This window comes from Fundulus heteroclitus, chromosome 19 (assembly GCF_011125445.2).
Source record: "Fundulus heteroclitus isolate FHET01 chromosome 19, MU-UCD_Fhet_4.1, whole genome shotgun sequence".
NCBI lineage: Eukaryota > Metazoa > Chordata > Actinopteri > Cyprinodontiformes > Fundulidae > Fundulus > Fundulus heteroclitus.
The window spans coordinates 21005523-21127418 of record NC_046379.1 but is presented as its reverse complement, the minus strand read 5'-3'; the positions used below and the strand labels follow the sequence as shown (position 1 = coordinate 21127418).

Here is a 121896-nt window from a genome sequence, read left to right as displayed (position 1 = left end):
TTTAACATTTAAATCAAAAACACTGATAAGATTAAAGGTACAAAAAACAACCCATAACTAGTCATATCCAGGTTGAAGTCTTTCTAGCCACCATGTAATAGCTCTTTGTTTTACCTCCTGCAGTGCCTTGCAAAAATATTTCTACCTCTTGAATCTTCTCACTGTTTGTCTCAACCACAAACATGAATGTATTTTATTTGGTTTTGTCTTTTTGTTTTGTGTGTTTTTTTTTATGGATGGACGGTTAAAAATTACTGTGTTACTATGAAATGGAAGGAAAATTGTATATATTGCAATTGGCTATGTTATGAATAAAAGTTACAGATAATAATCTGAAAAGTGTGGCATGCATTTGTATTCAGCCATCATGAGTCAGTAAGTCATAGACCCGTCTTCTGCAGCAATGTAGCTGTATAACCTTCGGGGGAAGGACTTTACTTGGTTTGCAAAACTAACGTTTACACTCTTTGACTAGTTCAACTGGTTCAAGTTCACTTGATTCTCAATTAGATTACAGTTTTCTTGGGCCTCAGGCTATTTCTGGGAGTAATTCTCTCCCTGCATGGCCGATCAGTTTAGCTAAAGTCATATATTGCTGGGTTTGAATTTATGCCACAACCCTTTCTGTTTTCAGATGAGGGATTAAACATTGTTTAGTAAGATTTTCATAGCTTAAAATATTGTTTTGCAACCTGACCCTGTTTTAAACATCCCCACAACGTCATCCCTGACCTGTCTGCTGTGTTCCTCTTTCTTCATGGTACTCTTTCTCTACAGCCAAAGTTCTCCAACAAATCATTAAGTTTTTCACGGCTATTAACACTCAAATCATAGTGGAATGAAAAAAGAAGTGAGACTCATTGGTTTCAACAGCCAATTAATCTTTATTTATTTTAAGGAATTTACAATAGATCAAGTTTTATCTGTTGAAAACCAAAATGATTTAAACACTCTAAGCCAAATCTAAAACAGGCCAAACTAAACCACAACAAACTAAAAGCAAACTCACAGCCAAAGCTAAAGTAGTACATAAATAGTAGATAGTAAATAGTACATATCATACGTACTATTTACTATCATATGTACTATTTAGGTGCCTTTTGAAGGAAACAGTTTTCACTAGATTTTATTCAGTGGTTATCAGAGAAAGGAGAGAGAGAGCACAAATGTCTACCACATATTTTTTTCAGATTTTTATTTATAAATAAAATTTAAATACTTGTATATTTTTCCTTCTACTTCACATTTATGCACTACTTTCTGTTGGTCACAAAATCTGAATTAAATCCAAATACATGGTACACAGTGAAAAAATTGTGAACTATATATATATGCTACTCCACACATTTTTATACAATGGGTAGATCATACATTAATCTCATACTGGGCCTGTCCTTCTTCTGTGCCCCACATTCATAAACATTACCAGAGCCGTGCCAAAGTTACTTGCAAACTACACATAAGCTTATTCAAACCATCAGGGGTTCTCCTATAAATGCCTAAACTTTTACATAGATTTAAAATGTTTCCATTTGTTTATTGAAAAAAAGAAACCCATCAAATTTGATTTCAAGGTTTCAGGATAAATACATAAAAATATTTTTAAACAAGGTTAAAATATGGTTACGTTGTAAAAAGTGCAAGCAATCTTCATTGGTGATGGTTGTGTAACCATAGTTGCAATCTGATGCTACAGGTTTAATCTTTTGTTTGTGTTTGAGCTTGATTTGGTCGCAAACACATCTCAGTAAATAATCACCAATCATGCCTGATTTGATTTTAACCTCAGTCGATTCAACTCGGCCCCCTCTCCCCATTATAGACGTTTTTGTTCACAAGACTGAGTAGATAGATTTGGAGAAGAGTAAATAAATACGTCATTTAACGGCATTTTACTCATATGAGGACGTGGTATGTGGGGGTGTTTTTGCAATTATCTGTTACTGTAGATTTGACATACTATATATATATATATATATATATATATATATATATATATATATATATATATATGTGTGTGTGTGTGTGTGTGTGTGTATACATATATATATATATATATATATATATATATATATATATATATATATATATATATATATATATATATATATATATATATATATATATATATATATATCCCATTTCGTCTTCCCTAGAAAAGTTGTGGAGTGGAAAATCATCAATCAATCAATCAATCAATCAATCAATCAATCTTTATTTCAGACACAAAAGAGGTCCATAGTAAAAAACAAATGATAAAAAAAAGAAAAAGACAAACAAGGAATAAAATGACAGTCACTGAGCCACAAATAAATGATGACGCCAATGTTTCCACAATCTTGAGAAAAATCTCACTGTACTAAAAACAGGGTTCACTAAAATTACTATTATATTATTGTATGACACAGATAATCTACACATACATTTATACATGAGATTCCTGAGTGCAGCTGCACATGTGGGAACAGCGGTATGTACAAACATGTGGCTAGCACTGCTCCATCTAGGCACTTTAAGTAGGAGCCTCAGGCCATCATTGTATGCCACATAAAGTTTGTGCAGGCTACTTTTTTTATATCTTCGCCATAGATGGGCTGTGTAAAATGAAGTGCAAAAAGCTTTAAAAAGAGCTACCTTCACAGAGGATGAACACATACCAAACTTTCTGATCAAAATATTAGCCTGAGCATATATCATGCAATACTGCCTACGAATGTCACGATCATCAAATAGGTCATCAGTTATGTAATGTCCCAGATATTTAATTTCATTGCGTATATTGAGGACAATGCCAGATAAAGAGAAGTCAGGGGTTATCAGATGCTTATCTGATCTACTTCTAACAATCATGATATTGCTTTTCTTAGCATTGTATTTGACATCAAAATCACATCCATATTGGGAACAGACCCTTAGTAATTGTTGAAGGCCAGCACTATATGGGCATAAGACTACCAAATCATCCGCATACATTATGTGATTGATTATGCGGTCACCAACTACACAGCCTGTTTTACAACAATTCAGGCGCCTTGATAGTTCATCCATGTAAATGTTAAAAAGGTAAGGGGACAATATACTTCCCTGCCTTACTCCATTACCAACATTAAACGAGTCAGACAATGAGTTACCCCATTTGACATACATTAGTTGATGGCCATACCAATAGGCCATTATTCTAATTAGATATTTGGGTATACCTCTGTTTTCTAACTTGCAAAACAATTTTTGATGGTTCACACGATCAAATGCTTTAGAAGCATCAATAAAACACATAAATACTGTAGTGTTGTGCAAATTATACAGATCTAAAATCTCCTGTAGCACAAAAATACACATGTCTGTACCGTGTTTGGGTTTAAAACCGAATTGATTTTCAGAGGTCAAAAAGAACTCTTCCAGCCTATTTAGAAGGACTCTTTCAAATACTTTCGATAAACTACTAGCTAAAGCTATGGGTCGGTAATTATCCAAGGAGCTAATCTTACCCGTTTTATCTTTAATGGTAGGTACCAGAATGACAGATAGCATTGAATTAGGTAACAGACCATGTACTAGACAGCTAGTAAGACACATAGAGAGTAATGCACAGAGTTTTTTACTTGCATTTTTCAAATGCTCAACGGAAATGTTATCCATCCCACAGGCCTTATTGTCTTTCAGTGTCATAATTGTATGATATATTTCTTGTGGGGATACAGTCACATTCTCATTACTGTGAATGTTTCCTATGTCAGGAATATCGCTTTTGACACAATTAAATAGCGCACTGTAGTGCTCTTTCCATAACTGAGTGATTTCTTTTACACCAGTAATACCATCAATAGTAGATGGAAGTGACGTTTTACAGTTGTTTACTTTCTTTATTTCTTTCCAGAAGTCCTTAACATTATTATTTCCTAACTTTCTAGCGAGAGAGTCAGACCTCATAGTATTTTCATGTCTCCTTATGATTCTTAAAGAATGTTTAAAATTAGCATTTGCTTGTTTTTTGTATTCAAACAAGGGACCATGTCTCTGTTTACCTGCGTCAGCCCATGCTTTAAGAGCCCTTCTGGCCTCTGCATGATGTTCTTTTACATAGTCGTTCCAACCCGGCTTGGTGCTATGCGAGATGGTTTTATGCAGTGGCTTACTTGAGATAAGAAGGGATTTCACAACATTCTCATACAGAGTACATAACTCAATACCATGTTGAGGGTCTTTACAATTCATATCACGACATGAGATTGCTCCCTTTGGTAAATATATATTGCTGAACATATCATTAGTTCGATAGCAATAATCTGATAGATCTTTTTCAGTCAAGTTATCCCATGCTATTTTTCCTGTACTTATATTATAGTCTACAGGCAAAACAGAAGGTATGCAATTCATGTTTACACATAAGGAGAATGGTATATGGTCAGTAGTGGCGAGGTCATAATTGACACAAATTCCCAGAATGGAATCATGAGCATCAGCTGAACAGATACAATGATCTAACCAGGAAGTTGTATGCCATGATTCACTAATATAGGTGTAACTGTTGCTAGGCAAAAGTGCCTTACTAGAAAGAATTAAGGCATTACTGTGACAGAATTGCATTAAATGCGAAGCAAATGTAGAATGTTTATCTGTAACATCTGCATTTAAGTCCCCCACAATAAAAAAACAAGTAGATTGATTATCTTGCATAAAAGACATAATAAAAGCCAATCTATTAAGAAATTCGTCTTCGTTTTGAGGACATTCATAAGGTGTGTATATGTTTAAAACAATAAAAAGTTTGTCTCCACAAGTAAATTTTAGCCCTATGGCCCAATCCACACCCAGTCTAATCACCTCAACCAGTTGATCATATTTTTTGTGCCATAATATTGCAACACCACCGGCTATCCTTCCCCGAATTATTCTGGTGCTAAGGTCGGTAGTGGATTCACCAGCGCCGTAAAATTCTTTGTGTATGCAATTCAACTTCTCCAGGTCCTGTTTAGCTAAGAATGTCTCCTGCACACACAGTATATCACAAGTCTCCAGTAATTTGTCCACCACAAGGCGACGCGCTCTGTCTGTTTCACTGTGTCCAACACGCAGACCTCGCGCATTATATGACACAATATTAATACCAGTCATTTATTTATCGGGATCTGCGTGGCCGTTGCTCATCTGCGGTGTTACAGATGCAGGTACGTTGTCTTGCTGCAGTCTACCAGTCTCTGACATATGAGCCAAACGGATGCTGTCGTTTTTTGGTCTGCGCGCCTCAAAGTAGCGACGCACATACACACCCAATGGCCAGAGTTTAGGATCGTATATTTCAGCAACTTCCGAGCACTCTGCAGTTATATGAAACGAGCTAAATCGGTTACGCATCGAATCTATCTTCCTGCATGTCACCGATTTGCCCAGTTTCTCAGTTAGGTAGGCACTCAGAGTATCAACATCAAGGTCGGGAGAGAATTTCGTAGCAAAGACACTTACCAGCTTGGTTCTAACCACTGGGATATTAGCCGCTATGTCAGTGCCAATAATTCCTCCTTTGCGCTGCTCCCGCTTTTGACGGTTTTGTGTTCCATGTTCCAATGATACTGCTCCCTTCAAGGGTTTCTGGGGCTTCTGCTTCCCTTTCCTCAAAACAGTACTCCAAGCCGGAGACAGGACTTGTTGATTGGAGGCGTCTTCTGGTTGCTGCGGTTTAGCGTCTTTCCCACGTAGCTCTTCCAATTCCGCCTCAGCCTGCGTCGATCCATGCACGGGTTCATTAGCCCGACTGGATTCATGAGGTGGTGGTTCAATATTCGTCAGCCGGCGCTCCAGATCCACCGTCGCTCGTCCAAGATTTTCACTCACAGAAGCCTGAGCTTCCATAGCTCCTCTTAGTACAGAGACTTCCTGGCTTAGACGCTCCATTCTACCAAGCAGGGCCGAGGCATCAATGTTGCCGAAACCAACAGGTGGAAGGTCGTCCAGGTAGTGCGAAACAAAACGGGGAATATTCTCACCACGCTCGTTTAACAACTTCAAACAGTCCTTTACATTATTTACGTCTTTCTGCGCTCCCTTATGTTTGATGTTACGCTGCTTGGTTGGGCACAGTTCATATAGGAGTCGTTTGGATTCTTCAATCCAGTCAGATGAAAAATTGTTTGTAGCCAACAAAACAATGTCATCATGCGGCAGTGTTTTTATCTTAACAGAGATAAAATGTAAAAACTCATCTTCCACAATCACTTTACCGCAGGTAGTGTTATAGACATCAGGTTTTGTCCGAGAAGAGGCATTGTCAAAATGATACGCTCCTGCTGTTGTTGCCGCCGCCGCCATCATCATCATTGCTTGATGCGTCTTTAGTTGTCAGGTTTGCAGATAAGAGGTGAAGTTTCCTGCTTAGCAACTGGACATCAAGTTTGCCCTGTCTAAATATCCCAGCTTTCATGTTGACAGTGAGGTTTGACCAAAATATTCCACCAGATCTGTATCAAAACACTGCTAATGTTGGATGATTTCTTACATAATGAGGGGCCCGCGCATTAAATGCTGCCCTAGGCCCCATACAACCTTGTGGCAGCCCTGCATCTGGGCAGTATATTCCGCAGTCTGCCTCCATAGGATTGGTCCTCCATACCTCCAAAGCCCGCAGTGACAAAAAACCGTTTGATTTCATCAACTGATACGCTGAACGTTACTCAGAGGTGCGCTCTGATTGGTCAGCGGCGTCATTTCAAACTCCTCCCCCCTCCTGCGTCCTCCTCACAACTCTTTCGCTGGACCCAGTGGGCGGTTGGCATTTTTCCTGCCACTTTTCGGGCAAGTTACCAAAGCCAAAAAGGTTGGTGAATAAAATAAATACCTTTTCTCTTTTGCTAACTTTTTGGTCGAGTATCGGCCCGTGTAACTTTGGTTTTTGTTTGCTGTGCTCAGTGTGCTGCTTTTGTGTTGGGCACAGGCTCGAGGACGGGCAAAAATGACTCAGCTGAAGGAGCGCTTCGTGACGCTGCTCCACGAGAAGAACTTTGTGACGGACCAGTTGGCGGTGCTGGAGCAAAAAACGGGAGTGAAACGAGAATACATCACTTTGGGTACGTTTACGGCTCAAGAGTCACGGGTTCCCCGCTTTCCAAACGCACTCTAACACGGTTAAGACGTAAACTACTTTGCTTTAAGAACAGCGCTGACCATTGAAGGCCAGCGTTATCTAATCCAGCTGATAATTCGCCGCTCCAGCTGCAACAGGCGGCTGCTGACTAGCATACTTTATTGTCCCTCCCAGGCTTTTTGTACCAAAGTTCATCCTGCTCAAACGTTAATGCTGTTTTCTAAAGCTTTAAATGTTGCTTTTGAGAGAACTGCTGATAATATCCCAAATGCACCAGCAGCTGGGCACTGGTGGTGGAGTATTTATATCCGTCCTGAAATACCAACTGCAGGGCAGAAATGGAAGGGGATATCCTAGAGGACGACATTCAGCTACAAGCTCCTCCACCCATTAGCTTTTTGGGAGTTGGTGTTTTGACAGGGCTCAATTGAATCAATATGCACAGCAGGAGTCAATAACATGCCAGCCAGACACCACAGTGCAGGTCTTTGTCTGCAGCTGCAGGAAACGTGTCGAGCCGGGGTGACCTACATTCAGAACCACCACTTTTATTCAAATGCTATGAAATAAGATGGGTGTTGGCAAAAGTGCATTGGTATACATTCAAATCACCGGGTTTAAGGTCGCAGCCGATCTGAACTGGTTGTCTGCAGAGGGTGGCGGGGAGCCAGCTGCACTGTTTAAGACATGGATCAAAAGCACGTCTGCAAACAACTTTGTGTGTTTTAATTGTGTGAACTTGAGCAGTACTCATTCCAGGGTAATGAAACTACCTAGAGTTTACACATCGATTGCAAATTCACATATTTTTTTTCATCAATGTCATCTGTGGGCAGTGAGTTTTTTTTTTTTTTTTTTCAAAGCCCAATAGGCACATAAACCTATTTTACCATTTTGAAAAGTTTGATGTCTCTAATGGGGTGCTCTACGCATGGCATGCGTGCGCCTGTGGCCACAAAGAAGCAGGAAATGAGCATGAGGGGAAGACCGCACGCCAACTGAGCCACTCTATTGGTAATAATGAAGAAACAAGTCATATGATGTTCAGAAGCAACACTTTGGTGCAGTTTTAGATGAAACATTTCTAGAGAAAGCTTTAGTTACTGAAATTGCAAACAAACAAACAAGAAAACAAAAACGGTTGCTAAATGTCTAACTCTGCCTAATTTAAAGGGCATTCGAAGGTATCGTAATGTTCTGACACCACTTCGCTTAATTTTGTTTTAACTTTGTTTTATTTGCAAAGGACTTTTTTTTGATAATTTGACTTGTGCCACGTGTTTTCTGGCAGTTTCACTCAATCGCATGCAGACAAAATGAACAAAAATAGGTTCCTCCATCTTCATAAATGTTGGACTTGTAGACAGGAAGCTGCAGTATAACCGCAAACATTTTGATCTGGCACTGCTTTTTCGTTGTGAACATTCATAAGTAGGGTGGGGGGGAAAACAACGCTTGTAGAAACCCCACGTGGTGTTGGATCACATCCATTTGAAATTCTGCAATTTCTCATGATTTGCTTGTTAAACTGAGGGACAAGGATTAAATTGACTCCAAAGTTGGACTTAAAAAAGACTGAGCTGTAGATAGGGGTGGAGTTAGCTGTGGATGTTAGACTTAAATTAGGTTTTAGCTGCAAAGTCTTAGGACGTGGCTTAGATGTAACCAACATAGAAACTGAGACTACCTTCTTTCTACTGGATGAGTTCTCATTGATTACAGTGATATCAAAATAGCATTTCAGGGAAGTGAAAATATGGAGAAGTGGACCCGGGTTAAGCCTGATGATGGCAGCCTACCCACATGAAGTGTGTTTTCTATAACTTCTGTTGCACCGAGTACTCTCAGGAGGGGAAAAAATGCTTTTCCATTAACTGTTTTCCGGTATAAGCTTTTAGAGCACTAATTATTGGCACCAGATGGGAGAAGACAAAGGGTCAAACTACAAGCTTTAAAAGATTATCAAAATTGTTTGTTTGTAATAAATACAGAGTTTGATATTTAAAAATTGCACTTAAGGTAAACTTCACTGAGAAATGTAAAAAGAATTTCTAACATTGTTGATAGTTTCAAAAGTTTTAGAAACCAGCTTAGTAAATCCTTTTTGATCAGAACACAATTTTATAGAGGATTTTAAAAATATTGTGACTCTGAACGACTGGGATATATAGTCTTTGGGAATCCACATATTCATCCTCATATGAGAAAAACATGCTAAACTAGAGCACCTTTTGACGCCCTTTCCATTTCACCTTCTGTCACTTTTTTTCTATTTTTTTTTTTTTTTTTAGTTATGCTAAAGTTTAGTGATCTGTTTGTAATCAGTTATGTAGAACAGATACTTTATAGCTCCTTGGCCCTTTCAATGCTCACCTTTATAGTTCCAGTGATTTGAAATCTATAAATTGAAATATGTTATCGTGGCACACTCCTCAGCTAACTGGCTTACTAAGCAAATACTCATCATCGTTATCAGGTACCTCTCACCTCGTCACTAGCTGGTGTTTAGCAGGACGTAGAGAAATGCCTCGTTCATTTCCCTGCTAAGTTGTTAGCTGGAAGATCTTTCATTTGATATGTCTGTAACATTTTGGACTTGTACTAACTGGAATCTGATAAGGCCTCATGTCTAACTACTACTCTTTTTATCTTACGACGGTATTTTCCCCTTTTCAAATGACGAATCGGGAGAAGAAGGTAAGAAAGCGGAGGAAGATTAGTTCAGGCCAGCCACTTTGGTACCTGGAGGTGTGAAGATGAATGTGCTGACAGACGGTCTTCCCTGCTTTGCCTGCAGCCAGACGACTGACAGTTGGTAGCCTTTGTTTCTGAACTTCATGTTTCTGCTGCTCGATTTCAACCGCCTCAGGGGGCTGGGCTGGTTTTGTATGTTTGTCACCACCTGGACTTTAGATTGGAATCTAAAACTTTGATAGATGCACCAATCACCGAATTATAGCTAGTTTCCCCATCTCCAGGTTTGTGCGAAGCAACACAGCTTATGTGAAAGAACTGCTGTCAAAAGGATTGTACCAGTTTCAAATAAAGGCATTAGGGTTTGCAGTTCACAAAAATAAACAGTATTGTAAGTTTGCTAGAGCTGGAGCGTCAATCTCCAGTCTATAAGGGTAGGTGTACTGCTACTTGGTCCCACATGCATTCATTCAAAGGCTGAATTTCCTCCTCAGGGTTTCCTCTAGGATTTTTTTTTCTTTTTTTAACCGTGAATTTTTTTTTTTTTTTTTTTTTCTTACAGGTGTCATCATCTTATTTGCATAGTTATTCATACATTTGGAACATAAGCTTTAGGAGAGCTTTTGCCAACACAAAAAAGTTATTAAAAATAGTGATTAAATGTGTTCTTGTACTTAAAATGACATTTTTTATAAAATGACTTATGAATTGCAATATATTGCCTGAATCCACACTACATAAAACAAACTGTACCAAAAAGACAGTTTTCAGAGGCAAAGTGAATGAGGTGAATAAGTGATTGAAGCTGTGTGTGAATCAAATTCAGGGCTTTAGTTTACTGCAACAGTTTCAGAGACAAAAAAAAGACTGCTTTAAAAACTATATTTACATGGTGAGGTAGCAGCTGTTGTGTGCCTGTGAGTCGGCGCTGAGGGAAGTATGAACCCTCAAAGCATGTCGAGCCTCCTCAGAGTCCCACTAGTGACTTATTTATTTCAAAAACAGTTGCAGGACAATGGTCCTGGGGGACAGTAGTTCTTCACTCCTGTCCAAGATAAAGCAGACTTGTTTAAATTGAACATTTCTGAGAGGCTGCCATCATGACCAAATCCAGCACGTTTGATTCCAGACCATTAGAAAGATGAAAAAACTAGATGAAATGTCCTAAAGGTGGTACAAATTTACTCCCTTTGGCATTTTGTTCTTCAAAAAAGTCTGGTATGGCGCAAACAAAATTTCTAAGATGCTCAAAAAAGACATTTGGATGAAATTTGATTCTGTGTAACTGGAAGGAGAAGTGACTAAAGTATAGATAATGGTACCGATAAAATACCGGATAAATATCGCTAAAACCTTTACGGTTACCCATCCCTGCTCATCAACACTTCTTTGATTCCTGCAGACTGGAGTGTTTGTGTACATGAGCCGGCCCAGCTTTGCACCTTTTTGTTTCAGGTTTTGTCTTTATCACGAAGAGCTGGTGATCCTGGCATTTGTATAGACATTTGTTTATGAACAGCAACAAACAAATGAGATGTAAAGAGCAGCCAATGGTATCGGAGGCTGTCACTGCATGTTTATGGCTTTTGAGCCATTTGAATAATTGTATGACAGCAGTGGCTTCTTGCATAAATTTGTGCCATTAGCAACATGATTGGCTGTTTTTTAAAAGATTACAGGTTTGCAGTTAAAGTTCCAACAGAACACCTTTTACCTGAGAGTTTCAAAATAATATATATACTTTTTAAATCATAACCATTTAGAAACAGAAGATTGAACAGTCTGAAGAAATCAGTCTGTTATGGCAAAGAGAGGTATTTCAGTTTACCATTCTGCCATTTATCATTGCACTGTTAATGACAGTTTAGCTACAAAGTTATGTTTACAAACTGGGGTTTAGGTTGAATATAGTACTGCTTGACTGCTTACATTAGGCATGTAGGTTCAGATATTAATGTGTTGACAGGTTGTTTGTTTGGCTTTAGTTCAGCCCTGCTCCTAGTCCTGGTAATCTGCTGGCCTTCCAGCCTATGATTTGACTAAATAACACGCCTCAACACAGTCTCTGGAGTGTAACTGGATATCTTCCTCTTCCTGCCCCGCCCCCTGCTCTCATCTTTCTTCCTCTGCAGGTGTTCTTGGTTTCGTCGCCCTCTACCTTCTGTTTGGATATGGAGCCTCGCTTCTCTGCAACCTGATCGGATTCATCTATCCTGCCTATTTCTCGTATGTATAGCGCCAGCTTTACGCTGGTGTCTCAACAAAGCACCAAAGCTCTTACGTTTTCTCTGATTTTTATTTTTTATTTTTCAGAGAAAATGTAAGCCGTTCAAATAGTTTTGTTTGCTGATTTTTAGTTTTTTTTTTTTTTTAAACGTGCCTTTCCTGTCAGCTGTTTTCTCAGTAATCAGAGCTGTGTAGCTGGCAAATCAACATAGAATAAAACCATCAGACAATTCTAAATATTTTGTAGGGTAACCTTGTCTTGTTAATTAGGTTTTTTTGTTGTTGCATTAAAAAGGGAACATGAGTTGGAAATGTATGACCGCATTGCTGGGCTGTCTAGCACGTTTACTTTAATGTGGCTACATATAGAGATTTCAGTTGGAGTAAAAGGAAATTAAGTAGCTTTAAAAAAAAATAAGTGGGTGTCATTTAATCAGTGTAAGGTGGAAGTTATGCAGATGTCTCAGTATTAATGTAACGGTAATCTTATAGTGTGCAAAGCTGTACATTTAGCTATAATTAATTTATCTCTGTTTTAGGCCTATATCAACAAATTAAAATGGTCAGTCTGGTTGATTGTCTCCATTAGGTCTGCACAATAATTAAAACATATGTGTGTTCAATGTTAATGCAACGTCAATGTTTCAAGCAACGTTTAGGAATGCATGATTTGTTGACTATTAGCTTTTAGAGGGGCACGCTCACGTGCAATGTTGTTTCCTTGCGTTGCCCTGTGATGGGCTGGCGCCCGGTCCATGATGGACCCCGCCTCTCGCTCACTGACAGCTGGAGATGGACACCAGCGAACCTGATTGTACCAGAAATTGGTGCCATTTCTGTTTCCATACATTGAGTGGAGGTTACAGAAATTAATACTCTATATTAAGTCTGTTTAGTGTATATTTTTCAAGCTCAGGTTTAGTCTATTTGTATGAATTTGAAATGGTGATATTAAAATACTGCCCATATTTCTTGAACATTTAAATGGAACTTCACTGATCCTGTGTATGACAAAACTTCAGCATCGTATTTACAGCCTAAAAAAGCCAAGAAATTGTCCCCCCCCCCCTTTGCAAGTGAAATACTATTTTAACATATAATAAAAACGTATTATAAAGAACTTGAACACATCACAATATAGTTTGTAGTATAGCTTTAGTACATTAGATTTTGAACTACAATGTTGAGGCTCCAAAATAAATAACAACTTCAACATTATTAGTCAGCTGTGGTATATCGCATTTTTTTTTTTTTGAGTCGGTAGTTTTGATAGTACCTGAAAAGCAATTCCTGACAGTCTTTCTCTGTTGGAAACATTGGAACATTTTATCCTAAGATCTTGTTCCATTTCCAACCTTGATAGGCGAGCAATAGATCACCTGGGCTCATAAGTGAAAGTGAGAAAGTTTAGTCATTTGCATACATGTCTCTAAGATTTTAACAATATAAATCAGAATGTTTTGTATACAAAGCGCCACACCCCAGGATTAGAACCATCACTTTGTGATCTCTTCATTTTCCTGGATTAAACGCTGTCGTTCTGTTCCTTCAGCATCAAGGCCATAGAGAGCAACATCAAGGAGGACGACACCCAGTGGCTGACCTACTGGGTTGTTTATGGGCTGTTCAGCATTGTTGAGTCCTTCTCTGACATCTTCCTCTCCTGGTTCCCCTTTTACTATGCTAGCAAGGTGAGTTGATGCCCCGTTTCTTGCTGTGCTCCTAGCTTACAAAGTTTGTTCTTTTAGAAAGCATCTTTGAGTCATTATTGTTGGGGAAAATCTCTCGTTTCAGGGATCAATAAGCAAACAGATGTTTGTGATCCAAAACGGTCAATAAATTGTTATATATTAGGAAAAAAGCAAACCCACAAACAGAGTTAGTGAGCCGATGTTTCAGCAGTATTCGTATCGGGTCACGCTCAAGGTGGTCGGTGAATTCCAGGGTTATGTTCTGTGTTCACAGCAGAAGCTAATGCTTTGTTTTTAGCCCTTAGGCTTCTTTAAAGGATTATTCTGCAGAATTTTGAATTTCCACAGATTAAACCCCAGGCTTTCAGGCCCTGGGATCTTTGCGCTGATATTCCCATCCTGTTAAGGATGCTGGAAATTTTTAAAACGGTAGAGTTTGAATATTATGTTTGGTTCCAGGGCGTGTTGGATTTCCTGGGAATGAGAAAGCAGGCAGTGCTGCTCAGAGAGCCATGAATGCTCAACTCACTTGTGTCCAATCCTACCCTCGGATTTAAAACCCGATTTCACGTCGTATATCTGCAAAGATATTACTGAATAAGGGGTGATTTAATGAATTTAGAGTTAATAAGAAAATAAAAGCATAAATTGTCGTCTCGATCACTCTATCCGGGGGTGGCCATTTTTGCCCAAATATGGGACATCATATAAGACATCACATCCTGTGACGTAATATTGCGGTAAGGCACTACGCTTCACAAGCTAATTCAATAGGAGCTGTTGTACACAGCTGCAATCAACAACAATTATTTCGGATTTCCAGAGGACTTCACCATTTAAATTTGCGGGAGCTATTGTTGAAGCAACAATGTCCACGTGCATGGCAGCTGGATGTAACAATACATCGGGTAAAAGTGGAAAAAAACATTAGTTTTTTCACCTTTTTCAATTCATGATCCACCATGGGCTCTTTTGTTGGATTGCCAATTTGAAAAGGGAGGATTTGCCATTGAACTTCTGACCAAATAAAAAAAAAGCGTCGACTGTAGCCAACATTTCATAGAAGAATGTCTTCAAGATGACATGAGAGTGAGACTTTTCAGTAGGTTTTCCTTTTTATAATGTAGAATTTGCCTGGAACGTTTGGTTACCCGACCAGAGCGGCGGAGGGATACGACACACTTGGAAAGAGTGCTAACTGCTGCGAATCCCTCTTATTTTATGCGAACTTTAGTCTTTTTCCTAATGTCGCTTGTAAATTTCATGAGTTGCGGGTTGAAGTTTTTTGAGCTTGTTTCTGAAAGTGAAGTTGATTGTTTAGGCTCTAAAATAAGTGACGCTGAAATATCCCTCCGCCTCATAACGCACTGGAGCTCATCCTGACAGGAGCAGAGGGTAAACTAAGAAGGAGCCGATCTGCCCGTATTTTCTGCAGTTTACGGCTGCAATAACTGATGATAACCGATGAAAGTAGATTTGGCTAATCACCATTTTGAGCAGAGATTGGTTTTTAGATGGGATGAGTTTTATACTCATCTTATAACATTGCAGAACCCAACCCATAAACCATACTTGAATGCTTATTTGTTGTCTTTTTATGTCTCTAAAATGTAAAATTTGTATTACTTTAAATTTAAATGTTTAATATCATGTCTAACTTTGTTTAAGAGTCAAAAAACAATATTTCGGCATGAAAACGGGTATTCATTTACAAGGGGACAGATGGGGCATTGGGACTTGGTCAACAGCCGATCTCGCAACCTGACGTCACAAACTGGGAGGTGGCAGTACTGCTCTTCTCCAAGATGGATGCCTACACTAAAGGACATTCAAATGAAAATTACTCTTAATTAAAAAAAACTTATCATTTATTGAAATATATGTAATAATTTTATATTTAAAGTACTTTCAGAAGTATGAATTCTGATTGTGACCGGACTTTTCCTTTAAATCTTTCAATAGGACATGCATTAAGCATTGGTAAGTCTGATAAGATATTTACTGTAAATTATTTACATTTATTCACACTTTACAGCCTGTGTTTAACTGTATGAAGACAATTTTACTAGGAGATATTTTAAAATGTGGACAGTTTATCTTCTGTTGCATCCCTTTTTTTTTACACCATACCACCCAAGCAGGCCAAAAAGGTTGTTCTAAAAGGAAAATGCTTTTCCAGTTCTTCTGTAGTTACTTTTCAGCTTTTACTAGATGTCCCATTTTTGTTGCTGTTGTACACTTTTCCTTATTTCAGATTTTTATGTGAGCTACAGCTTTTTTTTCTGGATGCTTCAGCAAAGTGGCAAGCTGTTATGATGCCAAATGGCATGTCCTGCTTTTGTTTATTCAAAGTGCTGTTAAGATGCCGTTAGTGGTGTTTAGCTTAGCATTTTGCTTGACTTTGTTGAAATGACCATGAGCTCATAAATTTAATTCAGAAAAGAAAGGATCAGGAGGAATGTTCTGTCCTTTACTGTGGGGTAACGATGCAGCATAAAAGCACATTGTAGCATGCCGCCGTTCTGTTTCATCTTAGATGCCCTTTTCTTTACAGTTCCCTTGTTTCCTTTTAAACCATTTTATAGAAGTCATTTTTTTGTACTCTTGTGCTCTTGCCATTTTTTTTTTGGCAAGAGTACAAGAGGATCCCTAATTCTGTATATCCTTGATCCTGTCCCTTCATTTTATTTCTTCCACCAAATGGACGTAACATCAGGTCTTTGGGTTCATGCAGCACACAGACAGAGGCGTCCTGCCACGCTTTATCTGAGATCTGTTCTGCCTTCTCCACAGTGTCTGTTCCTGATTTGGTGCATGGCGCCGGTGACGTGGAACGGCTCTGACATTTTGTACAAGCGGGTGATACGGCCCTTTTTCCTGAAACACCAGGCCACCATGGACACCGTCGTCAGTGATCTGACTGCCAAGGCCAAGAACATCACGGAGACTGTGACAAAGGAGGGTGAGTCATTAACGCCGTCATATGCACAGTACAGCATCTCAGTGAATTAGAATATCCTCAGTGTTAATTTACCTCAGTCAATTATGTTCTATAGAATCAACACAGAGTTCAGTTTCTCAAAAAAGACCAATTAGAGATTTTTGACAGCTGTCCAGCAGACAATCATAGGACATGGATACCGTCCATAGGGGAAGGTAAGCCTGAAAAGGCTGCCTGTTCAAAGTGCTGCACTGCAAAAACAGAACTAAAAACAAGTTAAATTTTCTTAAAATAAGTGTATTTGTCCTTGATTTGAGCAGGTAAATAAGACTATTTGCCAATGGAATAAGATTTTTCCTCTTAAAATAGGAACAATTCATCTCCATCATCTTATTTCAAGTGCAGGATGTCTAATTATCTTATTTTAGGGGTAAAGATACTCATTCCATTGGCAGATAATCTTATTTACTGGCTCAAATCGAGGACAAATAGACTAACTTTAAGAACATTTTACTTGTTTTTAGATCCGTTTTTGCAGTGTGTTTCTAAGCTGCTTATTAGACAGTTTAGTGGAAGAGAAAGGTGCAAAAGAAGCAGCAATAACTACAGCTGAGGAAAACTGAGGAAAAGTCTGCTCAACAGTTTTTGGGAGATTCACAAGGTCTGAACTTTGACATCTTCCTTAAAGGTATAGTGGACGATCTTCTTTCGGCTTCAAGGATCATCTTATCCATCTCGCCTAACACCAATCTGCATGCTCGCTCCTTGCTAGTTTCCTCTTGCTACGCATGCACACTTCTAGTGTTTATGTATCGCTCAGCTTCGGTTTCAGCCGTTCATCGTAGCTCCGCTGCTCTCACCGTATACTTTGCACATGGCTGACAGTCGCAAGAAGAAAACTCTTACAAGTTTTTGAGAAGAAGAGGAAGGCCTCAGAAGAGAGAAACAAGACCAGAGAGTATCTGGGAGATTCTTTCATGTGATCCCCCTGAGGAGCGGAAGAGCAGGGATGATCGTCTTGTGCATGCGCAGTTATTCAAAAAGGGACTTTGGTGTTCCTTGCTTGCATTTCTGGAAACACCTTCCACTATACCTTTAAACTACGGAGGAAATGGATGGGACTGGTCCCTAATGGTCCAAAATCCTCTTTTCAGAGAAACTGAAAATTATGCATTTCTTTTGGTTGACCTGGTCCCTGTCTGGAGGAAGCCTGGAGAGACTCACAATCCAAGCTGCGTGGTGTCCAGTGTGAACTTTTCAGTCAGTAAGGATTTGTGGAGGCCTGTCATCTGCTGGTGTTCCACTGGATTTTATCAAAACCAACAGCAGCACAGCCATCTTGCTGGAAACTGTAGAGCACTTCAGGCCAAACCCTGCTGACCCATTTTATGATGCTGATTTTATTTTCCTGCAGAACTTGGCACCTGGTCAAACAGCCAAAAGGACCCATTCCTGGTCTAATGACCATGGTATCGTTGTGCTTGATTGGCCAGCAAACTTGCCTGACCTAAAGCCCAAAGAGAATCTGTGGAGTACCGTCAAGAGGAAAATGAGACATCAGAGCCAACAATGCGGACGAGCTGCAGGCCGCTATTAAACCAAGCTGGGCTTCCTTTACCCTGCAGAGCCCCAGGCTGAGCGCCTCTGTGCCGCTCTGCACTGATGCAGTGGCTCATGCAAAAGGCTGAAACATCGCAAATATTGTACATTACATGGACATTAGGGCTGGCCAATAAACCAATTTTATAGATTAATTAGAATTTGCAGTTTACAAAGATCGAGTTTTTGGAGAATCAAGTTTTTTATTTTATTTTACTTTTTTTATTTTTTTGCTATTGCTCTCCTGTGTGCTTCCATGAAACTTTGCACTATTTCAGTCCCCAAAGGGGAAATTGTTTATTGCATGAAATGTTGAATATATGTTTAGGAAAATACGTTGTCAAAATACTCTAAAAAGGAAAATGGTTTTTTTTACCCTAAAATGAGGCACTTTATCTCATTCAGTTATTTTTGTAAGTTAGTTTGATGTTACAAGTAAAGTGAAGCTTTTTTTAGATGTTTAAAACCGCTGGCAGCAAACATTTAGTGTTACAGCTCATTGTTAATAATGGCGAGGCCTGTCGTCTTTCTTTACAAACATGTTTCACAGCTTCTATTCAGTTGCACTTTGAATGCAGGTCAACTCCCAGAATGATTTCTGTAACTGGTTTTAATGAAGCAAACGGGAGAGAAAAGAAAAATCAATTAATCGGATTTGGTCAAATATCAGATTTTTTTTTTTAAACCCGTGTCGCCGTGCTCTAATGGACCTACTCTTCTGTAGGCGGACGTCTCTTTTAAAAATCTTTTTTATTGGTCTTGTGTAATATACCTTATTTTTTTTTTTAGAGAAACAGAATTTGGGGTTTTAATTAGCTGTAAGCCATTATCATGAAAATAAAGAATAAACTCTTGAAATGAATTACTTCCCTGTGTAGTGACTCTATATGTTGCACTCTTTTTAAATTGAACTACAATAAAATAATATTTGAATAAATGTTTTCTTTAGAAGCACTTTTTGGTGTGTATACATTGTTAAACTGCCATGTGTGACATAATCTCTTGCAATTTAGTTTTCTTTCTTCTGTTTTTGTTATAGCTGTTCACCAAGTTCTGAGCCATGAGAAGGATCAGTGAGAGGCGCAAAAAAGGCTTTGTGTGTGTGTGTGTGTGTGTGTGTGTGTGTGTGTGTGAGATGGAGAGTATGAAATATGATTGTGTGAGCGAGTGACTGTGTGTGCGTGTCTGTTGTGTCGCCTTTTTCGGCCTCTTCTGAAGATGGGTGACTGATCGACCTTCGCTTCATGACTTCATGGAGGCTGTGGCTTCTCTCTTCTGAAAAATAAAAAGATTACGCATCATTATTTTACTGCCATCGGTACGTTGAAGACAGTCAAATGAAACTGTGACTTTGTTTTGTGATCTAGCTCTGTTGTGTTGTAAGGACAGCTGGGAGGAAAAAGTTGTTTAAAAAGAAATCTGTTGTTTACTTGCAGGTAGCTGTCATATAATCAGTTTTGTGCCAGAAGACTAACAACTTGCACTACATTTGAACTTAGACTATGAATAATATAAATCTGAACCTTTTATAGCCCTGATTAATTAGTAAATTCAGAGGTAAATCAGCGACATCTCAGGAACTTTTAAGGATCTTCCCTGCTTGTTAATTTAAAAGCTCATTGCCCCAGAATATATTTAAAAACTGCCTTCTGTTGCGTTGACAATCATGTCCTCCGTCTCCTTGCTCTCTTACGTGTGCCAGACTGAACTTGGTTTGAGATACTGGGAACATTACCAATCTTTGACATCAACTGGGAAAACTTCTGTCTTTTTAAATAGTCTTAATTTATTTTCTCACGGTTTAAATAAAAATAAAACTAGAACACCAATGAGCTAAAACTGTGTCTGTGTGTTGCTTAACTTTCACATTTGGCCTGTCTTTTTCTGTGTCCATACGTTGCTCTGTAAAATGGGATTTAATTAGGTCTAACTTGGAAAGCTCTTTCTGTGTTTCTTTTTCGTTTTTAAAGCAACAGTGAGTTTTGGATATTCCATCAGTTTTAACTCATGCAGCTGTGGGAAAACTGGTCTTTCAGGTCCTGGATCCACTTGATCTTTTCATCTGTCAGCCTTGAGTATGTTTACTATCGTTCAGTCTGCCTAACTACCCATGCATTAATTTCTGTTTTGCTCTGCATTCACGCTTGACGGGCCTCCAAAAGGAAGGCCATTTGTGTTTGTGCGCTGGATGTAACATGTTGGAAAATGGTGGATGGAGCTGGCCTGTCAGGACCAGAGGGACTGAAGGGCACCCATCTGGAAACTGTTTGTGAAGATATGTTTGCTTTTAACCTCCGACAGCCAAGGCCTCATTGATTTTATTTTGGGGGGGGATTACCCAGAAGCTAATTATTGCTTTGTGGTTTGTTCCAAAACTGTAGAATGAGTGCTGGCACTGAGGTCTCTTAGGATGGTGGTAATGCAGTGTAAAATCCTTGCAATGGAGTTTGATAACGCATCAGATATGGTTCTGTCAGAATTGTAAATTATAACAGACTGTAAACATATTTGTATTTCCAGAAATCAAGCTGTTCATGAATCTATTTGCTCATGCATTCATCCTTTCATCCAAATATTCGAATGTCCATGCATCAATCCATCCAGCCATCAGTGTGGCCATCTATTATCCATTTGGTGGTTTTTAGCAGGATGAGTCAAATTCTATCGACTTGCAGTATGGCTGTTTTTCCAGTGGTGGTGAAGGCTGGACCCCGCTGTGATGCTGTGGCTGTCCTTTTAAATGACTTGGTTAGGCTTAACATGTCTACAGTCACGGACCTCGTTTGGTCACTTGTTATAGCGAAATATTTCACATTTATGACAAACTACATTTTAGCAGCTGAATGTTTTAGGTGTGTAAAATGTGTCAAAGGGTTTTTGTAAGTGCCTTTTTCCAGATCAAGTTCATGTTATATAAAGTGTATGTATTGGCGTTAGAGCAATATTACTGGCCAGATTTGGCCTTTGTTTCCTGAAATAAAACCTTTTTATTAGAAGTAATATTTATGTTTATCTCAGGTGATCTTAATCAAGAGTTCTCCCTGCTTCTTGGAGGTCTCAACTGTCCAGTTCTAGTACCTGTCAGAAATGGCATATTATACCGCATGTGCTTAAAATATGGTCAAATTGTACAAGTGGAGGACCAAAACATGTTGACACCCCCCCCCCCCAAAAAAAAAAAAAAAAAAAAAAAAAATCGTAAAGGGACATTTCCTGGTGCCTTTTAAGAAAAAGGGCAGAAATCCAGAATACACTATAAAGGTTCCCAGTTATCCAGGAGGGACGGGGAAACTGGTCAGAGTTGGTGGGAAACTAAATGGGAGTTAAATGCAAGAAAAGAAGAAAACCGATGAGACACTTGAGGTTGGGCAGAGGTTCCCTTTCTAGCAGGACAATAACACAAACATACAGGACAGCTATAATATAATGGTTGGTTTAAATCAAAACATAGTTTAGTGTTGACAATGTTCCAAAATCCAGACTGAGAATCTGTGCCATGACTTCACAGATGCTCTCCAATCTAGCCAGTTGTCTGTCCATTTTTTTCTATTAATCTATTTACTGACCATCTATTGGTGCGTTTCTCCATGTTTTCACCTCTGCATTTATTTGTCCATTTGTTGATTCAACTATTGATCATTCATACATCTGACATTCATACATTGCTTGTTTATCTATCCATCATCCAGTCATTAGTAAGCCTGCCCTTTTTTTTCAGGTTTTATAAACCTAGACCACTATATCCGCAATAATGCTATTGTAAATGTTTATATACTGAAAAAAAAAATTGATTAAAGCCGATAGAACTGTTTGACATAAAATTTGACATAAAAATGGATAATAACCCACTCCAAGACTAAAGTTTACTTATGGGCCTGTTTCTTACTTAAACTGAATTTTCTTAATTGGTCCTTAACCTTTTGTATTAATCCCCAATTGATTAATCTACCCTACTATTTTTGTAGAAGGTTGGATCAGATCTTTTGGGGGGGATAAAATGATCTTGACCAATGAGATTTCTTCTTTGGGTGGACTCAAAGTGTTTAGAATGCCGTGAAGGATAAATTCCTGAATGTCATCCAACTTCACTCAGATCCTAAAATTATTCAAATACGTTTTGTTGACTTGATTACTTACATTTTTTTTTTTTTTTTACTTATTTTTTTTTTAGGTAGGTAGAAAAACATTATGTTCCATGTAATTCCCCTTTTCGCCGCCAGATGGAGACAAACCCAATACTGTGTGGGTGCAGAGCTGGTGAGTCATCCGAGGAGGCTGTTATACAGACAGCAGAGCTCAGAACAGGACCTGGGATGTACATGCAGTTATTTTAGCACAACACAGACTATATAAACGTTTAAATGCGATGTTACATGGTAGGAGAGACATCCTGGAAACGTCAAGGCAAATGGCTTGGGGTTTGAATATTACTAAAGTGATAGCTCACTTCCTGGTACATCGTGCTTGGACCTGTCATCACATCATTAATCCTTCTTTCCACTGCGTGTATTCTCGCCTTTTATTAATATGTATAATGTGCAGCAAGTTCCCGGAGCTTTCCGATTAGCTGAAATGTCGCTATCCATGGTGCTGATCTGCTTTCATGGGATTTTTGTGAATATATTTAATTTTTAAAAACAGTCTTTGCGTTCTCTGAGCTCATTGCAGATGGATACAATAAACTCATCTTATCTGTTATCATTTGGTCTGAAAGGTTTCAGCTAAATTCCTGATGCTCTTGTATTAATTAAACTTTCTTGTGTCAGGCGAGGATGATTGAATGGCAAATAATATATTTGAAGATAATGCTTTGGGTATTAGTTTAAGAGCATCCCTTCTATCTTCTAAGATCTATGTAATTGAAATACACACCACACAGCTGTTCCATATACTTTTCTCTCTCTCTCTGGTTTATAATTACTGTTGGCTTAAAATTAACATTGGTTCAACATCCTTAACCACATCAGGCACTGTAATAGGAGGAAAGGTCATGGCAAATAATGGCCTTATTATAGACATATTGTGCTTTCAATGAAGGCAGAAAATGTTGTAGCATAATGTTATAGTTTATTCCTCTACTGGAACCTTATGTCAAATTGGAAATGCTCTTGGAATAAATGTTTTTAGAAGCAAACACACTATTAAGCTACTGACTCTGGTCGCCATGTTGTCCTGGTACTTTTAGATTTGACTGCAGCATTTGATACAGTGGATCACAAAATCCTGATTGTTTGGAGTGGTTGGTGGGGATCAGAGGCACAGCACTGGAATGGTTCAGGTCCTACCTGTCACATCGCACTTTGTGTGTCAGCCTTGATGACTGTGTCCTCCACTGCTCATCTTTCATGTGGCGTCTTACAGGGCTCCGTGCTTGGCCCTCTTTTATTTTTTTCTGTACCTACTACCGCTTGGATCCATTCCTAGGAAACATGGTGTTTCTTACCACTGCTATACAGATGATAGCCAAATCTATGTCCCCTCAAAAAATTAGACTTTTACTCTATTAATCCACTCACAGGGTGCCTACATGACCTTAAAGCATGGATGTCTTTAAATTTTCTGAAGTAATGGGGGAGACCAAAGGCATCTTTGGTAGCACTTCTTAAAACCCACCCCACCCAAAGTCAAATTCAATCAAATTAGACTGATTGGTCAAAAAGTTTCCTATATAAGGAAACCCAGTAGATTGCATCAAGTCTTGACAAGCAACATTCACTCATGAAACAGTGTAGAGACACAGTGGACAGTCGTTTGCATTGTTGATGGCTTTGCAGCAACTTAAGCCAGTTCTTGTACTTGCTGACCAGCTTGTTGCATGACTCCACTGATATCTTTGGCAATGAGCTCCAAATCTTTGACGTTGGAAGGCCTCTTCACCATTACCCTAATCCTTAACTAGATCAGATTCAACTCGGAGCTCAGGCTGCGCCACTCCTACACGTAAATATTATTTCAAGTCAGAAAAAAAAATGTTGGTTAAAAAATTAAAATAATACTTTAAACCTAAATGTGCAACGGATATGAATGAATTCTTGGTCTGACTGCCTCCCCCTCCCCACTGACAAGGGAGAGGGTATAGCACCTCCCTCGTCCTATCTGCGAGAAAGAGAGAGAGAGAGGGGGGAAGAGAGACTCAGATTGCGTGTGCACGCTTTACCGTGTGTGTGTGAGTGTGTTGGTGATGCTGGGAATCGGACGACATGAGCTCTACATGAGTCGTGTAAAAATGCTTTAAGACGCTCTCGGCGTTCGTGTCTGACCCCTCCGAACCGAGGACGAGCCTGAAGCGGAGCCGTGTATAGAAATATCCATCACGACCAGGTATGGAGACGCTGTTCCTTACCGCCTCTTTACGCGCAGATTAGATGTCGGTATTTGGCGGCGCATGGACGCGGCGCTTTCTGCTTTCTGCCCGGCTGCTGAATGTGTACGCGCACAAGGAATCCCGCTGTTCTCCGCCAATTCGTTTATCTCGTTGCAGTTGTTTTAGGCTGATCCGTGTCGGCTCCTATTATGAGTGCCGATTCTTTTCGAAAATCTCGATCGTGTTCATTCTATAGCCGCTGCTGCCTATATGCCCGCACAGCCATGTTGGCGGTGTGCAGGCTGGGGTATGAGAGGGCAGAAATGAGACACAGCCAGGTTTTATTTTATCGCTTTGAGAAGTAAAGTGAGGTGGAGAAGAGAGGGGGTGGGGATTGCTGCGACTTCCAAATGATGCACCGCTGCGAGATGGCGATCCTCTGGTATTTATGAATGAACCGAGCAGAGTGGGGTGGTCTGTAATGGCGTTGCGCACCAATCTGCGGACCGACGGCAAGCCCTCTTCTGCCACCCTTTCCTGACTACATCCCAGGCGGAAGATGTACGACGACATGCACGACTATACATTAAAAAATGACGCTGACGTGACGCATAAAGTGTGTGTGTTTTTTTTAGGCAAATGTCACGGTTAATCCTCCATCTGAGTCTGGGATTTTTTTAGCGTCTCCTCCTCCAGAGATTCAATGCGCTGTTTGCTTTCTGCGCCGTGACTGGAGAGGAGAGCCGTCATGACGCGCAGAATGAAATTGTGAATCATTTAGGCCTTCTCTGTGTGTGCATACGTATGTGACTCGACTTCCTGTAAGCAATTTGCCAGTCGTGTGAAATGCATGCCTCTGTGTGTGTGTGCGTGCGTGCGTGCGTGCGCGCTGCACGGGTTTTATAGAGGAGAGGAGACTTATGGCAGTAAATCCCGAGAGTAAAGCTTTGCAGAGCGTGGTGGAGAGTGCGGAGATGCAGACTCTACTAACGCGTATGTGTTAGAGGATAAGTGATGGGACAGTGTTTCATGTCCTGTCCTGTCTGTCTGTTTCTCTGTCTGTCTGCGTTGAATAGTCACGGCACAGTTGCATAACAACATATACCTCTCTGCTGAGGCAGAGTGAAGAAATGACTCAATACATGGTAACAGGCAAGAGCAAAGTGAGGAAATGATGCTGCTGGAGACTGGATTGGCTCTGGGCATAAAGGTGATGAGAACGGTGGCTGATCTTAAATAGTGATGATTTCCCGACGATGGGTCTTTCCCAGAAAAAAATAGCTGACATTGCCATCGATGTAAGGTGACAGCCGGCGGGACACATACTGTCACATACATGTGTTACCACTGGGGATGTCTGGAATTTTGCTAGGTTATGACCAAAAACTAGTACTTTATACATTTTATTTGGAGGATGAAGACCTGTCCAGGGGTGTACCCCACAGAGTTAGGCACCAGCCCAACCCACACCCCACCCCCACACCATCCTGCATGGATAACTGGGTATAGACAGAAGGATGGATAGCGATGGACTACCACAAAGTAGTGCAAAAATAAGAAGTGGTAGAAAAATGATACATGAATTCTAAAAATCATTTTACAAATGAAGATCTGAAAAGTGTCCTGTGCATTTGTATTCAGACCCCCGATACCCCAAAATAAAATCCACTGAAAGTTGCTTAATTTGTGGAGCACTCGCGTGTGTGATTTAATCTGTTTTCATGCAGCTATCCTGTACGGCACTCAGTGGTGCATTAGGGGAACATTTTTCAACATACAGCATCATTATGACCAAAGAAAGATGCAGCAGACAGGACAGGGATGAAGTTGCGGTTAAGTCTGAAGCAGAGGTTAGGTTTCCAAGCTTTGAAAATCTCTGTAGAACCCCAGATAGAAAGAGTGTGGCACAGCTGCCATCTATACCACGACAACTGCCCTCCTAAACCGACAGGCCCCAGAAAGAAGAGCATTCATTCCTGAAGCTGATTTACTTAGTAGCTCATTTGTGCAAATTCTCAGTTATCCGGGTCATCGCAGCAGCAAACAGGCTTAAATCAGAGGCAACCAGACTTTCCTTCAGTTCTCTCTGAAAACGTTTCGACACCTGTCCAGAAGTAGGTGTCAAAACGTTTTCAGAAAGAACTGAACAAAAGTCCGGTTGCCTCTGATTTAAGTCTGTTTGCTGCTCCTCATTAGATCCACAGCCTGAAGGGGCTGTCAAGCCAACTAATAGTAAATTACACTACAAATCAGGCCTTTACGGAAATCTCACAGAAAGAGATCCATTGTTTAGAGACTCAAAAGAAGTATTTCTATAGTTTGCCAAAAGCCTGCTGGTGACGCAGCAAACGTGTCAAAATTTACTCCAGTAATGGGACCAAAAGTTAACATTTTGGCCTACACACAAACTGCTATCAGTCAGGGTCCGCACATAACATGGTCCTTCCCCAGAAAATGGTGGTGGTAGCATCATGCTGTGGGGATACATTTCCTCAGCAAGGACAGGACAGCTGGTCAGAGTTGATGTAACATGAAATGGAGCTGAATACTGGATCAGGCTTGAGGCTGGGGTGGAGGTTCCACCCCATGCCTTGGAAAACATTTCAGTCTCTAGACATACAACACTGGTAATGACATATGAAAGACTTCAGCTGTAACTGCCTTACATACATTTAATATTTAAGTAAAAGGAAAAAAATTGCAGCCATTTTTAAAATGCCAAAACTTTAAAACTATTAATCATTTTCCTTCCATTGACAGTTATGCACCACTTTGTGCCTGGACTATTGCATAACAAAGACTAAAACATGACTTATGAGAGACCATTTCCTGGATCTTTAATGAACATGGTAAATGGACTAAACTTATAGAGCGCTTTTCCAGTCATACTGACCACTCACAGCGCTGTACACTAGAGCCACATTCATCCAATCACTCTCACTAATAGACACACAGTCATAGTAAGCAACTTGGAGTTAAGTGCCTTGCCCAGGGGCACATTGACATGTGACAAGGGGAAGATGGAATCGAACCCACAACCTACCAATTGCAAGACTTCTCAACCCATCAAGTCACATGAACATATTGGGAAGGCATGGAGGTTGGAAAAGGGCTCTGCATATTATATCCACAATAGATCGTCTTCTTTTATCAGTGGCTTAATGTTGACTGTTGTTGTGTACATTGTATCAAATGGTGAAAACTTTGCATAATCTTTTTCTCCACTGTAAATTTAATGAGCTGCTCCAGCATAAAAAGATCTAGAATTCTTTTTTCCCAAAATGAGAAAAACTATAAATTTGTGTTTTATTTAAAAATGCACCAAACATTAAATATGAGCCATTATAATGATACCACCATAAAAATTCTTCTGTAATTACCAGACTTAATAAAAAGTGTAGATGCATAATTATTCTGGATACCTGCCGTTATATAAATGTAGCAATACTTCTACTACTACTACTACTACTACTACTACTACTACTAATAATAATAATAATAATAATAATAATAATAATAATAATAATAATAATAATAATTAAACTTTTAACTAATAGAAACCTGCCTGGGTTTACTGGGTTTACTGTGGGAATTCATTCTCTCTGGACATGAGTCCAGACTGGATATTCATCCTCTCAGGGGTTCTAAGGGACCCGATCGCTAATCAAAGTGTTGGACAAACTAGTGAAGTTCACCATAGATACAGCTGAAATATACTGCTAAATGGCTCCTTTAGAATAATGAGAATAAATATTGAAGTTTTTCAGTTATACCAATGTCATCATCTTATTTTAAAGGCGTTCTTTACAAATTGGGGGGATTTTCTTTGTGTTATGCATAAGAAATCACAGACCCTAATGACTCCTCTGTGCCGTTAAACACACCATGACTACAAAAAAACTGGGTTTTGTCCACCTTTCATGAAATACATACGTATTATACCTTGTAATTGCCTTGATGAAGAAATAGCTCTAATAACTGGTTTGTATTTGGTTTGGAAGCAGAGGGGTTGCCCTGTTCTGACCTTACTTAACCTTATAGAGATTGACTGGTTTTGTTTTATCTTCTGATCTTTGTTTAACAGATCAATAGGATCAATCCTGAACTACAGCCCTGGTGTTCATCTGCCACTCCACTTTTTCCAAAGCACCCACCAGCAGTGTTGTTCGTGTCAGGGTCTGAAGAGTATGTCGTCATGAGCTTAGATGGAAAACAAATATAAAAAAAATAAAAAAAACTTCAGTAAACAGAGCAGGAGTGCTCTTAGGATGCATATCTTTGACGTCACTATTAGCCAGGTCTCAGTGTGTGTCCCAGACAACAGGCTGAGGGATTAGCAGGGTCATATGGAGAGAGCAGAAGGAGCAGCCCAGGGATCCCGAGGTATCACTAATACTCTGAACTAATACACTCGCTGACACCAAGTGCAGCTGCACAGAACCAGCATGATTAAGGTTATGCTCTTTGATTAAACAGTCCGGGAATCAATCTGTCAAACACTCCCTTTTAAATGTACACAGAAGGCCCACTGTGGCTGTTTTCTTCACGTTTTATTTAGAAAAACCCAAGTCAGGGGACGCAAATCTGACCCTTATTATGTAAATCGCATTATTCATATTTTATCGGTTTTCAGGTCAAAGTTGATGTTTAAAACCTTGTAGTGCACACTAAGTAAAGACTTGTCTCACACATGTGAAACTCGAGCTCTCTGTTCTTTGAAGCACCTTTTTGAGACGTTATAGTCAGTCAATCAGTCAGTTAAAACTGATATTGTCAGTAAAAATATGACTTCTGAAGATTGTTTCTGTGTCAGAAGGTGTTAGGGTCCAGGTGGTCTATAACCCAAAGACGGTTGTGACTTAATTCCTGGGAATTAGGTCAACTCCAGGCAGTGCAGAAGCACAGAGGAGGTTAAGCTCACTAATTAGCTCCTAAGCCAACAGTGCCTCTGTGTCTTGGATTGTGAAGCAGATATGCTCCAAATGTCATTCTTTACAGTGGATTGACAGGGATGACAAGCACGGCCTTACTCACAATTTTCATCTGGCTTGGCATCAGTTGAGTCATTTCAGAAATGTAATGCAGTGCTGTTATGTAACTCACTGAGTAACTAAATGCTTTGTGTCTGTATGCTATTGGTCATTCTACCTAAAGTTGCGGGATGGCTCGGGGGTAAGGGTTGTTTTATGCATGCAGTGGCTTAAATGCTAGATTCAGTTGTCCTTCAACACAGACTGATTTCTAACTGTGCTTTGACAGGGCTCATATGCAGAAACACTTCTTGGCTGCACTTTGCTCGACTGCACAATGTAGTATTGGCTGACAGCACTGAGATTGGTGTATCACATGACCTGGAAGGTTTTGAATGCAGCAGGGGTTTTGGATATGAGCAATGTGGCACACCACTCAGGGTGCTATTTTGTCGAGGGAGTGGGCTCATGTTCCTTTAAAATAAGACATAATTCTAAAACAATTTCAGTAATACTGATGGTATCGGCTTATTTTAAAGGTGGTCCACATGGTTTTCCCCACAAATTGTTTTACTGGGGGGTCATTTCAAGCGTGCAAAGTTAAACGCAGGAAGAAAATATAGTTGATGCTGAAGTTGGCATCTGATCAAGCTTCCTATTTGCAGCTGAACTAAAGCAGGTTTTTTTTTCCTATAATGAAATTTTTTAATCTAAAATTCCCTCTGGTGTAGTATAAAAAAAAAAACATTGAGTTTCAAAAGAATAATTAATACTGAGGACATTTAGTAGCAAACAGGTGTTCCTCCCGAAGAGCCAGGGCCAGTTTTAGGAACTTGTGGCCCCCTGGGCTCGAGCCAAGTTTACTGCCCTGCACACAAACCAACTCGACTTGACTGACTGTTCGGTACTCAAATCCTTGTCTGCATAAAGTGGTTTTCAAGAAACTAGATTTTAAATGTTTTGCATTTGTCCTTTCTAGAAAGTTTCTTGAAAACACAGCAAAAAACGGAAAATGTGATTGTAATTAGGCCAAGACTGTACGTGACAATGTTAAAGTCAGTAAAATACAGAAAAACTAAATAATGAAGTGTAGCGTATCCACATGAGTCGACTCATATCAACAGGGTGTTACAAGTCATCATCATACAGTATGCTTATTGTTGGTCGGGGGTCAGAGGAGGGGCTTGCCCAGGGCATCCTTCATTCCACTCTCTGAAGCCTTTTTGCTTGTATTAGCCAGTGCTTAGGCTCAGTTTATATGTATTTAAAGGCCCTGAAACTCCTTCAGTCAACAACTTTGTAACTGAATGATGTTTCATATTTTGCGGAGAGAGAAAGAGGTATCATGACCGGCCACTTTAGCTCTAAATGTATATAAAACAGATCCCATCCCCTCTTTGTTTCCTTACAAACACACATTGCTGACACACAGAAAGATACCTGCTGTCGTTGCAGGTTTGAACATTTAAAGAACCGTTCTCCCTTCCACGAACGTCGTCTTAGAGCCAGCGCCGATGGTAAGACGGACTCAGGTAAATCGAATGCGAGAGCAGTGAGTAATCACTGAGTCTAAATTCAGGATTTATAAACTGAATCTCCACAGGCTGCTCAACCCTAATCAAAGTCTGATTAATTCCCGTGATTGAATGCACGTCCGAACATTTGGAGGGGAAACAACCTGAGCCGATGTGCAGAGAGAATGGGGGATTTGCTGCTTCGCCTGAAGAGGGCCTTATATTTCTAGTGGTAATCTGTTGATCCTGTCAAACACTCATCGGCAAATAGCCATGTATCCACAGCATTCCGGTATGAGCAACCTGTTTAAAGCCCTCTCACTGACAGAAAACATGGGACCGCTTTGTGGGTGTCCATTTAATCACGCTCTTGATCTGTTGAATGGCATTGTGTTTGATGTCGGTTAATGCGCCTCTTTCATGCTGCGGGGGAAGTGGCTCTCCTAAGGCGAATTATGTGCATATTTTTACCAAAGGTGACATTTCTTTGCGCTCTCGGTAAAATACATCTGAAAAGCCTGCAACGCATCCGCAGTGGGGAGAAGAGAAGGGAAGAGGGACATGTTTGGCCTGTGCCAGTGTTATCCACTAATGGAGTCTGGCTGCACTGCCTCAGATGCATTTTAAAGCGTACCATTAATTCATTAGGGAACTGCAGTCCTCTCGTTTCAAATAAAACAAGAGGAGAGGAGGCAAAATGCGGCGAGACGGCTCGCGTTGGGGAGGAGGGCCATCAATCTCACAGGCTCCATGTCAAGGACAAACGGTGAAAGAGTGGAAGTACAGTATGTGTGCCACTGCGAGGGCGCACCTGTGTGTGTGTGTGTGTGTGTGTGTGTGTGTGTGTGTGTGTGTGTGTGTGTGTGTGTGCGGCTATAGCTGCTGACGGAGGAGGAGAGGCGGCTAATTTTAGCTCAGGTGAAAGAAGAGGGTAGGGGAGAGGAGGGCGGTTTTTGATGAGCTGAAGCTGAAATCTATGGCTCAAAATAAAACAAAGAGGCAGGATGACAGACTGTGAGGGCCTGGAGAAGCACGCTCCATCGATTAAAACCACAGGGGCCCGAGTTTATTGATAGAACAGCACGGTGACCCGGGCAGAGCGAGTAAAGGATGGAAAAAGCAAAGGGATGCTCAGGTACCAGGAGAAAGACAAACAAATAACTACAAAGGGACACGTGAACCTTTTTGAGATCATCAGCAAGGCAAGGACGATTTATTTGCATAGTACCACTCATGCATATGCTAATCCGGTGTGTAGCAGATGCGAAGGAAATTCTATTAAAAACTAGAATTGCATTAGAAAATAATAGTAAAGCGGGAGCTTCACGTGAAATGTAAATTGTAAATTGAAAACTGTGCCATAAAAAGATTTCTTCTGTTTGCTTTTTGGATCACATTGTAATTTTTTTAAAAATCATCACATCAAACAAAAACAAACCATTTGGCCCCCTATGTGAAAAGGTTATTGCCCTCTAAACCTAATAGCTGGTTGTGCAGCCTAACAGCTCCAATCAAGCACCTCTGATAACCAGCAATCACTATTTTACATCAACGCTGAAGAATTCTGCTTGATTGTTTTAATTCAGGATGGATGGGGTTTTTTCAGTCTTGTTATTACTCAACTATTGCTACTCTTACTTGAGTAAGAGGCTACTCTACCAACTGTGAGTAACTTCATGAATAAAGAACTAACTTGTTTTAACCAAAAATGGACCAGAGAGACAAAAACCTAGAGTTTATGTTAAAGTGAGATGTCTTATTTGTACACAAGCTTCGTTATTTTAATGTTGTTTTCTATCTGCTGAGCTCATTGAACAGTAGATATTGTCATTGGAAATACCTTGCACTGTATATACACTAACTGCTATAAGTATTGCTTTCAAGTTTAATGTTGACAAAGTTTAGAAAAGTTTCTTCTTGCATGAATGTGTTATTTTGCTATTATGTTATTCTTTGTATATATATATTTTAAATTTTTATCATTAAAATGCCAGAATTTGCACATAGCCTTGTTTTTGTCTATCCGATTACATATTTTTTTAATATTAAATAATCAGCTGTTATGATTTGGTACTTGGGTAGTGTTTTCACTTGAGTCATTTCTTGGTGACTACTTTTTACTTTTACTTGAGTAAAAATAGGTTAAAGTAGTGCTCCTCTTACTTGAGTACAATGTTTTGGCTACTCTACCCACCCCTGGTTCCATGTTTCCTCAAAATGTGGATAATGGCTCTCCATGTTGTTCAGTGGAATCCCAACACCTCATAAATAGTTTTGTAACCCTCTTCAGACTTCTGATTGTTTTTTTTTTAAATCTCCTTAGATCAGAGCATGATGTGAAGCTTTTTGGGGATCTTTCAGCCTACTTCATGTTGTCAGACAGGCTGTATTTAAGCCAGTTTGTGATTCTATAGATCTGGCAGTAATCTGGTCTGGGTTTGGCTAAAGAAAATCTATCTCAGCTTCTGTGATTAATCACAGTTAATTCAGGATTTAACAAGGGGGAGTTACTCTTTCACATAGGACCTGATTTTTCTTCATTGCTTTTTTTCCCATGATAATGGAAATCCTCAGTTGAAAGCTGCTTTTGTAAATGACCCAGGTTATGTTTGTCTGTTACGAAAATCAGGTGGATCTGAAACATTTAAATGTGACAAAAACACAAAAACAGAGGACATAAAAATTAAACTTGATATTGATCACATGAGATTTGGCCTTTGTGAGAAAGCTACAGTAAAGAGTAACGTCTTCAGTTAGTGCTGAGACCATTCATGCATGAACGGTCGACACAGACTAATAAAGCTGTGTCTGCAGCACATGCATTATGGTAAGAGATATTTTAGCACTCCATAATCTGAACTAGATGGACCATGCAAATGTTGAAATCCAGAGCTTGAAACCTTAAGATACGATGAAGAACCCACATGTGGTCTTCCTTAGCCAAAATGTGGAATTACCAAATGACACAAATCAGTCCTAGCGTGCCAAATAAGGTCTGAATCAGTCTAACACAGAACCAGACTACCGCACCTACTTTACCGCTCTGTCAAGCTGAATGTTGTGTTTTCAGCTCAGTAATGCAGAGTCAAAACAGCATATGTAGTTTTAGAATAAAAATATTGATGATAGCGGAATAAATACTTTTGTATGCAGTCTTTTATTTCCACTTTTAGAGCATAAACAAGTAATGCAGACTTATTTTCTTACATTAACTGTTGTACACTTAGAGTAAATCCAACCACACCTTACATTTGTGTCGATAACTCTAAAAGCAAGTCAAATTTACTATAAAATATATAAGATGTGTTAGAAATGCAATCCAAACCATCAGTTTTAATTAAAAAAATGACTTTTTATAATTTAAGTCACCGGCTAAGGTGAAAACTGGTCTATGGTGTTATCCTGATTATGACAAGAGGTAGGTTTGGTTGGACATGTTGCTTGTCCATTACAGAAACACACAGGGCAAACAACCATGCATCCACACACTTACATCTAGGGGGAATTTACAGTGACCCAATTAACCTAACAGGCATATTTTGTTTTTGATGGCGCCAGGAAGCCGAAGTAGCCAGAAAGAGCTCTTTACATACACATGGAGAACATTATAACTCCACTCTAAAAGGTCTCAGCCAGACCTAACCATTATACTAGTTCCGGTTTCAACCAGCTGCTGTTTTCATGAGAGAATAAATAAGGAAGATGTTCAACAAACCAATGGGGATGGTTTGAAAAGCATTTAGTTTTCATTTCAAGCGCCTCAGAGCCTTGCTTTAGCAGCTGATTTGAGATAATTGCTGATTCTAAAGCAACAAAAGCTTTTCTTGTCTAAAACCCCGAGACTGGATTGAAGTTACTGGCTAGAACAACAACTGTATAGAGCTGTATCACTAAGTCATTTGAATTATCATAAGAACAAAAATACTTTGAGAAACTATAAATTAACCCAATGATATACAGCAAAAAGTCTAAACCATACCAAGGAGACACATGCTGAGAATACAAACACCTCACATCTGACCTTGTTTGCCACTTTAATTTCTTTTAAAAGGCCTTCACCAATCATTTAAATCGGAACAAGCTTTTATCTCATAGATTATGTTTCTAAGGTTGCTGAGATATGCCAGTAGAGTATGACGCTGACGTGTTGTGATCCAAAACCATTTTTTATATCTGTTATACATGTCAGGATATTTCTCATTCAAACTATCTTATTTTATGATTTAAATTCAGTGAAGTCTTTTAATAATGAATGACTACACATTACGTCAAATAGAGATTGTTCTATAAAACTCTGCCTTTTTATCTTGTTTTATTGACCACATGGAGGGGAAGTGATGCTGCAACAAGATAGTTTTTTCAACAAAGGCAGTTTTAACTTTTGTTTCTCAGAAGTTTTAATAATTGGTTTAAAATTATGTTGTTTTTCTGCTTTTTTGGTATTGTTTATGACCAGGCAATAATATGCAGCATGGGTCTTCCTAAAGTCCTTTTCTGCTCAGGGTGAAGTAACACCTGGTGGCATCGCCCCCAGTTGTAGGCTGTGAGGCAGACTGAGACAAGAAAGACAGGAAAAGAATCCATCATGATGTTCTGCCCGACTATTCAGAACCAGGCTTCATCTTCACGACGAGAGCTGAAAGGCCTTCAGCGAACATGAGAAGTTGCTCAATTAATCACTCAGGATTCCCATATCCTGGTTGACTAGGACTATCTAATAGTACCCTAGACTTTCAGTTCCTCAGAGACGTCTCCTTAAGAAGTTGCTACATTGTATGTGTGTCATTAATTTTTTTGTTTGTCTGGTTCTTTGTTTAAGCCAATCCTAACCCTGCGCTTTCACCAACATCCCCTGAATGTCTTCTGTTTTACATTCTGTCTGTTTGTTTGAAATGGGACTGTTCAGAAAATTAGACTGTGTTAAAGGGCTCATGATATCAGGCATTTCAGTTATTCTTTTTCACATTCAAATCATTCAGTTGTCGTCTATATAAAGTGGAGCAGCCGTGCTTTGGTCTAAATTCATTGTTTATTTACCCCCCACCTACCCCCTTTTCCCCCCTGTTCTGAGGTGCGTCTGACAGCGTCTCATATTGGTGCTGTCTCTTTAAATCTTAAAGAAGCACTTCACACCCCACACCCCTCCAGGCCACAAAGCGTTCTCAACACTGAGCCATATAATACACTGGAGTGCTGATTTTGCCGAAAAACTGAAGTCACTGGCCGCCATCTTGCTACTCCCTACTCTCACAGAATCCCATAGGATTTGGTTGCAACAACAAGCAGTTTTCTGGCTGTGTGAAAACGTTTCATAGGTAATTCTACAGTCAGTGGATGTACTAACACTATCAACTACTAGGAAATTAGGTGCTGAAATATTTTACATGTTATTCATATTAAATATATATATATATATATATGTATATATAAGTATGTGTATATGTATATATATGTATACACATATGTAAATATATGTTTTTGTATATTGTTATTTATATATTTATAAATGTTAAACATATATATTTAAATGAATAAAATGCAAAATATTTCAGCACATGACTTTCTCAGTACTTGATAGTTTTAGAACATAACATAAAGTATATGGCATTTGACATTTTAAAAGTTTTAAGCCCCCCCTGAACATGAGAAAATCCTCGTTATTCGATGCTGTAGCACACATATTCCCTAGTTACTGGGGGAAAATAGGGAGTACCAATATGGCGGCCGGTGGCTTCAAAGCGACTCGTTCAAACAGACGGTGATTAGCACTCCAGTGTATTATATAGCTCAGTGGTTCTCAACCCCATTCGGCCATTTTTGAAGTATGCTGGGGGACGGTGTAATGAACAACCAAACATTTTCATTTTCCCACTTGTAGCCTTAGCATCCTTCAGCTTGGACTACAACTTTGCTCTGAGTAATAAAAATGGCAGACTTGCGAAACTGGTTTGTTTAGCAGCTCCGCAGCAAATACAATGACGTAATTGTTCAAAAAAACTAGATTAAATAGAAAACAGAGAAAACTGGATGGCTTGAAAAATATGATCTAATAGAATATAAAGATATATATGCATCACCTGGACAGACTACATCCAACTTTTCTAAAATCCTAGAGACTTTAAGAACAGAAAAATATATTTAATATTTAATATATTTGTGTGTGTGAATTTCTCCAATGTGAGATCAATAAAGCCTATCTTATCTTAAGAGCTAAAAAGTTTATTTTGCATATGATATCCTTAAGGCCTTTTCTAAAGCTTATTTCAAGGTTAAACATGAAAATAAGTATAATGTAAGAAAAGTAGAATAAATTGTAAAATTCAAAAAAATTGCACAAACTTGAAACGGTGTAACATAAAATTTTCTACAGCAAAACTAAACGGAAAAAAGCTCTTCTTATTAATTACATTGTTTTGAATTCCCTTTGTCTCTTTGTTTTCTCAGTAAATGTGAACTAGCTCCTATGTTCTCTTGTTTTGTTTTTGTTGCGTCAAGCCAAAGGCCATTAAACTTAAATTCAAGCGTAAATAGTTAAATGTTTTCTTGAAATAAATATAGAAAAAATTTAATAGCTCCTGAGACTGATAAAACATTGAACTCACCCAGTGGAGACAGGCACCAGACTTTGATACATAATGCAATTTAAAGTAGCTGTTCATTTAGCGAAATCTTTTCCGTCATATTCGCCTCCCATCATATTCAGACGTGTGTGTGTGTGCGAGTGTTTTCCTGTTTGACATGAAGCAGAGCTTGCTGAGCAGAGCACAATACTTTAGTCTGACTGAAGGCCTCATTGAATCCAAGAGTTTGAGGGAACACGCAGATGATCATCGTTCCTGGCAGTGTTGCCTGTTTATTCGGGTTTGCGTCAGAGTAATGTTGCAAACAAGTAAACTGTATCAGGCAGCACGCACTTCCATTGCCACAGCCATAAAAGACAATCTGGCTCGGTTTAAAAGAGAAACGCGTTGGATCGTCTGCAAGCCCGGAAAGGTTATGGATTAGTCAGAACTGATTTTGGCAGAAACTGCATCTAAACAGATTTCATTAGCAATGTAGGAAAACAAGGAACCATTTAATAAGACTTTTCTTTTTATTTCTGACCAGCGGGTAACAGTTTTAATGCTGCTGGCATATGAGTCGAACCTTTGGGCTCTCCCGTGAATTTGCTTGTGTTTTCAGTGTAGTTGTTAAGCCCTCCGTTTCTAAACAGAGGAGTTTGCCTAAAGCTCAAGAAGCGCTCACAGCTTTTCCATTTATTCTGAACTCCTTTAGTGATATCATTTAGAATCCAGCAATGCAATTACAGATGCCCTGCACATCAATTTTTGCTTCCTGCGGTGCAAGCATGACAGAAATCTACTTATTTTGTATTACATCGATGCCAATTTGCAGCTTTATTACAGCCGAAGGTAGCAGAGCAGCATAATCACATCGGTGGGAGTTTCTTATTATGAGACCTTAAAGTGAGTGTTGAACTGCAGAGGATAAATGATGGCGCACAAACACTCCACATTCAGTGGGACGCACTGCACACAACGAACACGAGTACTCACAAACATAGCAACAGATTGTGTGTGAAGGTATTGTTGAATCGCAGAAAAACAAGCAACACACAGTGCAGCTAGTGCTATGTTACAGTTTACAATGTTACAAACCTGAATTTATTCTGTCTGGATTAGCTTGTTGATTTCAGGAAACAATCACTGGTAAAAAACAACAACAACAACAAAAAATTCCTCTGTACGACACAGACACGTATAGTCATATTCAATAAATTAGAATATGCATTTCTAAGAGGCTTGTTTGTCAGATTAAAAGTACCTTTTGAAAAAAACAACCTTTAAGCCGGTATTAAACATACTTTTTTTATTAAGCCGCCATCTCTGCATGCAAAGTGTTGCATTTTTATTCGTCTGAAGCAATATTCTAATCTTAAATGTTGTGTTTTTACTCACTGGAGGTGGGGGGAAAATGATGATTAACAGAAATAAAGGCTTTAAAACATCATGGATCTCTGTTATGTAATCTATATAATGTGTTTCTCTCAGTGAATTGAGTTACTGAAATAAATAAAATTTTCAATAATAATCAAATTTATTGAATTTGACTGTATAACACCAGCAGTTAGTTTTTGGCTGACAGCTCAACATTTAATCAGCCCACTTTATAAAAAATTGCAGTAGGTTAGTTGCCTTAGTAGTTACTCATTTGTTTGCTTCCCTGATCGTTTGGTTATTTGTTCAGTTGTTTGTTTGGTTGGTTACTTACTTGCTTTCTTGGTTACAATATTTTTTTATTAACGGCTTGCATTTATGGTTACGTGCCCGTTTGAATGTTTAGTTATTTGTTTAGTTGGTCGCTTGCTTGGTTGGCTTCTTTCCTCTTTGTTTGTTTGTTAATTATTTTCTTGCTTGTTTGGTTGGGGGTGGTTTGGGTTGTTGGTTGATTGGTTGGTGAGACTGGGGTGGAGGTTCCCCTTTCCAGCATGACATTTTTCTGGTTGACGATTTTCTTTTGCAATTGTTTACTGCTCTATATTCACATGTCTGTCTTTCTTCCGTAAATACCTGGATCACCAGGTAGGCATACATATAAAAACACACAAAACAGAACTTAAGAGAAAAAAAAGAAAACATCAAAAATCCATGAAAGGAATTGAGGATGTTTTTTGTTTTGTTCAGGGTATTTATTTTTATCTGTTTACTATATGCTGATGATGATGTGTTGTGCTGGTCCCAGACTGGCAAGGCAAATATCTATCTGTTGTTTGTAATATTAGTTTCCTGGATCTAAATAAAATGGAAATGGAAGTTTTAGACCACATTTGATCACCAATCTACTGGTTAATTTCACCTATACTGTAGTGTATAATATAATGAACCTCTTCAAAAGCTTAATGGTAAACTCTCATTTATTACTAATTTGTTTGGGTTCAGTTTCATAGTTATATTTTGAAAATAAAGTTGCAAAGTCCAAGAATGTTTGATGGCTAAAGTTGGTAATCTTTAAAGCTGTTTAGGGACATTGGTGAATTTGTTAGAAATTATCCCCTCTGCTTTTAACGTTTTAGTTCTGTCCTGAAATTATCTGTTAATTTCCCCCGTTCTAATAAAACTGATTTTCTCTGTTTTTCATCCTCACCCTTTGCCCCTCCCGATGATCCCGTCTTTGATGTTTCAGGAACAGCACTGTCTTAAGCCTGCAGAGGCAGAATGCCGGAGCAGAGCAACGACTACCGTGTGGTGGTGTTCGGAGCAGGAGGAGTGGGGAAGAGCTCTCTGGTCCTGCGCTTTGTTAAGGGCACTTTCAGGGACACCTACATCCCCACAGTGGAGGACACCTACCGGCAAGTGATCAGCTGTGATAAAAGCGTGTGCACCCTACAGATCACAGACACCACGGGTAGCCACCAGTTCCCAGCCATGCAGCGCCTCTCCATCTCCAAGGGCCACGCCTTCATCCTGGTCTACTCCATCACAAGCAAACAGTCTCTGGAGGAGCTGAAACCCATTTATCAACAGGTGTGTGTCTGTATGTGTTTTTGAATGGCCTGGTGCTCTGAGTGTATTTTTATACAACAACAAAGAGTGACTTTAAGGGGTAATTTACCCCCTAATCGACTTTTTTTTTTGTAGCGAAATCCTGCTTCTGTGTCTAAATCCGTCTGAGTGGTGCCCTCCTCATGTTTAACGAGTGTACTGCATTTGAATTTTTAATCAGTATTGGTATTGGCTCAAAAGATATTTTAATGTCTCCCAGAAAAACTGACCTCAGCAGCTCTGCCACTGAGTGGTATAAAAACGGCCCCATCTCATATGCCTCTGTAGTGAGTTGGAAAAGTGAGCTTTGAAATTTTTCTATTAATTTTCAGATAAATTATTTACTAGCATAGCATTAATTTAGATTATTTAGCATTCATTGACAATGTTCTCGTAGCCCAGACGATGCCCTGCCCTCACCCTCTGCACGTTCCCTGGTCCGCCGGTCTCCTTTAGGCACATTTTTCAAATATTAGATGTGGGCAGAGTAAGGCTCTGGTAGTGAGGCTGAGTTACACTTTAAATATGAATTAAATATAAGATTGATTACAATGTATTCAGTTAAAGGAGCTATAAGTAATACTGGCACCTATAAGTAATACTGCCACCTTGTGGCTTAAATCGGTACAACAGCTTGCCAATCACAACAATCTAATAAGCCATTTTTAAACGGTGTGTCGCTGTTGTGAACTTTTACTTCCACAGATGGTATATGATGTTGTATACTCTTCTATTTCTGGTCCGCTTCTCTTACTGGCTTCCATGTTAGTAGGCTTCTGCTCATTTGCCAGGATAAATTACCAAATGCTGCACTTTGTGTTGGTAACCCTGCAACTCTCATATAATTGGCTAAGGAACCAGGAAATAAACACGGGCTACACTCTGCACTGAAGTAGTTATGTCTTGGTTTGAAAGGAGAAAAATGTGATTCAGACATTGTTGATGGAGACTGTTTGAAGGGAATGATACTTCCATCCACAAATGAGAATGATTTAGGTTGATTTTATTGTAAATATCTTACTTATAGCTCCTTTAATAATGCATCACATTCAAAAAGCTGATCAAGAACATATTTATCAAGTCTCTGTGAGTTACCTAGTTTGGCATGCAGTGCTTTCCAAAAATATTCATTCTTCAAGAACTTTTTCACATGTCATGTTACAACACAAACTATGACATATACTGCATTTTTACCCTTAGTTTTCCTATGAAGTAATAAAAAAATTATGGTTTTTAACATAACGTGTTGTGTTTTGGTCACCTTAAGCAGCACTTTGAATCGTCTTGTTACTAAAAAGTGCTATATAAATAAACCTGCCTTGCCTTGCCTTAAATGGACAATGTGAGAATGCTCCAGGAAGAAGACTCTATTGACATGGACTTAGTTAAACAAAGGATTTTTTTTTCAACCGGGCCTATATGAAAAAGTTCAGATTATTGTACCAATATGAATGTATTTTAAGCCAGATATAGAAGAAGTCCCCTAGAACTATGAACACAGCCCCTTCTTTAAAGCTGTACAGACCGCGCACACAATTTCCAATATTTCGCTTTGTCGCCTCTAACCAGACAGCTCCAACTATGAGCACAGTCAGGCATTCACATGTGTTGCCTTTTTTGGTCACTCTCTAGCTGTTATTTGAATGCCTCAAGGATTTGCTAGTGGACAAAGAGCATCTTGAAGACAAAGAAACACACCCAACAGGTCAGGAAGAAAGTTCTGAGGAGTTTCAAATCAAATTTAGGTTACAAAACATTATTCTAAGCTTTGAACATCCCACAGAGCAGTGGTGAGTCTATCATCGGAAATGTAAAGACCGTTCTCCACCGAACCTTTTCGGAGGCAACGAGAGTACACGGTTCTTCCCAAGGAACAACAGACATGCACATCTCAGGGGGAATAAGCTGACAGGACATTTATTAGAAGAATGGCAAGAAGAAAGCTGTTCTGTCAAAAGAACGCTAATAAATGGAGAAGCCACAATCAGCAGGTGGAAGAGGATGCTCTAGTGAGATAAGACCAAAATGAAACATGTTTAGGCTACGCATAAAACACCACGCATGGCAGAAACTAACCCTGCACACACCAGCCTCACTGTCAAAAATTATAGTGGCATGCATTATGCACTTTGCTTTGGTCTGTCCCATGAAATCCCAATAAAATACATTTAAGTTTAAGATAAGATAATCTTTATTGATCTCACAAAGGAGAAATTCACTTGTCCCATCGGCTCAATAGTCAAAAGTCAGAAGACGGAGTTAAACACAGCTATACAGCTATTTACAATTCTATACAATCCTATGTATAAATAGGTTATTGCACATATGTTATTATACACTTTATACATGGTTATTGCACAGGCGTATTGCACAGGTTATAGCACCTTGTATAAATAGCTTATTGCACATAAATTATTACAGTTATTGTTGCAGCTATGGTGCATGGTTGCAGTAATTGCTATAATGGTTACAGTTATAAAGCAGCGAAGTATGATCAGGAAGCAGCAGGAATGAATGACCATATTTTGAATGACCATATTTTGTCACTTTACAACTTGTATTTGTAAAGTGACAAAATATGAATAACTAAAATAAATACTAGAACTACCATGCTATTGTTTTCTTTTTCTCTGCAGATCCTGGCCATAAAAGGCAACGTGGAGTCCATCCCCATAATGCTTGTGGGAAACAAGAGCGATGAAACCCATCGCGAGGTAGAAACCAAGGATGGGGAGGACCAGGCCAACCGCTGGAAGTGCGCCTTCATGGAGACGTCAGCCAAGACCAACCACAACGTTACAGAGCTCTTCCAGGAGCTCCTTAATTTGGACAAGAAGAGGAACATGAGCCTCAACATCGATGGCAAGCGCTCTGGGAAGCAATCCCGCGCAGAGAGACTGAAGGGGAAATGCAGCGTAATGTAGATCTCAAAGGAGGGGAAAAGGGAGGAGAGGGAAAAAGGGGGAGGGTAAGCTGATCAGGAGAGGTAAAGAAGAAGGACAAGACAAAAAAGAGACCCTGTTAATCTAATCAAAGCAAACATTTTGCAATGGTAATGGAAATCCTACTATCCATATCCCCCATTTGTTTAAGTTGGGTATTCAAAACCACTGTTCACCAGGAAGAAGCCGGTAATCAGAACTGTCTGGCTAAGAGGTGAGAAGGCGGCATAATATCAAGGAAATGTTGAGAAGACAAGTAAAGATGGCAGCATGGACATGTGCATCAACTAAATGCACCAAAATCTGAGATTGATCACAGAATGGAACCATAATCAAAACCGAATGAAGGTCTCTGATTAGTTGAAATCATTTATTAGCCCAATTCTTTTCATTTGTGCTTCTCTGCTCACATTTAATCTCCTCCTCAGCCTCCCAACACCTCCATCCTCTGCATCTCCACTATTCCAACAACCTTAAAATAACTCATTTTTATTTAATTCAAGATCATCATCATCTGGTGAAATCACAATCAGTCCTAAATGTGGGAATCACGCACCTGAGACTGCCAGCATGAGCAGCACTCAGCAGAACATACAACCACGGCCCGTCCCAGAGCAGCAGCGTCAGACTCGGATGTATATAACCACGGGGACTCTTCCATCTAACCTAAACATGTTCAGCCTCAACTCATTGTTCCGTCACAGGAGAGGAGCAAGTCCAGGCTGAAACTTCCCTTCATTGTTCCCCCTCAGAGAAGGGAAAAAAGGATTCATTTACCAAACGATCTTAAAAAAAAAAAAAACTCATCAACAAAACCTTCGAAAGATCATCATCTAAACTGACATGGTATCTAGCTGTACACTGATACAGGCAACAATCCTTTTAAAACTTTCAAAGACTGAAGCAGAATAACTGAAGAGGAGGAAGGTGGACTCGCGTGAGGACAGAGGAAAAACAAGGCCGCCTTGTTTACCAGGATGGTACACTTGGATACTTATTGCCAAGCTGCAAAGAGGAATGAAAAAAAAAACATGGGAAGAGGTCAAGAATATCAGCTTGCTTTGGCACTTTTCATGTGAAAGTTTCTCTTTATGCCTTTTTTTTTCTAGTCTGTTTGCTTTACGATGGTCTTTAAAAACCACGCCAAGTGGGAAAGAAATCCTTAAATTTAAAGCACACCGAAGGAGAGAAAAATAGGGCGCTATAAGAAAACATGCTCCATGAGGATTATTCAGTGAACTGCTAACCTTGTTTCTCCTCGGCTGGTTTGATTATTAATACAGAGCAGACAAGTTTGGAAGCTCTGGTAAAGATGTGTTAAAAGCCTTAAAATAAAATCAAGATTTATGTCTGCGGACTAAGACGGTCAGGGAAGGATGCTAATTTTGTCTCTGTTGAACCATTCCTGGGTTGATTTGGCCAAATGTTTTGAATCATTATCCTGCTCAAAGTCCAGAAATATTTTGCCAGTATCATTTCCTAAAATGGTCTCTCACATCTCCTATTTCGAAGTGCAACGAAAGGAAACCGGCATCTGATACAGGAAGTCGTGGATTACTCGTTAAATGTTCTTGGACACGCTAAACATTTACTGGAACAAAGGTAATTTCACAAAAACAGTTTTTTTTTCTCAGCATGGACAATTTTCCCTGCAAAATAAATGTACTCACACTAAAGGTTTTTTAGTATGATACAATTATACTGGAATAAAATATCATTTACTTCATGGGTTTGGTATCTGCAAAAGGAAGTTGGTCAGAGACAATGGCGGCTTTGATAAAGGGCATGTAGGCGGTAGCCCAGGGTAGCATTAGAAGGGGGGCGCTCAGATATGACCTGTATGTATATGCAGTCAATGGGAAGTTAGGGCCCTGTGTGTTGCCTAGGCGCCCCCTTCTTGGTGTTGTCAGTCACAGTAAGCCCATGTTAGGTGAGGTGCAAACTATCTTGTGACTTCCTCTCTTCTTTTAGCTGGCGCTACCTTTAGCCATGCCCATCTGGAAAGTTTGACAAAATAAAATTTTCACAACCTGCACCGAAGTGGAGGTTTGGGATAGCAGAAGACGTGGCTCGCCCAGGGCACACATTCAGGCTAAAACAATCACCAACAAAAAGTAGAGAGAACATTTGGAAAAATGGATTTCTTCAGAATTGCTACTGCAAAAAAAAAAAAAAGAATTTATTTTTTACATCTTTACCAGGGATTTGTCTGCCACTGTATCTCCATACATTTATCCACAGACGGGATAAATGTATGCACGTAAGAATCATGCATGCAGTTCTCATGAAGGGGAAAAAAACACACATATGGCTCTGATAGTCACTGTTTACTAACTACATGAAGACAAATAGGGCTCACTCAGATTAAATGCCCTCACATTGCACTTTATATCACAATAACAGACACACACACACACACACACACAGATTTAATTTGCCATATTGTTCCACTTAATGGCTCTACTGTAAGTCCAATGTGTATACATATATTAAGACAAACACACACATACACCCTTTTCATGCAGGAGCTCTTAATATTGTACACAGGACAGCGGAAAGCACAATACTTTTTACCAATATATCTTTCTGTGCATTCTTGATGTTTGTTTTTTTTCTATCGTTTGAATATCTTTCGTCTTCTTTGTGTAATACCATCAAAGGTCACTCTCAGTGTCATTGTTTTATTTCTCCAGTACACAGGCACAATGAAGTTGTGGTTCTGCTGAGCAACAGGGTATCGGTTGGCTGTGTTTGCAGAGCGTAATCTGAGCTGGGTGATCCAGATTATTTGTTCACTTTCTCTCCATTTTCTCAGGTTAGACTTTTAACAACAACTAGTGTGGAGGATAATCTGCTTGTATGCTTTTTAAACCCAAAGACACAGATGACAACCCATTTTCACAGTGTTCCCTCCTCTTTGGGAGAGAAAAACAACAACAACAACAAAAAGGAATAAGCACAGCAACTGTTTCTCGTCTGTCTCCACCTCCGTGTTTATGTGCAGCAGGATCAACAACCGAGCACTTTAGGGGGGAGGGGGGACATTTTACTTGAAGACTTGCCTGATTAATCGGCACATTTATAAGCATAGAGTGAAATGACCCGTGTGCGTACCCAAACACGCTCTTAATGCGTAGTTATTGTAAATACGCATCATCATCGTGGACTGAAAAGTTCTTCAAGTAAGATGTTGCCCGTGTCAAAAAATGCTATATCACTCTCTTTCTGGAAGGAAACACTTAGTGGGCAGGAAGTGCTGGTACTGTGGTTGCAATGTACTGTTCTTTTCGGTTTAATATTACTGCTCATATCATCCTGCTATTGATGCATCGGCTCTTTCAGATTTATCAGTTAGATCCAAATGTGAATATGTAACTAAAGGTTTCACTTCATGGCTGTTACTACTTATTATAATTTTTTTCTGAATGTATTTGTTGTTATTGCTGTGTTGTACTTTGCACTAATGTGAGGTCCTCTGAAACTCCAAAATTACCTTGTAAAACGTACCCTTTACATGTTAGAGGCCAGGGATGCTTTTATATATATATATATATATATATATATATATATATATATATATATATATATATATATATATATATATATATATATATATATATATATATAAAGAACACATTTTATTTAAATTGTGTTTCCAATATTTAGTTTTTCTGACGCCAGATAGATGGGTTGCAGCCAGCAGAGCATGTGGTAATCCTAAAAAAAGAATGAACAAAAGACCTGCAATGATTTTCAGGCCCACCTCTGGAGGATGATCAAATCTAATAGAGGCACGCACTGCATAAAAATCAGCTTGATACGCCTGGCTGCTTTACGCAAATGCCAGGTTGTGTGCGCATGTTTGTGCAATCTGCTGTTCTGCTGACGTTAACAGGAGACTGGCATTATACACGTCCCTGCATGGAACATGATATGAGGCAGCATGTAAGAGTTGGATGGATGGCAAAACAGGAGAGCGAGGGAGGCAGCTGGGCTATTGACGCATTAAAAGACATTGTGTGAAAATCTGAAATTCAACTTTGCTCGCCGTGGACTGTGTAGGGGTTCAGTTGGGCCCCAAAGTTAAAAAAAAAAAAGAAAAAACGGTGTTCATGTGGAGCATCTGCTAAGTTTGTGCACTGAGCAGGTTAAATACTTGAAAGAATCATGATTTGTCTCATCTCAGTTATCAGTTTATGTGTCTGAGTAACAATGAGAGCATCCATCTATGTGCACTCAGTCACCTTTTTATCATTCGTGCACACTGGCATGCTTGAGTGGTTCATGTGCACACCTGAGTGTTGCATTTGCTGTTCTAACTAATCATGTGTTAGAACAGCTGGAGAATGCCTGCAGGTTCTGCACGGGACATCCAGTGCAACACAACATTACTCACGGAGACCCACAACGGCCACGATGGAGGTGTAGTCCTGCTTCCAAATATTGTCTACCCGGAATTGGAGTAATAATGTCTTAGGAAGTTGATGCAAATAAACCAGTTTGTTATATTTTATCCCACTGTTCTGACATCCAAAGGGCTTAAATTGGACTGTTTTGGAATAATACCTTTAAATTAGTTTGTCTGTATGACAACAGTATCTGTATGGGATCAGTAAGAAGAAAAATGTGACCCGAAGTCAGAAAATAAAGTTTCAGGTGAAGGTTGTCAGTCACTGGCAAGGTAATGAATCAGAACTCAAAAATGCTTGAGAGGAAAACAATGTAGATCTTTAAACTATCCAGCAGTGAGGGCAGATATCCCAGTAAGATCAAATCTGCAATCTTTAAATAGCTTAAATGCACTTTTAAAAAGCAACCAGTAGACGGAGCCAAGAAAAAGGGCACAAAATAAACACCTTTTAATTGTTACCACTTTTAATAAAGTGTTTCTTTTTATAAAAAAACATACTAAAGGTACAAAACCGGTTAGACTGCATCAAGATTATGTTCAAACTTCTGACCAGGATTTTAAAAAATAATTTACATCCCATGCAAATCTGCAACAATTGCAAAAACACAATTTTTCACATTATAAAACCTAATTTGTTCACCTACTTTTTTTTCTTCACCCCTTTTGTCCCTTTGCCCGACATCCCCTGTTTGTTAAGAATCTACCCCGTTTAAAAAAGCAGCTTTGCTCACCCTCATTTAGCTTCGCGTGTGTCTGCGACAAAAAACTGATCCTGCTCAAATCAGACTGTAGATAGCTGTAAATAATGTTCAAAGGTTTGAATATTTCTAAGACGGGTGAGGAGAGTGAAGGGATATTTGGGGTGAGTTTGGGGTGAAGGTAGGTTTTTACTGTCCGATCAGACATGGATTTATGTTCCCAATAGACAATTACAGTAATTACTTATCTTTGAAAAGGGAAATCTACAAAGACCTAAAATGTTCAATATGGATTAGTAAACTGCACATTTTACAGCAGCTAAGAGTCAAAAAAGTATTAGTTTTTATCAAAATATAGCTCAAACACAGCAACATTGTGAAACTTTAATTAGTTTGATTAAATGGAAATTATCACAATAAAGTCTCAGTATTATTTGATTATTTATTTAATTGATAAAAGTAACAATTTTGGTTTCTATGGTCATTTGTGGGAAACAGATACTGATGTAGGGACGGTGGCTTGGCCACATGTCACTGGGTACTTTCTGCTCATAAAAGGTTTCACAATGCACAGCCGAATGGGGCTTTTTTTTCCCACACTTTGGTCTCCCAAAGCAGCACAGAAACGTTTAATTAAGGCAAAATACGTTGCAGTTTATTGGGCCTCTCTCTCCCAACCAAAAGCCAGTTCCTAGTCCTGTTCAGCTGAGTTTAAGACTAAAAGCCAGTGCTGCAGGATGGAGATTACAGGGAACAAAAAGAAGCAAGTCCACGGACCCTTGCTGACATCTCCACTATCTTGTATGATCACCTCAGATCCACACGGGCTGTTTAGTGCGGGACGTGAAGCGGTGGCATATTGACTTTGTAGTTTGGTAGTATCCTGTCGCTCTGGCCCTTCATTCCTGCATGGTCCCTATTGGTGTTCCAGCCAGCATGAGAACAAGGACACAAACTGTGAAACACATCTTTGTAATTTTAGCAACAACAAAAAAAAAAAACAATTATTTTTCAGCAGTTATGGGTTTGATTTTGGCAAATGGTTTATTTGTTTTTAGCACTTTTTTGCTTTTGTAAGGATGTTTTTTTTTTCTCTCTCTCTCTCTCTGTTTTTGGGACTTTTTTCATTCAGCCAATTTTAATGTATAGATATTTATTCTAGCAATAGTCTTCCTATTAAGATATACTGTGCTGATGCATCCTCTGAATAATGGAAACTAGCATATATAAATATAAATACATATATATATATATGTAGATGACAATAATCAAATCTGCAAAATGATTTTCATAATAAAATTTGAACTGAGCAGTGTATATTGTTGTTGTTATTTTTATATTTAATGTTTAATTAACTTTGACGTATTTTATTGAGATTTTCTTTTCCTGATGGACCTACGCAGAGAACAATATAGCTTGATTGTGAAGGGGAAGGAAAATGATACAAAGTTCTCCTTTTTTTTAACAAATCACTATCTGAAACGAGTAACAACATATGCCTCCAGCCCCTTATACTCTAACGCTCAAAATTAAAATATAGTGCAACCGACTGTCTTCAGAAGTCATCTAATCGGTGAATGATGTATGGCGGTTCTGTCAAGGCATGTCTGAGGTCAGTCAGAGAATTTTAAAGGACAAATAGCATCATAAAAACCAAGGAACACGGCAGACCGGTCAGGGAGAAGGTTGTGGAGAGGTTTGAAGTAGAGTTAGGTTAGAAAGCAACATCTCAAAGTAAAATGTCTTTCAGCCGTCTGAATATGGAAAAACTACTACACCTTCAACCTACCAAGACAAGGAGAACAAATAATCTCATGCCGAGTGGTCAGTGGTAACTCTGGAGGAGCTGCAGAGATCCGTCCCTCCAGTGGGAAAATTTGTTAAGAGTAAATTTATTTGCAGTGGACTATACATGTAACTTTGAGCCAAAAACAATCCCATAGTTGAGAGCAAGTCACGAGAAGCTCCTTCTCTAGTGTGCTACAAGCCATGACGGTGACAGGGCAAATATGTGGAAGAAGATGTTCTGATCAGATTAAAATTGAACTTTTTGTCCTACAAAGGAATAGATTTCTCATAGCTGGGGAGGCAAGTGGCCTCTGCTTTCCTTGCTTTCTGCTTTTTTCTGCATTTCCCCCATACTTTCAAGTTCTACATATTTATCTTTTTGATTTTTACTTGTCACATTTTGACCTTTTCAAGAAATTTTCATTCAGTTTATATTTCTGTTTAAATTCTTATTTAACTTTGGATTGGAATATGCACTTAAAATGTGCTTTTTAATGCTTGACGTTTATGTGTTTGACGCCTTGGGCTCACTTTTTAAGCAGAACTAAAAGGGTTATTTTTCTTCATTGTTTGTCTTTACTTTCATTTCACAGGGCATTTTGGATGGCTTGTGCATGAATGGTGCTATATAAATGGACTTGCACTGCACTATGTATGGTGGAAAGGTAACACTGCGCATCACCCTGCACACAGCATTCCTTTTGAGGCATGGTGGTGGCTGCATCGTATCGTTGGGGTGTTTTTTTTTTTGATGAGAAGAGAGATGGGAGCTAAACAATCATGGAGGTAAACATGTCAGAAGCTGCAAACCCCATGAATGTGGGTTCACCTTCCAGTGGGACAACAGCCATAATAATTCAGGCAGAGTTACAATGGAATGGTACGAATCAAAGCGTACCTTTGTTTTAGATTGGTGCAGTCAAAGTCTGGACCTCGATCAAATGGAGAACTTTTGGCAACACCTTAAATGTGAGTGTCGCAGATGCCATCTAACTAGTCTGACTGGGCTTCAGCTATTCAAAAAGAGAAACAGGCAGACATTTCAGTTTCTAGATGTGCGTACTGTAACTGCTAGACAGATACCCCTTAAATATTTGCAGCTTTAATTGCAGCAAACGATGGTTCTGCAGTTATTGACTCTGGGGGCTGGATCTACATCGCTCTTTTCAGATTATTAAAATTATTAAAATGGATAGAATATTACATCATATTCTATGCAAAATTGAAAATCATTTAGGGTTCTTTTTTCATGCGCTTCAGCTATTCTTCGCGTTGTTCTATCACATAAAATCTCAATAAAATACACTGTAGTTTGTTCCTGGAACATAACAGAGTGCGGGAAACCTGAAGGGGTGTGAATACTTTTTCCAGGCTTGGTGTGAAGACACCCCAGATGACCTCCGTCAGCCTGACTGTTGACGCTGACACGCTGCCAGAAAACAAAAGCCCACAGAGGCGCCTGCCGATCGGTCTCCGGCTCCTCATTTACTCACACCTCTTAACTCTCTGACATCTGCAGGCAGGAGGGGGGATGCTGTCCCCAGCACGGTTGCCATGGCGATGGCGTGACGTTGACAGCGGATGTTGCCTGAGCCTGGAGTGACTACTCTGCTGGAGACAGAGATGCCTTTTGACAGCCAGAGGTCTTGCAGCCTGCCTCCTCTGCTGGGGTGTCCGACAAAGACTTTGGATGCACCCTCCGCCCTTCGGTTGGATCTTAATTAGTCAACCACAACCCTGTTGTCCCCACACGCTGCTGCTGCTGTTGCACACCAACCACGCTCATCCAATTAGGCCAATGACACGCCTGGAAAAACACAGGGGTCGACGCCACTTCCACTTTTGACATGGTGACTCAGGGGCTTCCGCCGCTGATTTCTTGGTAACCCTGAACATCACTCGATACAAGGGTGGGTGGGAAAGGAAAGAGGAATTGAACGAGAGGAAGGATGCTACTTAGTGTATGAGTTTAAACCAGGTGTAAACGGCTTCCACAGCAGGAACATGCACATCAAGTGTTTAAAACATCATCTTATGGCTAACTACACCTTTCTGTCAGCATAGAGGCTCTGCAAAGTTTTTGTTTAAAAAAACAAACAGTATTCTAAACTTTTAAACTTGCCTCGGAGAAAGGCCTTATTCAGCCAACTCTCTCTAGAGCCGGACGCAGCGTCTTTATCTGTGTTGGAGGAATGGACCTCTCTGTTTGGTGAGAGCAGAGGCTGCATGCGTCTGTGTCTTTAGAGCCAATGAGCATGAAGAGGCCCACTCCTCCCCAGGGGCGTGGCGGCCAGAGAGGTGGGTGGATGGCGCCACCGTGTGGCTGAAGATCGCACTGAACGCCGGAGGAATACAGTTGTTTTTACAGTACAAGTAAACCAGGTCCAAATGTACACGGGGGTGGGCGTGGTCAAGGCTCCCGTATCACTGTTTCAGATCCCTGTGCGTCATGTGGAAATTAAAACCATGGACAAAAACTCTGAGTGTTCCTGCACATGGAAGACGATTTGCTTCCAAGAGCAGGTTGCCTCAGTTCAGGCGATTTTAAGCGAAACATTTGCAGTGGAAACGTTCAGTTTACAGAGTACAGAAACAGGGTCCCTACGCTGTGCGTAAATGTCTGCGAATACAGGGAACCTCGCTTCATTGTTGTCCAGGTTAGGATGAGGGAAAGGAAAATTAAGTTCATGCTATCAGATTTAATTTTGAGTCCAGTTGTTGAAAAGATCCTTCCTTCCTTCCTTCCTTCCTTCCTTCCTTCCTTCCTTCCTTCCTTCCTTCCTTCCTTCCTTCCTTCCTTCCTTCCTTCCTTCCTTCCTTCCTTCCTTCCTTCCTTCCTTCCTTCCTTCCTTCCTTCCTTCCTTCCTTCCTTCCTTGTCCTTCCTTCCTTCCTTCCTTCCTTCCTTCCTTCCTTCCTTCCTTCCTTCCTTCCTTCCTCTGTAAACTAACACACGCGTCATAGCCTAGAAATGAAATACAATTGTCAATGGTTGCTGGAGAAAATAGTAGCTATCTATTGGGTATAAAGATATATGTAGCAAGTATTTGATGAGAAAATTGAATAAACCATTGTTGAATTTCTCTCTTTTTCTCCAGATTTCCCCGTGTGGGCCTATTTCTTAGTAAGAATATGATTGGGAAATTACCAAATGAACCCCTCTTTTTGCTCTTTGATGACGCTTTAGCAACACCTGGGTTAAAGCTGCTTATCGGAGGCAGAGAGAGAGAGAGAGAGAGAGAGAGAGAGAGAGAGAGAGAGAGAGAGAGAGAGAGAGAGAGGAGAGAGAGATCTCTCTCTCTCTCTCTCTCAGAGAGAGCTCTAGAGAGAGAGAGAGAGAGAGAGAGAGAGAGAGAGAGAGAAGGGGGGGGGTAGAGGAGTGGACAGACACTGTAACGGTGGGGGAGGCGTTCTGCTCGGTGGAGACGAGGAGCGAGCAGGCGGATCTGGCCCTTTAAATCGCCAATCCAGCGCATTCGGAGGTGAGTTTGGTGATATTCGGCTATTTTCCTCCCTTCCTGTCCTATAATAATACTGACGCCTTTGTGCGCTTCTGCGATCCCCCCCGGATTCTCGTCACCGAGGTTCGGCTGCAGCAGGAGAGGGGGCTCCATCGGTGTCACGAATCCGGATTTCCCCCAACCCTTTTTTTTTGCCGGCAGAGAGGGTGGGGAGGACCGGGGACAGGGTCAGTGGAAGATTTCTTACAGCTCGGGGGCTTCGGACCCTCCGAGGAAGCCCAAGCAGCAGAAGCTGGATCTTATTTGTCGAAGTAGGCCCACGTATTTGCATAATAGCGGAACATATTTGGCGAGCGCTCCGGTCTTGTGCGGTCCCTGGTATGTTTCTTGTGGTCCGCTGGAGCATGTCACCACCCCACTGCCACGGCTGGCTGTCGGGTGGAGGGGGGGCTCCTTGCAGAGTTTGAAGCGATCTTGTCTGGTTTTTCCACATGAGGAGGTGGGGGGTAATATTTGGCTTTGATGTGTGCACAAGGTCTGGGTGCCTGTGCGTGTGCATGCCTGGCATGCGTGTGTGTTTGGTGCGTGGATAGCCACGGGAGAGAGGACACGCTGTTCTAGCCATCAAAATGCCCGCATTGTGTTTTCACACGGCAGAGCAGTGAGCAGGGCCTGTGAGCAGAGGACAAGTAGGCCCGATCAGCGCCAGGCAGCTGCTGGGATCAATATGGATTGATGCGGGGGGTTTTGCGCGTCCTGAGAGCCTCTGTGGGCTCTGCTGGTTGGCTGCTAAGCGGGGCCTGTCCAGATCTAGCCGTGCTGTGTGTTTTTTTGCTGGGATTTCTTAGATGCTGTGTTGATGTGCATGTATTTCTCTGGTGTCAGAACGGAGCGGTGTTGATATAACTTGAGTGGGGACCCATGCGTATTTCAGCTCTCAGAAAGTTTTAATAAAATCAACAGGCTGGATATATTAAAAAAGAAACATTTTATTTTACCTTTATCCATGCTGGTAAGTCTTAATGAAGATAGAGACTTTCATTTTCATCAGAAATATTTAAACACACACAACGGTATTGTTGCACACATGCAATGCATTCAGCACAATAACCTCAGAATAATATATAACAAAGCAGGAGACACTGTAAGTACTGAATGAATACCAAATATATAAGTATATGCACAGAGACTGTAGGTACAGTGTAGGTGAAGCAGCTATTGATTTGTAAACGAAAACACTCACTGGCTTGTATTCGGTTGACCTGTTCAATTGCTTATTACCACAAATACCCACTTAGGCGCTCATATGACAGCAACTCTATGCATTATACATCTAGATACGGTGACAATGGCTTGTTGGAGTTTAAAGTGAGCACCAGAATGAGGAAGGAAGGAAGGAAGGAAGGCGACTTAAGTAACTTTGAATGTGTCATGTTTGTTGGTTCCAGATGAGCTGGCCTGAGTATTTCAAAAATTACTAGATATCTGAACTCACACAGTGGATTGCTCCTTGTGGCAGATGGGCTACAACAGCAGAAGACCTAAGAACTGAAAACTGAAGCCACTTTTTTTCCAAGCCTTACAATATTTGGTAAAACAGCCGACTCGAGAGGTCCTGACTGGTCAGATATGGCTTTTGATTTCAGCTGTAACTTTAAGATCAGGTCAGATTGGTGTAAACAGTGTGAAGGCATCTACTTTGCCTCATCTCCGCGATCGCCAATGGTAGTGGTGGTTTCATGGTGTTGGATATACCTACTTTGCAGCCCTTTGGCTCCTTAGTACAAGCTGGGGATTACTGTTGCTGACCATCTACATCCCTTTAAGACCTCAATGTTCTCATCTTCTGGTGGCTACTTCCCACCGAATAAGTTGCCAAAATATCAAGTCTCAGTTAATCTCTAACTCGTCCCTTGAACCTGACAAGCAGTTTACTGTACTTCAATAGGCTTCACTCAAGAGCTAGGTGTAATAGAGCAATTCTACATGTGAAGATTTGCTCTGAGGCTGCGTAGCCAACTAATCTGCAGGAACTGTGTGATGCTGTCAATTCAACATAGACATAAATCTCTTGGACATTTACTTGTAATTTGTCCAATGCTTGACGATTATGCTCAGAAATAGCTAAAGTAAATCCACTACAGTAGCTCAGATGTAAAGAAACCAAGACACCCTGAAATATTTCATTTTTATATTTGTTTTAATTCATTCAAGCTCTATAGTTTAATTTAATTTAGCCTGGTTGTTTTTGGGAATTCTCATCCTGACCGAGATACAAGGAATATTCCATCCCCATATCTTTGAAGAGTTGTTTAAAGTCAACTAAATGACCCATAAAGCCAAAGAGGACTTTTATATTCGCAATACAACGAACACGGGGGGAAATTGATCCGTACTTTTTAATTGCTAAATGTTTGTCTCTGTATCTTGCTGTCGCATGCTCTGCCTGTACATGCAGAAGCCCTAGTTACAGACTTGATTCTCTGATCTACTCCACAGTTGTAGTAATTAAAGAAGGACTCCCCTCCGGAGAGCGCGGCCGACAGACAGAGTGGCACACTGAGGCGCAGGGTGGCAGCGCTCTGATACAGCTGTAGGTGAAGCATGAGGTGTGGTTTTGGTTGTAGGAGCTGACGCTGAGGTGTTCTCAAAGGTGGACAAACAAAAGAAGCCAGAAGGTTTGTGAAGGGACGGCATAAACAAGCAAATGGAAATCACTTTTTTTCTAAAAAGTAGAACATCCTGTCTACTGCTTAGTCCGGGGCACTCCCAGATGTGTTTTATAAGAGGAAAGGATCATGATAGGGCAGAGTTTTGAGTTTTTTTTTTCACATTTTACTTGTAGCTGTTCATTATTTATATATATATATATATATATATATATATATATATATATATATATATATATATATATATATATATAGTGTATCCAGCTAGAAGGTGAACTGTGCATCCATCTTAAGGTTTTGGCATCCTCTCTGTGGCCCTTCCCATTGACTGTGACCACTGTCCTTTGTGGAGGAAATCAACCCCCACACCATGCTTCTGCCGCCTCTATGTTTCATTCGTGGGGTTGATACAGTTGGTGTCACACACGTTTCATCAACCTGTAAATCTGTTCCCCTTTGTCTCCTTTCTGCACATTTCAGTTGGGAAGAAGATTTGGAAAGAAATACTCCTTGCTGTTGGTAATTTTTCTTTGGTCACCGTGAATTGATTTACCCTAAAAAAAGAGATTTAGCATCTTCTCCACGATCAATTGCGATTTGCTGTAACTTGGAGTTAAATGTGATTAAAGTACCGTAAGTCACTTTTGTCAATAGATTAAAATACTGTTGAACTGAGAAAATTCCATTAGAGTAGCATTTTGCATGTAGGCAATAAAAAAATCCTATCTCATCGGCTCATAGCACTTCTTTCACATGTTTGCTGTGTTCTCTTCATGGCTTGTTGCAAACGGCAAAGCAAACTTCTCATGACTTTCGTTCTGCAAGGGAGACATTACCTCCACCCGAATGATTTGCAGAGTGCACAGCTAATAGTTGTCCCGCCCCAACAGTGGATCTCTGCAGCTCCTCTAGAGCTACTGTTTTATGTGGGCGGTGTTTCACAGCCTAACCCTGCTTTTAACGTCTCCACAACTTCATGCCTGAGCTATCTGGTGGGTTCCTTGGTTTTCATGATGCCGTTTGTTCATGAATGATCTCCACCAAACTTCTCAACCCTTCAAAGAACGGCTGCAATTACATTGATATTAAAACACACACTATTGACTATTTGCAGGCCCGTATTAAGACAATGTGGTGCCCCTGGGCACTATACCTCAAAGCCCCCACCCCCCTACCTGTTCTGTCCTCCGGTCAAAAACATCAGACATAATCAAGGGGATTGCTGTAATGTAATTTACTATTTACTAAGTTACACAACTACATGTAGGCATATGAGCAGTGAGCAATATTCAAATATCTCATTTTAAAATGTTGAAATCAAAAAAATCTTGATTTATTTATCATTTATTTTTATTGTGACATCAGTGTTCACAAAACGAATAATGCATGGTCTTTCAACAATTTCAAGTAAATAATATAACAATTTATGAAAATTTTTTAAAGCATGTGTCATGTGGTGCCCCCCCCCCCCCCCCCATAGTTGGTGGGGGGGGGGGGGGGGGGCTGGGCACTGGCCCTTACGGATAATCCAGCCCTGACTATTTGTGAGCTAGTTGTACTGAATTTTCTCTGGGGTTGTTATGCCCGCCACACTTTTAAGATATTTGTATCAAAAAGGAAAAGCATGCAACAGTTTCCTTTCAGTATTCTCTACATATAACTTTCACAGTATATAATATAGTGACGTCTGTCGTTGTAATGTGGCAAAACGTGGAAAGCTTTAAAGGGTATGAATACTTTTACACGCTAAATGTAAAAGAATGATTGATTATGGTATGGTTAGAGCTGTAACAAAACCACAATTGTTTGTGTAACGTGCTTTTTCTTTTCTACAGAGAGAAGCCAATGTAAACTCAGCTGCCAACCGGCTCTGTCCTCATTACCTGCCTGCTGTGTTCCTGCCGCGCCTGCTTTGCCTCAGATCGTCCCCTCCGTCCTCTCACATTAGTGTTCAGTGGGAGTCCTGTCTGCACACCACCAGTCAGGTGAGGCTCTGTGTGTGCAGGCTAATGAATCATGATCCATGCGCTTGGGATTACTGAGTCAGCAAAACATTTTAAACCTAATTATTTGTTGTTAACTCCTAGAGGTAGGCAAACGCTTATATTGGGATAAACCCAACTCATACCTCTGTTGGGTTCATTACTAACATAACTGTAGGCTCTTATGAATCATAGGATCCCTCAGTGTTTATTCTGTATGTTCTTTATGTTGGATCCACAGGTTTTTCAGTCATTATCTATGTTGCATATTCATGTTGTCACCTCTAGGTGGTGCTGTGGCTCCATGACTAATGTGATTCATTCCTCCAAATGGGGGATCTATTATAGAAATACAATTTTGGTGAATCTACAATAATCTATCAAGGGTATGAATGCAGGGTTTCAAAGCAGTCTGGAAAGTAATTTTCCTGGTCTAGATAAGTATGAACAATCAAAATAAGAGTTTGGAAAAATAATGCATGTGCAGACTTCATTCCCTATTCCATTGATTAAATGTTATGTGCTCCTTATTTTTTTCCTCACCTTTCTCTTTCTTACCTTTTTTCTTTCCGTTCTTCTTTCTTGACTTAAAAAGTTCAATGCACACCTTACTTGAATAGCATGTTTTCTCGCCATTCCCATTTTGAAGAATGGTTAAGAAAAATAGGTCTGTAGGTCATATAACATTACCCTGTGGAGGCGGAGAATTGTGGATCACCATAATCTAATCATATTTCAAATGTAAAGTTTACATTAAAAATGCTTTTTTTCATACATTTATGATAGAACTGGTCAGGGACACTAATGATTTTGTGGGGGGAAAGAACTAGTACTTCCTGACATGCTTATTTGATTATAACTATTTAAATTACTTAGAAATATTAAAGGGGCCCTATTATACAATATTCTCTTTTTGCACATGGGTTTTACTTCTATTTGGGTCTCTAGTGCTTCTAGAAACAGTCCAAGCACTAAATTTAAAAAAATCCATGCGGCCATTCTTTGGCAATAAGTAAATGTTTTGTTAGGTTGGGGAAACAAACCATTTCAAAAACCTCCCGATTATTACATCGTAATCGGTGGGCACTGCCCCTCACCTAGCAACCCAAGCAGAGCTTCGCCCACTTCATCAGCTGGTTTTACCGCTTTGTGAGCTGTACAACGGCTGTTCGGCATGAACATGATTTGTCATTTAGCACAAGCTAACGCTAACAATGAGCTACTGTTTGCCCTGAGTCCGTTTAGAAACCTCTCGCTATATCCTGGGTGGTCGTGTAGAAGGTTCTACTTCTTCAGCTTCTGTGTCTGATTTAGGATCAAAGATGTACTGTTGTACCATTGTGCATGTGTTTTCAGCCATTTTCATGTGTATAAAGTGTGAGTGTAAGCATTAAGTTGGGGGGGGGGGGGGGGGGTGGTCAGCTCCAGGTTATTTGCATAAAGGTGACAGAGCCCTAAAAACAGCTCATTCTGAAAGGAGCTCAAAATAGGCGGAATTGAGGAGGGGTAATCTCATTATTGATTTTTTGCAAAAAAAATAATGAACATGTTTTGTTTAGCCCATAGACCTATCCTAACTTGTTTAAAAGGAAGCAATATAGGTCCCCTTTAAAAAAAAAACTTTAGAACCTCACAGAGCTTGAATCATGCTGCGGTCATCAAATTTGAAATGAGCAATTTTCCTCACGCATTGCACAAAACTCTTTTAAGAGCCACTTGCCCTGAGACAAATAAGCTGCAGCGGGACAACAGTTTCTTTTTAAATGTTTCGCTTTCCTCTTCTTGTAGTTTTCTCCTGTGTTGGTGTCTTCTGATGGATGAATATGTCCACTACTAATAATATCGCCCAGGCCAGGAAACTGGTGGAGCAGCTGAGGATTGAAGCAGGATTTGAACGCATTAAGGTAAAACTAATTGTTCATCTGCTTTGTTTGGAGATTACATATTTCAGATCTTGTTTCTCTGTATGTTAATGCACCTCTGTTACAACTGTGTTTTAATGATATAGCGTAGTCGTGTTATTTTGTTTTATTTTTTGCAAAAATATGCACTGAAAATAAAAACACGCCTGGTTGGTAAAGTGTAGATTTCCACAAAATACTACATTTTATTAAGTTACCTCCCTTTAGAGATTATATTCAACCATTTCTTTTATGTCTGAGCCACATTACATTATGGATGGATAGCAGCTTAATTAAACGAAATAACAAAACTGAGGATATTAGTTTTGGCCTCATAGCACTTGCTCCCAATTCAATTAGGAATTGCCTTTAAGATTCTGTGAACTTTATTTTGGATCCTAAATCTCATCATATATTTCCGTGTTAACTCAGGAGATCAAAATGCTTTTTTCTGCATGTTTCAAGAAATAATTTCCCAAAATTATTATTTGGAGTTTCATGCTGCTTGGTTTTGTTTTATTTCGTCTTTTTTGTAGTTGATTATTTTATTTATTGATGCATGAATTTATTTTTCTGTTTATTTGTTTATGAGATAATTGAATTTAAACGTTCTATTAAACATTTTTACTTAACGCTTATTTACTTGCCTTGTGGTTCACATCATGAATCATGTGGAAATAAGAGCTTTTCTTGACGTCAATAGGTAAATATTATCTTGATTAAGTAATGATTTAAAAGAAAATAACAAAATAAATAGATAAATGATCATGACATGTTCTAGAGGTGATAAAATGAGTGATAAATGATTTTACAGAAATGTCCAGCTTTTAGCTTAAACTTCATTCATCATTTATATTATTTTTCTTTTCCAAACTCTTATCTGATTTTTTATTCTTTCTCCTCTGTCTTTTTACTAAACCCCTCTTCCCTCTTCTCATCTCCCTCCTCTTGCCTCATGTCCCCCCAGGTGTCTAAGGCAGCGGCGGACCTGATGAGTTACTGTGAGCAACACGCTCGTAGCGACCCTCTGCTGGTTGGCGTGCCCACCTCTGAAAACCCTTTCAAGGACAAGAAACCTTGCATCATCCTATAGCTTCACACATGCTTTTTAGCACTCACACACACACACACCTACACATACACACACACATACATAAAACAGATGCACCGATTCACATAGGCTTACACCTAAAAGTTCACATCTACAATGAACATCAGTCCCTACACTTCCTCAGACGTCAAGAAACCCTATCTGACGTTTCAGGGCTACACGCACACAGTCACTCCAAATTTTAGCCACACTGAAACAGTGCCACAACCCAGAGCCACCACTAGGGGGCAGGTATCTTGCCCTCATAGTTGCTGAGATGAGTTAAACGTAAGAGTATGGTCCAAGGTGCTTTGGTATTTTTCCCATATGCTGGTGAATTAACAACCGCTTAACGTGAAAAGGGACTTTTGACATTAACAATCAGTAAGAAGCCTGTTTCTTTTCCGTCGCTGGTCATGAAGCGAGGTGTTGGGTAAACGATGGGCAGCTGCTACAAAGGCAGGCAGTGGGAAGACGCATGTGGGCAACACAAATAAGTGGTAGGCGCGAGGCCCGACCGTGCCAAACACGACCCAGTGTCGCATCCAAAAGCTCAATAAATGCTTATTTTTCTGCGGGAACTATCCGAGAGCTTTGTCTTTAGCTAGAGTCTTTGCTTTGGTTAGACCACAGCATGTTCCCTCTCGAATCCGTATCAACAGACCTCTTCTCCGCCTGCGGCCTCTCTTTGGCTGCCTCCAGCCTTTTTGGCCAAGCCTCCAGCTGTGCCAACCTGTACAAAAACCTGTCTCTAGATGCTGATTTGCTGTCACTGGTTCCGCTGCGGCTCGTGATAGCTGCTGTGGGTTCAAAATCGATGTCTTAGCTGACCTCAGACCTGCACCAACCACAGGAAAGCAGTGAACAGCTCAACAAAGAACTCAAGCTATTAACCGTGGACGTTTACTGCTTCTTTTTTTTTTTTCTTAAGAAATACTTGTTTGTGAACTCAATGTATGTTTAGGTATTTTGTTGAACCATTACTTAACATTTAAGACAATACTGTACTTTTTCTTTTTATTGTTTTACTCTGATAGGAGGCGTTACCCCTGGATGACAAGGTTTGAATCAGGGGTCTAACCTTATGGGACCTTGAAGTCTCTACTGTACATCAAACCTTCGTGTGCTTTACTTTAAGAGGGAGCGAGGCCACAGATTGACCATACTGGAGAATCCAACTGCAGCAAAGGAGAAAAATCTGATTTTAATATTTTAAAAGAAAGGAAACCTTTTGGGTTTTCAGCTCATATTTGCTCTTTTGTCTGTATTTTATGCATATAGACACATTTGAGGAATATTGTAGAAAGACAGAGATGTATGCAGATTGAACAACCAGGCTAAACTTTATTTAATCACAGCCCAGAGACTGGATCTATCTTGGATTCCCCCTTTCTGTGTCTTCTGCTCCTCCACCACGCTCCTCCGATCTAAGAAAACCAAACATGATTGTAATAACTGAAGATGAAGAAGGAAAAAAAATGGCATTAAGAGAAACAAACTAAGTGTAAAAACTTTCTTTTAGACGTGCAGAAGTGATAAGTTGAAGAGTAGCTGTTTTGGCTTTTTATTTTTTCTGTTACCTTCTTTCTATGGAGTCCATGAAAGCTGATCAGTTGAGTATTATTAACCTGTACAGTGTTTGTAAGATACAAAATCTAAACACAGAACACCCCCTGTCTGTGGATGTTGGAATTTTTACACAGCTTCTTCCCTTTCGTCAGTCAAGATCATGTCCGTCTTCTCATTTTTCTTTCAGTTTTTAAAGGCTTGCCACTGGGGAGGTTGGTTTTAGCCATATCTAAAAACAACTGCAGTCAGGATTATATCAAATAAAACAAAACAAAAATGTTGCAAGGCTAAAGATAGAGTCTTTATGGGGGAAATAATCAACATCAGACCTCATTTTGGTGGCAAACACCCAACCTCCTGAGCCTTTCTTTTCTCTGAAGCGGTACATTTTTGGGGCAACAAGCAACACGAGTGTCACGCATCTACAATTTCCTTTGCTGGTCCTTTTCATGCTAGACAGCTTATCCTAAAAGGACTGAACAGAATGGATAAAAACATAACCAAAACCTTGCAAAAATAGGGTTGTTTGATTTGCCCAGTGCTGTTATATTTGTCGAGGGTAGGGTACCGTTACAGAGCATGATAGTCTCGTGTGTAAGACTGTGACAGAAGTTGTTGCTCCTCTGTTGCAATGTCCATGTAACCCGGAGGTGAAGCTTATTTTTGAAGGCTGTGAGAGATTCTTCTGGCCCCTGCTTCCTCATGCGAGTTCTGTACTTACATCGGTGTAGCGAGCATCGGTGTGTAAAAGCAGACTCTGCTGAAAGAAGCCAGACTGCGTTGGACATTTTCTCTATTGATGCTGAGCTTTCATAGGGGAAGCCAAAATCACCAGTTAGCCTATTTTTACTTCCTCTTGTACACGGCCTTGCTTATTTTGCCTTTTGTTTTTATTCAGAACAAAGAGGGCTGGCAGTTTCAAAAGTTTAAGGCTTCAGGTTGGTAGTGTAGTGTGCATGGGTGTTTTGGGGGTGCTTTTAGCTAAAAGGACAATTTAAAAGATCAGGGAGCTTATAGAAAAAAAAATGCAGCGCGAAAAGCTTCTGGTCCTGCTGGGTGTCATAAAGCATGGCAGTGTGACAACCTTGTGGTCCTGCAGTTCTTGATCAGGGTTAGTCTGACCAGGGGAGAGGTCATGTGTTTTGGCTATTATGCTATTTGTACTTGGAGGTCAGATTTTCAGCGTGTCCAGCTGGAAATACTCTGAGACTTTCAACTCCAAGTTCAATATCGTAATATGACTGCCACTAAAGTTGCTGTCTTTTTTTTATTATTATTATTATTTAGTTATACTATAAATAAGGGACATGCTATCAAAAGCAAAATTCACAATAGGTTGAGTAAAGTCTTGTGCAATATATACAGTATGATAGTATTGTTATATAAAAAAGCCATTTGGCTTTGTTGGAAATTTAATCCATAATTTAATATCGTCAATGATACAGTAAATGATGATAAAAATCACAATGATCATTTCTGTAAAATAGATAGTAAGAAGTCAATTAAAATACAAACAAAAAATAATTTCAAACAATAAAAAGCAAAACAGGCTGTTCACCTAATTTAGTGTTTGTCAAAGATATGTTTGCTACTCTTAAGTGATTCAAGGAGTCCTTTGTCTTTTTTACATAGCGTTATCATTCTTACGCTCATTCTTACCCTCATGGCCAGTCGAAACTCCTAACTGCATAAAAAGGCAGACATTGTGCTTTGCCCCCCACAACTGTTATGAGTAACGAGGCTGATTGGATGTTAAGGACTGTGGAATCTGATAAGATACAAGTAGACCCAATCTTGTCCTTTTTATAGAGGATTTCCCGGCTAAACCAAGACGGGTGGCAACCCTAGCTGCCCCACAATAGGGAAAGTGCTAGGCATAAACTATGTAATTTAACTGAGTTTTTTTCTCACCATACACCAGTGGCAAACACAGACCTCTATTGGTGAACATGTTCCTTATTAGTATTTGAACACAGAAAATGGAGGGGAATACAGTATCGGCTCGTATAGCTAATAGTGGTTTGCACCACAACAATAAGCAAATCCCTGTGGTTTTCCAGGGTAACTGATTCATGACTCAAGCATCTATTTTTCCAGACAAATCAAATACAGTATTAGCCTCTGTTTATTTATCAAAGTGTGCTCACTTTAGGATGAAGTGGGAAAGACACAAAAATGCTACACGTTGAACTTGTTTTTTTGTTTGTTCAATGTTTTTGTTTTTCAAAATGGTGGAAGCTATTTTAACACCAAGGCTAGTATGAAACCTAGTCAAATTTACATAGCTAACAGATTAAAATGCTCTCCCCTGGGCTAATTAGCTTCTCAGATAGTTTTAGCTACATTTTATTTCAAACTTTCATTTGTGCCAGTCAATAAAAATGAAGACATATCAGTACCCTTTAACATCTTGCTCTTTTGGATTCATGAAAGAATAAGTCAAGATTTACAAAACATTTTTATAAAACATATCTGTTCAGTTTGAAGGTAATGCCAACAGTTTGCCTAGCTTAGCTGAAAGATGACAAACAGCTGTAACAAAAAACACCATTCAGCATTTCTGTTTATTTCTTTTATTGCACATTTTACCTCTTTCACATTGTTTCTGGTCTGAAAGCTAACTTATTTTTTTTTTTGAAAGCTTTTTTTAATAGCTAAGCTTAATTGTGCCATTTAATATGACCAGCATAGGACATAGCAGTAGTATGGATCCTGATATATTTTCACAGAAAATGAAATGTGCCTAAAAAATGTCAAATTATGAATCAAAAATAATTTTAATGTAGCTGTGTTAATGTTTAAATGGATGGCTATACTGTCATTTAAGATTAAATTACTTGTTATAGCGACTAAAGAAATACTGTTTAATATCAGGAGGTTAGTGCAACATGTGGCAAGAAATTAACAATTACAGATGTATGATAAGATTGTTTCTTCTGACCCGATTAATGAAAGGGAGACAATTAGTACATTGCCTCGTGTTTTTTTGTTTGTTTCTTTTGCTTTTGTAAATGGGTATTGAAAAAGAGGTTTAAAGCTGCCGAGACGTATTAAAACATAAGATGTGCATGCACATCATGTCAGCTCACACAACGTTGCCCTAAAAATGTCTGACAGAATTTTCTTTTTTTACATTTCTGTTATATTTTCTCAATCATTCCATCTCTTCCTGGGCTACAATCAAAGACGGCCAGGCTGAATTGCTGACTTTGCCGACAGTTTGTCTGATTGATTAGTTATTAGTTTGCCTTATAGTGGCGTATATTGTGTTAATGCTGGTCGTGGAGTTATCAGATCAACAGAATGAACCGTTTTAAAGTGGACCATGTGGCTCACATTGTGAATTCGCTAAGTGAGCTCAACAAAATAATTTTTTTGCTCCAGTGAGGAGAGTTTGAGGCTCTTCACCGGTGGCATATCATATCAAATATCACTCAACTGGCTTGGAGTCCCATCTGAGACCCATCTTTTGTGTTCTGATCTTCTGTGTATGCATACAGTATATGTATCCTTTTTGCCTTGATTATGGGAAAAAAAATTATCTATTTTTTGTAACTGTTCTCTGATGTGCCATAACTCATGTTTTCTTGCACACTGTTAATATTTTGTGGATATTGCTGTTAAAAATATTGAGAAGTAGATAACATTAATAAAAAGATGATATAATAACACAACCTGTTGCTGGACTCTGTGTTTTCACAGCTGCTGAAAGTTTCCATATGCATCCAGCCCTTCAGGTTTCCTCTTTGTTTTGACTCAGCAGGACGTTGCATTTTTTATTATTTTTTTTTGTTATTGCAAATTACATGGATTAAAAAGGCACACGCACAGACATGCTCAATACTTTAATAAGTAGATGGTGTGCAGTGCAGAGATGGAAGTGCAATGTGCCAAGCTTAGCTAGGAAGAAGCTCCCAGCTGGACCTTTACGTACTTAGGCTTCCTTGCTCCTTCTCTTAGCTCTTTGAGCTATGGCTCTAAAAGTAATGTCGCCTCTAAATTTCAAACCATGTTTCCCCTAAACACTCTGAATTTTGGATGCAGGGGATCGCAGCCATTTAGAAGTTAGCCCCCCACCACCTGTCACGCCTTTGAGCAGCAGAGTGTAAACAAATGTGTGGTCCATGTGCCTGGGTGTTCCCCTTCTGGCTGAGCAGTGGACGAACATGTGAGAACGGAGGAATAAACAAGGAGTAGAGCAGAGGGCACATGGAGATACGGTTTTCCACCCACTTGTGCGTGCAGCCTTGAATTGCAGGCAGTTCAAAATATGTGACAAAACAAGAATAATGAGAGATATTAATAAGGTTTGACAGGAAGCTTTTTATCTTCTTAAAACTTCCTGTAGGGAAAGTCAGTCTGCATCAGCTGGCTTTGCCTGTTTCTTTCAGCGCAGTTTCAGTCTCCACCCTGGTCATTCTGGTTGACTTACGTTCGCCACAAAAGAAGAGGCTGTCAACAAAGACTTTGACCTAACTGCGTGCATTTTTCCACTACTCCGATGCCAGTGTAAACAGTTTTCATGTAACTCGGCAGGTTCCACGATGCACGCAAGCCTTATGTTTTGAAATTTGAGAGGAGAGTTTGTTGAATCCAATAATTTATTGACTTAATGCACAGGAAACAGACCAGGAACAAATAATAAAAATAATAAATTACCAAACATCTCATATTGTTATAAAATAGGCAACATTTTTGTAGGCACATTACAGTCCTGATCCAAAAATATGTATTCTGTATCCCCTGAGTTTTGAATTCAGACCCAAAAATATTAGGTCCTGAGACTTTTTTGCAGTTCTTTGGTTCTGCAAAGCGAGCCAAATCCTGTGTCCTCTTCAGCTTCAGTTTCCATAGAGATCACTCCTCCACAGGTTCAGTTGCTCTCAGCCAAAACGCACTCACAGCACACCCAGTCATTTCTAAAGAAAGACATTGTGTATGCATACCATGCTTTTACACATACCCCGTCTACCGGGAGACTCTCCCAACTCTGAACACTCAAGAATGTTGGCTATACAGTAGTTTCAGTATTACAACATTTCAATCCACACTGTAAACAAACAAATCATCCAGGTATGAACTGGGCGTGGTCAAATAACAATGCTGCTCCACCTCTTGGTGATTAATTTAAAATAGTCCTTGAACATTGTGAGTCACCAAGCAGAAGCCCAAAGGAAGAGTGTGTGCAGAAATAATCAGTCAAACCACTTTTCTGTCTTTATCTTCCGCTGAAACGCCCAACTGTTTTACAGCGACACGGAGAAAATCTTAAGCTCCTTCCACCATCGGTTTGGGTCCTGTGAGCGAATCCACTCAAGGCTCAAGCTGCTTGAGCATCAAGATCCTTCATTTTTTTTCAGTATCTCAACCCAGAAACTCCAGGGTTTCTAGGGATATTCAGACCCTTCAGCGTTCCTGCAGAATCAGCTCAGGAACCCACTGGTGAAGGCGTCGGCTCTCTTGGCAGTACGTCCCAACTTCTTGCAGTCGGTAGTGGTCTACCTGAAGATTCTGCATGAGAAGAATGAAAATGAATTTTTAAAAATAATCAAATATTAATTAAGGTAAATTTGATCTGCAAACAGTGACAAATATACCCCATGGAGCTAGACCTTGCCTTTCAGCTCATAAGTTTTTGTTGTAAGCATAAGCTGGCATGAGACTCTCATGGTATGGTAGCTTAAGTAAGAATATCACATTTCTACTGTACAAAATTATTCACAGATGAATGCATAACATGATTTTATGTAAGACAAAAAAAACCTTGAAGCAAAGAAAAGGTGTAGGAACCTTCTTTCAACTCTAAATCAGTGCATAGCAACAAGTGGGGGAAGGGTAGTGCTAATCTTTTCTATGCTCCATACAGTTGGCAGACAATTGTGTTGATGTTACAATATATGGTATACCTTGGTACCTGTAACCAGCGCATAGATTGTAGTAATGAACCCACCGTGACCAGCATGCAGTGGAGGTCTCCGCTCTCCTCTTGGTTTCGGTTTGCATCCACACCCCCCAAAAGCTGCAACAGCCTTTGAACCCCGGAGACCCGCAGGATGTTTATGCCGCTATCGCAACAGAAGGACTGCAGCAGCGTGAAGTGGATCTGTAGCGCAACGTCCTCCTCATCGTCTGCTGCCAGGACGCACAGGACCACGCTGTCCGGATCTCTACAAAAACAAAGGGAAACATAAAAAAAAAAAAAAACACTTACAGTCACATGTTTTGACCTTTTAGATAAGGGACGTTGTCACTCTCTGGAATGTGAGAAGAGCAAACAAATCATATAAATACAACAATGGCCCCATGAGCCATAATGAATGGTTTCTACTCACGCATTGAGAAGCTTTGCTGATTCATAGATGCCAACAGTGAGGCAGTGCTGTTTCTGGGCAGTTACAAGCAACTCCTCCAGTGCCAAGCTTGCAGACTGCATCCTGAGGATTGGGACAGAACAATTACTCTTTTGAACACAGAAAGAAACAAAACTCCTTCAGCTGTGGGGAAAAAAAGTTAGATAAATGCACCTATCAGACACGTAATTGTGTATGAACAGTGCAATAAAACAATAGCATGCATTAACGAGCATATTTTGCTGCAAAGTTATTTGTGCGACATGCATGCATATAATGTCCAGCAAAAATCTGTCCCTAGTGTGGAGTACTAACGTTGTCCATTGCATTGCTTTCATTTCATTTCTACAGAACCTGCAGCATTGGCAAACAACAACGTCAGGTAATAGCTACAGGGTCAAAGGACGTGAGACGCCCCAGTCCAGAACAGGACGTCCCTGCAGACGGAACAGACAGACTGTTTCCAAACAACGCAAATAGTATCTGACCTGTTCTCGACGGAGGCGACGCTTTCCTCAGGAACCATGATTGCAAACCGGAGAAGAAAGAAAAGTCCCAGTTTCGTAAAAGCGTTCCAGCCGCCTGGTGGTTTGAGATCCCCAGAGTTTGCGATGTCTCTGCAGCCGCGTTTACGCTGCTGCTGCTGCTGCTGCGTGTGTGTGGTTGGCAAGGTTGCGAAACACGTCTCATAGTGAAGGATCAGAGGAGGGCGGGACCGAAACTAGCCGACCTCTCCTATTGGTCCGACGGACAACTGACGTCTTTGACTTGTCACGCGAACTGCTGGCATTTGTCTTTGTAGTTAAACCGAGAGATGGTTTTATAGCGCAGAAAAGCGTGTTTGCTGTGTCACTCTGATCATGTCTAGCGTTGCAGTCACAAAAAATGTGTGTAAATATTAGAAATACGCCATCTCTTATTACTTATTACTATTACAAAAACTATTGTGCAACACGACACCCTCACATTTTCATAATGAGAAAAAATGTTCCATAACAGCATGTCTTATGAAATTATGACTGACATCTGCAGGCCGACCAAAGCAAATTGAACTCTCCACACCTTTCTAACAGTCCCACACTTATGCAATTTTTTACGATATTGTATTCTTAGAAATAACCGTCATATATCCAAAATTGTAAAACTTAATATTTAAATCCGATCACTCATAAGTATGAAAACACTTCCTATTTGTGACCAAATAAAGTTGATCAAAATCAATATGATCATTAATAAAAAAAAAAAAATCTTAGACTAAAGTTGACTGAACGCTGTCATGGCACAATCTTTAATATTTCAGATCAGAATATGCTGTGGTTGACCAAGACAATACAGTGCATCACTGTTAGGAGGATTGGATCAAAAGTCGTCCTGCAGACAGATTCACTCACCTGAGCTGTAGCTCTCTGCAGCTCCTCCAGAGTCAGCGCAGGCTTCTTGGCAGCTTCTCAGAGAAATTATCTCTCTATGTCCAACCTGTTTAGTTTAGGTGGACAGTCATGTCTTGGTGGTTTTGTCGCCTGATCCTGCACTTTATCCCTGACCTGTCACTTGGTCACTATGATGCTGTGTGTTTACTAATGTTCTTTGACAGAACAGCTGCAGGTAAACTCTCTTTACTGATCTGTTGATTAAGAAATATCATATACTTTGTTTTCTATCTCCCCTGTTTTTAAAAAAAGAGTTACGGCTATTATTTAAAGAGCATAACTATGTGCCTCATTATCCTTGCATAACTCAACATGTTCCCTAACAGCGGTTCTTAAGAACTGCTCAGTGATATCTGGTAAGTGATCAAAGCAAATAAAAAACATCATTCCTCTTTAAATAACAGCATGTAGCAGCAAAGACGTAATCATTCCAAACATTTTTTTCAAAAAGGTTTATTTATTCCAATAAGCAACAGTTGTATTTGATCAAAAGTTATAAAATGATTAAATGCTAAAACCATAAGCTCAACTATATTACTACAGGTTTTTGATCTTCAACTAAACATTTTTATATGTTAGCTGTCATTATGGTTAAAACGTTTGCTCATTGAGAGCAATGCTCACTGCAGTAAATATGTATTTAGAAAGAAAAAAACCTAATACTGAGACTTCAAAGATGTGTGCATGTCTCTTTCGGGGGTTTGGGACTGGGTGTGCACAGGGGAGGGATACAAATGATACCGGCATAAAGGAAACCTGACTGTAATTTCATTATATCGCATTAGGGCAAATGTTTAGGAAAGCTTCTGGGTGACTCATTGCTGTTGCTGCAATGGAAAGTGTGGTTCTTAGGACTTAGACATTATGCATAAGGAATATGGGGTTGAATCAGTTTATGTCTTTTCAGTTTATCTTTAAGACACTAATTAACATAAAAATGACATCTCAAGCTAGACAAATAGGTCTGCTCCTTTCTGAGTCCTGAAAGATGTAATCATATCAATTGAATATGTTCAAGTCGTACTAAAAAACTCAGTTTCAGTTTATAGCACCAAATGGTGAAAATGTATCAAAGCCGGCTCAGCAGATTGCATTGACTTTGCAGCAATCTCCTTATGCTCCTAAGAGCATAAGTCATCCAAATCTTTGCAAAATCTGTAACTCTGAGGAATAACTTGTACATTTTAAACAACCTTGGGTTCATCGCGTTCTACCTAGCGGGCATGATTGCCAGATCTGTAGAGCTCCAGCCCGGTCGTTTCATCCTGATCATCTTTAATCTGATTTTCAAAAAAGCTCTCTGCATAGTTGAGCATTTGCTCCAAGACCATGAACAGCAGTATGTCAGTGTTCAGATCCAGTTCCAGCTCCTCGCTGTAGTTTTTCACTGGCATCACGAAGGACAACGGGATTCCCAAGGACTCACTCAACTGACGTGCCTGAAAAGTTGGACCACCATTTATAGATCTCTGTGAAATTTAAAAATTTCTTTGTAATACGATAAACATCTGTTTTATATCTTACCTTCTTCTGGATGTAAACACTTTGATACACATTTTTCAAATCTTTTGCCACCAGAGGACAGGCTTCATCCACTTTTGTCATCACAAAGATCTGAGGGATTCCTGTCAGGAAACATAATTAAAAGAAGATTGTGAAGATTTTGAAGGGAAAGTTTTATTGATCTATAGATTGATTATAACAAATTCATGCTTCAGACTGGAAATGGTGGATGAAATTTGTGTAAACCTTGTAGTGCCTCCTGTTTGCACTCTATATATATGGTGCTTCACAAATGCATCAATACTCCTAGAGCTCTTCTACATGTTGTCAAATGGTAACCCTAGTATTTGACCCTTTTTGTTAGAGAAAAAGCAACACAAAGTACACACAATCATTTTACAGTGGAAGGAATAAATTAAAGATTTTCAATGTTTTTTTTTTTTTTTTTTTACAATCTGTAAAAAAAGAAAAATTGTGTGCATTAGTATTTGGAATTCTTTACTTTGACAACCCTAAACAAAATCCAATGCAACCAATTCCTACAGACGTTGTCTGGTTTGTAAATATCATCCACCATTGTGTTATTAATAATTATTAATATCAGTATAAAAACAACTGTTCTGTAAAGGCCTCAGAGTTTTTTTAAGAGAACATTGATAAACAAACACCATTTTAAAGACCAAAGAACCCAGTAGACAGGTTGGAGAAGCAGGGGTAGGTTACAAAACAATATCCCAAGCCTTGAGCATCTTAAAGAGCAATATTCAATCCAGCATCTGAGAGCTGAGAGAGTATGGTATAGCTGCGATCTTTGGCAGAGACAGGGAGGCTGGTTTGAATTGATGGAAGTAAATACCTGGAAGATACCTGGAAGAAAACCTGTTACAAGCTGCAGGAGATGTACAACTTTGCCTTAGGTTCACCTTCCGGCCTGAAAACAACTCTAAATGTGCACCCAGAGCCAAAATGAGATGGGTTGGATCCAGCATACTTGTGTTTTACATTGGCCCAGTCCAAATCCTGAACAAAATCTAGCTTAGAATCTGTGGCAAAATCTAAAAACTGATTTTCCAGTCAAACTGACTGAGCTTGAGTTACTTTGCATTTCTGCACTTCACAGATATCCACTGCTTTGTGTTGATTCATCATCAAACACCCAATGAAATACATTGAAATCTCCAGTTCTGACATGTCAAAGTGTGCAAAGGTTCAAGAGATATGAATACATTTTTAATGCACTATGTACCTAAAGAAATAGAAGATGATCAAGCAGTTTTATGCTTTAAACCTTTCTTAAACATAACATTTTCCCACTAACCAAGCTGGTTGGCCTTCTTCCGGATGGCAGTGAACTTGTCCAGCATTTTCTGGCTGAGAAGAGACACCTTGCAGGTATCTATCACATAAGCCACACAGTGAATCGTGTCATTCAGAGTCACGTGCTTCTTATAGCCTGGAGAATCCTCTAGGATTGATGAACAGGTGCTAAACTAGAGTGAACACACAAATCATTTCACTTTGATTAAATCCGTACCTCAAACTCTCACAGTTAAACAGCTTACATAAGGTAACACTAAAGTGTGCGTGTATTTAAAGACCTGGTAGCGATCCTTCGTGTGCCCTTTCAAGATGCTGACTACATCGTCGATGTTCAAGCCGCTGTCAGCGTTTTCCTCCAGCCCCATTGTGTCACAGAGGATCAGAGGAAGATTTGCACCACGTCTTCCTGCCTTAATGGTGTAGGCGCGATACTATAGAGGGGAAGAAAAAGTACAATAATGGGTTGAATTTTTGAGATTAATGGTCATGAATCAACTACCTAATCATGTCGCCACTATTGTTAGTTAATGGCCAGTGCAACAAATCTGTATTTAGCAGTAATTGCTGCACATTTCCTCTTTAGAATCTGAGAAGATCGGATATCTGGTACCTGAGTGGTCACACTTGTCCCTGCTGTGCCAGTGATGGCTTGGCAGGTCATGTTGCCCCGAAATGCTGAGTTAATGGAGTTGAAAAAGCTCGACTTGCCGGCCCCAACAGGACCCACCAACAGGACGCGGACTTGATTCACTGATTTGAGGTCAGGCAGATAGTTCTGGATACTCGTCATCAATTGCTGCTTTTTTCTAGAAAGGAAACAAAAATGTTATCCTGATGGCGATCAGAACGACTAGAGCAAAACGATTCCTTCTAGCTGATATGAGAACGTAACCTGAAAAACGAATAAAATGAAAACCTAAAAGAGTGGAAACAAACTTCCGATTGATTTTAAGACAACCAAGTTTCTCTTTCTCTGCAAATTCCTTCTACATCATGGAAGACTGTATGATTGGATGAGGTGCTTTAAATCATATTAATCTATATAAATAAGCAAAATCATAATCTGTCTCATAATGTCATTAACACCAATAAAATATTCGGTCCAGAGGAAGAAATAGATTCAGTAAATTTCTTAAAATTAAGATTTACTGTGAAAAACAATTACTCTTTATGAAGTATTATTTTCATCATTATTCGGTGTTCTGTGATTCTGTTTCTGTCTGGATGCTGACTCACTCCCAGCTGTTCACCCAGAGCCAGTAGCTGCCAGAGAAGCAGTCATCAGGAGTGCCTGAGCAGCCAATCAAAATCAGACTTGGGAAGCATGTGACCATGTGGTATTAGCCAGTTTTTCTACTTTTCTACACATTCTTTACATTTGGAGCAAAATCAGGAATTCACAAACTGGTACTTGTAGATACGTTATCTCATGGCTGTAGCTGTTTCAGAGTCAAAGTTCCAAATCATAACGTTAAATAAACTCTTGAATCATTTTTTTAAATTAAAACCTCACCCTGTGTTATTTGTAAAACCTTTTCTAGGTTTCTAAGTCATACAACACAAAGCCATCCAGATAACAGAAACGTTGACACTGACATGAAGACAAGGCTTCTAAAATCTAACAGTTTGGGGTAATTTTGGGCTCCTGACTGCAGTTTTACTTCTAGTAAGTATTTAAGAGTGGGACTACTTCCGTGTATGTTTTCTTCCTTGAGGCCCACAGAAGAGTGGAAAAACACAGAATGAGTTTTTGTAGTGCAAACATAACTTTTTGCATATCTTACAGGAAAATATCTGGCAAAGTTTCACAAAAAAAAAAGGAAGCTGTCTTGGATTTCTACATACTCAGCCGTCCACTGGATGTTTCTCCAAGGCTTCTCCAGGAGATTTCCTAGTTCTGTATTTATACAAAATAAACATATTAAAGCACAGATTTGATACCATGTAAATTTCTAAACCAGATTATTCTTAAATATATAGAAAACACAAAAGATTTCACACGCACATGTGAAATAATAATAAAATAATCATCATAAATGGATTTGATTATGAGAGACCCTTAGTTCTTTCACAGACCTTCAACTCGATACACCTCAAACTCTGTCAGGGCCAGGTCCTCCCCATGCATCTCTGCTGCCTGGAAGTTGAAGCAGGTGCCCGGAACGGATTGCACCAAAGGCCTGTCCTCACACAAGAAAACCAACGCACCAAAATTTGGACCAGTGCCTCCATCTGTGAAGGCACGCTGCCCACTGATACCCCCCACTCTCAGTGGTTTATTTCTCTCAGGAGCGATGCTGTACAGGAAGGCCTCCCCATCGTGGACTTCCTCTCCGCTCTGGGCGTAGTCCTTGGATGTGTAAGCCCCAAAGACAAACCCCGCTGCATTGTAGGCCACAATCACAGTGGGACCCTGCTGGTCACAGCGGCTGTGGAAGGCAGCAGCAGTGAAGCCGTGGACACTCCCTTTGTAGAGAAGGTGGAGTCGGACATGACCGAAGAGAGTCAGCAGGTTCCTCTCCTGGTCTCTGGACAGGCTGGATGTGACTACTGGCATGATGCAGGATAGATAAGTCAAAGTCTCCTGAAAGCAATGTGAAAGAAGATTAAACTTTAGAAATAATTTGTTCTCAAATGAAGCTTTTGTTAGTTATTGGACAAGATTTACAATTCTGATTACAGCATAGTTGGCAGATAAACAACAATCATAGTACCTTTATTGAAGTATTCATACTTCCCTGAACCTTTTGACTTTTCAACATGTTGCAAACACAAATTTATTGTATTATATTATATTATATTATATTATATTATATTATATTATATTATATTATATTATATAAAATATTTAAAAAAGGAAAGAAATAAGGAAAACGTGACATGGACTTTTTTGTGAACTACTTTTTACTTCAGCTGTCCAGTCCAGGGCGTCTGACTATACCAGCTCTGCTCATCAGAAGACAGAAATATTTGATCATTTAGCTTTGCAAAACAGTTCAAGCTCAGTGAGAATGTATGGAAGGTGTCTGTTGATATCTTGTCATGTATTTTTTAATAGATTCAGGTCTGGACTTTGACTGGGCTATTCCAACTGATCAATATGCTTGGTTCTAAACCAGGCTTATGACCTTTTAAAGGCCAAAGGCTCAAATACTGTAAGGAAACAAGTTATACAAGAACCACCAGGCACCGGAACAGCTTCTTTCCCACAGCTGTCACGCTCCTAAACGCCTCCTGACACAACTATAAGGACTGTAACCCCCCATCCCCCCATGCAATAATAACATATGGACTGTTCCCCTCACACACATACACAATTTGTATACAATCTGTATATAATCTGCAAATCTTATCTGCCATTATTTATCTTGTATTATAATACATATATAATCATTTTCCTAACATCCTGTATATTCTGTATAATCTGTATAATCTGTGCATATAGCTCCCATATTTTTTATTTATGTCTATATTTATACACAACATTATATAGTCCCTTACTATTACTTTTGCTTATACATACACCTGTGAATAAATATTTATATCCTGTATAGCACTTCTGGATAGATGCAAACGACATGTCGTTGCTTGTACTCGTGACAGTGCAATGACAATAAAGTTGAATTCTATTCTATTCTATTCTATTCTATTGTCCAGTTATGTTTATAGTTGGAAGAGAAGTTGTAACTAGTCTGTTCAGGAGTGAAATGAAAGATAAGAACCACGTGTGAAATAGAGGAACTGTATAAAAAAAGTAACACATGCAGGGTGTGCATGGAAGCTTATTTCTGATGTGACTGTCCGTTTTGATGTGACTGTACTTAAAAAACCTGTTTGTGAGCTATTATGTTAAGTTTATGTTGTCAAACTAAATGAATAAAAACCACCTTCAGAGTGAGTAGACACTCTTTTGAATCAAGTAATAGACATGAGTTTTTAACTTTCAGTTTTTATTTCAAAATAATTCAGTCATGTAAATGAGACAATCCCAATTTTTCTCTATGTGCTATGCTTTTAAACAGGATCTAAACTTTCCTCAAATACAAATACACATCATTTAAAAAATATCTGTTTAATATAAAAGAGTATAAAATCTTAGATGAACACAGGACATTTAGATGACTGCCTCGCCACATGACAACCCGAAAATTTTCCTGATCAACATGCTACACACAGAAATTGTATCTGAATACAGTATTTACGAAGGAGGATTCCATTAAAGCTTACCTTTATTAAAGATTTGGTGGTAAAACTCAAGAAGAGCTGCTGTATTTTTGGCTGCTTCTCAGTCGAGCTGAAAAGAAAACCCCTGCTTTTATGTTGTTACTTTCACTTTTGAAATGATAGGGCCCAGCCCTTAGACTTTGGGTCTAAAATTACACCAACAGGGAAACAGATTGTACACTAGTCATTTTCAGACCTTCTCAAACAAAACTTTCAATTTTAGTATTTTAATTACAAAATAAGCTATTTTGGAAAATCTGATGAAAAGATTCCCTTTGCTCACTCCATAGACCCCACACTCACCCAGATTAATCACATCTTCTTTTTCTGTTTACATGTATCCCAGTATATCCCACTTAACCCAGGCTGTAAGGTTTAACTTCAATGCAGTGTTTGAATTGTTACTTTTATGATTTATTTTTTTTTTAATGTTAGCAATACTACTGGCGGTGCCCTGATCGGCTGCGGCTGCTACGGCTCCCGACATATTTGCGAGCATTTCTACAAAAATTTGCTGCCTGCACTCTCATCCTGACAGAGACATGGCTTAACTCATCAATACCAGACAACGGCGTTTGCCTGGAGGGGCTAGCTGTTTTTCGCGCCGACAGAAACTGCGGACCTGTCAACTGTTGTTGATGCATTGTGTTTACATCAACAACAACTAATGTAAAAATGCTAGATCTGTCGCCAGCTACTGCTCTCCGGACATCGAGCTATTGACTGTTAACTGCAGACCTTTCTACCTACCCATAGAGTTTACTGTTGTTAGCATCACTGCTGTTTATGTGCCTCCCAGAGGTAGTACTAAAGAGTCTATGAGTGTTCTCTATCGAGCTGAGCTGCAATCTGCACACACGGAGGGCGTTTTCATAATTGCTGGGGGTTTTAACCAGGTCAATATGAAGACTGTTCTCCCTCATTTCAACCAACATGTGGATTTTCCCACTCGGGGGGGGGGGGGGGGGGGGGGGACACACTCTAGACTTGGTGTACACTAATGTAAAAGACGTATTCAGAGCAGCCCCCTGCATACAAGCCCCTGCTGATGAGAGCAAAACCCACAGTAAGCAGGTCAAGGTGTGGTCTGAGGGGACCATGGAGGCACTCCAGGACTGTTTTGAGTGCTCTGACTGAGACATGTTTAAAGCTGCAGCAACTTATGACAACAAGATCAACATTGATGAGTACGCCATGTGTCAGGCTACACCAACAAATGCATTGGGGACGTCAGCACCCCCCGGGCCAACCAATGACCCTGGATGACTGAGGAGGTTCGACAAACGCTAAAAGTACGGAACTCAGACTTTAAGTCTGGCGACAAGGAGGCACTGAGGACAGCGAGAGGCAACTTGAACCGTGGCATCAGGTTAGCGAAGCAGAGCCACAGTCAGTAAACCCAGGATCTTTTCCACAACGCCGGCAACTCCAGGAGCATGTGGAAAGGCATACGGGCGATCATCAAATACAACATGCCCTCCACTCCGGTGGGTAAAGCTGATGCTGACTTCCTTAACGGACTAAATAGCGTCTTTGGGAGGTTTGAGGCACTAAACAGCACTCCAGCAGTGAAGACTGTTCCCTATCAGGAAGAGGAGGTCCTCTGCCTTGACACTGGCGATGTGTGGAAGACTTTGAGAAGAGTCAACCCGCGGAAGGCCCCAGGTCCCGACAACAAACCTGGGCGGGTGTTCAAGGAGTGTGCAGGTCAGCTGGCTGGTGTCCTCACAGACATTTTTAAGACCTTGTTGGACCAAGCCACAGTGCCAGCATGCTTTAAGTCTGCCTCCATTATTCCGGTGCCAAAGAAACCTCAACCACCTCATTTAATGACTACCGGCCTATTGCACTGACTCCCATCTTGATGAAGTGCTTTCAAAGGCTGGTAAAGGAACACATCGTCTCCAGACTCCCACCAACACTCGACCCGTTCCAGTTTGCCTACCGACAGAACCGCTCCACTGAGGACGCCATCTCCTCCGCTCTTCACCTGAGCCTAGCACATCTGGAGGAGAAGAACACATACGTGCGGATGCTGTTCCTGGACTTCAGTTCAGCGTTCAACACCATCATCCCACAATATTTGGGCTTCGCAACTGGCTGCTAGACTTCCTCACCAACAGACCTCAGTCAGTCCGGGTCGGTCAGAACACCTCTGATGTCATCACCCTCAGCACGGGCTCCCCTCAGGGCTGCGTCCTGAGCCCCCTGCTGTTCACTCTGATGACACACGACTGCCTCCCCAGGTTCACCACCAATCACATCGTGAAGTTTGCTGACGACACAACGGTGGTGGGCCTGATCAGAGACGACAACGACCAGGACTACAGAGAGGAGGTGGAGCAGCTGGTGGGCTGGTGCAGAGACAACAGCCTGATCCTGAACGTGGAGAAGACGAAGGAGATCATCGTCGACTTCAGGAAGAACCGGCCGCACCACGCTCCACTACTCATCAAGCGCCTCCGACTGGAAGAACGTGATGAGAGAGGTGAGGACAGCAGAGAGGATCATTGGTGCTCCTCTTCCCTCCATTAAGGACCTTTCATCACAGCACTGTGTGTCCCAAGCCTGTAACATCATCAGTGACCGCTCACACCCCCACCATGGACTGTTCTCCCTGCTGCCCTCAGGGAAAAGGCTTTGCAGCTTCCATTGCAGGTCTACCAGATTCTGCAACAGCTTCTTCCCCGTTGCCATCAGACTGCTGAACTGTTGAACTCTAAACTGGACTCTGAATCACACATGCACACATGCTCCCTTATTTGTCTGAGATTTAAAATTTTCGTAATAGTGGCAGAGCCTTGCGCTCCTCGGGTCAGCTTCTGATAGAGGTCCCTAGGTCAAGACTTAAACAGTAGGGCGATCGTTCTTTTTCCGTCGCTGCTCCCAGACCGTGGAACAAACTTCCCCCCTGACATCCGTACCACTACTGATCTCAGCCTTTTTAAAACGAAGCTTAAGACCCACTTTTTTAGATTAGCATTTAATTCTGACCTGGGTAATACGGTCTCTTAGGTGTTCCTCCTTTTGTCTGCTCCTTTCTATGTATTTTTTAAATGGCTTTTAACGTCCATCAGCACTGCACCACTACAGCACCTTTTTATTGTATCTGTATGTTTTGTATGTCTTACATATTGTTTTATGGCTCTTTTGTAAAGCACTTTGGGTACCGTTCGGCTATTGTAAAGGGCTATACAAATAAACTTGATTGACTGATTGATTGATTGATGCACAGAACTGAACTTTATGGCTATTTTGCATCATTATTTTGAATTGCCAACATTGCTGAATTTTTTAAACCCAGTTTAAATTTAAAAGCACACAATTGGACGTTTACTGCATTTTTGCACCATCATCATTTTGCAATGCCAAAATTGACCAACATCCTTCTGCACACTTTTTTTTTTTAAAACTGTTTTTCTCGAGCATTGTTATATTCTAATCACTGCTGCACTTTATATTGTAATGTTATCTTATTTTAATTGCAATCTCATTACACTGTATGCAACGAAATTTCGTTTTGTATGCACATTGTCGCCACTATCCCACCGTGTGGATCAGTGCAGTCAGGTTGGCACGAGCGGTGGAACAAACAAGGTTGGTACCAATGAAAAAAATTGAGAGGTCAAGCAGTTTTAATGTCCTCAGTTTCCATGTCCTTTTATTTTCCATTCAAAAAAAAAAGTCCAAAAAGTGCCAGTGCATTCAAAAAAGTGCAAGTGCAATCCATATATGCATGGAGGTTAAGCAGTTTAGTGTTTTTACCTAGTAGCAGCAGGTGGCATTCAGGAAACTCCAACAATCCAACTCCAATCCAACTCATGACTGAATGAACAAGATGGCTTTTTAAAGGGGCCCCGCCCAACTAGGTAAAAACCACTTAAAACAACTAGGGGTGTACAAACATTAGTTACTTTAAAACTAATGTAAAATTCCTCCAATAAAAACCCACCAATAATTATGTAGAAATAAACCGACTAATTAAATAGACAAAATCCTAAATTAAACACAATTGCAATAAATAATTATCCAGCAGTTCTAAAACCAATAAACCACTCCCCCCTGCCTTCTTTGTTCTTGGTCTGGCCCGGAAGGTTTCAAATAGGTGTCTGGTCTCTGGGGAATCTTTTTGCCAGACACCTGGACACAAGAAGGTTAGAAAAAAAAAATACATTACACCACTCTAAAACCCTTTAAAACATACCACATACACTACACACTGACACTTAAAAGATATCACCAAAATTACATTCATCATTCTTATTTCTACAGGCTGAAGCCTGGGGATGTGCAAATTAGTAAAACTTTAAAGTGCAGTGTGCCATCCAAAGTGCTATGTGCATGTTCAAGTGTTTCAGGTAAGAGCTCTCTTTTTACTTCACAGTAACGAACCGGGTCTTCGTTACATTTCCCCCTCCCTCTCCTTGAGGCGGAGCCTCAGTCCTCAGCCATCCTCGAAAGACTGTCCGCCACCACGTTAGTCTTGCCTGGCCGATACTGGACTGAAAACTCATAGGGTTGTAGAGAGAGGTACCAGCCAGAGATTCGGTTGTTGGAATCCCTCATCCGATGTAGCCACTGAAGCGCACGATGGTCTGTCTCCAGTGTGAAGTGACGTCCCAGCAGGTAGTATCTGAGCGAATCTACAGCCCACTTGACTGCCAGACACTCCTTCTCCACTGTAGAATACCTCGTCTCACGGTCCAACAGCCTCCGACTGAGAAACACAACAGGTCTCCTTTCACCCTCCTTCTCCTGGATCAGGACTGCTCCGAGTCCCACCGCAGAAGCATCCGTCTGAAGGATGAAAGGCTGACTGAAGTCTGGGCTGTGGAGAACAGGCTCTTTACATATGACCTCCTTCAAATCCTTGAAAGCCTTCTCACACTCCTCAGTCCAGCACACTTTGTTGGAAGCTGCCTTTTTAGTCAGACTTGTGAGAACAGCACATCGGTCAGAAAATTTAGGCACAAATTTCTGTACCACCCCACCAGACCTAAGAAGCTTCTCACCTTCCTTTTCGTAGTGGGGATTGGGAAGGCTCGAATAGCGTCCATCTTATCAACTTGTGGCTTTATCTTGCCATAGCCGATGGTGAAACCCAGGTACTGCACCTCCTGATGTGCCACTGCACATTTCCGGGGGTTGATAGTCAGCCCAGCAGCCTTAATCCTTTGCAGCACCTCCTGGAGATGGTCTAGATGCTCCTCCCACGAGTGGCTGTAAATAACAACATCATCCAGGTAGGCAGCTGAAAAGTTAGTGACGTCTCTCAGAATGTAGTCCATCAGGCGTTGAAAGGTTGCTGGGGCCCCCTGCAGATCAAATGGCATTACTCTAAATTGGTACATACCAAATGGCGTCCGGAAGGCTGTCAATTCCTTTGCTTCATGGGCCAGTGCAAGCTGCCAATAACCCTTGCTGAGGTCCAATGTCGTGATGAACGTGGCTCCTCCTACTCGCTCCAGCAAGTCATCTATGCGAGGCATTGGGTATGGATCAAAACTGGAAACACTGTTAAGGTATCTAAAGTCAATGCAAAATCGCAAAGAACCATCCTTCTTGGGCACCAACACAATTGGGCTACACCATTCGCTACTTGAGTGTTCAATGATTCCAAGTTCAAGCATCAACAAAATCTCTTTCTTTAATACTGGGACCAACCGCTCTGGGATCCTGTAGGTCTTTTGCCGGACTGGGGCCTCCTTTTTCAGACGAATTTTATGCTGGACCAAAGAGGTAAAACCTGGGGTTTCCTGGAACAGAGTTGGGTCAATAAGAGGCAAGATGGCTTCCTGCTTAGAGGGAGAGAGATGGGAGAGGTCAATTGTGGCAGGCTCCTCCACACAAGTGGGAAAATATTTTTCTGGCACCTCTTCGTCCTTCACAGCTCGGACCAGCAGCTGCTGTTGAGGCTCATGGAACTCTTTTAAAAGATTCACATGGAAAACCTGGTGCTTCTTCACTCTCTCAGGCATGTAAAGCTCATATGTAACTTTACCCACTCGTTTGGCTACTTCATAGGGTCCATGCCATTTAGCCAACAACTTGTTATCACTAGTCGGTAACAACAATAGTACCTTTTGGCCCGGTGTGAAGACTCGGTCTCTGGCCTTCCGATCAAACCAGGTTTTCTGTTGCTGCTGCGATTCCTTCAGGTGCTCCTGCGCCAAAGCCGCCATTGCCTCCAGTCTCTCTCTCATTGTGTTGACATAGGAGACTATGTTGTCGTCGTCACTCTCCGTCTGCTCCCAATAGTCTTTCAACAGGTCCAGCGGTCCTCTCACTTGCCGTCCATATAGTAGTTCGAATGGAGAGAAGCCCGTCGAAGCTTGAGGGACCTCTCGGTAGGCAAACAGTACATAAGGAAGCCACTGGTCCCAGTCAGTGCCTGTAGTTGAAACAAACTTGCGCAGCATGTTTTTCAACGTCTGGTTATAGCGTTCTACCAGCCCGTCCGTTTGGGGGTGGTAAGGTGTGGTCCTGATCCCCTTCACCCCCAACAGCTGGTAGACCTGCTTAAGCATTTTGGACATGAAATTAGTACCGCAGTCTGTCAAGATTTCTTTGGCTACCCCCACTCTGGAAAAGAGCTGCAATAAACAATTAGCTACTTGTTTAGCTTTAATTGAACGCAGTGGGAAAGCTTCAGGATATCTGGTAGCATAATCACACATGACTAATATATATCTGTTCCCTGCTTTGCTTCTCTCAAGTGGACCCACTATGTCCATGCCTATTCTCTCGAATGGCGTACCAATTATTGGGAGAGGTTGCAAATGGGCTGGCTGAACTCCTTTATTTGAGGTCAACTGGCATGTTTTACATGATTTACAAAATTTTGAAACCTGCGTGTACATTCCCGGCCACACAAAACGACTGCCAATTCTGCGCAGGGTTTTCTGAAAAGCCATGTGACCTGCCCATGGGATAGAATGACCCAGTTCCATAACCTGCTGTCTAAATTGATAAGGCAAAGCCAAAGCTTCAATTTTATCATGGATTTGGTATAAAATACCATTCTTAATTATGTAGCTCATTTCATCAAGACAGTGTGGTTCACCCTTTTTAATTCCTTCCTGCTCCGTCACCTTTTTAAACCACGGTGCAAGAGACTGGTCTTGTTTTTGCAGTGCACCAATGTCTTTGGGAATATCAAAAACAAGTGGACCAAGGGGTTTTTGTAGACTGGACTCGTTCTTCAGAGAACCCATGAATTTCTCCTTTCTTCTCTGACCCTTTGTCTTCCTAGCCTTTCCTGCTTGGACATCAAACTCTTCCCCCCAAAATGGAAGCTCCTCCAACATTCCCCTAGCACTCTGTGCTCTAGTGAGGACCTGCACAGATAAAGATTGAGGGTCTACAGGACAAACAGTATCTGCAGGCTGAGTACTGTATGAATCTGTCATTAATTCTAGAAGGGTAGGAACATCATTACCGAGGATGACATCAAAAGGTAAGTTTTTAGCTAGGGCTACATTCAGCAGGTAAGTCTGACCACCCACTGTCAGATAAACATCAGCTGTTGGGTAAATATGCTCAACCCCATGTATGCAAACAAGTGGTGTTTTTTCCCCAGACCACTTCTCTTTCGGGACCAAACTAGACCGGACTACAGACTGGAAACAACCGGAGTCACAAAGTGCCTCTGTTTTTCGGCCATTTACTAGCACTGGTGTGGTGCATCCTCTCCTGTCTTGTGTCAGTACCGCAACTGGCCTCGGTACTGAGAACATGACAGAGGATTTTGACTTAAGTGCTGGACAAAACTGCTGTGTATGGCCTAAACTATCACAGTTATAGCACCTAACATCCTGCCTCTGTGTCTTATTTAAGTGTCTTTTAGCTGGTTGTGTCTGATACGGAGAAGGCTTACTATTACCCTCTAGACCAGGACCACCACCTTGATCACCCCCAAAGGACTTACTTGGCTGCCTGTTGAAGCGGGACTCCCGGTCGAAGTAAGCAGTTCTGGTTCCCTTCCGTGCCGAAACAAACACATCTGCAAGACGGGCTGCTTCTTCTGCTGAGGAAGGATCGTGCTCACGAATCCAGACTTCCAGCTCCAGGTTGACCATACGGAGAAACTGCTCCAGGATAATTTTCTCACAAATTTGCTTCTTCGTAGATTTCTCTGGCTGAACCCAGCGAAAAAAACAAGTCTCTGAGGCGCACATAAAGTTCTCGTGGCGTCTCATCAGGTTCATGCTTCAGAGCTCGGAAACGTCTTCGGTAAGTCTCATCATTGATCTCATACTTTTCCAGAATTGCTTCTTTCACCTTATCGTAATCGTCTGAATCACGAATGTCCATCAAGATGAAAGCGCTGCGTGCTTTGCCGGTCAGGAGGGGAACTAACCGGACCGCCCACTCTTCTGCTGGCCACCGACAAACTTGGGCCATGCGCTCGAATGTGGTGAGGAAATGTTCAATATCGTCCTCAGGTGACAAGGGGTGTAGCCTGGGCTCCATCTGTGGTTTATAGCCACTGCTGTAGGCTCTGCTTGGCCCTTCCATGTCACCGTCATTTTCACCATCTGTCTCACTGTCATTTTCACATGATGGCAGCACTCTTCTTTGCCTGGGCTCATCAATCTCGTCAGGCCCAGTCTGAATCCATTGTACCTGCTGCTGGATGTCTTTAAACTGCTGCTGGACCATTTTCCATCGCTGCTCTTGGATCACCCCAACTTTCTCCATTTTCTTTTCACAAGCTTCTTGCTGACTCAGCATCAACTTCACAAGCTGCGTCAGCTCCTCCATCTTGTCTTTAGGAGAGCTGTTTGACGCTGCCCCCTGATGTTGAGGTGAAGCTACGGTTCTTTCATCTGGCTCTTCTCGCTTTCCTCTCGTCATCATCTTCTTTGTAGGTACTCACTGAGGCAGGATACTCCTGACACCAAATGTCGCCACTATCCCACCGTGTGGATCAGTGCAGTCAGGTTGGCACGAGCGGTGGAACAAACAAGGTTGGTACCAATGAAAAAAATTGAGAGGTCAAGCAGTTTTAATGTCCTCAGTTTCCATGTCCTTTTATTTTCCATTCAAAAAAAAAAGTCCAAAAAGTGCCAGTGCATTCAAAAAAGTGCAAGTGCAATCCATATATGCATGGAGGTTAAGCAGTTTAGTGTTTTTACCTAGTAGCAGCAGGTGGCATTCAGGAAACTCCAACAATCCAACTCCAATCCAACTCATGACTGAATGAACAAGATGGCTTTTTAAAGGGGCCCCGCCCAACTAGGTAAAAACCACTTAAAACAACTAGGGGTGTACAAACATTAGTTACTTTAAAACTAATGTAAAATTCCTCCAATAAAAACCCACCAATAATTATGTAGAAATAAACCGACTAATTAAATAGACAAAATCCTAAATTAAACACAATTGCAATAAATAATTATCCAGCAGTTCTAAAACCAATAAACCACTCCCCCCTGCCTTCTTTGTTCTTGGTCTGGCCCGGAAGGTTTCAAATAGGTGTCTGGTCTCTGGGGAATCTTTTTGCCAGACACCTGGACACAAGAAGGTTAGAAAAAAAAATACATTACACCACTCTAAAACCCTTTAAAACATACCACATACACTACACACTGACACTTAAAAGATATCACCAAAATTACATTCATCATTCTTATTTCTACAGGCTGAAGCCTGGGGATGTGCAAATTAGTAAAACTTTAAAGTGCAGTGTGCCATCCAAAGTGCTATGTGCATGTTCAAGTGTTTCAGGTAAGAGCTCTCTTTTTACTTCACAGTAACGAACCGGGTCTTCGTTACATTTCCCCCTCCCTCTCCTTGAGGCGGAGCCTCAGTCCTCAGCCATCCTCGAAAGACTGTCCGCCACCACGTTAGTCTTGCCTGGCCGATACTGGACTGAAAACTCATAGGGTTGTAGAGAGAGGTACCAGCCAGAGATTCGGTTGTTGGAATCCCTCATCCGATGTAGCCACTGAAGCGCACGATGGTCTGTCTCCAGTGTGAAGTGACGTCCCAGCAGGTAGTATCTGAGCGAATCTACAGCCCACTTGACTGCCAGACACTCCTTCTCCACTGTAGAATACCTCGTCTCACGGTCCAACAGCCTCCGACTGAGAAACACAACAGGTCTCCTTTCACCCTCCTTCTCCTGGATCAGGACTGCTCCGAGTCCCACCGCAGAAGCATCCGTCTGAAGGATGAAAGGCTGACTGAAGTCTGGGCTGTGGAGAACAGGCTCTTTACATATGACCTCCTTCAAATCCTTGAAAGCCTTCTCACACTCCTCAGTCCAGCACACTTTGTTGGAAGCTGCCTTTTTAGTCAGACTTGTGAGAACAGCACATCGGTCAGAAAATTTAGGCACAAATTTCTGTACCACCCCACCAGACCTAAGAAGCTTCTCACCTTCCTTTTCGTAGTGGGGATTGGGAAGGCTCGAATAGTGTCCATCTTATCAACTTGTGGCTTTATCTTGCCATAGCCGATGGTGAAACCCAGGTACTGCACCTCCTGATGTGCCACTGCACATTTCCGGGGGTTGATAGTCAGCCCAGCAGCCTTAATCCTTTGCAGCACCTCCTGGAGATGGTCTAGATGCTCCTCCCACGAGTGGCTGTAAATAACAACATCATCCAGGTAGGCAGCTGAAAAGTTAGTGACGTCTCTCAGAATGTAGTCCATCAGGCGTTGAAAGGTTGCTGGGGCCCCCTGCAGATCAAATGGCATTACTCTAAATTGGTACATACCAAATGGCGTCCGGAAGGCTGTCAATTCCTTTGCTTCATGGGCCAGTGCAAGCTGCCAATAACCCTTGCTGAGGTCCAATGTCGTGATGAACGTGGCTCCTCCTACTCGCTCCAGCAAGTCATCTATGCGAGGCATTGGGTATGGATCAAAACTGGAAACACTGTTAAGGTATCTAAAGTCAATGCAAAATCGCAAAGAACCATCCTTCTTGGGCACCAACACAATTGGGCTACACCATTCGCTACTTGAGTGTTCAATGATTCCAAGTTCAAGCATCAACAAAATCTCTTTCTTTAATACTGGGACCAACCGCTCTGGGATCCTGTAGGTCTTTTGCCGGACTGGGGCCTCCTTTTTCAGACGAATTTTATGCTGGACCAAAGAGGTAAAACCTGGGGTTTCCTGGAACAGAGTTGGGTCAATAAGAGGCAAGATGGCTTCCTGCTTAGAGGGAGAGAGATGGGAGAGGTCAATTGTGGCAGGCTCCTCCACACAAGTGGGAAAATATTTTTCTGGCACCTCTTCGTCCTTCACAGCTCGGACCAGCAGCTGCTGTTGAGGCTCATGGAACTCTTTTAAAAGATTCACATGGAAAACCTGGTGCTTCTTCACTCTCTCAGGCATGTAAAGCTCATATGTAACTTTACCCACTCGTTTGGCTACTTCATAGGGTCCATGCCATTTAGCCAACAACTTGTTATCACTAGTCGGTAACAACAATAGTACCTTTTGGCCCGGTGTGAAGACTCGGTCTCTGGCCTTCCGATCAAACCAGGTTTTCTGTTGCTGCTGCGATTCCTTCAGGTGCTCCTGCGCCAAAGCCGCCATTGCCTCCAGTCTCTCTCTCATTGTGTTGACATAGGAGACTATGTTGTCGTCGTCACTCTCCGTCTGCTCCCAATAGTCTTTCAACAGGTCCAGCGGTCCTCTCACTTGCCGTCCATATAGTAGTTCGAATGGAGAGAAGCCCGTCGAAGCTTGAGGGACCTCTCGGTAGGCAAACAGTACATAAGGAAGCCACTGGTCCCAGTCAGTGCCTGTAGTTGAAACAAACTTGCGCAGCATGTTTTTCAACGTCTGGTTATAGCGTTCTACCAGCCCGTCCGTTTGGGGGTGGTAAGGTGTGGTCCTGATCCCCTTCACCCCCAACAGCTGGTAGACCTGCTTAAGCATTTTGGACATGAAATTAGTACCGCAGTCTGTCAAGATTTCTTTGGCTACCCCCACTCTGGAAAAGAGCTGCAATAAACAATTAGCTACTTGTTTAGCTTTAATTGAACGCAGTGGGAAAGCTTCAGGATATCTGGTAGCATAATCACACATGACTAATATATATCTGTTCCCTGCTTTGCTTCTCTCAAGTGGACCCACTATGTCCATGCCTATTCTCTCGAATGGCGTACCAATTATTGGGAGAGGTTGCAAATGGGCTGGCTGAACTCCTTTATTTGAGGTCAACTGGCATGTTTTACATGATTTACAAAATTTTGAAACCTGCGTGTACATTCCCGGCCACACAAAACGACTGCCAATTCTGCGCAGGGTTTTCTGAAAAGCCATGTGACCTGCCCATGGGATAGAATGACCCAGTTCCATAACCTGCTGTCTAAATTGATAAGGCAAAGCCAAAGCTTCAATTTTATCATGGATTTGGTATAAAATACCATTCTTAATTATGTAGCTCATTTCATCAAGACAGTGTGGTTCACCCTTTTTAATTCCTTCCTGCTCCGTCACCTTTTTAAACCACGGTGCAAGAGACTGGTCTTGTTTTTGCAGTGCACCAATGTCTTTGGGAATATCAAAAACAAGTGGACCAAGGGGTTTTTGTAGACTGGACTCGTTCTTCAGAGAACCCATGAATTTCTCCTTTCTTCTCTGACCCTTTGTCTTCCTAGCCTTTCCTGCTTGGACATCAAACTCTTCCCCCCAAAATGGAAGCTCCTCCAACATTCCCCTAGCACTCTGTGCTCTAGTGAGGACCTGCACAGATAAAGATTGAGGGTCTACAGGACAAACAGTATCTGCAGGCTGAGTACTGTATGAATCTGTCATTAATTCTAGAAGGGTAGGAACATCATTACCGAGGATGACATCAAAAGGTAAGTTTTTAGCTAGGGCTACATTCAGCAGGTAAGTCTGACCACCCACTGTCAGATAAACATCAGCTGTTGGGTAAATATGCTCAACCCCATGTATGCAAACAAGTGGTGTTTTTTCCCCAGACCACTTCTCTTTCGGGACCAAACTAGACCGGACTACAGACTGGAAACAACCGGAGTCACAAAGTGCCTCTGTTTTTCGGCCATTTACTAGCACTGGTGTGGTGCATCCTCTCCTGTCTTGTGTCAGTACCGCAACTGGCCTCGGTACTGAGAACATGACAGAGGATTTTGACTTAAGTGCTGGACAAAACTGCTGTGTATGGCCTAAACTATCACAGTTATAGCACCTAACATCCTGCCTCTGTGTCTTATTTAAGTGTCTTTTAGCTGGTTGTGTCTGATACGGAGAAGGCTTACTATTACCCTCTAGACCAGGACCACCACCTTGATCACCCCCAAAGGACTTACTTGGCTGCCTGTTGAAGCGGGACTCCCGGTCGAAGTAAGCAGTTCTGGTTCCCTTCCGTGCCGAAACAAACACATCTGCAAGACGGGCTGCTTCTTCTGCTGAGGAAGGATCGTGCTCACGAATCCAGACTTCCAGCTCCAGGTTGACCATACGGAGCAACTGCTCCAGGATAATTTTCTCACAAATTTGCTTCTTCGTAGATTTCTCTGGCTGAACCCAGCGAAAAAACAAGTCTCTGAGGCGCACATAAAGTTCTCGTGGCGTCTCATCAGGTTCATGCTTCAGAGCTCGGAAACGTCTTCGGTAAGTCTCATCATTGATCTCATACTTTTCCAGAATTGCTTCTTTCACCTTATCGTAATCGTCTGAATCACGAATGTCAATCAAGATGAAAGCGCTGCGTGCTTTGCCGGTCAGGAGGGGAACTAACCGGACCGCCCACTCTTCTGCTGGCCACCGACAAACTTGGGCCATGCGCTCGAATGTGGTGAGGAAATGTTCAATATCGTCCTCAGGTGACAAGGGGTGTAGCCTGGGCTCCATCTGTGGTTTATAGCCACTGCTGTAGGCTCTGCTTGGCCCTTCCATGTCACCGTCATTTTCACCATCTGTCTCACTGTCATTTTCACATGATGGCAGCACTCTTCTTTGCCTGGGCTCATCAATCTCGTCAGGCCCAGTCTGAATCCATTGTACCTGCTGCTGGATGTCTTTAAACTGCTGCTGGACCATTTTCCATCGCTGCTCTTGGATCACCCCAACTTTCTCCATTTTCTTTTCACAAGCTTCTTGCTGACTCAGCATCAACTTCACAAGCTGCGTCAGCTCCTCCATCTTGTCTTTAGGAGAGCTGTTTGACGCTGCCCCCTGATGTTGAGGTGAAGCTACGGTTCCTTCATCTGGCTCTTCTCGCTTTCCTCTCGTCATCATCTTCTTTGTAGGTACTCACTGAGGCAGGATACTCCTGACACCAAATGTCGCCACTATCCCACCGTGTGGATCAGTGCAGTCAGGTTGGCACGAGCGGTGGAACAAACAAGGTTGGTACCAATGAAAAAAATTGAGAGGTCAAGCAGTTTTAATGTCCTCAGTTTCCATGTCCTTTTATTTTCCATTCAAAAAAAAAAAGTCCAAAAAGTGCCAGTGCATTCAAAAAAGTGCAAGTGCAATCCATATATGCATGGAGGTTAAGCAGTTTAGTGTTTTTACCTAGTAGCAGCAGGTGGCATTCAGGAAACTCCAACAATCCAACTCCAATCCAACTCATGACTGAATGAACAAGATGGCTTTTTAAAGGGGCCCCGCCCAACTAGGTAAAAACCACTTAAAACAACTAGGGGTGTACAAACATTAGTTACTTTAAAACTAATGTAAAATTCCTCCAATAAAAACCCACCAATAATTATGTAGAAATAAACCGACTAATTAAATAGACAAAATCCTAAATTAAACACAATTGCAATAAATAATTATCCAGCAGTTCTAAAACCAATAAACCACTCCCCCCTGCCTTCTTTGTTCTTGGTCTGGCCCGGAAGGTTTCAAATAGGTGTCTGGTCTCTGGGGAATCTTTTTGCCAGACACCTGGACACAAGAAGGTTAGAAAAAAAAAATACATTACACCACTCTAAAACCCTTTAAAACATACCACATACACTACACACTGACACTTAAAAGATATCACCAAAATTACATTCATCATTCTTATTTCTACAGGCTGAAGCCTGGGGATGTGCAAATTAGTAAAACTTTAAAGTGCAGTGTGCCATCCAAAGTGCTATGTGCATGTTCAAGTGTTTCAGGTAAGAGCTCTCTTTTTACTTCACAGTAATGAACCGGGTCTTCGTTACACACACAGTACATACAAAATGACAATAAAGTTTGTCTAAGTCTCTAAATCTAAGTATGTTAAACGTAACAAGGGCAAAACTGAGCTGCGGGTCACATCTGGGGTCCGTTTCAGAAAGAACACTTAATCTACCCTAAGTAGAAAGCAGCTACTCTGAGTAGTTCAACCTCACACAGTCATACTGAAGTGATATCAATCAAGTAACTAAACTCAGCGTCCTATCAACCCTGAGTTAAGCTTGACCATTAAAGAAGCCCTCATCAATGCAACACTGATAACATGATTCACCATGCCAACGGCAGTAAATAAGAAGCCTGGAAGTGCATATTTCTTGTCACTGGAATTAGAAATGTTTAATGAAGGCATATGGAGAATATCAAGACGTAATTAATTGCTGAAAAAAGTGAGTTAGCGGTAGAGAATTGCTGAACAAGTCAATGCATGAGCGTAATTGGACAGAGAATTAAAGCTGTAGTCTCACACTACACTCATTAAAACCAAAAAACGGGGGTACGCACATTGACTACGTGTGAAAAAGCAATGATATGATGGCTTCCCGATTTTTTATTGGCTGCATAGGAGTGCCATCTATGCAGCCAATTATGACTGGAAAACCTAAAATGTATAATACAAAATTAATACTTGAAGTCTCAAAATTTGATGTTGAATAAATTATTTCTTTCACTGATATCTGCAACTCTGTGTAGTTCTTTTATCAGTCTTGCGGGTCTTCGTAAACACCACTAAACTCTACAGTAACTGAGTGCAACACTAACATTCCTGACAGCATGACATACAGTTGCCTCTGAAAGATGTTCTGCATCACCTACGTTATAAAAAAGCTGCTGTCACTTCTGACACTTCCTTGTGCAGATCTCAGCTAAAAAGAAAGAAAAACTCAGGTTAGACCAAACAACTTTACTACTGAGCAGAGTTGTTTCGCAGAGTAATTTGTTGTCATAATTTGACTCAGGGTAACACCTTGCGAGCTTTCTGAAACAGAAAAGCCATGGTATGCAGGAATTTATCCCAGAGCTTTTTCTGGATATCCACTAACCCGGCTTTCTGAAACGGGGCCAAGGTGTCTGGTTTGTTTCAGACTTGACTAGTGCAGGCACCAATTATGGATATAGGATTACAGTTTAACAGAGTTATTGAATACAAGAGAAAGTAAACTTCTGGGCTACCAACAGGATTCAGGTTGGACAGTAAGGATCAGCGAGCAGATCAGCAGAGGGATCTTGAGAGGATGTCTCCAAAAGTCAAAGGGATGAGGAAAAAAGAATACTGGAGCATGGGGATTTAAAAAAAGAAAAGGCATAGACCAGTTTCCTGAAAAAGGAGGACATTTAGATCAGAATCAGAACCTGAGAACAATAGCAACACAAAGAAGGTAGCTCCTCTAACCACACCAGATGAGCAAACAATCGGCCCTCTGTCACATAGTGTTCCTCTTTATGATCCTCATGATTGAGCCAAACGACCAGCAGCTGAGGAGCCACACCCTGCAAGGAAGTGGTGAGTAGACACACACTAACCTGCACACAGCTCAGAGGATCTGACCCCAGAGTTTATTAGTTCATTGGCCCCTCAGTAAGGTTATAGTCGAAATTTCAAACACAGTGAGAGATTAATCTATGCCTTCATTGTTTGCCATTTGAATTTAGATAAAACATTATTGTCATTCTCATTTTCTCCGTGTATTTTTCCTGTAGTCTTTGTCCAGATAAACTGTATTCTATAATGGCTAATTTTAACCAAGACATTCCTTGTTTAAAAAATCCTGATTCTGGTTAAACATGTTAGCCGACAAAATCTCCCATCATGTAAATTAAAGGCCTCTATGTTGTTGTTGTTGCTGTTATTTTACCAGAAGCATGGTCAGTCCATCCATCCATCCATCCATGGTCTTCCGCTTATCCAGGGTCGGGTTGCGGGGGTAGCAGCTTCAGTAGGGAGGCCCAGCCCCTCTTCGCCTTTTGGCTCAGCTCTCTCTTCACCACAACGGATCGGTACAGCGCCCGCTTCACAGCAGACGCCGCACCAATCCGTCTGTCGATCTCCCGCTCCATCTTCCCCGCATTCGTGAACAAGACCCCAAGATACTTGAACTCCTCCACTAGGGGCAGCACATCCTCCCCAACCCGGAGGAGGCACTCTACCCTTTTCCGGTTCAAGACCATGGTCTCGGATTTGGAGGCACTGATTTTCATCCCGGCCGCTTCGCACTCGGCTGCGAACCGCTTCAGTGAGAGCTGTAGATCACGCCCTGATGAAGCCAACAGGACCACGTCATCCAGCAATAGCAGAGACGCAATCCTAAGGCCACCTAAACGGATCCCCTCAACACCTTGGCTGTACCTAGAAATTCTGTCCATTAAAGTTATGAACAGAATCGGTGACAAAGGGCAACCTTGGCGGAGTCCAACTCTCACCGGAAACGAGTCCGACTTACTGCCGGCAATGCGGACCAGACTCTGACACCGGTCGTACAGAGACCTGACAGCCCTTATTAAAGGGTCCGGTACTCCATACTCCCGGAGTACCCCCCACAGGATCCCCCGGGGGACACGGTCGAATGCCTTTTCCAGATCCACAAAGCACATGTAGACTGGTTGGGCAAACTCCCATGCCCCCTCTAGGATCCTGCTGAGGGTATAGAGCTGGTCCAGTGATCCACGGCCAGGACGAAAACTGGCATGGTCAGTCAGATAAGTTCAAAGCAACAATATTATTCAGTTCAAAGTTCTTAAAATGTAAGCATCACTCATGAAGTCATTAATTTGAACTTGTTCATATATATGTGAAAGAACCATAACTTTAGAGCTAAAGCAGCTAAATATGGAGCTATGCCTGGAAGATGTGGACTGAGAATGAGTGGTATCATATTTGGCCACAATCTAATGGATTACCCTTGTGCAAGGCTGGAGAAGCTGGGTTTCAATTGCTACCATAGGTTGGCAAAAAAAAAGTAACTTGAAGTAACTTTAAAGATTATCTGGAAAAACGAAAACAGAAAAAATTACATGGAATAAAAACATGGCAACCAATTCTGCAAGTAGCTCAGACCCAGATAGGACTTAGTGTGGGTTCTCTGTGTTCAATAGTCTGTGAGTCCATGCCTCTCTCCATTTCAGAGCTCAACCCAGAGTTAATGGGTCACTGATCTGATATACCCACAAAATTTGGAGGAGTTTAGAAAGTGTAAATTTGTGGCATATTACACAATCAAAGGCAAGAGAAATGGTCACAACATACTGTTGTTTAAGTTTTCAGGCAGAGACAGTGCCAAAACACTAGATAACCATATCTTTCTGGCTGCAAGCAGAAGTCTAATTGATGATCTAGAAATGTCATTCTAAGAAGCTATAAACTCAACATGCAGCAGTCAACGCAGTCATTTCAACAACAACGCAGTCATTTCAAAAACGTACTGTTGTCTAAAGCAGCAGATAATTCACCTCAAGACCGCTCCCTCTAAATGAACAACTTTTCATCACAGGTTGTAAGCTATTAACACATAGTTGCATGGTTTTGACAATCTTGGGAACATCATCTGTGGGACAAAAATATTATTTTAGTTCAGTTTAATATCATGACGAAGGTCTTGTGCAAAATTCTGAGCCAGACAGGTGCAGTTTAATTTCCACATATTTGTCTCTGCTTCATTAACATCTACTGATCCTCGTTGCTCAAAAGTTTGTGTTTACATAACTGTCAAGACACGTTATGGTTGTGCATGTGCTTTTTATTTTGTTTTTGCATTCCCACTAATGTTACAACCCACATACTTTGACATTGTTTTTAGTAGCTTGCTTACAATCAGAAATTGAAAATTCATATGACCATTTTAAGCTTCCCCACAGTACTTTGCTCTCTTTTTTCATGAATATCATGAAAGACACAACATAAAGTACATATATGTAGGACACACAAATAAAATTACGAGCAAAGATGAAATTCAAATATTTGTCTGAGACGTCTTATTCATATGAGGTGTGTAATGACGTAGCGTTTGATGACATCTCAAGATCCTTTGAGAAACACATTCAGAGGCCGAGATGCATAAATTAAAACAAATATTCTCATAAATTATTACAATCTTAGGATGTTTTCATTTTAGTGCATCAACATTTGTACAAAAACCTTGTCAGATCTTTTAGAGACTCTTCATAAAAATGTGACGCTTTTATGTATTTGGTGGCAGCATTTTGCTTTTCAGGTGAAAATGACCTGTCTCTGTGATGTTTCATGCTTTGGTATTTAAAAATTCATCATGTCACATGCCTATTTGTGCAAAATAAAGGCAAAATAGCCACACAGAGAAAAATAAAAAATAAAATAACAATGTCCATGGATATAAACTAAGATGTAAGGGTTCTGAGAAGAGAATATCTGGAAAACAACAGATCTAGAGGGTTCAATGTAATCTACTGCAGTAAAAATGGGCATGACTTAATATCCCCATTCAAAAAAACTGCTAAGTTATTTCTTCAACCCAAATATTGGATTTATATTGTAAGGACAGAAGTTTGGTGTTTCTAACCAAACACTGGGTAAAACACTAAGACTCAAAGGAGCTGCATAATTCCTAACATGCGGCCATTTTGACCTAAAATGACTTGATCGGACTTCACTGAACATCTTCCACAAGTTCAAATAAGAAATGGTAAGATGGTAAATTGATGCTGTACAATTCTGTTGGCGTTAGTGTTTGTTCACTTAAGACATTGGTTCTCAAATAGTGAGGGAGTGAAGGCGTAACAGGAGGGCTTTAAGAACAGCCTGCCATTATTTTGTCCAGAAAATACAGCGCAGGTGTTACAGTTAAAAAGAACGGTGCGTTATAGATAAATCCTGCTAAATGGGACAACAGGAACATCTGCTGTTTGGTCTGTACTTGCAATTATTAGTAGGAGAAGCCAGGGATTCTGGGTAATACTCAGTGCAACAGCTTCTCTGCATTGATGTAACGTAGCTATGAATGTCTGTGGACGAATGATATTAATAAATTTAAAGAGTATAAAACTTAATGTAATTGGAGCTAGTGTTTCGCATTAATGGCTTGATACTATCTTCGGCATATTTTAGCTGGTTTATTTTAGGTCTCTGTGTTTTATTGATGATGAAGTTCATGGTTAGCTGCCGTCTTTCCGGAGCGAGAATGTGTTGTGCCTGCAGACAGGGAACATTGTTGTATTTTATCCTGTGGTTTGACTGCAGGTGTGTCAGGCTAAAAACCTTTTTCTATTGTTGGTGATATTACATAGTTTATAAAATGTTGCAATGCTGAAAAATCAACTATACCATTGTTAGAATTTTTTTTAAACTGTTATAAAATGTAAAGGGGATAATAAGTGATCTTCAGAACGAAAGCTTCGATGCAGTTAGAAAGGAAACAATGAAAGTAAAATCTTTGACACATTTTTTGCGATGGGGGGAGGCCTGAAATAATTTTTCATTCTTCAAAGGGAGACGCCATAAATACCGTTTGAGAACCACTGACTTAAGGAAACGTTAGGCTTTTATCCGCTAGCTAGATAGTGCTAGCTATGCTCATCATTCAAACTTTGACCAAGGGAGTTATCATATACAGGCTATCTTCCATACAGTATTATATACTGACTGTCCAAATTTAATTATCTTTTCAGGTCTGTTGTTTTTGTCGATATATCTGAATGCGGGATTAAACTAAAATTGGATATCCATCCAGGGCCTCACAAAGGGCCTTTCTTTATGAAATTTCCATATTCTGTTCCTCCCACAATCCACAAGCATAAACTTTAGGTTAAGTATCTACTTCAATGCCTTTAAGTCAGTCAAAATCCAAAAAACATACGGCCTGGTCCACATTTGACCCAGGAGTGAAAAATAACCTTAGTAACCCAATTCGATATGTCTCTACCCAGCAGGTTTTAGAGTACAAGTCTTTCCATGATGAAGCTGGTCAAATGTATGTTTGCAAATTCAAGTAATGCTAAGGTATATGCTGGTGCCCATGCTGAATAAATGTGTTTTCAGACACATTGTTATGTGTCTCAGTCAAGATATTGATATATAAATATGTCAAAAATGAATTACACTGTTCCAACTACTTCATGTAAAGATGTAAAACGTATTTTATTCCAATTTAGGAGCAACAGTGCAGCATCTGAACTCTGTCTTAGTTTTGCTTTACACTTCCAAATGACATTGTTTATATAGGGTATATAGATAAGTGATATTCAAAAAGCAACATGAATGTAATCATGGACTTGCATAATGAAAGTAATATGATTTGCATTTTTCATTTGATTACAACCATTCTTTCAGTTCCAGTTTCAGAATTACTCCATCACATCAGCTTTTATTTACAGCCAATAAAGCTCCTAATATCACCATTTCACATGTGTGATTTTACTCTGTGCAAAATATATTTTCTAAAACATAATGTTTGATTGTTTTATATTTACACTTACAATTATTGTAGTAATTCTATATTTTTGGGCAAAGCTCCAATTTATTTTTTAAAAAGCTTTGTGAAGCCCACTTCCTGGTTTGCATGATAATAAGAACCTTTACTGGATTACAATTGAAGGATGATATTAAATTTTACAATTGTTGTAATGCTGTTAAATCAGGAAAAATCAACTAATCCCTCATCTTAAGGTATTAGTAGTCATTGGTGGGCGACTGTAAGTCAAAAAATTGGTTCCTTCTAGTACAGATCTCAGTAGAAAGGCCACAGTGACACAACACCTTTAAAAGCAGCTACAACACACAGCACAGCCCGTCTTACATCTGCTTACAGTGCTCACAACAAACACCTGGACACAAACTATACATCTGAAGTCCTTGAAGATTAAATGGTAGGTTTGTTTCAAAATACAACGCAAACCTCTACAACTCTTTTGGATGTATCTGAATTTGGCTAATTCTTGTCGCTTTGGATGTTGCAAACTTCAATCTGAGATTCCAGTTTGTGTCCTTAATTCTCTGCTTGCTAATTTGAGTAATCTACGGCAACAACTATCATCTAACTCTCTGTGTTCACTGAGTGACATGCATCCTTTCCAGTAAGTTTCATCTCCTCTCCTGTTTTGAACAGGGTCATTGGCCAACAGAAGCATGCAAACTTCTTTTTAAATTTACCTTTAACATGCAAAGAGTGTGGGTCATATCCCTATAACACCTGTTTCTATCTCTATCGATCTCCCAGTCTTTGCACTTTAACTCTTACACTGACATTTCCATCTATCGACTCTCATGTATTTTACACCTCAGAATTCGATCTTGCAGGCAGGAAAAGTTTCATCCTGCATGGCGACCGTGCTGTTGGATCCCAGGACAGTGATGCTCAGCTCCCGCTGCCTGTCCAGGGTTTGTTGGTACCACTCCTGCATCGAGGCCGACTCAAAGGTGGGGATCACTGTCACCTGAGCTCACAGAGAAGGAGAGATTCAGTCAGTAGTTGATTATTTTGCAAGCACCTGCAAACCAACTAGTTACTAGTAGCTCCTCTGACTGGGTGGTAGCAGGCAGCACGATCACATATGCTTCAAGTTTCGCATGTGTTTTCTACCTGCATGACTCCTGGCCAGGATGTCTTGCCGTCCAGAAGAGCATCCAGAGTTTCCCTCATAAGCTCCTCCCGCTGTGGGCTGTTGCCGCTGATGATGTAGCAGGAGGAGCGAATACACCTGAAGAAGTCCACAGTGACTGTGGGAGAGGAGGCTCCAGATGGAATATAAGTTAAGTCCACATAAATACTGACTTCACCAGCAGAGGGAGCCTTAGAGCCTGACAGGAGGGAGAGTAGAAGACAAAATAATGTGAAAATGCTTTTCTTGTCAGTTAGAACGGATAAAAGGGGATTCCAGTTTTAAAACAAAACATACTAGGAGCTGGTGATGATTTTGCTGGTGCCGTGCGAGTGCTGGAGGAAAGTGTTCGGGAGGAGAAGAGATTCCCTTTCATGGCTCCACTTTGGCTTCCTGTTTTGATTTTCCCTGAGCCTGATTTTTGGGGGGCATCAATAATCTGGTGGAAAAAAAGTTTTTATTATACCATTGCAAAAAACAAACAAAACAATCATCTAAAAATTTTTTTAAAAACAGCTTTGATCATGAATATTACTGATGTTAACAGGGAATCATGCCCAGTCATGTACATTTCAAAATTTAAAGGGTTCCCATTGTGGTTCCTTTTAAACAAGTTAGGATAGGTGTATGGGCTATACAAAACATGTTCATTGCATTTTTTGCAAAAAAACAAACAAAAACAAATCCATCCCCCGACCTTGGCATAAGAGTGGCAAGAAAATTGTCATTGTTGAAAGAAGGACACTTTGAGTGGAGGAAAGCCAACACAGTACGCAAACCTGAGTGTGCCATCCCTACAGGGCAACATACTGGTGCACTGTATTAGCTATGAGGATGCTTTTCTGCTGGGACAGGGAAGGTAGTACAAGTTGAAGGGGATAAATGCATGGCAATCTGAGAAGAAAACTGTAGGTTCTGTAAATAATGTGACACTGGGGTTGGGGTTCACGTTCTGACAGAACAATAACTTTAAATATAGACCCAGACCATATCTACAGGTTCGAATGGCCCCGTCAAATTTAATTTCTAAATTCATTTGGGGATCTGCAGCAGGACTTGGAACTTGATACCAGAGGAACAGGCAAACATTTCAATCTTTAGACGTGCTAAACTGGGAGCTGTAACTACAGAGAGAAGTCGGTCTACAAAGTTTTGACTCTGTGCTGAATACAAATGCAGACCATGGTTTTTACACTTTTATCTGTAAAAAATGAAAAGAAAAGAAAAAAAGCATTAAAATTATGCATCCCTGGCCTTCTACCTGTTGTTATATCATATATAATCTTTCTAAAATACACTGAAGTTTGTGGTTGTAATGTGACAAAATTTAAAAGACAATAGAAGATATGAATGCGTCTGTAGGGTAGGCAACTGTACACAGCTTACTTCTGCCAGAGAAATAAATAAAACTTCACAACCCATGCAGATCCATAGCTTCGTCAGAGTAATTTTCTTCCTCACTGATGTGACACACTCACCCCTGGGAAATGTTTTCCCCGAGCTGCAGTGGCTTTTGCTCTCTTTCCATGAGCTTCAGAGTCGGACTGAGGAACTGGCATTGAGGTGTCGGGATGGGGAGGCAGGGGTGGGCTGTCTCTGAGAGGGGCTGGCAGGGGGTCGGGGGGCAGAGTCTGACTCACGTTGTGGTTACAAGGGGAGTTGGACGGGTCACTACATGAATCATCAGAGTCCAAATCCAAAGCGCCGTCTGCTGTGGTGGACGGGCAGTCCTCTGTGCAGACGGGGGCATTTGACTCACTGGGTGACCTGTCCTTCGGGTTGTTATTGTTGATGCCCTGGTGATTTGGACCGCTTACGTCTCTAGAGCCCTCACTGGCGCCCGAGCTTGAATCTGGGGCTTTGAAATGCTTGAACTCACAAGGAGAAACCAAACAGAGGTCCACGTCATGAGCTGATCCCTCGAAATGGAGAGTGTTGGGTGCAGCGGGTCTCCCCAGCTCTGAGGTCTGACCCAAAGATCTGGGAGGCATCTTCATCGGTAAAGACTTTCCCACATAATATCCTCCATTAGAGTGGGAGAGATAAACTCCGTCATCTCCTTCTCTCTGGCTCCCAGCAGTTGGTCCTTGCTCAAAGGACATGGATAAGGATTCATCTACTTCTGTGGACTGAGGCGAGCTCACCTCTGCTGGTATTGAGTGAGTGGTGGTGGTGGTTGTGGCTACAGAGGGCGACGGATCCGAAGAACCCTCTCTACATGTACCCAAAGAAAGAAAGCTTAGATGCTTCTCTTTGGTATTTTCAGTGGCGCTTTTGGTCTTGCAAACCTGCTCCTCGCTTAGCCGAGATGACCCATTTGGCCCGTAAGCATCGGCTGAATGGAGGGCCTGAAGCCGGCTCAGTGTGGCCTTGTTGCACCACACGTCGTCCGGGGACAGGCAGTAGGGAGTGTGGCCCGCACTGTTAGGACGTGAGTCGGCAGACACTGGCTCTACCGTTTCCTCATCAGGACTGTTAGGGGCCTGGTTTTCTGGAGAGGAGTGCGAGGGAGGAGAGTGTCTCAAAGCCCCATCCAGAAGTGTGTACTCGGTTGGGGTTGTGTCTTGCTGGACTGCGTGCTCACCATTGTATGATTTGTTCAAAGGAGACGGGAATCCTACAACCTTTGCAGGTTTACTAGATTTGACAGACTCATCGGGACGGTTTCGTTGGAGATCTGCCTGTGGTTCGCTACTCTTCCCGGGGACGTTTTGAGCTAAACTCTTACTGTCCTCTACTTTCGCTACTCCTAAACCAAATGCTGCCTCTTCTATGAATCTTTCAGCCCTTTTATTGCATGCATCTTCACCAAAGCCTCCAAGGTTTGTTTCTCGTCCTAAATCATCACAGGCAGCTGTTTCCGGCTCCGCTACTTCCAGTGCGCTTTCCTCCCGGAGTCTGAGAAACTCTGCCGTCATATCCTCTGGGGTAGACACCTTGGAGCCGTGCTGCTTCTCCTCAACTTCTGTCTCCCTCTTGTGATTCTGCTTGTCAGTACCAGGGCACCCTGGCTCCGAGATGTCTGACAAAGACCCTTGTTTTTGCTCTTTTGAGTTATTATTCGCCTGCCCTTTCTTGTCCTTGTTTGCGTTACTTGCTGATGACTTTTGCATTTTCTTCTCTGCTGTTTTGTCATTTCTTGCATCCTTTTTGGGTTTTGTTTTATTGTCCTTCTTGGTTTTTGAGGGAACTCCATCTCTTTTTATCTGCTCAGTCCTTTTAATACTATTCTCCTCTTTGTTGCCTGTCTTCTCCTCTTTTTTACCATCCTTCCCTAACCCTTTCTTTAAAGTATTCTTCTCTGATAGTGATGGTTTACGTTTTAGACCAGCCTCCTTGACTTTAGCTTTATCAGAATCTTTAGTTCCACTCAATGTCTTTCCCTTTTCTTTCACTGATGCATCCTTTCCCTCTTCTCTAGCTCCTCGTTCTTTCCCTTGCCTGGTTGTTCCCTCTTTCCCTATCGACCGGCCGCTGTCCAGACTCTCCGTCCTCTTGGCCTTCCTGTCCTCCCCCTGCCTTTCAAGATCTCCGGTAGTTACTGTTGGCTTCTGGAGGAACTCTAATCCCTTGAGCTTCTCCAGCCCCTGCAGCAGTTTTGCTTGTGGAGTTGCGCCGGGGAACAGCACTCTGACCACCTTCTCTTGAGGGCACGCTGGATGCCACACGAGCAGGGCAGAGACTGAAACCAGCGTAGCAAGAGGCAGACATTGCGACGATGAGTCTCCGTCCGGCCAGTTCTGCATGAACGTCTCATACTCCTGGCTGCTCTTGCCTGGGCTAAGAATATATAAATCCAGCTGTCCCACTCCCATTTTTTGAAACAAGGTGATTGGCTTTATAGGGACTCCTTGTGGTCGAAACATCGGTTGCGGCCTGATGTCCAACTTCTTCAAGAGCTGTAAAGTTGTGGCTGCCTGCTGTGTACTCTCAAGCACATTGTCTGCAACTTAAGGGAGACGATTGATAACTCATGTTACTTTCCACATTTCTGCAAGAACAAAAAGAGTAAATCTTTAGTTTGCTTAATTACAGAACTCACAAGAGTGTTGTTCTGCCAGCAACCTGCTGGGAGCATTGAAGAAAACAACTCCCAGCTCTGGAGAGATAAGCCTCTTCGACAAGTCATCTGTGCAGACAAAAATTAAGACATTAAAGTGTGAATTATGCAAAGCAGCATTTACAGTTTCATTCATAAATGGTATATTTATTTTGAGCATTTATTGGTGCATATTTATTTTTTGTTCTAGGGTGAAAAGATTATGCATCAAACAATTTGAATGAATTTTAAGAACACAAATTGTGAGAAATTATTGTGGAATTTCTCTAATCTACAAATGTTCATAATTAAGAATACAGACTCAAATATATACACACGAACGCTGGAGATAGGCACCAGCAACCCCCGCGACCCCATGAGGGAAAAAGCGGTTCGGAAAATGGATGGATGGATGGATATATACACACGCACACACACATACACACACCCCTCTAATATTGGGTTAAATGTATCTATGCTGGTTGCAGAGAAACCGTGCACTTTTTGTTGCCATCAACAGGATCCTGGCTAACTCTGGCTGGATCTTTTGATCACTGTTCTTACAAGAAATGTAAGAGAAACTTAAAGGAGCATAGCATAAGTTCCAGAGTTTTTGCACGAGTGTGCCCCCTCTGGCGACAGGTTAAAATGACAACAGTGTTGTGCACATGCACAGTCTCCTGTTTAAAGGTGTAATGTCTTCTTAAGTAAGAAAGTTATAAATATTGAAGTTAGCCCGTGTTCTCTCACTACTGCATCGATTACGGCAGAGACTCAACAAAGAAACCAGGTGAACAACAGCGCACAGCGCCTCACACCCACATGCACTCCCAGAGGATTCGGCCCCGAATCGCTCTCTCATGAACTGACTAGTGGAGCCCATAGAGGCAAGTGCGGTAAATAGAAGATATCTATTTTTACACGTAGGGGAATTGTAAGGCCCTGTACAGTATGGGAAGGACAATAAATAACATTTAACTTCAAAACTTGCATTATGCATCTTTAAATTAGTTAGGTTTTGAATCACAAATCAAGCTTTTAACAAATATCCAAAAAGCTTTTCAGCAAGATTGAAGTTTGTGCCATTCAAAAAGCTTAATGTTAGTTTCTTTATATCCTGAAACCAGTTTTGCTGTTTCTTTCAATAATTGTCCTTCTCCCACCACTTGCACTAGGTCGACAAGGCACCCTAGAACAGAGCTGGCCTTCCTGATGAGCTGATGAAATGGCTTCCTCTCAGCTGTAGATTAGCTGCTGCTCCAGCAAACTACACCACAGAATGTTGCTGATGCCACCACAGAAAAAGGTCTTCAGTAACAACCCTTGCTCTACAAAAGATCTCAGTCTCCTCAGCAGGTAGGTACTACTCTGACCGTTCCTGTAAAAAGCATCAGTTTTGTGACTTCAGTCCAGTTTATTGTTCAGGTGATCACCCAGGTCCTTACAAGAGTCCACTATCTCCACATTAGTTGCCTAGATCTATACCCGTGTCAGTGTTGTGGGTCTGTGCATCAAGATATTCACCACCAGCTCCCTGGTTTTCCCTTTGAATCTGGAGACTTTGAATGAGGAGACTGTTCCGGTGGCACCGGTCCACAAAGTCCTGAGACCGAGTGTACTCTGAGTCTTCCTCACCTGTGATGAGGCCAACCATGGCAGAGCCATCAGACAACTTTTGTAGATGGCAACCTGGGGAATTGATGGAGAAATCTGCTGTGTAGAGGATGAACAGGAACGGTGCCACCCTGCTGGGTTCCCATTCTGCAGATCAGCCTGTCAGACACACAGCCCTTAAAACAATGGTCCGGGGAAGGAAACCCACCAATTTCAATGAACTCTGCAATTCTGCCAAGAATTGTGGTAAAAAAATATTAAGCAAGAATTAGGCCAGGACGTTGTTGATGGCAAACCGGAGCAGTTATTGCATGAATGGCTCCCTGGGTGAGCCCTTTATTCTGCCAACCCCAACCCCTACTACAGTCCTGTTTTTCAAAAAGTAATTTCTCCAGATCTCTCTGTTTGGATTAGCTAAAGTGCTCAGGCCCTCGGGCTAAAAGTGGGGTAACAGTAAAAGGGTAACTTGAGCCTCACTTCAAGTGGGCTCAGTATGCTTGACAGCAAAAACAAGGCTGATCGCCGTATTCTCAGCAGCAGAGAGGGGGCACCTGCCAAACACAAGGGGGTCCCAACTCTCCACTTATTGCATCTGCAAAAAAACAATATAAAAAAGTGGAAGAGTTTCTCTGCAACTTGCTAAGGGCATTTAACTTTACACCAGTGTTGCTCTGCATAAATATAATCTTGAATCAGAGAAAATCCCTGATTCAAAGTTGTCTATTCAGTTCTTGTTTTTAAAATAAATAAAACAACTTCTCACTAGCACTGTGTACTTTTAATCTTTAAATGATAATGTTCTCTTACCTTTGACATCACAGCTTAGCTCCTTCTCAGCCACCTTCCTTTCTAGGAAGGAGACAGCACCAGGGAGGTTCTCTGTGCAGCCACGTTTACGCTGCTGCTGCTGCTGCTGCTGCGTGTGTGGTTGGCTATGGCAAGCCGATGAGGCCAATTATCGTCCGTACAATAACGCACAGTTCCAACCCGTATTTTACGTCACTGTAATAATAAATAATAAAGTCTGATATTACACAAAACTCACTCTGCTTGTTCTCCCTACTTATGCCCTTGGTGCAGAAGATAAATGAAATCTTTAACAGAAATGTTATTATTATTTCTGAAAATATTATCATGTGAATATAAATACAACGCATACAGAAAATGCAGCTTTATTAAGTGACCTGGTTTATTTTATTTAGCTTTTAATTTCTTTTCAACATTTAGTTCTACTACTTGGCTTGTGCTTTTGTAGTTTCATATTTAAAATGACAAAAGAAATATTTGGTTCCCTAATCCTTCACACACCCCAGGTCATCAAGATCTTCCCTCCTGTGTTCCTCCAACCAGCTCTGCTGCTCCTCACCTATCGAACACTTCCTTGAGGCCATTTTCTGTATGCTTTGTATCTGTGAGTTTTGTGTAATATCAGACTTTATTATTGAACTAAGCAGGATTTAGACAGGATCCGAAAGGAAGGTGCATCTTCTTTCTGCCTTTCCCCAACCATCAGGGACCTCCTGGTTGTGTCTGGTGCTGCAGTGTTCTTATTGGGTAAAACACCTTTAAATCTAGTGGCTGAGCACATAAAAGACAACCTCCTGATAATATAATATGCAAAAAACGCCACCAAACGTTATTAACGCCACCGCACGTATTTTACGCAAGCGCGCGTTTTTTACGTCACTGCGCGTTCTGGCTGGAAACGCGCGGTGACGTAAAAAACGCGTGCTTGCATAAAATACGGGTTGGAACTGTGCGTTATTGTATGGACGATAATTGGTCTAATCGGCTTGCCATAGTTGGCAAGGTTGCGAAACGTGTCTCATAGTGAAGGATCAGAGGAGGGCGGGACCGAAACTAACCGACCTCTCCTATTGGTCCGACGGACAACTGACATCTTTGGCTTGTCACGCGAACTGCTGGCATTTGTCTTTATAGTTAAACCGAGAGATGGTTTTATAGCGCAGAAAAGCGTGTTTGCTGTGTCACTCTGATCATAGCTAGCGTTGCAGTCACAAAGAAATGTGTGTAGATATTAGAAATACACCATCAAAAACTATTGTGCAACATGACACCCTCACATTTTCATAATGAGAAAAAATGTTTCATAACAGCATGTCTTATGAAATTATGACTGACATCTGCAGGCCGACCAAAGCAAATTGAACTCTCCACACCTTTCTAACAGTCCCACACTTATGCAATTTTTACGATATTGTATTCTTAGAAATAACCGTCATATATCCAAAATTGTAAAACTTAATATTTGAATCAGATCCCTCATAAGTATGAAAACACTTCCTATTTGTGACCAAATAAAGTTAATCAGAATCAATATGATCATTAATATAAAAAAATATATATCTTAATTTCATTTTATATTAATCTTTAATATTTCAGATCAGAATATGCTGTGGTTGACCAAGACAACACAGTGCATTACTGTGAGAAGGATTGGATCAAAAGTCGTCCTGCAGACAGATTCACTCACCTGAGCTGTAGCTTCCTGCAGCTCCTCCAGAGTCAGTGCAGGCTTCTTGGCAGCTTCTCAGAGAAATTATCTCTCTATGTCCAACCTGTTTAGTTTATGTGGACAGTCATGTCTTGGTGGTTTTGTCGCCTGATCCCACACTTTATCCCTGACCTGTCACTTGGTCACTATTATGTGGTGTGTTTACTAATGTTTTGTGATAGAACAGCTGCAGGTAAACTCTCTTTACTGATCTGTTGATTAAGAAATATCCTATACTTTGTTTTCTATCTCCACTGTTTTAAAAAAAAGAGTTAAGGCTATTATTTAAAGAGCATAACTATGTGCCCCATTATCCTTGCATAACTCAACATTTTCCCTAACAGCGGTTCTTAAGAACTGCTCAGTGATATCTGGTGAGTGATCAAAGCAAATAAAAAACATCATTCCTCTTTAAATAACAGCATGTAGCAGCAAAGACTTAATCATTCCAAACATTTTTGCAAAAAGGTTTATTTATTCCAAAAAGCAACAGTTGTATTTGATCAAACGTTATAAAAAGATGAAATGCTAAATCCAAAAGCTCAACTATATCACTACAGGTTTTTGATCTTTAACTAAACATTTTTAAATGTTAACTGTCATTATGGTTAAAACTTTTGCTCATTGAGAGCAATGCTCACTGCAGTAAATGTGTATTTAGAAAGAAAAAAACTAATACTGAGAAGATGTGTGTATGTCTCTTTCGGGGGTTTGGGACTGGGTGTGCACAGGGGAGGGATACAAATGATACCGGCATAAAGCAAACCTGACTGCGTAATTTCATTATATTGCATTAGGACAAATGTTTAGGAAAGCTTCTCATTGCAAAAACAGAACTTAAAATAAGTAAAATGTTCTTAAAATTTGTGTATTTGTCCTTGATTTGAGTAGGTAAATAAGATGATTTGCCAATGGAACAAGATTTTTGCACTTAAAATAGGAACAACTCATCTCTATCATCTTATTTCAAGTGCAGGATGTCTAATTATCTTATATTAGGGGTCAAAATACTCATTCCATTGGCAAATAATCTTATTTACCTGCTCAAATCAAGGACAAATACACTAACTTTAAGAACATTTTACTTATTTTTAGATCAGTTTTTGCGGTGCTGGGTGACTCATTGTTGTTGCTGCAATGGAAAGCGTGGTTCTTAGGACTTAGACATTTTGCATAAGGAATATGTGGTTGAATCAGTTTTTGTTTATATTACATCTCAAGCTACTTTGCCGGACAAATAGGTCTGCTCCTGTCTGAGTCCTGAAAGATGTAATCATATCAATTGAATATGTTCAAGTCGTACTAAAAAACTCAGTTTCAGTTTATAGCGCCAAATGGTGAAAATGTATCAAAGCCGGCCCAACAGATTGCATTGACTTTGCAGCAATCTCCCTCATCCAGTCAATCAGAGACCTCCTTGATTGATAAGAGCATAAATCATCAAAATCTTTAACTCTGAGGAATAATTTGTACATTTTAAACAATGTTGGCTTCGCAGTGTTCTACCTGGCGGGAATAATTGCCAGCTCTGTAGAGCTCCGGCCCGTTGGTTTCATCCTGATCATCTGTAATCTGATTTTCAAAAAAGTTGTCTGCATAATTGAGAATTTGGTCCAAGACCATGAACAGCAGTATGTCGGTGTTCAGATCCAGTTCCAGCTCCTCGCTGTAGTTTTTCACTGGCAGCACATAGGATAACGGGATTCCCAAAGACTCACTCAACTGGCGTGCCTGAAAAGTTGGACCACTATTTATAGATCTCTTTGAAATCTCAAAATTTCTTTGTAATACGATAAACATCTGTTTTATGTCTTACCTTCTTCTGGATGTAAACACTTTGATACACATTTTTCAAATCTTTTGCCACCAGAGGACAGGCTTCATCCACTTTGGTCATCAACAAAATCTGAGGGATTCCTGTCAGGAAACATAATTAAGAGAAGATTGTGAAGATTTTGGGGGTAAAGTTTTATTGATCTATAGATTGATTACAAAAAATTCATGCTTCAGACTGGAAATTGTGGATGAAATTTGTGTAAACCTTTTAGTACCTCCTGTTTGCACTCTATATATATGGTGCCTTACAAATGTATCAATACTCCTAGCTCTTCTACATTTTGTCAAATTATAGCCATAATATTTGACAATTTCTGTTGGAGAAAAATCTACGCAAAGTAGCAAATAATTTTACAGTGGAAAGAAATAAAGAAATTATTTTCAAACTTTTTTTTACAAATAATCTGAAAATTGTTGTGTGCATTACTATTTATATTTCTTTACTTGATGCCCCTAAACAGAATCCAATGCACCAAATTCCTATAGACGTTGTCAGATTTCTTTTATTGCACATTGTTTCTGGTCTGAAAGCTAACTTAATTTTTTTGAAAGCTTTTTTTAATAGCTAAGCTTAATTGTAACATTTAATATGACCAGCATAGGACATAGCAGTAGTATGGATCATGATATATTTTCACAGAAAATGAAATGTGCCTAAAAAATGTCAAATTATGAATCAAAAATAATTTTAATATAGCTGTGTTAATGTTTAAATGGATGGCTATACTGTCATTTAAGATTAAATGACGTGTTATAGTGACTAAAGAAATACTGTTTAATATCAGGAGGTTAGTGCAACATGTGGCAAGAAATTAGCAATTACAGACGTATGATAAGATTGTTTATTCTGACCCAATTAATGAAAGGGAGATGATTAGTACATTGTCACATGTTTTTTTTTTTTGTTTGTTTGTTTGTTTTGTTTTTATAAATGGGTATTGAAAAAGAAGTTTAAAGTTGCCGAGATGTATTAAAACATAAAATGTGCATGCACATCATGTCAGCTCACACAACGTTGCCCTAAAAATGTCTGACAGAATCAAAATTTTCTTTTGATTTGTAAATATAGTCCACCATTGTGTTATTTAATATCAGTATAAATACAGCTGTTCTGTAAAGGCATCAGAGGTTATTTGAAAGACCAAAGAACCCAGTAGACAGGTGGGAGAAGCAGGGGTAAGTTACAAAACAATATCCCAAGCCTTGAACATCTCACAGAGCAATGTGCAATCCAGCATCTGAGAGCTGAGAGAGTTTGGTATAGCTGCAATCTTTGGCAGAGACAGGGAGGCTGGTTTGAATTGATGGAAATAAATACATGGCAAACCTGGAAGAAAACCTGTTACAAGCTGCAGGAGATGTACAACTTTGCCTTAGGTTCACCTTCCAGCCTGAAAACAACTCTAAATGTGCACCCAGAGCCAAAATGAGATGGGTTAGATCCAGCATACTCGTGTTTTACATTGGCCCAGTCCAAATCCTGACCTAAATCCAACTTAGAATCTGTTGCAAGATCTAAAAACTGATTTTCCAGTCAATCTGACTGAGCTTGAGTTATTTTGCATCTCTGCACTTCACAGATATCCACTGCTTTGTGTTGATTCATCATCTAACACCCAATGAAATACATTGAAATCTCCAGTTCTGACATGTCAAAGTGTGCAAAGGTTCAAGGGATATGAATACATTTTTAATGCACTACGTACCCAAAGAAATAGAAGATGATCAAGCAGTTTTATGCTTTAAAACTTTCTTAAACATAACATTTTCCTACTAACCAAGCTGGTTGGTCTTCTTCCGGATGGCAGTGAACTTGTCCAGCATTTTCTGGCTGAGAAGAGACACCTTGCAGGTATCTATCACATAAGCCACACAGTGAATCGTGTCATTCAGAGTCACGTGCTTCTTATAGCCTGGAGAATCCTCTAGGATTGATGAACAGGTGCTAAACTAGAGTGAACACACAAATCATTTCAGTTTGATTAAATCCGTACCTCAAACTCTCACAGTTAAACAGCTTACAAAAGTAACACTAAAGTGTGCGTGTATTTAAAGACCTGGTAGCGATCCTTCGTGTGCCCTTTCAAGATACTGACTATATCGTCGATGTTCAAGCCGCTGTCAGCATCTTCCTCCAGCCCCATTGTGTCACAGAGGATCAGAGGAAGATTTGCACCACGTCTTCCTGCCTTAATGGTGTAGGCTCGAAACTATAGGGGGGAAGAAAAAGTACAATAATGGGTTGGATTTTTGACATTAATGGTCATAAATCAACTACCTAATCATGTTGCCACTATTGTTAGGTTATAGCCAGTGAAACAAATCTGTATTTAGCAGTAATTTCTGCACATCTTTAGAATCTGAGAAGATCAGATATCTGGTACCTGAGTGGTCACACTTGTCCCTGCTGTGCCAGTGATGGCTTGGCAGGTCATGTTGCCCCGAAATGCTGAGTTAATGGAGTTGAAAAAGCTCGACTTGCCGGCCCCAACAGGACCCACCAACAGGACGCGGACTTGATTCACTGATTTGAGGTCAGGCAGATAGTTCTGGATACTCGTCATCAATTGTTGTTTTTTTCTAGAAAGGAAACAATACAAAATGTTATCCTGATGGCGATCAGAACGACTAGAGCAAAACGATTCTTTCTAGCTGACATTAGAACGTAACCTGAAAAACAAATAAAATTAAAACCTAAAAGAGTGGAAACAAGTTTGACTCCAAGTACAGGCTTTCTCTGCAAATTCCTTCTAGATCATGGATGACTGTATGATTGGATGATGTGCTTTAAATCATATTAATCTATATAAATAAGCAAAATCATAATCTGCTTCATAATGTCATGAAAACCAATACAATATTTGGTCCAGAGGAAAACATTTTTTTACAAGATTTTGTAAATTTCTTAAAATTAAGATTGATTCATGAAAAACAGTTACTCCTTATCAGGCATTATTTTCATTACTATTTGGTGTTCTGTGATTCTGTTTCTGTCTGGATGCTGACTCACTCCCAGCTGTTCACCCAGAGCCAGTAGCTGCCAGAGAAGCAGTCGTCAGGAGTGCCTGAGCAGCCAATCAGACCCTGTGGTGTAAGCTAGCTAATACAATTTCTACTTTTCTACTACATTCTTTACATTTGGAGAAAAATGAGGAATTCACAAACTAGTCATCGTAGATAAGCTATCTCCTGGCTGTAGCTGTTTCAGAGTCAAAGTTCCAAATCCATCCATCCATCCATCCATCCATCCATCCATTTTCTAACACATCTATCCCTTGTGGGATGGCAAGGTGTGCTGGTGTCTATCTCCAGCTGTCAATGGACGAAAGGCGGGACAGGTCACCAGTCTATCGCAGAAAGTTCCAAATCAAAACGTTAAATAAACTCATGAATCGCTTTTTAAATGAAAACTCCATCCATCCATCCATCCATCCATCTTCTTCCGCTTATCCGGGGTCGGGTCGCGGGGGCAGCAGCTTCAGTAGGGAGGCCCAGACGTCCCTCTCCCCGGCCACTTGGGCCAGCTCCTCCAGGGGAATCCCAAGACGTTCCCAGGCCAGCCGGGAGACATAGTCCCTCCAGCGTGTCCCTCCCGGGACCCGGGATCTTGTTCTTTCGGTCACGACCCAAAGCTCGTGACCATAGATGAGGGTAGGAACGTAGATCGACCGGTAAATCGAGAGCTTCGCCTTTTGGCTCAGCTCTCTCTTCACCACAACGGATCGGTACAGCGCCCGCTTCACAGCAGACGCTGCACCAATCCGCCTGTCGATCTCCTGCTCCATCTTCCCCTCATTCGTGAACAAGACCCCAAGATACTTGAACTCCTCCACTAGGGGCAGCACATCCTCCCCAACCCGGAGAAGGCACTCTACCCTTTTCCGGTTCAAGACCATGGTCTCGGATTTGGAGGCACTGATTCTCATCCCAGCCGCTTCCCACTCGGCTGCGAACCACTCTAGTGAGAGCTGTAGATCACGCCCTGATGAAGCCAATAGGACCACGTCATCCGCGAATAGCAGAGACGCAATCCTAAGGCCACCTAAACGGATCCCCTCAACACCTTGGCTGCGCCTAGAAATTCTGTCCAGAGAAGTTATGAACTGAATTGGTGACAAAGGGCAACCTTGGCGGAGTCCAACTCTCACCGGAAACGAGTCCGACTTACTGCCGGCAATGCGGACCAGACTCTGACACCGGTCGTACAGAGACCTGACAGCCCTTATTAAAGGGTCCGGTACTCCATACTCCCGGAGTACCCCCCACAGGACCCCTCGGGGGACACGGTCGAATGCCTTCTCCAGATACACAAAGCACATGTAGACTGGTTGGGCAAACTCCCATGCCCCCTCCAGAATCCTGCTGAGGGTATAGAGCTGGTCCAGTGCTCCACGGCCAGGACGAAAACCACACTGCTCTTCCTGAATCCGAGATTTGACTATCCGACAGACCCTCCTTTCCAGAACCCCTGAATAGACCTTACCAGGGAGGCTTAAGAGTGTGATTCCTCTGTACTTGGAACACACTCTCCGGTCCCCCTTTTTAAATAGGGGAACCAGCACCCCAGTCTGCCAATCCAGGGGAACTGCCTCCGATGTCCACGCAATGCTGCAGAGCTGCGTTAACCAACACAGCCCCACAACATCCAGAGCCTTAAGGTACTCAGGGCGAATCTCATCCACCCCCGGGGCCTTGCCACCGAGGAGCTTTTTAACAACCTCTGCAACCTCAGCACCAGAGATGGGAGAACCCGACCCAGAGTCCTCAGGCTCTGCTTCCTCAATGGAAGACGTGTTGGTGGGATTAAGGAGGTCTTCAAAGTATTCCGCCCACCGACGCACGACGTCCCGTGTCGAGGTCAGCAGCACACCACCCCCACTGTAAACAATGTTGGTACTGCACTGCTTCCCCCTCCTGAGACGCCGGATGGTGGACCAGAATCGCTTCGAAGCCAAATGGAAGTCTTTCTCCATGGCCTCTCCGAACTCTTCCCACGCCTGAGTTTTTGCTTCAGCGACCAGCCAAACCGCCCGCCACTTCGACTGCCGGTACACATCAGCTGCTTCCGGCGTCCCACAGGCCAATAAAGCCCGGTAGGACTCCTTCTTCAGCTTGACGGCTTCCCTCACCACTGGTGTCCACCAGTGTGTTCGAGGGTTCCCGCGAACACACAGGATGAAAACTCATCCTGTGTTGTTTGTAAAACCTTTCCTAGGTTTCTAAATCATACAAAACAAATCATCCAGATAACAGAAACATTGACACACTTACTGACATCAAGGCAAGGCTTTTAAAATGTAACAGTTTGGGGTAATTCTGGGCTCCTCGTTGCAGTTTTACTTATAGTTTTTAAAGTATTTAACAGTGGTACCACTTCCGTGTATGTTTTTTTCCTTGAGTCCCACAGAACAGTAGAAAAACACAGAATACGTTTTTATAGTGCAAACGTAACTTTTGCACGTCTTAAAGGAAGATATTTGGCAATGTTTTGCATAAAAACAAAGCTGTGTTTGATTTCTACATACTCAGCCGTCCACTGGATGTTTCTCCAAGGCTTCTCCAGGAGATTTCCTAGTTCTGTATTTATACAAAATAAACATATTAAAGCACAAATTTGATACCATGTAAATTTCTAAACCAGATTATTTTTAAATATGTAGAAAACACAAAAGATTTCACACGCACATGTGAAATAATAAATAAAAATCATCATAAATGGATTTGATTATCAGAAGCCCTTGGTTCTTTCACAGACCTTCAACTCGATACACCTCAAACTCTGTCAGGGCCAGGTCCTCCCCATGCATCTCTGCTGCCTGGAAGTTGAAGCAGGTGCCCGGAAAGGATTGCACCAAAGGCCTGTCCTCACACAAGAAAACCAACGCACCAAAATTTGGACCAGTGCCTCCATCTGTGAAGGCACGCTGCCCACTGATACCCCCCACTCTCAGTGGTTTATTTCTCTCAGGAGCCATGCTGTACAGGAAGGCCTCCCCATCGTGGACTTCCTGTCCGCTCTGGGCGTAGTCCTTGGATGTGTAAGCCCCAAAGACAAACCCCGCTGCATTGTAGGCCACAATCACAGTGGGACCCTGCTGGTCACAGCGGCAGTGGAAGGCAGCAGCAGTGAAGCCGTGGACGCTCCCTTTGTAGAGAAGGTGGAGTCGGACATGACCGAAGAGGGTCAGCAGGTTCCTCTCCTGGTCTCTGGACAGGCTGGATGTGACTACTGGCATGATGCAGGATAGATAAGTCAAAGTCTCCTGAAAGCAATGTGAAAGAAGATTAAACTTTGGAAATAATTTGTTCTCAAATGAAGCTTTTGTTAGTTATTGGACAAGATTAACAATTCTGATTTCAGCATAGTTGGCAGATAAACAACAATCATAGTACCTTTATTGAAGTATTCATACTTTCCCTAAACCCCCTGACATTTCAACATGTTGCAAACACAAATTTATATTTATGCTATTGGGATTTCCTGTTATAGACTAATGGAAAATATAATTGCAAAGTAGAAGGAAAATATTTTTAAAAGGAAAACAAATAAGAAAAATGTGGCATGAAGTTATATTCAGCAGAACTGGGTCAAAATTTTTGTCAACTACTTTTTACTTCAGCTGTCCAGTCCAGGGCGTCTGACTATACCAGCTCTGCTCATCAGGAGACAGAAATATTTGGTCATTCAGCTTTGCAAAACAGTTCAAGCTCAGTGAGAATGTATGGAGGGTGTCTGTTGATCTCTTGTCATGGATTTTTTAATAGATTCAGGTCTGGACTTTGACTGGGCTATTCCAACTGATGAATATGCTTGGTTCTAAACCAGGCTTATGACCTTTTAAAGGCCAAAGGGTCAAATACTGTAAGGAAACAAGTTATATTGTCCAGTTATGTTTATAGTTGGAAGAGAAGTTGTAACTAGTCTGTTCAGGAGGGAAATGAAGGATAAGAACCACGTGTAAAAGAAAGGAACTGTATAAAAGAAGTGACACATGCAGGGTGTGCATGGAAGCTTATTTCTGATCAGATCTGTCCGTTTTGATGTGACTGTACTTATAAAACCTGTATGTGAGCTATTATGTTAAGTTTATGTTGTCCAACACAAACTAAATCAATTAAAACCACCTTCAGAGAGAGTAGAAGCTCTTTTGAATCAAGTCATAGACACAGGTTTTTAACTTTCAGTTTTTACTGCAAAATAATTCAATCGCATAAATGAGATGATCCTGATTTTTCCCTTTGTTCTATGCTTTTAAACAGGATCTAAACTTGCCTCGAATACAAATGCACACGGTTTAAAAACCATCCATATAATATGGAAGCGTATAAAACCTTAGATGAACACATTAGATGACTGCCTCGCCACATGACACCCTGAACATTTCCTTGATCAACACGCTACACACAGAAATTTAATCTGAATACAGTATTTATGAAGGATGATTCTTTTAAAGCTTACCCTTAATAAAGATTTGGTGGTAAAATTCAAGATGAGCTGCTGTATTTCTGGCTGCTTCTCAGTCGAGCTGCAAAGAAACCTTTTATGCTTTTATGTTGTTACTTTCACTTTTGAAATGATAGGGCCAAGCCCTTAGACTTTGGGTCTAAAATGGCCCCAACAGGGAGACAGATTGTACACTAGTCATTTTCAGACCTCCTCAAAAAAAACTTTCTATTTCAGTATTCTAATTACAAAATAAGCTATTTTGAAAAATGGAATGAAAAGATTACCTTTGCTCACTTGGTGCCTCTATAGACCCCACACTCAAAGTTTAGTTGCTTACAGTACAATACAGTTTTACAAGGAGGATTAAGGTTCCTCCGGGACCCAGATTAATCGCATGTTCTTTTTCTGTTTACATGTATCCCACTATTTCCCACTTAACCCAGGCTGTGAGGTGTAACTACAATGCTGTGTTTGAATTGTTACTTTTATGATTTACATCTTTGTATGTTAGGCTTATCTGTGACAAGAGCAAAACTGAGCTGCGGGTCACATCTGGGGTCCGTTTCAGAAAGAAGACTCAATCTACCCTGAGTAGAAAGCAGCTACTATGAGTAGTTCAACCTCACACTGTCATGCTCAGGTGATATCAATCAAGTAACTAGACTCAGCGTACTATCAACTATCAAGTTAAGCATGAGCATGAAAGAAGCCCTTATCAATGGAACGCAGATAATGGCCGTTTCTCAATATGCGTTCTTGAGCGTTCTCGTGTGCTCGTGTGCTCGTGACACGTCATCAGCCTCGCCCGAGCACTGTTCCAATACCCGAGAACACCAAATCGAGAACGCGCCGAATTCCCCGGATGTTGTTCTCGCCCGCCCTCTTTATCGAGCATGCATCAGAGCAGACTTGTGCGTTCTTCAGACTGACCGCTTGCCCAGAATGCACCGCGGCCGCAGCTTGATTCGAGACAGCGCAAACAGAGCTCACAGCGGTAAGTAAAAAAATTCCCTTTTCTGCTTCTGTTGTTGTTCAAAAGTACGTTTTAAGATCATTTGAGGTGAGAACATTATACTTTTAAGCTTTCTCTATGTGGCCTGTTTGCAGAGTTAGTGCATAATTGAAAAAAGTAGTGTGCATAGTACCGCTGGTTATGATTTATTTGTTTTGTGTTTATCTGACTGACGTATGTTGCTTTATTAACTCAATACTTTCTGGAATAAATTGTAAATGTCTGCCAAGGACGACAGCAGCATATAAAATAAATAAATAAAATCTACAAATGTTTTCCTATCTAAGTGAGTTTATTCTGAGTCAAGACACGGATAATTGAGAGGAGAAAGAGGGAAAGAAAAATAATAGTAATAATAGTATATGAAAAAACAGACATTTATTTTATACAAATGTTTAATCTTTGGAAAAGAATGAAGGTGTAATATATTCAACAAATTATTAACAGTTACTAACATGGTTTAAAACAAAGAAATAACTCCTATTAAGATCTTATACAAATAGACAATGCCTATAAACTTACAATTAAAAATAGTTGGAATGGAAATTATTTAACGATTATTTAATGTATTTTCACAGGTGGTGAAAAAATGAAACGAAGAAGCATGTGAACATGACTAGAACTGATCTACATTAGGTCAGGTGTAGTCATGTTCACTTAAACATGCAGCCAGCTGGAGCAGCTCCCTGTCTTTAGCCGCTGGATGGTCATCCTCCTCTGGGTCAACCTCCTCATCCTCCTCATCTAGCTGGTCCCCTGCCTCTATACTAATATTGTGGAGGATGCAGCAGGCGACGATTACTTTTGGAGCAAACGTCAGGCGGACTTCCAACGCCCTTAAGAAGATGGAACGCCACCGTGTCTTCAGACCACCAAAGACACGCTCAATGATGTTAATCAGCCTTGGCGTGGTGTCTGTTGTAGCGTGCCTCCACTAGACCTGTACCAAATATAAAATAACTTGTAATTTAGGTAATATGCTGATCTGTCTTAATCTTCTATCCAATTAATATAATGTATGTATCAATTGTGTGTCATTGCTGGCTCTATTTAAGGACAAGAAGGTATGAGATCTTACTGGCAAGCTGTTTTCACTGCGGGCCAGCCAGTAGAGGGTCACCAGCACCTCTATCTCCTGTGGCCATCCATGGGCCTGGATGGATGGGCAGCAGCTGAAGGAGGAGGACGATGGTGGCCCTGTTCAGCCTGAAAGCTGGTTTCAGGTCCCCTTCATTAAAAAAATATTTGGAGGATTGGCACAGAAGTGTTTATCCTCACATATTTTGTTTCTGTTTCTTCCTGTAAATAAAAAATGCCAAATGTTACCATCATTGTTTTTTTCAATTCTCACCCTTTCACACCATAAAACTATAACTGCTTAACATGCAGAAATTATAGTTCTCAAGAAAGAAAAGGTAAAATGTATAGTGTTGTAAAACTAGTCAAGTATAGTAAATGTAACAAATGGCTTCCCTTCTCTGGTATTTTTACCATTTCACTGAAAAATGAGCTGAACTAACTGCACATAATTTATAGATTAATCACTGTAAAGGTGGACAGACATAAAAATTTGTTTTTTTTTCCCCTTTCTTAATGATCAATGCTGTGAAGGTCAGTAGGTGCAATAAAGTAGCTTAACTTTATACTGTTTCTAATGTTAAAATTGGGTCTTTGTGTAACGTTTCTGGCACTGGAGCTGATCTAATCTTTACTCAGCACACCTGTTTACTCTCCACCCCGTCTGCAATTAGCCTTCAGTGTTTTCACCTGTTATCATCTCCATTTATACTCCGTTCTGATCAGTCTCCAGTGCCAGAACGTCACTCCTCTCTCGTCAACTCTCAAGCCTGGGGTAAGAGCATTGCAGCCTCAGTTTAATTTATCTGTCTGTTGCCCTACATTATCTGTCCTGTTTTTGAGTCTGTCCCAGCTTTTTGCCTTTTTGTCAGCCTGGAGGACCCATCATCTGTGCAATAAATCCTTTTAGCATCAGCGCCGTGTCCGGCTTATATTGAGTTCATCTAAATCATCACACTTTGTTTTAATTATTTATAGAAAAATAGTCACAATTTCAACCTGATCACGTTTTTAATACCATCCTCAATGTCTTTTTAAAGATAAAAGTAGGAAATAGGCTGTCAATCTTAAAATGCCTACCAGTTGGCAATAGATGGGTGAGCAAAGCCTGCCTTCTAAGCCTCCTCTGCCTCATCAATCTTCTCCTTGCTCGAATTTGCCTCCTCAACTGCATCACCTCCTCTTCAGCCTGCTGGTAAAGCTGACCAACGACCGAAGCAACAGCAATATTGCTCGTATCGCTCATTTTGCTTCTACAAAGTGCTGATTTTTAAAGAAGATTCAATCGCCTCTGCTACAACAATTACAACTCCCCAGAAATTCCAGCTATTGCTGGTTTTATGCCCACAGTTCTGTAAATTTTTTTTAGATATTTTATTAGACTTTTTAGAAATTAATAAAAAAACGTTTTCAATAAGATATGATGGTGTAGTGTATAAATAGTTTTGAACTTTAAAGAAATGCTCAAGAGCTGCGGGTGTGATGACGTCACGAGTACGCTTCTGTTCCGATACACAATACGTGCTGCGTGCTCGCGTTCTCGTCAAGTCCAATCTTCCTGTGTTCTTACCAAGAACAGACTTGACGAGAACGTGAGTCCGTACTCGCGTTCTCGTGAATTGAGAAACGGCCAATGTGATTCATCATGGCAGTGGCAGTAAATAAGAAGCCGGGAAGTGCACATTTCTTGTCACTGGAATTAGAAATCTTTAATGAAGTCATATGGAGAATAT

At 40.8% G+C, this 121896-nt stretch overlaps 7 protein-coding genes across 15 annotated transcripts; 3 read left to right on the top strand and 4 right to left on the bottom strand.

Moving 5' to 3' along the window:
• Positions 1–6670: 6670 nt before the first annotated feature.
• Positions 6671–20068, top strand: zgc:101744 (HVA22/TB2/DP1 family protein). Of its 3 annotated transcripts, none has more exons than XM_036151062.1 (6): positions 6671–6811; positions 6929–7061; positions 11905–11998; positions 13551–13689; positions 16483–16651; positions 18045–18558. In XM_036151062.1, exons 2-6 carry the CDS (start codon positions 6947–6949, stop codon positions 18089–18091), a joined length of 564 nt encoding a protein of 187 aa, XP_036006955.1. In that variant the 5' UTR covers positions 6671–6811; positions 6929–6946; the 3' UTR covers positions 18092–18558. The 3 variants fall into 3 exon arrangements, with proteins under 3 accessions (XP_036006955.1, XP_012708055.1, XP_036006956.1); XM_012852601.3 differs by lacking the exon at positions 18045–18558 and adding an exon at positions 19269–20068 and having other exon boundaries at positions 6672–6811; XM_036151063.1 differs by having other exon boundaries at positions 6714–6811; positions 6904–7061; positions 18045–18564.
• A 4272-nt stretch (positions 20069–24340) lies between these two features.
• Positions 24341–45676, top strand: diras1b (DIRAS family, GTP-binding RAS-like 1b). The gene is made up of 3 exons (XM_012852599.3): positions 24341–24550; positions 40201–40541; positions 43196–45676. Exons 2-3 carry the CDS (start codon positions 40233–40235, stop codon positions 43481–43483), a joined length of 597 nt encoding a protein of 198 aa, XP_012708053.1. The 5' UTR covers positions 24341–24550; positions 40201–40232; the 3' UTR covers positions 43484–45676.
• Positions 45677–53759: 8083 nt separating this feature from the next.
• On the top strand, positions 53760–66742 carry gng7 (guanine nucleotide binding protein (G protein), gamma 7). Of its 6 annotated transcripts, none has more exons than XM_012852595.3 (4): positions 53760–53878; positions 58362–58511; positions 60297–60412; positions 61377–66742. In XM_012852595.3, exons 3-4 carry the CDS (start codon positions 60326–60328, stop codon positions 61500–61502), a joined length of 213 nt encoding a protein of 70 aa, XP_012708049.1. In that variant the 5' UTR covers positions 53760–53878; positions 58362–58511; positions 60297–60325; the 3' UTR covers positions 61503–66742. The 6 variants fall into 6 exon arrangements, with proteins under 6 accessions (XP_012708049.1, XP_036006285.1, XP_036006286.1 ...); XM_036150392.1 differs by lacking the exon at positions 53760–53878 and adding an exon at positions 53888–54084; XM_036150393.1 differs by lacking the exon at positions 53760–53878 and adding an exon at positions 53888–54168.
• A 909-nt stretch (positions 66743–67651) lies between these two features.
• On the bottom strand, positions 67652–70100 carry LOC105917717 (growth arrest and DNA damage-inducible protein GADD45 beta). The gene is made up of 4 exons (XM_012852594.3): positions 69907–70100; positions 69401–69502; positions 69019–69235; positions 67652–68579 (listed from the first exon to the last, which is right to left on the bottom strand). The coding sequence occupies exons 1-4, from the start codon at positions 69942–69944 to the stop codon at positions 68475–68477; spliced, it is 462 nt and encodes a 153-aa protein (XP_012708048.1). The 5' UTR covers positions 69945–70100; the 3' UTR covers positions 67652–68474.
• A 1886-nt stretch (positions 70101–71986) lies between these two features.
• Positions 71987–78008, bottom strand: LOC105917716 (interferon-induced protein 44-like). Of its 2 annotated transcripts, none has more exons than XM_012852593.3 (8): positions 77899–78008; positions 75748–76255; positions 75517–75568; positions 74282–74477; positions 73950–74102; positions 73670–73841; positions 72373–72473; positions 71987–72287 (listed from the first exon to the last, which is right to left on the bottom strand). In XM_012852593.3, exons 2-8 carry the CDS (start codon positions 76226–76228, stop codon positions 72063–72065), a joined length of 1380 nt encoding a protein of 459 aa, XP_012708047.2. In that variant the 5' UTR covers positions 76229–76255; positions 77899–78008; the 3' UTR covers positions 71987–72062. The 2 variants fall into 2 exon arrangements, with proteins under 2 accessions (XP_012708047.2, XP_036007072.1); XM_036151179.1 differs by lacking the exon at positions 77899–78008 and adding an exon at positions 76386–76390.
• Positions 78009–96770: 18762 nt separating this feature from the next.
• Positions 96771–106672, bottom strand: LOC118566953 (microtubule-associated protein 1B-like). Its single transcript, XM_036150724.1, has 6 exons — positions 106298–106672; positions 104666–104752; positions 102102–104572; positions 100921–101062; positions 100605–100822; positions 96771–100458 (listed from the first exon to the last, which is right to left on the bottom strand). The coding sequence occupies exons 1-6, from the start codon at positions 106314–106316 to the stop codon at positions 100303–100305; spliced, it is 3093 nt and encodes a 1030-aa protein (XP_036006617.1). The 5' UTR covers positions 106317–106672; the 3' UTR covers positions 96771–100302.
• A 3152-nt stretch (positions 106673–109824) lies between these two features.
• Positions 109825–117000, bottom strand: LOC118566962 (interferon-induced protein 44-like). The gene is made up of 7 exons (XM_036150803.1): positions 116383–117000; positions 116153–116204; positions 113012–113207; positions 112685–112837; positions 112406–112577; positions 110608–110708; positions 109825–110522 (listed from the first exon to the last, which is right to left on the bottom strand). The coding sequence occupies exons 1-7, from the start codon at positions 116861–116863 to the stop codon at positions 110268–110270; spliced, it is 1410 nt and encodes a 469-aa protein (XP_036006696.1). The 5' UTR covers positions 116864–117000; the 3' UTR covers positions 109825–110267.
• Positions 117001–121896: the final 4896 nt, after the last annotated feature.

Excerpts from the sequence above, each read along its gene's own strand:
- zgc:101744 (XM_036151063.1), top strand. The coding sequence starts at position 6,947 with ATGACTCAGCTGAAGGAGCGCTTCGTGACGCTGCTCCACGAGAAGAAC. Across the intron at positions 11,999-13,550 it reads ATCTATCCTGCCTATTTCTC|CATCAAGGCCATAGAGAGCA; the intron begins GTATGTATAGCG and ends CTGTTCCTTCAG. Across the intron at positions 16,652-18,044 it reads GGAGACTGTGACAAAGGAGG|AACTTGGCACCTGGTCAAAC; the intron begins GTGAGTCATTAA and ends ATTTTCCTGCAG.
- diras1b (XM_012852599.3), top strand. The coding sequence starts at position 40,233 with ATGCCGGAGCAGAGCAACGACTACCGTGTGGTGGTGTTCGGAGCAGGA. Across the intron at positions 40,542-43,195 it reads TGAAACCCATTTATCAACAG|ATCCTGGCCATAAAAGGCAA; the intron begins GTGTGTGTCTGT and ends TTTTCTCTGCAG.
- gng7 (XM_012852595.3), top strand. The coding sequence starts at position 60,326 with ATGAATATGTCCACTACTAATAATATCGCCCAGGCCAGGAAACTGGTG. Across the intron at positions 60,413-61,376 it reads CAGGATTTGAACGCATTAAG|GTGTCTAAGGCAGCGGCGGA; the intron begins GTAAAACTAATT and ends ATGTCCCCCCAG.
- LOC105917717 (XM_012852594.3), bottom strand. The coding sequence starts at position 69,944 with ATGGTTCCTGAGGAAAGCGTCGCCTCCGTCGAGAACAG. Across the intron at positions 69,503-69,906 it reads GTCGCCTCCGTCGAGAACAG|GATGCAGTCTGCAAGCTTGG; the intron begins GTCAGATACTAT and ends CCCAATCCTCAG. Across the intron at positions 68,580-69,018 it reads TCCACTGCATGCTGGTCACG|AATCTTCAGGTAGACCACTA; the intron begins GTGGGTTCATTA and ends CTTCTCATGCAG.
- LOC105917716 (XM_012852593.3), bottom strand. The coding sequence starts at position 76,228 with ATGCCAGTAGTCACATCCAGCCTGTCCAGAGACCAGGAGAGGAACCTG. Across the intron at positions 75,569-75,747 it reads TGAGGTGTATCGAGTTGAAG|AACTAGGAAATCTCCTGGAG; the intron begins GTCTGTGAAAGA and ends GTATAAATACAG. Across the intron at positions 72,288-72,372 it reads GTGTTTACATCCAGAAGAAG|GCACGTCAGTTGAGTGAGTC; the intron begins GTAAGATATAAA and ends CCAACTTTTCAG.
- LOC118566953 (XM_036150724.1), bottom strand. Across the intron at positions 101,063-102,101 it reads GGGGAAAACATTTCCCAGGG|ATTATTGATGCCCCCCAAAA; the intron begins GTGAGTGTGTCA and ends TTTTTCCACCAG. Across the intron at positions 100,459-100,604 it reads CCTGGCCAGGAGTCATGCAG|GTGACAGTGATCCCCACCTT; the intron begins GTAGAAAACACA and ends CTGTGAGCTCAG.
- LOC118566962 (XM_036150803.1), bottom strand. The coding sequence starts at position 116,863 with ATGCCAGTAGTCACATCCAGCCTGTCCAGAGACCAGGAGAGGAACCTG. Across the intron at positions 112,838-113,011 it reads GGACAAGTGTGACCACTCAG|TTTCGAGCCTACACCATTAA; the intron begins GTACCAGATATC and ends TCCCCCCTATAG. Across the intron at positions 110,523-110,607 it reads GTGTTTACATCCAGAAGAAG|GCACGCCAGTTGAGTGAGTC; the intron begins GTAAGACATAAA and ends CCAACTTTTCAG.